Raw genomic sequence first — 141,460 nt, forward strand, 5'->3', positions numbered from 1 at the left:
CTCGGAGCCATGAAGAATCCTCTATATCTCGGATTCTTCTAAAAAAATCGTGAGGTCAGGTCGGTCACGCGACTTCACCATTATGAGTGAATGGGGAGAAATGAAAGCTGCTATTTTGGCACCGGGAACGATCTCATACTATCTCAAGCTAACGGACTCGTGATTTCATTCACTCCTTGCAAGGTTCGATGCAGAGGTGCACAAATAGCCCAGCCTGTCTCCTACACGGTCTCCGATGGCTCCGGTTTGTCTCACCGATCATCCTTAGGTATATCCCAACATATCTATACTTTCAAGTAAAGCTGGTTATTTACATTACAGTTATTGATATTTACAGGACGTAAACGCTATTCCTGAAATGTTTTTATTTCTGAAGCTATCCGCAGATATATCGTCATTTTTTAAGAAGCCGACAGACATACGGTATGCGCTAATTTGGGCAAAGTGCGAGGCAGGACTTGGTACACCTCCACCTGAAATGCATACTGGTGGTGTATAAATAGACTAGAGTGAGGCGGTCTGGTTGTTGACTGTGTCTGGAAACACTGGAAAGTCAAGAACTACCCTCATAAAACCACCGGGACGCTCAATTAATTCCTCTCATCCAATGAGGGTTCAGTTCCACATGGACCAGACGGGCGTCCATCTGCCGTCCCATAGCGTCCCTCTCCCGTTTAGTGGGGCAGTTACTACTTGGCGGGCTGAAGGTGAAGTGACGTAACGCTGCAGTGTACGGTGCACATCAGTGTTTCTGTTTAGGAATATGAAGCTTTAAGGAGTGTGTAACAAGTTTTTTCCTGGATCAACATTACTTCATATAGGTAAGAAAACATTATTTGAGGACGATTTTGCAATATTTGCTAATGGGACGAAGCCCATTAAATTGCTATGGAATACCTATCATATTGAGGACCACAAACGTTCAGAAAACGTTTTGACTGTAGGCTTTAAGAAGCGGCTTTAAATCCTTTTATAATCCATCGCTGACTACATCTATACTGCAATCTATACACATTTCACGTGCGTGCATCGCTAATCTCTTCGCTAATACAGATACTAATACGCATTCATACATTACAGTTTAGAGGCAGATAAATCCGATATTCCTGTTTTCTGCGTGGCTCTGTGAGGTCGGTCCCTGCCATGGATGGTGTGAGACCATCCATGCTGCCGATCGTTCGACGCGCTAGTTTTATTGGGGGATATATGACCGAAGGACATCGACGGCCGACGGAACTGCCTCGCCTGGCGGGGTCACCAATGTGGAACACGCTGCCGGTTTTTCCGAAGTAAAACTGGAGATTTGCTAGACAAAGTTAGACTAAGTGAAATTAATGTACTTAGCCATATGAAAGCAAATGTTTGCCAGAAAGTAAGCGGCCATTTTGTCGCTGCTGGAGACACCTGCCGGAAAACTAACTGCATTCCCGCAACATCCAATTACTCATCGATACGTATCAAATGAAGCAGGGCAGATTACCATATTATTTTTCTTAGGATGTCGGAATATCACAACATGTTAAGATACCAAAAAGGTGCAATATCCTTGTTTATAACACAGCCTTTGTTCCGAGTCTGTGCCTTTGGATGGATCTCATGTGCTTAAAATCTTTAGAAAAATGCACTAAGTATCCAATTGAATTATTACTTATGCCAACATGAATGGTAGAAGAATAATCAATTGTAATTTGTTGTCAAGTCTAGATGTGTTTTCTCCACTGTCAATGACTGATTTCTTCTTCCTGAGTAATGTTTTGCAACCTATTAATTTCTATGCCAGTGGTGGCTCAAATATTGCTGTTATAGCTATGCAATGTGTAATCTTATATTGTTTAAATAAAGTTAGGCAAATTCAACTGAAATCATGACTGTAATATTTGAAATATGTCATCTGATTGACCTTCATCATACCAACATATAGCCTGGGCAAGGATTATGTCAAAAATGGCAAGGCAAGAGGAAAATAGAACAAGTCAGATTGTATTGCCACTCCTTTAGTCAGAGAATGAGGACAAGTTATAAGCAAAAAGCACAGATCACCTTGAAATCTTGAAATCAATGTCAAAGCCTACCTACCTGACAACTTGTATGGTCTCCCTCTTTTTAAAGTAATGCACTGCATTAGGTAGGTACATTGCTAGGTGTGAAATTTATGGAGAACTTCACAAACCCCATTACAAATCAGCTTTATAAGCATATGCTTCAAATTGCTATGCTTCCCACACTAACTGAAAGGTTTTTGAGCAAGCTCATGAGCAAACTCCATGCCAGCATATCTTGTTATTGAGTAAACATGTTGACTACTTAACTGACCATTCCTTTTTCTATAATCATATTAATTACAATTCTACACAGACCTGTAGACAATTCATGACACATTTTCCACCCACAAAATTATTATATACACAACTGAACACAAAGCCTATGTTTAAAATAATCACATATCTGTTGCATTTTTGCTGTATAGGTACCTGTCTATAAAACATGAATAATTTGATGTTGTGAGCCTTGTGCCCAGATGAATGTTTGTGGTACCTATTGGTGTTACAACAAGGAAATTGGAAATTTGTCATGCAGTTTAGGGAAGTTATACCTAGGTAATGTTCAAAATGAAGTGAAATGCCTTCAATTACTAAATCTCCAGTACATTGAAGAGCCATATATTCTTTTGAAGGAAATTATTAGGTACATATTTACATTAGAGCTAGGTAGGTAGTTACCTGCATGTTAGCATCTTTCAATGTTGTTCTTTATCAATCAAAATGAATGGAAAATTTAAAAAATAAGTAGAAGTGATCAGATAGGATAGGTAAAGCAATTTCACAATTCATTTGACTTTCAGTTTCAGTTCTCATCAAGCCAATTAGGTTGGGTACCTACCTACATACCAGCACCTCCATAACCGCTCCCCAAAATGCCCCCTGCCACGAACCTCTTATGAAGAGTTTATAGAAGTGCAGGCTGCAGATTTCCGGCCCATGCAGAGTTTTCATTTCTTTGGCAATTCCTTAACTCCACTTGGAGCTCACAACCTTCTATTACCACACCATCACATCACAAAATATAATGTGAAAGTCCTTATACACTTTGCTTACACTGCACAAGACACACATCCACAGCACAGTACAGCAACTGAAGCGAGCTGTTCACTGTTACAATTATCTTTCAAATTCAACTGACACCGCCAGCTGGTTACCACGCAACGCGCTAGCAAATGGCGTCAGCTTGTCCCACGAATGGCGGTTGCTATGGAAACCAGCTGACGAAACTTTACCAGAACCCATTTTCGAACAGGAGTTTTGTTAAGGCGCCCCAAGAATTTGTGCGCCGTTTTTCGAAACATGCCCACCACTTTCGCAGTTTTTCATCCTACATTTTACCTACACGGTGTCTCATGAGACACAATGTTAATCCAATGGGAACTGTCTCGTGGGTGTCTCATGGAGGAGATTTGTAGGAACTGTTTTTGAAGACACGTAAAGAAATGTAATGACCAAATGCCGTTGACAGCTGATTGTACCGACCAATTGCTACCAGTTAGCTGTTTTTATAGTCATTTTTGTACAGAAAACACAAACTGAAATCTGTCTCGCGGCTACCCTCTTCGGCTCTTTCCTGTCTCCTACATTGTAGGCAAGTAGGAAGGTTTGTGCACCTCTGGTTCGATGCTTCACCTTTGCATTGTTGACCTTGCGTGACGTCATTTATGACGTCAATAGGATCATGAGAGTTTTTCGCCAGTAACGCCCGATCAAATTGAGCTAGCGAGTCGGGAAAGCCACCAGTGGACTCAAAAACACCTGCAGTATCGAATGCCATGCGATAGGACCTCATTCGACCAGTTTCGTGGGCTGGGAAGCTCTGCCCTGACCTTGACTCGAGGTCAACACCTTACGTTGACCTCACCCGAGCAAAAAGTGTACCATTTGACGCGCCTGAGCGAGACAAACACGACTATGCTAAAATCGCGGCGCTGCGACCGTTTTTTTTTTTTGCGAAGCTATCTATATCGAAACTGAGCCCTTGTTCCGTTACGAGTTGCTGCGTCTCGTAACGGCGCACGCGCTCGTGCTCGTTTTTTCCACGACACTCTAGCTCCATCAGGGGCATATGTAGATGATATGTAGATCCAGCGCGTATGTAGAAAAGCAATAGGTTCGGCGAGGGTTAACCTTCGCCCCAGTGGGGGGGGGGGGGGGGCATATGTTACCGCCCTGTCGCGTTTTTTGCGTGTAAATAAAAAACTGCGGCGCGTAGCGCCGCGCCGCTTGGGGTAGCTTTTGGTACATCAATTTTTGACAATGTGTGAAATTTTAGGTCAGGTCACCAGGTCAAGTTAACTGACCAAGCCTAAAAAAGTTTGCAATCATGTCCAGCCTGCGGTGTTTGTCAGAAAGGTTTTAAACTTGGTGGATTGCATGATGTTATGGGCGCCTACAATTTGTATATCTCGGATTTTTTATATCCGTGACCTAAGGTCAGGTCAGTGGCGTGACCTTTCCATTACAAGTCAATGGAGAAAAATGAAAATGCCTCTAGATCCGTGTGTACGCATAGGAACAGTCCAAATATTTCAGAATCACAATGATTTGGACCACCCGTGATGACCAAGGTGTCATTTTTGCTGATAGCCTCTAGAAAGGTCATCCGAGGTCATTTGAGGCAACAAACAGATTTTTGCCAATAACTCGCGATTGGAAAGAGATAGAATGCTGGGGATGGTCTCATTGTGTTTGTCTTGCCGAGACGCATCGAGTGATATGCAACATGACCTTTTCCGGTCAGGTCATGACCTTGACCTGAGGTCAAATTTTCAAGTTGACCTTTCAAGGTCAAATTATAATTCATTCGACGCGTCTCGGCGAGAGGAACACCATTCTGGTAATAGAAATGTCGTGGCTTTTTGTTGTCGAAAGTTATTGTCGAAAAACACATTTCGTAAAAACAGCTATTTTTGGAGTTTTTGCCCTCTGGAGGCTAAACCCGTGACCTGAGGTCAATTTTGATAATGACCTTTTCAAAAGAAGAGTTCAAGAGCTATCGATTGCTTTTCCATGCGTTTTTCTAGCTACCGTAGTTCCTGAGATAACGGCATGTTTTCTGAAAAATATTATGACCATTGGCAAATGTTGACCTTTGATGACCTCTGGTGACCCCAATATTGCTCTAAGATGAAAAATGACCGAAATACTTTCAAACGTACGCATTGAGAGCTATCGACTGCTTTTACAGCGTCTTTCTAGCCCTCTTAGTTTTTTAGTTAGAGGTGGGTGGTAACATATGCCACCACCCCCCCCCCCCCCCCCACCCCCCACTAGGGCGAAGTTGGCTGAGACCGCCACTGGGGCGCGGGTTAAAGTCAGGGCACTTTTCACGAAAGGTGAAGCACCAGGACACAACGCAAAACGCAGTAAAAATGATGCCATTACACTTTTTAGGGACTTACGGACAAATGCCAATGTTCTGGCTGCTTCCTAGACTTAAACTCAATTTAAGAACTATTGTCGGTTGTGAACAAATGCTTTAACCAACAGGAGGTAGCTAAACTAGCTTGAGCAGGCTCGAGCGACGTCCGAAAAAAGCATGGAGAGAAATTTTAGTGGACACGTTGTGCAGCTTCGTCACAAGCCGTTGCTACCTGTTTAGAAATGCGCCTAGCTTCGCAATGATTATGCTGGTTGTTGAATAAAATACTAAAGAATGTGTTAAAACCAAGCGATTGTGATGCTGTAAAACTTTTGAGGCACCGTGGGAAACGATTTTTACCTAACTTGAAACTGCCTGCGATTTTTAAACGGCAAATGGGAATATGCGTGATAAGAAATCGGAATATGTGTCCACCAAGTGCAATTGATGACTCACTGGCTGGCTACATTTTATCATCCTAGGCTTCGTAAAATGGCCTATACCTAATTTTGATCGTAATCCAAACTCCTTTTCATGATAACCATTATCGCAACCGTAATATGATAATTTCGGGGAATCGGAGCATTTTATGTTGATCACTGGTACTTACATACCATCAACGCAACAACTGCTGGTGCATATACGCTTTTTGTGAATACCTCGATGGCACACTGTATCAGAATATTTTTTCTCTGGCTGGAATTTTCGACAACTTTACATAGTTCAATGTACCCAGAGGTCAGGTCACCAGGTCACAATCCGTGACCTCACCTCAGAAAAACGCAAATGTTTCTAGTCTGCTACACCGACTGAATGATTGTCTTAAAATTCTTAAGAATTACTTGGAGTCCGACATTTAATTATTTGGTTTTCTGTATCGGCGACCCTGGGTCAGGTCCGTTTTGCCACCTTTTCATTGAAAATGGAAATGAAATGACTGAGCTTCTTTTCTTGCCGTGCAGCGCCATCTAAAGCTGTTTTATGATTTTATCTGGAGGAGAGAGGCTTCCTAGAAGCGTAGGCGGCGGAACGGGGAGGGGACCGGGGCACCGTGCCCCCCTTTGATTTTGGCATTTTAACATTAGCCCTATTGGGCGTTGCATGGAAAGAATGAGACCAAAAGTCGGCAGTGCCCCCCCCCCCCCCCCCTTAATTGAAGGTGTTCCGCCGCCACTGCCTAGAAGGTCAAATCGTGAAGTGAGGCACATCGACCAATCGAATCTTGATCATCTCTCATGACCTATGGGCTGTTAGCTGTCCCTCTTCCTATACATCACACCGTTCGTGGAAGCTGACGCGTCACCGGCAGCGGGGTGGAGTCGGGCGTTGCGACGCCGTCTGATTGGCGGACGCGCCAGTGGCCACGCCCCCACCCACCACGCCCGGTGTGAGCCCAGCGACCACTGGCAGGGGCAGATTCGGCGACGGCCCGCGACCGGCAGGTCAGTACCTCTCCTCCGCTGACTCCTCGCTGTCGTTCGTGCTGACAAAACGTAGCGCCTCGCGAAATGGAACTATAGAGTATTGCTTAGCATACGAGGAATGCCCTAATTTGAATGTCTTCAGTCAATTGCTATGTGGTCAGCTCAACACAATGAATTTACATTATCAGGTGACGTGTGTTCATCGGTCATTTGTAATAAATAAATAAAAATGTTGCAGACTTTTCACGGCCTATAGTGACCCTAGGAGTATTAGGTGGAGTCACCGGCCACGGATGCAATTTTTAAATCCTGTATCTAAAAAAATCGTAATTACCAAAACAAGATGCATGTGTCCATGGATTGATGAAAAAAAACCCTTTTGACCATTTAACCCTCGCCCGCACATGGGGGGGGGGTTGCCACCCCCCCCAGGTATCTGCTCTGCACTCAACATTTTTAGAGCTAGAAGGCTGATTTTTCGTATAGCTGCTCCTCTATCCTTTCTTGATGTCCCCTGAAAATTTCAAGTTTCTGTGGTTTTTGGTTTCGGAGATATGACCTTGTTTTTCAGGTCATGTCATGACCCAAATGGCCAATTCTCAACATCTTGCGTTGGCTATGGGCCTTGTGAGCTTTTGACACCTTGATTTCGGCCTTTTTTGCCAGTCTTACCTCCCACCTATCATGGAACATGTTGTTCGACGATGTACAGATGTCAAGGTCAAGGTCAAGGTCAACCTAGGTCATCTAAGATAATTGCGTTTTAGGCAAGCGGAATTTACTTTTTGTGAAGTTTTTTGACTGCATTTTTGGTAAAAGCTTCTCAGATCATCATTTCATGTAATATGGACACACAAACAATCGGTGCACACATCAGTATACACACAGACACACACAGACATACAAACACATATAATTGACCTTGACCTAACTTGACCTGAAATGACCTCAGCAGCAAAAACCTGGTCGGGTAGTGTGACAAAGAGGTTCTAGCTGGCTTGGCACCAGAAAACAACATCGTCATCGGTATATGATAAGCAGCGCACTTGATATCCAATGGTGACCCAAAACAGCAACATTTTTTAGTTTGACCTGACCTGGAAGGTCAATGACTGACCTGAGAAGGTAAAACTGGGTATCATTGGATTCGTCTCTTCCCAAAGAACAGAGGTGGGCATCGCTACCGAAATTTGGAAACCGCTACCGCTACCTTCCGCAACCTAAGGTACCCAAAGCGCAATCGCAACTCCGAAACTATTTTGCAGATCGTAAAACCGCAACTCGCAACTCCGCAACTCCGCAACTCCGCTACCAACCTCTATTAGGTTCCTACGTTTTATCAGTTTTAGTCCTGAAGTGCAGTGTTATGTCTGACAGGTAGTACCTTTGGTTGACCTCTGTTGGTGACCTGACTGTTGGTGACCTCTGATGACGTCACGTGACCTATAATGCTCAATGCGCAAGTCATTGCGACACCAGTCGACGTAAATGACCTGCCAGTGCTACTCTTTGCATGTTTTAGTTGTTTGGGATCATTTTGCCGCAAATCCGGACGAGTTGTATTTTCTCCCATTGACTTATAAAATACACTTTGTACCTATATCTTGTTACCCTTGTCACATGCAGACAGTCTCAAAGTGATATCGGTCAATAGGTGTATCTATATTGCTATATTGCCCTGTATTGCTAGGGCGGGTGTTTAAATTTTTTTCGGAGGTTGGGTCCCTTGACTTGACCTGGTGACCTGACCTGAGGTGACCTGGGTCTGACATGTTGATACAATGTGTGGAAAGGATGTGTTAATAGCAGTGTCGAAAACAGCCGCGCTGCCGCCGCCTTTTTTTATATATTTGCGGAAAACCATACGGAGGGGTGTCCAAACACCCCCCCCCCCGCCCCCGGCCCCATGCTGGCGACCATAAAATTTGACTTAACCCTCGCTGTGTGCGGTGTTTTACAGCGTCTAACGTGTACGTCGGTTGGACCCCCTCCCCCCCTGCCGTTCGGCCCCTGATCGAGCTAGAGCTTCGCGGGAAAAAAAACGAGCGTGTTGCCCGTGACGAGAGGAAGCCGATGATACCCAATTTTAAGGTCATAGGTCATTGGTTGACCTTCCAGGCCAGGTCAATGACCCAAAAGTCGGGAAAATCGGACCTGCTAGAACTTCGTAAAGTGAAGCTTTTATGCTTTTTTGGGGGGGCGCTGATAACAAATTTCATGTTGGTTTTGATCAAAGATGACGTCTTCATGCATTTGGGCCTGGTCGGGTCAGGTCAGGTCAGGTCAACCAGTAGGCGTCCTACCGCCTATCCAGTGTCAACCACCACTGAAAGCCTCGTAACATGTTACTAAGGCACTAAAACTACTTCGTAAATGTTCAAACGGTCATTAAATTCGAAATCAGCTTCAAAAACTAGCCTGGAAACACGTGCAGTGTGCAGTGGAGTGCAAAGAGTACAGTGGCGCCCCCACCAGCGGTGGCGGCCCCGGTAGCGGTTGCGCTTTAGAATTTTTCGCTTCCGCAACTCGCAACTCCGCAACTTTTTTGGGCTCGGTAGCCGATCCGTAACTCCGCTACCAAGAGGGTAGTCCGCAAGTTGCGGAGTTGCGGAGTTGCGGACTTAAGTTGCGCAATGCCCAGCTCTGCCAAAGAATCTTTTTGGTCTTTACCGCTAAGCTCTATCTCCAACAGGAACGAAATGGCGCGGGGGGGTGGCAACCACCCCCCCCCCCACACACTCAAAACTTTTTTACTACCTCCTGGAGAGTTCATTTTCATCAAACCCGCAAGATAATAGTATATTGAAAGAGTAACTCGCTGCTACCATTATGTGCATAGTAACGGTACGTGGTTAATATGAACTTATTCGCCAGCGAAGAGTATTATTACCATGTAAATATCAATATTACTCTCGCGATCCAGAACATCACGAAAACTCTTTCCTCCTGGGTATCGTGACTCGGGTACAGATAGTCGTTTCATGCGTGGATCTTGTTTACCCTCGTGAAGATGATATTTGAAATGGAAACAATCAGCCAATCAGAAACGAGATCGGCCGTTTGCGGTTTGAAGGCCGCGCGCATCTGTCAGTTTTCGGCCGTTGGTCTCCGAGAGCGGATGTGAGCAGTGTCGGTGCCGCGCGGCGTGGCCGTTGGTGATTGTGCTTGTGTGTTGTTCATCGCCTATAGAGCCTCTGTGGACATTTTATTGTAAGTACCGATGTGCTAGAGCATTGCGTGCCGTTGAGTGGTGCTAATTTGACCTGGTTAACAGGACCCCGTGCACGGCCACGTGGCCTAGTGTTGTGAGTACGTACATTAATTTTGTTGTGATGCTACAAGTTTATGCATTTTGTTGGTGACTTTGAAAAAGCCTTGCACTGTAGTGATCCAGTCTCATTATCTCACGCAGACGGGCGACCACCCAGGAACGCCGTCGCTCACTTCAAATATTGTGCGCTCTGCCTAATCCAATATGAGGGCGCTGAATCGCCTGAATGTCTTGTATTCATATTCAAATTGCATTCAAGTTGTATCGTGGTGTTTATTTACCGCTTGTGCATTGCTGAACGCTTTGTATAAATTTGTGTGAATAAGTGAAGAGTCTCACAATGTTCATGGTTGGTGTGCCCCTCGTATTGTTTGTACGGAAGCCAAATATACCTACATTGTTGCTCTTGAAACATTTTTTTTTAGTTGGTGAGCTCCGGTTAACAGAAGCTTCGTGAAGCTTCTGAAGGAAGCGTCTGTGGGTCTGTTACCATCCTCTGGGGGGTTTACACTAAAGGAAAGAGTAAACATTACCATGTGACAAAGGGTAGGCCATAAGAATATACTCTCTGTAGGAGGGTAAAGCACAGAGTAGATGATGCGTTACTCCCTAAAAAAGGGTTCCGTTAAAGATTTACCCTTTCAAAGAGTGTAACCCAAAAAATGTTACACTCTAGACAAGAGTAAATCAAAAGAGTTTACCATTCAGAAGATGGTAAAAAACGTCTGTGTGTCATGTTACCCCTCCCTGGCGAGTTTAGTCTTCATGAAAGAGTAAAATTTACCATCTGGAAGGTGGTAAAAAACGTCTGTGTGTCAAGCTACCATGCTATGGCGGGTTTACCCTTCAGAAAATGGTAAAAAAGTTTTCAGTGCATGTGCGTTCTAGGATGGGAAAATGGCATGTGCGGGCGAGGGTTAATCCTAAGGGGGCCAAACTGAATTGCTCCTAGGCCAAACATGGTGGCGTGTTAGCTAACGACCTTCAACGGAGCTAGCGAATGTTCTGATTTTATTAGCTCACGAACAAATTATGTACCGAGACAATTTGTCACTCAAAATCGCAGCAAAAAATGCCTGTAATGGCCTTTCACGACCTGATAGTTGACTTGCACTAAAATGACATAAGCAGTTCAAGATCTTGACGCTCCTTCGAACACCGCTTACCGTTTGTCGCTGCTTTGCCAAGGAACTGAGTTAGAGGTGGGGCGTAAAAACGTCCCCCAATTGTCTCGAGACTCGATATCAGTCACAACACAACTGGACCGCATCACCCTGGCGTGAGTGTTAAAATTTTGAGGTCACTTGGCCGAACTGACCTCAGATGACCTTTACCTTAACATAGTCTTAGGAATGTTTATATCGGTGACCAAAGCCAGGTCAATCTTGCGACCTTTCCATTATTACGAGCGAGCGAGCGCAGCGAGCGTAGCGAAGTCTTTTCAATATAACTGAAAAATATCAGTATGAGCGGCCCGGCCCGGCCCGGCCTGTAAAACTTTTGAGAGGCTTATATCTCAGCAACCGCTGGACCGATTGGCCTGCGGTCTTTTTTGCTGGGTAGCCCCATCCCTTCTACCCCGTAATTGACTACTTTTGATACATCTCAGTGACCGTCGTGGCACGTGCCACGTGAAAAGTCAAGGGTGTTCAAGCAGTTTTGCAAAAGTAATGATTTTGAGAGGCCCATATCTCAGCAGCGGATTGAGCGATTGTCTTGCGGTAATTTTTATAGGGTAGCTGCATCCCTTCTACCAAAGGTCGGACACTCTTGATCTATGTGAGTGAAGTGGCGATACAGTAACCAATGAGGTTTATCCGAGGTGCTGTTATTGCTAGTTGAAAAACTATGTGAGTGACCCCCACTGCACGTGCAAAATACAAAAAGAAGAGGTGCCAAATTTGTTCCCATTTCAGTAACTCGGTAATTAATGGGGCGATTTCGCTGAAACTTGGCATACAGGTAGGCACCCACCAGGCAATGCATTCCCATATGTTGCGGTTAGGGTGCTACTGCACGTGCGCACGTGCAGGGGGCGTTTCCAGATCTCGAGAACGGCTGGGCCGATTGCGCTCAAATTTGGTACACGGTTGGGGACCGGTTAGTAGGGTGCCGTGCAAAAGTCAATTTGGACCCCGTTTGCACGTGCGCACGTGCAGAATGCCGCCTCCAGATCTCAGGAACGGCTGAGCCGATTGCTTTCAAATTTGGCACACCGCTAGCGACCGGTTAGAAGGGTGCTTTGCACAAGCCCGTTAGAAGTACCCTCTCGCCCTTCCGCACGTGCAGGGCTCACTATCTCGCTCGCTCGTTCTTCGCCCAAAAGGCATTTTACTGGTAAGTTAACAGGAGAATATTGAAATGCGTTCTCTCCGACGAAAGCTGCAATGTCGAATTTTCACCGTTTACAGTCATTTCAAGAGATGCGTTGTAAAATCGAGTAAAATGCATTTCATTGAAAATCATCGATGAGTAAATGTTCGTCAAACACATATTTTACTATTTGAGGTCACTGATACCAGGTCAGGTCACAGAAGTCAGGTCACTGAGGGTCACAATATGAAAATATCATGTGATGCATGTTTTATGATCCATTTTATATGCCAAATACGATTATGTGGGTCAGGCAGCCTTTGGGGTCAGTTTATATTATGTTCCGGTCAAGGTCAGGTCAAGGTCAGGTCAAGGTCAGGTCAAGGTCAGGTCAAGGTCAGGTCAAGGCCAGTGACGCAGCCAGGATTTCGTTTCGGGGGTCATCCGTCAAGGTCAGGTCAAATTAGGTCAAATTTCAAAGTTGATATTTTTGCATAAAGTGGGTATCGATTCGATGCAGATCGTCACGGAGAGTTCAATGGTGGCTTTTGTTTTGCGTTACGTGGTCTAGAATTGCTAAAAATTGAGTTCAAAAACATATGATGTCATCAATTTTGAACAGTTTTTTCGATATAACTTGGCCAAAAAAGGAGCTATCGATCTAAAATTTGGTATGTATATAGAAAAGCGCAGGGACTATCACAGTATTCCTTTTTTCGAAATTCGGGGAAAATGGGATTTTTTGCGTTTTTCTAAAAAAATGATTTTTTGGGGGCCAAAATCCCAAAATTTCGAAAACCCAAGATAGCAGGTTCGCAGCGCCGTCTTTTTTCTACATAACCATATAAAGAACTTTGAAATTGCTTGGTAACTGTAGCTTTTGTAAGCGTTTCAAGATTTCATGTTTTTTGCTCATTTTTGCTAGAACATGACCTCAGTTTGACCTCAATAACTCCTTACCTAAGGTGACATAAGACTTAAAATTTTTGTGTGAAAGTGTCAAATTGATGCCCGGGAAGGTACTGAAAATTTGGCTGGCGTTTCTTCCTATTCAGAAAAACCACAGGGGGGCCAAATTGCCCCCGCCCCCAGCGGGGCGAGGGTTAATATGCAGCATAACCTTGCCAATATGCAGTGTAACCTTCCAGTCAGCATAGCCTTGTTACCTCAGGCCAAATTTTGCAAGTTGTCACTTTAAGGCCAGACTAGCGTTCATTAAAAGCGTCTTTACAACAGGAACGCGATGCCATTTAGATTAAAGTAGTGAAAGTTTCGACTCAAAAGTTATTGCAGAATAAAAAAAAAACGTAACAGGCTAAGTTGACAGTTTTCCCCTCTGGATGCTAAACCGTTGACGTTAGTAAAATCTTAGGACCCCAGGAAGACATTTACTCTCACACTTATAGGGGGCCGAACGGATACCCCTCGGTTTTTCGCGAATAACTCGCGCAAAAGAACGGCCAATCGCAACGAAACTTCCAATAACCTCGTGTTGATTGATTTTACTCCTTACCCTGAATATTTCATGACCCTTACCCAAATGACCTTTGACCTTTGACCTGTTTCTTGAGACCATGTTTTGCCGGAATCGTAATCGGAGTATGTCGGCTCAGCTTCGAGCTTCGCGGAAAAAAAAGACGAGCGTGCTGCCGCAACACGAGGTAAGGCAGATGATACCCAATTTAAAGGTCTTAACCTTCGCCCCAGTGGGGGGGGGGGGGCATATGTGGGTGCGTATTATTTAGGCCAGGGTTCATAATGTCCAGGGCACAATGTGTCCAGTGCTCGAATTGGCCAGTGCCTTGAATTGGCCAGTGTTCACATTGTCCAGGGATTACATGGTCCAAAAGTGGCCAACTGGCTGCAGATAGGGTAAATTCAAAGAGGCCAGGGTTCATAATGTCCAGGGCACGATGTGTCCAGTGTTCAAAATGGCCAGGGTTCATAATGTCCAGGGCACGATGTGTCCAGTGTTCGAAATGGCCAGGGTTCATAATGTCCAGGGCACGATGTGTCCAGTGTTCAAAATGGCCCGTGCCTTGAATGGGCCAGAGTTCATAGTGTCCAGGGATTACATAGTCAACCCAACCCAACCAAACCTAACCTAACCTAACCTAACCTAACCTAACCTAACCTAACCTAACCTAACCTAACCTAACCTAACCTAACCTAACCTAACCTAAGGTAATGATGTTTGCCTTCCAGGGATAAGGAAAAAGTTTCTCGCATGAATAGATTGCAAGCAATAGTAAATCAAATATTTTTAGGTTAACCCTCGCGGGCCCGGGGGGGGGGCGTTTTTCGCCCCCCCTGGCGAATATTTGCGATAACTCCCGAACGCTTAGGGATAGGAAGGCGAAACTTTCAGTACCTTTTCTCCCATCAATTTGACATCTTCTGAAGTAAAAAATTTGGACCTAGCCCCCTTGATGACGTCACAAGGTCCATTTTTCTAGACCCCTGCACGGCAAACTTCGGCGTCACAGACGCAAACTTCAAATAGCTGCTAAAAATAGAGTTTTAGAGATAAAGACAAATTACGAGCACGGCTGTGTAGCGTTTGACCTAGAGAAAAATAGAAAAATAGTTTTGGTGACCTGAGGTCAGAGGTCAGGTCAACGACCCCGAAATGTGGTTTTAGTTTTTCGCAAATAACTTCGACAAAAATGGTCCTAGAGCTACGGCAGTGGTACCATCGCATTCGCCTTGTCAAGCCGCGTCGAATGATATATATTTTGTTCGGAAAAGGTCAAGTTTCATGTTGACCTCATGTGACCTCGAATGACCTCTGGTTGACCTTGACACATGAAAGGTCGTTTATGATGGATTTGTACCCGCTGATCACGAATCTGGCATCTATTTTCCTCTAAGCCTTCATTTAGAGCTTCCGGATGGCAAAATTGTCTTATTTATTATTACTAACTTAATAAGTGAAATAGCCTCTAGCAGGGATACTCTTCTGTGACCTTGACCTTTGAGCAGCCTTGTATCGTAAGATGAACCACAAATAGGGAACTGATAAGCCTCAAAACATTTCAAAACATCTTGGAAGTTAGCACGCAAGATGTGCGAAAAAGTGCCAAGTTTGAGGTCAATTTTGAGCGTGACCTTGACCTTGACCTTTGATTTAGAGCACATTTTCAGAATCCTCAGATTCTCTTCTTTCGTTTGACACCCAATTTTGCCGGTTTGATGCAGCCTGCCGTCCTCTAGAAGGCTTACTTTGAGATCACTACACATGTGCCGGTTTTGGCCTTTGACCTTGACCTCTGACCTTGAAAATTGACCTGAGGTCAAAAATTTTAGGTGCATTAGAATCGTCTCGTAAGGACCTTTCGTTTGGTATCACTTTTGTTTCCGTAGCTCTCTTATTTACGGAGTTAGACAGGGGGGGCGAAAAACGCCCCCCCCCCCGGGCTGCGGTGGTTGGGATTACCCCCCGGGCCCGGCCGGGTTAAGTGGTTATGCATCAGGCTTCAGGCCTTCGGCCTGAAGCCAGATACATAACCACTTAACCTAAAAATATTTGATTTACTATTGCCTGTATTCTCTCCTAAGGCATTGCCTTCGGCACTGCACTGCTTTGCATTGAGCTGATTCCGTGTTTTTTACATAATGACGTCACTTTCAGTGACTATGTAATCCCTGGACATTATGAACTCTGGCCCATTCAAGGCACTGGCCATTTTGAACACTGGACACATCGTGCCCTGGACATTATGAACCCTGGCCATTTCGAATACTGGACACATCGTGCCCTGGACATTATGAACCCTGGCCATTTTGAACACTGGACACATCGTGCCCTGGACATTATGAACCCTGGCCTCTTTGAATATACCCTATCTGCAGCCAGTTGGCCACATTTGGACCATGCAATCCCTGGACATTATGAACTCTGGCCCATTCAAGGCACTGGCCATTTTGACACTGGGCATAGCGTACCCTGGACATTATGAACCCTGGCCAGAATGAATGCTCCCCGGCATATGTTACCACCCTGTCGCGTTTTTTGCGTGTAAATAAAAAACCGCGGCGCGTAGCGCCGCGGCGCTTGGAGTAGCTTTTTGTACATCAATTTTGGACAATGTGTGAAATTTTTGACCCCAGGTCATGTCAGGTCAGGTCACCAGGTCAAGTTAACTGACCAAGCCTAAAAAAAGTTTGCAATCATGTCCAGCCTGCAGTGTCTGTCAAAAAGGTTTCAAACTTGGTGGATTGCATGATGTTATGGACGCCTACAATTTGTATATCTCGGATTTTTTATATCCGTGACCTAAGGTCAGGTCAGTGTCGTGACCTTACCATTATAAGGCAATGGAGAAAAATGAAAATGCCTCTAGATCCGTGTGTACGCATAGGAACAGTCCAAATATTTCAGAATCACAATGATTTGGACCACCCGTGATGACCAAGGTGTCATTTTTGCTGATAGCCTCTAGAAAGGTCATCCGAGGTCATTTGAGGCTACAAACAGATTTTTGCCAATAACTCTCGATTGGAAAGAGATAGAACGCTGGGGATGGCCTCATTGTGTTTGTCTTGCCGAGACGCATCGACTGATATGCAACATGACCTTTTCCGGTAAGGTCATGACCTTGACCTGAGGTCAAATTTTCAAGTTGACCTTTCAAGGTCAAATTATAGTTCATTCGACGCGTCTCGGCGAGAGGAACACGATTCTGGCAATAGAAATGTCGTGGCTTTTTTTAAGTCGAAAGTTATTGTCGAAAAACACTTTTCGTAAAAACAGCCATTTTTGGAGATTTTGCCCTCTGGAGGCTAAACCATTGACCTGAGGTCAATTTTGATAATGACCTTTTCATAAGAAGAGTTTAAAAGCTATCGATTTCTTTTCCATTCGTTTTTCTAGCTATCATAGTTCCTAAGATATATGCATGTTTTCTGAGAAATATAATGACATTAGGCAAATTTTGACCTTTGATGACCTCCAGTGAACCCAATATTGTTCTAAGATGAAAATGACCTAAGTACTTTCAAACGTACGCATTGAGAGCTATCGACTGTTTTTTACCGCGTCTTCCTAGCCCTCTTAGTTTTTGAGTTAGAGGTGGGTGGTAACATATGCCCCCCCCCCCCCCCACTAGGGCGAAGTTGACTGAGACCGCCACTGGGGCGCGGGTTAAATCTAGTTAACCTTCCAGGTCAAGCCAATAACTAAAAAGTCGGAAAAATCGGGATCTGCTAAAACTTCTTAAAATGAGGCTGTAACAAGGTTTTTGGACCACTGATTTCAAACTTCACGTACCTAAATTCTAATAAAAAAGATTTCTTCATTTGGAGTAGGTCAGGTGATGTCAGATCATTCAGTAGTTGCGTCCCGCCGGCTATTCATAGTATAGGTACAAGTGCAAACCACCACTGGCAGCTTGGCAACATGTTGTTTAAGCACGAGGACTCCTACCGAAACATTCAAATAAGTGCTAAAATCGGAATCTGCTCCAAAACTTTTACTAAAAAGTCGTTAAAAAGTCGTAACACTTTACAAGGTAGCCCAAAACCAACAAATGTCTATGACCTTGATATGACCTTCAAGTGGCCTTGGCACCTGCGATGATGCACGGGACAAACATCGTTGTACATGCTGGCACGTTTCTTATCACAAAAAAAAAACTGGAAACGCACGGATAATGTGCGCTGGCATAAACCGAATCGCAATGCCAGCATGACATTATCTCAAGAAACAGGTCCCAGGTCGGAGTTAATTGGGGTTAGAGTCGTGAAATCTTTAACCCGCGCATGACTCAGACTGGGGTATTTTCAATAACGCGACTGACAAAAGGTCAAATTTTGAAAATGAAATTCTACAGCAAACAAGGTGCCTATCAGATGCAGTTTGAGCTCAGGAACATGATTGTGCCTTTTATATTGTTGTGCAATGACAAAAACGCACTGAAAAATGGTTTCGAACAATATATAATTGTAAAATTTTGACAATCGTGCAAATAACTTGGCTATTTTTGAAGCTATTGGGCTAAAAGTAGCTCATCAGAGTGTGTTCTATCATATTTTTCTCCGGTTTTTGCGAAAAATAAAAAACTTTTTGAAAAAAAAAATAAAAAGTATAGTTTTCAAATTGTCAATACATATTTTTCAAAAATTTCAACATTTCGAAAATTCGAGAGAGCAGTTTGATAGCTACGTGTATTTGTAGTCCACTTACGCAAAGAAATTAGATCTAGCATTAAAACTAAGCTCTGGAGAGCGTTTGCCGTAATTCAATATTTTGCATCAAAATCGGCCGACATGACGTCACTCTGACGTCATTTCCGGCCAAACTATGGTAGCTAGAAAGTTGAAAGTTATACACAAGGTGTCAAGTTAATGCCGCTGTAGGTTACGCAAGTTTCGTGTTGATCCGTCGAACGGTTCAGAAGATATTGCCGAAAAACGGGACGGGGTTCTGCAGAGCCCCCCCCCCCAGTCATGCGTGGGTTAAGACATGTTTAGATTAACTCGATAATCCTGGAAGTTTCCTTTTCACTTCTTCACTTTTTCCTTTTCCCGAATTATTCGCGAAAAACCGAGGGGGCATCCGACCCCCTGTAAATGCGAGGACGGATAGTTTGCTGACTTAGTGTGATAAAAATATGTTTGTTGTCAAAAGATTCGGCGTGAATCCAGTCCGATTCGTCAATTCTTGGGGTCGTGAATTGAACCGTGATTTCTCAATTGTTCAGCTGAAGGAAATTCTGTGAATCGGAGCCTTATTCAATTGTGGCGCAGCAGCCACTTCAACGCTATCAGATGCGGATCAGTGAGCACTGCGCTAACTTCCCTAACTGAATTGGTTAGTTAGCCGAAACACGGCAGTGGTTTCTTGTTATAGCGAAAATCCCAAACCAAAAGGTGACAACTGACAATAAAAGACTGGAGTAAGGAAAGTGAGGTATGGATTGGTGACAAGCATATCCGAACCGAAGTATTCCTATATTTTGTCATCGACCTCTAAATAGCCGAGACTGCGGTACACAGAGATCGGAGCCTCAGACGGGTCTATATAATTTGTAGTTACTGCGACGTAACGTACGAATCAATCAGTTAACCCACGTTAGATATTCAGCTATCCTACACTCTTGAAGGCTTCTGATGTAAACATGTATGCACAAATAAATGTAGGAAACTGCACACACATCATTTTAACTCGTAACCGGTGACCTCTCTCTGCAGCGGCGATGTTTGCAGCGGCCGGCGGAGCGCACTGTGCCGGCGCCGCCCCTCGCTGACGGCCCTGCTGTCGGTGATGGCAGCCGGGGCCGGCGCAGGGGCGCGGCTGGTGCCGCGACCACCGCTGCCCTGGCCTCGCGACACAGAGGCGGCGCCGCCCGCCCGCCTCTCGGCCGCCGGCGTCGACCTGGAGCCCTCGGCCCGCCTCAAGGAGGCGGAGGCGGGCGCCGAGCGCGAGACCTGGGACAAGAAGGTCGAATTCCTGCTGGCCGTCATCGGGTTCGCCGTGGATCTCGGCAATGTGTGGCGATTTCCGTACATCTGCTACAAAAACGGCGGCGGTCAGTAGGCGCGGGAGGGAGTAGGCTGATCTGTCAGAGTTGTTGATGATGATGATGATTTTTTTGTGTGTCAGAGTTGTTGTAAGGGTTGAATAGGAATTATCGATTAGGTAGTGAAACGACATTGAACGAAAAGGTTCATTAACCTGCGTCCCGTTGGGCTCTGCCGAGCAACGCGCCCTGTTGGGGGGGGGGGGCAATTTGCCCCCCCCCCTAAGATCTCGAGAACCACGCAACCTAGCGACAAGCGGCAAACGGTGTTGGATAGCCCTATCAGGAAACTACCTTGTGACCCAATTTTATTGACCAAGGTCAAACCGATGACGTCACAGGTCAGGTCAAATGTCTAATTTTCACCGTTTACAGGCATTTCAAGAAATGCGTTGTAACATCGAGTAAAATGCATTTGATTGAAAATCATCGATGGTGAAATGTTCTTCAAACACATATTTTGCTATTTGAGGTCACTGATACCAGGTCAGGTCACAGAGGTCAGGTCACTGAGGGTCAAAATGTGAAAGTATCATGTGATGCATTATTATGGTCTATTTTATATGTCAAATACGATTATGTGGGTCAGGCAGCCTTTGGGGTCAGTTTAGATTATGTTCTGGCGAAGGTCAGGTCAAGGTCAGGTCAAGGTCAGGTCAAAGTAGGTCAAATTTCAAAGTTGATATTTTTGCATAAAATGGGTATTGATTCGATGCAGCTCGTCACGGGGAGTTCAATGGTGGTCTTTGTTTTGCCCTACGTGGTCTAGAATCGCTAAAAAAATGAGCTCAAAAATTTGACGTCATCATTTTTGAACAGTTTCTTCGCTATAACTTGGCCAAAAACGAGATATCGATCTGAAATTTGGTATGTATATAGAAGAGCGCAGGGACTATCACATATATTCCGCTTTTTTTAAATTCGGGAAAGATTTGGATTTTTTTTTAGTTTTTCTTGGGGGCTAAAAACCCAAAATTTTGAAAATCCGAGACTTCAGTTTTGTAGCGCCGCTTTTTGTCTACTAGACCATATAAAGAACTTTGAAATTGCTTGGTAACTGTAGATTTGGTGAGCGTTTCAAGATTGCATGTTTTTTGCTCATTTTTGCTCGAACATGACCTCAGTTTGACCTAAATAACTCCTGACCTAAGGTGACCTAAGACTTGAAATTTTGTGTGAAGGTGTCAAATTGATGCCCGGGAACGTACTGAAAATGTGGCGGCGCTGCGCGCCGCCGTTTTCTTGCTATTCAGGAAAAAACACAGGGGTGGGCAAATTGCCCCCCCCCCCCCAACGGGGCGACGGTTAAAAGTAAACGGATTTCTATGTGAAATTAATGTAGGTATTTGTCAAACGTTAGCTGCGAGAGCCTTAAAGGTAGTGTGCCACCTTTAAAAGATTTCCCATTTTATGTTTCCTAGGATAAGAAGCTTCTGTTTTTACCTAATATCGCAAAGAAAATCAAAAATGGGCCTGGAATAGTGCCTTTTTCGCCTATATGTTTATCGGTTTTTCGATATGTATAACAACTGTAGTGGGCTGACCTGCAAACAGGCGTCGGCAACAATCGCGAATGCGGCGCACATGTGACAATAACCAAAGGTCATTATAGAGTGACGACGTACGGGAATGAGTTATCAGCTGTCTAATCGTAGACAACACAATGTCGAGCCTTAAACTGTAAGCCTGTATTGGTGTTGTTTCTTTTATTTGGCTGTCGAACATTATTTATGGTTTGAAATATGATTTTATGGAAAATAATTGATATGAAAAAGCCGTCTCTTAAGTTATGACCCCATTTCACCACACGCAAGTAGCAGAAATGACAATGATCAGCTGACGCATTTTTCTTGGCCGAAGTCAGAGCGCGCGGCCCGACGCACCACCACCGCACCACAAAGTATGAGCAGAAGCCGCGCCCAAAGCCAGGGCCCCGGTAACGTGAGGTAGCCGAGTTGGGGCAGCGTGCGCTGACCCAAGCCGGGGCCGCAGCTTTGGGCGTGGTCTACCGCATCCCCGCGGGCAGCCCCGGGCTATCACATGACACCGGGAGGACGCGCGGCCCCGGCTTGGGTCAGCGCACGCTGCCCCGACTCGGCTACCTCACGTTACCGGGGCCCTGGCTTTGGGCGCGGTCTACCGCACCACCTAACAGGCGTGTTCGAAACCGCAGGATTCAGATTCAGATTCAGATTCTTTATTTACGACAAATCCATAAAGCATGGGTTTTCATTGCCACTCGTCATCTTGATAAAATAAGAATGGTATAGGCTTATAGGCAGTATTGACAGGCCAAGATCAACTTACTCTACCCACAACCATTTTGCTCTCTCAGGAGATACCGTCGCAAGTAGCGCCTAAAGCCTCTCGCGTCGACACGGAACGGCAGACGATCGTAGTCTCTGACAGCGTCATAGCACAGGCGTCGACGTCCCGCCTCAGTGCGTATCCTGGGCAACGCATGGTGGCCTACAGTACGCGTCTGGTACGTGTGCTCTGCTGTGTGCCCTATCGTGCTCGCAATAGCTTCTGGTCTTCCTGTGGTGACGACAGAATGCACCATACAAATCCGATACAAATCCGCAGGAGATGATGATGAACGGGTTTATCGAAACTTGATTGGATGAGCATATCGGTAATAGCGATTTCAGTGTGTGCATTTATTGTTCATAGTGGTGTGAAATGCGGTTGGGGTACGACCGACAACCCGTCGGGGCGAATTTCGCACTGGGGTACTCAAAATTTGAAGAATTTAAGACGTTTCCATGAGTTTTGAAGGTATGGATAAGTTCTAAAAATCCGGTTCTCCTTATCTGGGCCATTAACTCCATACGGTCCAGGAAAGCTGGCACACTACCTTTAACCCGGCGGCCGCTGGGCCTCCGCGCTACCCGCCGGCCGCTGGGGAGGGGGCATATAGTTGCCCCCCCTTTACTTCTGCGACGATATCGTCGCAACGCAAAGAGATAGAGAAGCGAAACTTTGCACACATCTTCCTGAATACCTAGCCGAGGTTGTATCCAAATTTGGTGTCGGTCTCATTTGAAATGACGTCACAGTGACGTCATAAGTCAAATTATCGATTTGCGACTCTCAGTTTCCTCACGATATATCAGATACTCGTATAGGGACCGAATATAAAGGGCCGATTATTGGTGATTGAAGTGTGCTTAGATGATTTAGGATGACAGCAGGTGCTGTCTAGTTTATTTTCAGTTGAGTTTTATGCTCAGCGACATCAGAAACGGTCCATATCGGAAAACGACAAAACTTTATGACGTCACTGTGACGTCATCTTAAGTGCTAAAACCATTAAACTTTTCTCAAATATTGCATAGTAGGTATTCATTTGAAGCTATGCAAAGTTTCACGTTCGTAGCTCATCAGGTTTCGGAGATATTCCACAAAACGTAAAGGGGGCAACTTTATGCCCCCCCCCCAGCCGCTCGTGGGTTAACCCTCGCCGGCCGAGGGGGGGGGGCGGGTGCCGCCCCCCCCCCATAGGGTTTTTTTCGCGATAGCTCTGAACACGCTGGCGATAGAAAGCTGAAACTTGGCATACCTGACCTTTGATTCAAGCCAGATCTTTTGACACCAACCGCATTTTTGGGTCAGGTCAGGTCACTGACCTATGACGTCATAAGTGAACCTCTGCACGGTCTTCAGATGTCGCAACTTCGCAACGCCCTCACTGCCAGAGGAGATGTCACAGGGAAATGAAACTTGCAGGATCTAGTATCCATTATGAGTCCCATAACTTGTATATCTCGGATTTTTCCTAAAGGTCATATAAGGTCAGGTCATTTTCGTGACCTCACCATTATAAGTCAATGGGGAAAAATGAAAACTGCTATTCTGGCGCCGGGAACGATCTCCAACTATCTCAAGCACACAGAATCGTGATTTAATGCACTCCTTGCAAGGTTAGATGCGTCACTTTTCCAATGTTGACCTTGCGTGACGTCATTTATGACGTCATCAAGGTCATATTAGTTTTTCGTCAATAACTCTTGATCAAATTGAGCTAGCGAGTCGGGAAAGCCACCAATGGACTCAGGAAGGCCTGCTGAATCGAATGATATGCGACATGACCTCTTTCGACCAACTTCGTGACCTTGGGGTGCTGACCTGACCTTGACCTGAGGTCAACACCCCAAGTTGACCTGACCCGGACAAAAAGTATATCATTCGACGCGCCTGGGCAAGGCGAACACGATGCTGCCAAAATCGGCGCTCTGCGGCCGTTTTTTGCGAAGTTATTCACCAAAAACTGAACCGTACCTTGGGGCACTTGACCTGACCTCAGAGGTCACCGGTTGACCTAGGACCTTAAAATCGGGTACTAATCTCTGCGTCTCGTAACGGCGCACACGCTCGTTTTTTCCGCGACGCGCTAGCTTCACCAGGGGCGAAACGGCTAGGGGGGTCGTACCCGACCCCCCCCCCCCCTCGGCCGGCGCGTATGTACACGGAGAAAAATAATTACTCCCCCCGGGAATCACGATCCCCTATTTGGGAATCAACTGACACCCATAGTGTAATCCGATTCTGAAAAACAGTGTCCATACACCGTTTTTTAGTGTAAATTGATCTCGGTCAGAATCACATACCCAAGGGTCATTTGACTCCCAAAATTTTGACTCCCATTTTAGGTGTCGTGTCAAAAGATCCTGCACGGTGTCAGTGTAAAATGACACATCTAAGCGTTTTTGACGCTATAAAGAGGAGTTTTTATATCCTATAGGTGTCATTTCACACAGTTGAGTGTTTTCGCAATCCGTGACTCCCTTATTAGGTGTAATTTGATCCTCAGTGGTGTCATAATATTCCCTTCAAATGACTTATTGAGTGTAATTTGACCCTCGGTAGTGTCAAAATATTCCGGTGTCATTTGAGCCCCATTGGGTTCAAATGACACCGGAATATTATGGCACCACTGAGGGTCAAATTACACCTAATAAGCGAGTCATGGATTACGAAAAACGCTCAACTGAGTGAAATGACACCCATAGGGCAGAGCCGCGGAGTCGGAGTTGGAGTCGGAGTCGGAGTCGGTCGGAGTCGACAGTTGTGACCGGAGTCGGAGTCGGAGTCGATTTTAGAAACCCGAGCCGGAGTCGGAGTCGGAGTCACCGAAAATCTGTCGACTCCGCAGCCCTGCTAGGTCTGCGGAGTCGGAGTCGGGAGTTGGAGTCGGTCGGAGTCGACAATTCTGCCCGGAGTCGGAGTCGGAGTCGAAGCTGGTTTTTGAAAGCCGGAATCGGAGTCGGAGTCAGAGTCGCCGAAAATCCATCGACTCCGCAGCCCTGCCATAGGGCTCAAAAACTCCACATGATATTATCAAAAAACACTACATTATTACAGAAGTTGTTTTGACGTCACTGGTGGTAGGAACCAACAATGCAGAATCAAGAGATTTTCGGTGAATCAGACTCCGAATCCAGCTCTGGCTTCCAATATCGACTCCGACTCCGACTACGGCCAGAACTGTCGTTTCCAACCGACTCCGACTACGGCCAGAACTGTCGACTCCAACGGACTCCGACTCTGACTCCGTAACCCTGGTGTAGGTTCAGTGATTTGAGTCAATGCCCCGAGTGACGTCATGTGTGTGCTGCTGGTCCGCCACGAAGATGAAATAGGCCAATCAGCAGGCTGCATTGTCTTTTGACGTCATTTGTGTTAGTCGGTCCACCACGAAGACGAAATAGTGCGACCTTGAGGAAAACCGTTAGAAAGCCGTTGGACTTCAGTTGCGCGCGCGGTGTGCCACGTGGTGTGTGCAGTGTGAGTGAGGGCAGGAATTATTTGAATTTACGTGCTTGTAATGTCGCAAAACGTTGTTTGAAGTGTAGTTTTGTTTCAAGTGATAGTGCATTAACGATAAAGTTGAGTTTTTATTTGTAACTTGCTCTGTACGTATTCAAATAAGGAGGCGCCCTGCACTCGGTGAAATTATGAAGTGAGGACAGTAAGATTGCAACGCACTATGGAAACGGAGGTAAGTTTTTATGTCATTAAGCTGCAGAATACCTAACTCTACCTAAGTAAGTAGCAATAATCACCGGTTAATGGAACATTGTTGAAATGTGAGTAATTCCTTACGGTGAATGGAGTCACGGACCCATGCGCCTTACGATAAGTTTTCATTAGATTTCGTCAGACATTTCGTGCCCAAATGTTTTGGAATTTATTGTTGCATATAAAATAAAGAATGACATGCATGTATTGTTAATTTGCGTCACGTGGTTAACAACTGCAATTATGACTCTGTTGGAGAGTGTATTTTGATCCCATAAGGTGTATGATTCCGCGAATCATTTGACAATATCTGGTATAAAGACTGATTGAAAAGAAGACGTCATCGTCAATAGATAAAATTGTAGCTGCAAGGGTGAAGACACATGTAAGCTACATTTAAAGTTTCGTTGCAGTCTGGCTAATCGTTCCTATAACCCGGCCGGGCCCGGGGGGTAATCCCAACCACCGCAGCCCGGGGGGGGGGCGTTTTTCGCCCCCCCCTGTCTAACTCCGTAAATAAGGGAGCTACGGAAACAAAAGCGATACCAAACGAAAGGTCCTTACGAGACGATTCTAAAGCACCTAAAATTTTTGACCTCAGGTCAATTTTCAAGGTCAGAGGTCAAGGTCAAAGGCAAAAACCGGCACATGTGTAGTGATCTCAAAGTAAGCCTTCTAGAGGACGGCAGGCTGCATCAAACCGGCAAAATTAGGTGTCAAACAAAAGAAGAGAATCTGAGGATTCCGAAAATGTGCTCAAAATTAAAGGTCAAGGTCAAGGTCACGCTCAAAATTGACCTCAAACTTGGCACATTTTCGCACATCTTGCGTGCTAGCTTCCAAGATGTTTTGAAATGTTTTGAGGCTCATCAGTTCCCTATTTGTGGTTCATCTTACGATACAAGGCTGCTCAAAGGTCAAGGTCACAGAAGAGTATCCCTGCTAGAGGCTATTTCACTGATTCAAGTTAGTAATAATAAATAAGATAATTTTGCCATCCGGAAGCTCTAAATGAAGGCTTAGAGGAAAATAGATGCCAGATTCGTGATCAGCGGGTACAAATCCATCATAAACGACCTTTCATGTGTTAAGGTCAACCAGAGGTCATTCGAGGTCACATGAGGTCAACATAAAATTTGACCTTTTCCGAACAAAATATATATCATTCGACGCGGCTTGACAAGACGAATGCGATGGTACCACTGTCGTAGCTCTAGGGCCATTTTTGTCGAAATTATTTGCGAAAAACTAAAACCACATTTCGGGGTCGTTGACCTGACCTCTGACCTCAGGTCACCAAAACTATTTTTCTATTTTTCTCTAGGTCAAACGCTACACAACCATGCTCGTAATTTGTCTTTATCTCTAAAACTCTATTTTTAGCAGTTATTTGAAGTTTGAGTCTGTGACGCCAAAGTTTGCCGTGCAGGGGTCTAGTAAAATGGACCTTGTGACGTCATCAAGGGGGCTAGGTCCAAATTTTTTACTTCAGAAGATGTCAAATTGATGGGAGAAAAGGTACTGAAAGTTTCGCTTTCGTATTCCTAAGCGTTCGAGAGCTATCGCAAATATTCGCCAGGGGGGGGGGGGGCGAAAAACGCCCCCCCCCCGGGCCCGCGAGGGATAATTTCAGAAGCAGAACATACCCATGAGTATGTGGGTTAGTTGTACCTACCATACTATTGGTCTCAAGATAAGGGCCCAGGCGACCTGTTTTTCTGATGCGATGAATACATATACCCTTTATACCCTCGCCGCAGCTCGGTTCGAGTGCATCCCTCACCCCTGCACGCAACCCAATCCCTGCACTCGAATATTACCGGTATTTCTCATATTAGGAGACCAATAGTACCGGTAATATTTATATTAGCTGATGTATGACGCTAACAGGAACAGGCTCTGAACCGGTATAGAAAAACCATCCCAAGAGTCATTTGACACCGTTGAGGTGACACCTACGAGGGGTGTTTTTTGAAGCGTACCAAAAACGCGCAGTTTCCAGGAGACCGATTACACCCGGAATCAGACACCCCCCGAGGTAATCTGATTCTGGTTGGGAGTGTATTTTATACCACATGTCGTCAAATGATTCCCGGAATCATACACCGTGTGGGATCAAAATACACCCTCAAAATCCGATTACTCCCTGAAGTGACACCTAAAAGGGGTGTTTTTTGAAGCGTACCAAAAACGCGCAGTTTCCAGGAGTCAGAGTACACCCGGAATCAGACACTTCAGACACTTCCTAGAGTATTATGACTCTGATTTGGGGTGTATTTTATACCACATGTCGTCAAATGATTCCCGGAATCATACACCGTGTGGGATCAAAATACACCCTCAAGATCCGATTACTCCCTGAAGTGACACCTAAAAGGGGTGTTTTTTGAAGCGTACCAAAAACGCGCAGTTTCCAGGAGTCAGATTACACCCGGAATCAGACACTTCAGACACTTCCTAGAGTATTATGACTCTGATTTGGGGTGTATTTTTATTCCATAAGGCGTATGATTCCGGGAATCATTTGACGACGTACGGTGTAAAAATACACCCTCAACCAGTGTCATAATACCCTAGAAAGTGTCTGATTCCGGGTGTAATCGGACTCCAGAAAACTGCGCGTTTTTGGTACGCTTCAAAAAACACCCCTTTTAGGTGTCATTATTTTTTTCAGTGTAGAAAACCAATAGGTCCGGCGAGGGTTAAACATTTCAAACTGTTATGAGTTCCTGCTGTGATGCCTAATGTTGTCCATTCTCAGGTGCTTTCCTCATTCCCTATCTTATCATGTTGATCTTCGGAGGTCTTCCGCTTTTCTACATGGAGCTGGCTCTAGGACAATATCACAGAAGTGGCTGTCTCACCCTCTGGAAGAAAATCTGCCCGGCACTCAAAGGTAAGTTGGAACCAGAACTTTAAAAAAAATAATAAACGTTTTTCGCAATGAACGACAAAATAACTATCTTATTCAATTCTTGTGACATAAAAAGAGAATCGCAAATGAAACAATGTTTTCTCATTTTCATTTTATCTTTCACTTTAACATCACCTTCCTTTCGACCCTCAAATTGATCACTCAACTTCTAGCTCCCGGTATCCTTTTTTTCCCGATTAACTGTTGCTCGCGTGGGCCATCGATCATGTGGCGTGCAATCGGGTCGCTCTTCGGGACCATCGAGCCTGCTCGTTAAGCAAACGGCACCGTATATCGGCGGGGCCGGGGCGCGGGACACGCGCCGGCCGCGATAACTAGGGCAATCGCCGCGACCCGAGCGGCCCGTCTGCTCACCCGTGACCGATTGGCGACGCCGAGATGGCAGCGCCGCTGGTGTGTCGGGCACAAGGGTCGACGGCATTAGAAGCAAGGGGTGCGACGCCAACAGGCTGACTGCAAAACACGGCAGGGTGATGGAAGTAGAATGCGTTGCAGAAGTAATGAACGCTGCAGATACAATCATGACTTTTTGTAGTAAATAATAATTATGAGCGTATAAGGCCGAATGAGCGTAAGGTCGGAGAGCTTTGTCAGAACAGCTTTCAATCACAAAATTGAAATTTATTACAGTTCTATCACTACTTCTCCCAGGAATCGGCTACGCGATTTGCATCATCGACATCTACATGGCCATGTGTTACAACACGGTGCTGGCGTGGTCGGTGTACTACCTGGTACAGAGTCTGCAAGCCGAACTGCCCTGGACGCGCTGTTTCAACGCCTGGAACACGGACCGGTGTCGCCAGTCACCGGCCAACGGCACCCTGCCGGCGGCGGGCGGCGGCGCGTCAAACAGCTCGGCCAACACCACCAGCCCCGCCTACGAGTTCTTCCAGTGAGTGAAACTGCTGGGCTGGGTGGGGTGCAGGTTTACACGTAGATGCTGTAACTTTATTCATGATTTGTGTCAGAAAATTTCAATTATTGTCATGTCAAGCTTGGATAATTTATTACAGGCTTCAATGTTTTTTTACATTGTTCTGAGAGCCATTATGACTGGAAATAGCTTCTACCATTTCCTTGATAATTTCAGTTACGCCGTGTTAGAAGTTCAGCATGCCAAAGGAATCGACGATCTCGGTGCGGTGAAATGGCCGCTCGCACTGTCTCTCCTGGCGGTCTTCTTTCTCGTCTACTTTTCGTTATGGAAAGGCGTCAAAAGCACTGGGAAGGTGAGTGACTGTTATGCCCATAGCATAAATAAACTTACAATTGTGTAGATTCGGAATATAAACACTTTCTATTCATTTCTTGAATTACGAAAGTCGCTCCCACTTCGCCATTCGATGCTTCTGAGATACTGTGCCGCGATACACATATGGACAGCGAATCAGCCTACCCCCGCAGGGGACTGCGTTAGTACAGATCCGTTTGAGCTGCCTCATGGTATCTAATTTGGCATGGGGTTCATGGTTTCATGTTTGCAAATAAGGTTGACCTTTACCTAGATGGTAGACTTGTTATCAACGGAATGAAGCTGGTTCTACCAAAAAGTGCTATTGTTCATAAATGTGCATGATCCACTATGCTGGAAGTAAGTATTCATTTCCGTTATTTTGACTCGTCGTCACGCTGACATGCATCAGACCATTTGATTATAAAAACCGTCAAAACAGGTCTAGCATCCACTTATATACCTATAGCGATCAATGCATGTAAAACTGACCATAGTCCACAGTTGGTCGTTCCGTAAAATCTGACGCTTATCGCTCTGTATGATAAAGTGCTTTAGAATAAGTATTCATGAAACAGTTTGAAAAAGTAGTAGTCTTCGGCTCTTCGCAAGCAAAAACTTCGCAGTCTAGTTCCCCGGTCGTGAGCTTTTAGCAAAAGAAATGCATGCGTCAGCCGCCAGTCTTTCACGCACTATAAGAGGAACAATACTCTGTAACATATGTCACAATCGCACGTTATCAATAGCAACAGTTATTGGACATTCGTTATGCCTCCGCGAATCAACATGTCATTATTGTTCAGGAGTATCACTGAAGGGGCACAAACAGGTAAAAATATGAGCAGATCGATATTTGTGGACATCCACTCGACACGAGCTGCCCTCTCAAGTGGAGTGCCACGGTCCATGGGCTAGTCGATATTCTCATGCTGTGTACTGCATAGGTATATGTAGTGTAATTATGTTGGAGCCACGTGGCTCTATGTAGTGTAGCGTAGCGCAGTAACTGCTGCTGCTAAGTGTATATTATATTGCTTGCCTGAACACCGAATCCCCCACTGCGTGTATAGGCTGGTCCGACTGAACAGGCACAGTCTCGTGGTCAATCATTGGGGGAGAGGGTTGGAGCAAGGGTCATCAGAGGCCCGTCACGCTGGCACTACCTGACTTATGTCGAACCGTTCGACCCCACTCTGACTCACTGTTCACTGCTTGGCAGTATGCACTGACAATTGGCATGCATTTGAAAATGAATGGACGTGTCTACAGCTGGATTAGGAGCAATCATTACAATTTTTATCTTGAATATTGAAAATGAGACATAAGCGGACAGCTGAGCTTTTGATTTTATTCACAGGTCCTTTTGCATGCCAGGCTGTCTGGATAACGACCTTGTTTCCAAATATGTTTGCCTACGAAGCAGTCCGTTTTTCCGCCAGGTTGTCTGGATCACTGCGCTGTTTCCGTACGTGGTGCTGTTTATATTGTTCCTGAGGGGGATTACCCTGCCCGGAGCGTGGATGGGCATCCGGTACTACCTGACCCCGCAGTGGCACCGACTCAGCGATGTCAAGGTCAGGTCACCGCGATAAATCTACACTTGTTGGAGTGAAAAATCTCGATCGTAAGACAACAGATTCGTATTTCGATCACGCTTGTTTATAACAATCGCTTACTTCTGGACTCTTCACCTTTGAATATATGAATAAAATAAAGATATAAAGTTATTTTCAAGCTTGCACATCTTCATATTGAAAGTTCAAGTATCTGAAGCGATCTTTGGGCGTAATTTATGTTATCTTTTTCGACGTTCGATTCCGTGAATGCTATATTTTAAATATGTACAGCTGCATTATGTCTGTGAATGCCGTACAGGTTTGGATTGATGCAGCCACGCAGATTTTCTTCTCGCTTGGCCCGGGATTCGGAACTCTTTTGGCGTTATCAAGTTACAACAAGTTCAACAACAACTGCTTCAAGTAAGGAGATGGAATACGATAACTTGGAGTATTTTTTATAAGTGTGTCACCTAGCTGCTGTCCAACTATCTACGCATTGCAAAGCCCATCATTTTGTTGTTCTGGTGTCGTGTTCTGTAACGATACTTTCATCAATCAACCGATAAAACATGCTTCTTTGTCCCCAGGGATGCGATGATCACAAGCACGATCAACTGTCTGACCAGTTTTCTGGCAGGATTCGTTATCTTCTCCGTGTTAGGTAAGACCATGTCAGTCAGGATGGTCCCCACATGTAAGATGCTATAAATGTCTTTTCTCGTCATTCATAAGTATGTAGACGCCTATTACTAGTAGACGTATTATGGTTAATTTTTGCCGCTAATTTCCATAGATAGTTCGAGAAACATCCCAATTCTTTTTATTTGATTTTCATATTGGTGTTGTAATGTACTAAATGCATACTTCATTGTTGACTTCATACCTAAAAAGTGAAAAGCTGGAATGTTCACAAATTATTAAAATCATCACAAAATATTTACAAACATTTCAATGCGCCTATATTCATCGTCTTTCCAGGTTACATGGCTACTGTTCAGCACAAAGACATTAATGAGGTCGGAACAGACGGTAAGTTCACTGCATAATGTATGTACATCTTACCCTGGGTAAACAGGCTTACCTTATTACCGTAACGTATTTCTTATTACACTGCTTCATTTTGTGTTTCTCGTTTTGTACACTTTATTGCACTGTCGTATCTTTCTGCGCTCAGTAACACAAGCCTTGACCCTGAGTTGCTGATCTTTAATGGAATGGAAATAAATCAAGCGGTACCAAACCTGTTCGCAGGTCCCGGCCTAGTGTTTTACGTTTACCCGGAAGCAGTCGCCATGATGTCTGGCTCAGTATTCTGGGCCATCATCTTCTTCCTCATGCTCATCACATTAGGTAAGATTGTGAAACGAGGCGGCTCTTATTTGTCTACTGTATCATTTTCGCTGGAAAATTTCCAATCTAAATATTCGCGCAAAGAAGAGTATAGCTATGAACAATCGTTCGCTTGGATCCATTTCATTCACTCCCCCAATGACTTCATACCTGATTTACTAATATGTCAATATCATCTCCTTTAGGTTTGGACAGTACGTTTGGAGGCCTGGAGGCAATGATCACCGGTCTGTGCGACGAATACCCTAACATGCTGGGCAAACACCGCGAGATCTTTGTCGGTTTTCTGCTGGTCTTCTGCTATATTTGCGCCATACCAACAACCACTTACGTGAGTACAGCCAGCAGTGTAATTTGACACACAGCATGCGAAAAGTCCTCTCCTCTTGTCCCACCTCGCACGCGGCCGGCGTTGTCCCGTTTGCCGGGACGGCGCGGTGATAGGAACCGCCCGGTCATCACTCGTTCTTGCCCGGGCCGCTATCGGCCGCCGCTCGCCGTCCTCTGACTCACAGATGAGAGGCGCCTCCATAAATTGTCCCCGGGAGGAGCCCCGCGGGAGCCGCACCGGTGCCCTACACCGGCCATCAAATCCGGCGCCGATGACTCCGATACAATACGCATTTCATCCCGTGATGGACTCTCAAGTGGCCGGGCGGCTGGCCAGTGTGCCCCCGGCGCCGGTCCTCTGCGGAAGATAAACGGCTGCGTTTCTGGGCCGTTAGATTCAGCAGGAAGAGCACCTGCAAGAGGAATGCTGACTCTGGGAGAATGGCGTTGTCGCTAGGCCAGCCACTGTCGACTGTTTGCTACTTGGGAATCGGAAATGAACTTGGAAATATTTTCCATTTCAAAATACTTTTTCATTGCACCGTTTCTCGCGCCCGTGATGTATACTACTCGGTTCGAAGCTTGTGAGGGTTTTGCGGCCTTTTACCGGGCGGTTACCGGTCAAATTTGCCTTAGCAACGATCCGGTCGTGCAGGTCGTGAATAACCGCGAGACGATATCAATCGATCATCGATAATCGAATAGTCGGCACCGTTGCTGCCCCAGTGGCTTGATCAACGAAGTAAACTCTGAGAAGCTGGTTTGCCACTTAGTTGATCTTCCGTAGAAAATTTGGCACACATTGCCGGCCCTGAAAGTTGTGCGGCGCAGTCTACTTCCAGGCGCCTGCTACTGCCATCTATGGGCAGTGACACAAACAAGGAGCCATGCGGCGCAGTATTACGATATTGCAGGCGTTCGACTTCTAGTGCCATCTAGGGACGATAATTAGATTCACTAGGGTACCTGCCCAGACCAATGTCTCCCCCTAATTCCTATCATCCTTCCGGCTCTGAAATGGTCTAATTGGACCGAAAGGGCCTAACCCAACAAAACAAACAAACAAACAAAAACGTACACAAAAAATATGCCGAGTCATGTGATTCACACCCATTTGAAACCTTTTTTTTAAATAAATAGGTACGCTTTGACGGACAACCGAACTATATCTGACGAGGCAATGTTTTTGTCGATAAAAGTCAGTGGAGATCCTGAAACTCACTATGGATCTGCAATAACCTTACAATACCTAATGTTTAGTAGGCTGCAGAAGAGGGCTTTGCATTGTCACCGCTCAAAGTGTCTACTCTTCTCGTTCGTGTGTTCTTAGTTTCATGTAACCGTGGTGCACCATATCCATACGGTAAATCCATAAGGTGCTAATGCTGCCCTATATAGGTCACTTGCAAACGAGCGGCTCGTCAGTCGTCACTTACTTTCTGAATGGTCATTAGCATTGACCGATCGAAGCTAATTATCGACGAATTGCTCCGCGCGGCCACTCTGCATAGCTGTAGGAGCGTTATTGGTACGCTGCGGGCACCCGTTCCAGGTAGTCGACGGCACAGAGTTCCGCGGCCCCACCTCGTGGCACCTAACAGACGGCAGTGTCTAGTCATACGTACCCTGGACTGGAGAAGTGGAGAGCACGGGATCGCCTTCAAAGCGAGCGCCGAGTATAGATCGGATGGAGACTGTTACACACGCCGTGGTCTGTATTGAACTCCGACCCGGTCGACTCAGACGATCCTGCCCCAGACGGACAGGGGTCGAATGGGATGGCTCACGACTTACAGCAGACGCATTTGATACTCTCGGCGCATGGGCGCATTCAGGCACTAAGCTTGAGAGACGGAAAGACTCAGCTTCATATCACATAGACGTCAGGAGTTCAGGAGCGAACCTGTGTAAGTCCCTGCAATATGCTGCCCGTGAGTTGCACAATGCACAATGCACATTGCCCGCTCATTTATAGCAGTGCCTATGAAATGGTGCGTAACACGGCATTCACGGCATCAACTTCGTCCCATCATTTTCTACAGGGAGGAACGTACGTGGTCGACCTGCTGATGATCTACGGTCCAGGAATCTCGGTCCTCTTCATTGTGTTCGTCGAGTCAGTAGCCGTGTGCTGGTTCTATGGTGCAAACAGGTGGGTACTAAATGCATAATTCGGTTCAACGAAGAAGTAGGGGAATCTCACTCACGATAACGTAACTCTGCACGCTTCTGCGTGCTAAGAAGACGGGAAGACGGGATATGATACGCGTCGGTTCCCCAAACGTTAAATGCGTACAGTCTTATGTCAACTGGGATAACATTAATGGGACATTAGGCAGAACAACTTTGTAACACATTTCAATGAGATTATTCAATTGACGACTCCCTTCTAACTCGGTAGGTTTGCTGGCGACGTCGAAAGAATGCTGGGATCCCGTCCCGGTATCTTTTGGCGGATCTGCTGGAATTTCGTCAGTCCACTGTTTCTATTGGTAAGAGAACATAAACGAAACACCATCCAACTGGGTTGCCAACGACAAAACTTAACACTCTCAACTACATTGGATATGCACTTGTTGAGTATTATAGGTGTTTGATTATACACAAATTCTACGGTGTTGCATAGAACTATTTTGTTTCAAAGTTCGACAATTTGAGGTTCATGAAGAGTCGTCTTTATGCCTGACTGAATGCGTTGCAGCGCATCAGGCTCGATTCTGGGCTTCACTTATCTAGTCTGATGCCTGCCACTCATATGCCGGCAGTTTATTTTCGTGTGTTCTCTGGTGACGTACGAGGACCTCCGTACCAAGGACTACATCTACCCGCGCTGGTCCATCCTGCTAGGCTGGGCCATGACCGGCTCCTCGCTGGCCTGCATCCCGGCCTACATCATTTACATGTTCCTCGCCACGCCCGGATCACTCAAACAGGTAATGCAGCTACACTTAATGTCAAGTAATGAGCGTGGCATAACCCGCATAACCAGCGTTTGGTAGAAACGGCGCACATTTGACAACATCAGTCACTATGCGGTCAGACTGCTAATGTGAGGATTTAGGAATAATAGGAGCCAAAAGCCCAGATTTTTTAAACACAGTAAGTTCCTTTTTGAAGGACTTGAAACCCTTGTCATACCTGTCCAGTGTCCACTACCACTGTTGGTGCCTGTCATAAAGTTTAAATGCATTTTCTGTACTTAGTCGTGGACAGTTCAATAACAACGATGTATCCGACAGCGTTTTTATGTCTGCATCACCCCGGAGAGCGACCTGGAGCTGAACTCGAGTCTAGTACCGGCGGCCATCACAAGCAAGGAATCCGAGTCAGCCGCCGCGCCCACGGCCGTATGACTGGCCGACCTCAGCGGCTGCCGGCGCCGCCGCTCGGCGCCCGACTGCAGCGCCCTCTGCGAGCGACCGCAGCGCCGCCAGCGGGAGTTCTGGGCAACTGTGGACAAACGACTGTCGCTTCACACCAACGAGTGGTTGGTGTAAGTGAGCGATATCAAGCGATATCCAGTCGAACATTGAGAAACGCTCGGCGCTTTTGAATGGCATATCTGTTTTTAAAATAGGGTTGCTGTACATAATGAATAATAATCTCCCTTTGACAAAGGTGAAATTGATGTGAATATAGCAAAACGTGACGAGAGTTTGGAATGGCCAGTTTTTGCAGAGACATTCTTATAGAATTTATTCGAAGTTGACGAAGCTTCTGGGCGTGTTGTGTTAGCTTGTATAACATTGTTCGCTGTTTCAATGTCGCTTGTGGGCCCTCAGACCAATCTGATGTTTGTTAACGTTTGACGTTCGATAATCATTATGTAGGTAAGGTAACCAAAAGGCATGCTTGCAGTGCATTGTGTTGGTGATGACATATGCCGTAAGAATGTGTGTGGAGCAAAAACGTAATGAGCAAGTATGATAAACGTTTTACAAACATTAAATCACTGTTACACTTACAATTCAGGGTTGGACACCAATATTCCCCAGATTCAGTTTGTTACATTAGGCTGAAGCACTCTTTCGGCAGCCGACGAAGGAATCTATTCAGCCTAAACGTAAATTGAACATCACCACAACCTGGACCAGCAAGGACATATGAAATTACTATCCATCTGGAGCCAAGAGCACCCCATGACAACACGTCACAAAATATGGGTTGGATATCAGCCATGCAAAACGACATTGCCTACAAGGAATAGAGACATTCCTACATGCGGACCAATTTGTATTAGTAGGCTTTGGTGTTTGTTGTCGTACTGTATAGAGATAAGCGCTATAGCAGCATTGCGTAGGAGCAGACTACGGCAGTGTTATTTGTGTGTAAATCGCAATAGAATTCTCCACTCGGGTGGATACTAGTTGTAGCAGTTTGTAGCTTCTACGGTGTTATACTTAGAGACGACGTTGTATACGTGCGTACTGTGTTGGTCCGTAAGTCGTATGATGCGTGCTTTTATTGGTCTTTCGATTTCATGTCGAGGTACGCGAATTGCCGCCAGATTAGGTACGCGATGTGTCAGCGTGACGTCATTGAATGACGTCACCAACTGCACAGTCAGTCGGGATTCCTCCAATACGATTGTCCGTCTGTTGACTTTCAGTATGCGCCGCCAGCAGCCATGCGGCGCACACTGAGACTACAGACTAGACGACAAAAATCAACATGATCTGAAATACATGCTTTTAGTGACACTTTGTTTGTTATCTTCTCTTGTCACAATGGTGATGAAAATGTCGAAAGGGGATGTAACGATGAACAGCCATCGTGTAAAACAGTGAAGTGCGCTAATCAACGAGTTGTTTTTCAGCTCCTAATGATCATGTTTGGAAGAAGAACGCTCCAAAGTCACGCTTCGAAGACGTTACCACTCATTAGCCGGACAATTTCAGATTCGTACCATCAAAGTCGTAACACATTAGCCGGAAATTTTCAGGTTCGTACCGTCAGAACTTGATAACGAAGCTATACAAGAGAGCCCGTCAAAACACACTACACAGGCATTCGATGTTGGGGAGCGGTGTGAAAAATACAACGGTGTCAAACTGTTGAGGGAGGACAAAATACTTCAACGACAAAACAAAACGAACGGAAAGTGATGATTAATGTCGATGAATAGAAATAATTATGGACAGCGTAAGCTCCACTCTTCAATCAGTGAATATCGACGACCATCCATCAACTAGTATAGGCGGTATAAAATATATATTTTCGGCGACGGTGTTTGTCTCGCAGCACTGCTGGTCCAGGTAAGTCTCAGCAGAAGATCACTGACAGGTGCACAATGCACGATCACGCACCGTGCACCGAGCACCTCAATCACCAATCAATCGCGGCGTAACAGCTCTCACACGCGCCCAACCAGACAGTGTCTGACATCCACATTCACTCATCCATCAATCACACGCCGCGTAACAGCGCGGCTGCCGCCCGTCCGCCAATGAACGGTCTCAAATCCGTTGTCCGCCACCAGATAGTTCCGCCAGCGTTTGTTCGTCACAGTAGAAGCCCTACACAAGGCCTCGATACCCTCTCATACCTAGCATCCTCAAAGCGCAGCATTGGCACAACAGCAAACAGGTCGGGGACTGCGCCGGTCGGGGCGATTCGCCGTCCCGCCGTCGTCATTGACTCCCCATTGCACCTCCAAGACTGTCTGAACAGGCAGTGACACACTGTCACCGTGCATCACAGGACTCGCACCACTCGCACACCACACAAAATTCATCAACGGAGCACCACAATTAGGTCTTGAACCACGTCTGCGCGGCCTCTCCATTCAACGGCGAAACATCACTGTATAAATATTTCACAGAGGCAACAACAATTCGTAGGTGCCGGAGGCCATTGAGCAAGGTCCTTCAAGTCCATCGCTCATAGATAGAGAGAAAAGGGAGGAAGGCACGCATAAACGGTATACCCCACCAAGAACCGATTCCGCCGTCGAAAATGACTCAGTACTTTTAGAGAGGCGGATGTACGCCTCAGACGATGTCAAGGAACCCGACTGTTGGCAGACCTGCCGTCGGTGTCAAAGCACATGCTTGTTCGAATGTGGCCCTTCCATCAATCAGGCCAGCTCGGGTTAGGACGTCAAGCTGGTGGAGAGGTCGAGTCTAACCGCAAACTGTCGCCTTTCTTTCCTGGCGCTGCTGCGACTCCTTGCATTCTGAAGTGCCAGTCACCGCCTTTAGATGGTCAAACTGGTAGCCCGACAGACGTCCTGCCCCTCTCTTCCACACAATAGACCACTGGTAGCCAGAGGGATCGACCCCGGCCTCCCAGTCAAGCCAGGGTAGCACCGCTAGCCCCTCAGGTTCACTGAACAGTCCAGCGTGGCTGGAGAACGGCACCAGACCCCGACCGTCTCTCGCAACCCATCACGGAGACATTATATGAAACACTGTTCGGCCATCCTGGATATTACCGACCCGAACTATCGGGCACTCGGTCCCCTCAGGAAACGCCTCCATGGCGTCCGTTTGACTCTCCAGCTGTTACCGCATCTCACGCAAGTTACCAGTCACTGGCTCAGTCCAGTCCATCTCTCGCTGCCTTCAACGCACCAGTCAGGCCGCGCTACGCACAACTCAACTGCCAGGAGCATCACGTTAGTCCTGGCCCAGCATTATGCCTTACCTCGGCGGTCTCATAGGGCCCATTGCCGACTCCGGTCTGTCGTCTGGTCCACCGGACCGCGTGGTCCGGCAGACCGTGTGGTCCATCGTGGTCCACTCCCGGTTCGTTATTTGGCCCGACTTGCCAGGTGATTAGGCGCGTCGGCAAATGTGTACTTGAGCTTGAAAGCCTCGGCGACCAGCAGACTGATCTCAGAGTTTGTCCAGTTGTGGGTCGGCAGGTTCTGAAGCGTTAGCATCAGTCCCTGGCAGCGGAAAATCGAAGGAGTTACAGTTGGAACTTGCGGAGGGACCAGAAGCACAAGAACACTCCTTGAAATTGACATACGACTCAGTGTATTGCTGTCAATTGGAAATACAAGTTGCTTAACCCTATTCCTGGCGGGCTCCGCCGGGACAAGAAACTGGCGGGGGGGGCCGATTCGGCCCCCCCCCCCCCTGAGATCTCGAGAACGAAGCAAGATAGCGACAAGCGGTAAACGGCATCGGATACGCACGGCCAAGGTCTACAATTTTTACTAAGGTCATTTTCAGGTCAGGTCAAAGATGACGTCACAGGGGTCGAAAAAGTCAAAATGGCGGCGCTAGATATGGAGAGAGTTTTTCTCGAATAACTTTCGAATTAGTCAAGATAGGAACAAACTAAGGGCATCATCGTGATCCTCTCGTCAATCCGCATCGAATGATATATATGTTGACCTCGAAAGGTCAAGGTCAAAGGTTGACCTCAGGTCACGTGACCTCGAGGTCATCATGTATATCATTCGATGCGTCTTGACGAGCTGAACACAATGAGACCATCCACGCGTCTGTATCTTGTTCCTGTACGGAGTTATTGGCCAAAAACCTTTGGTGACCTTTGATGACGTCACATGACCTCACAGCTGCCCAACAGCAAAACAGACCTCAAGGTAGTGAAGATTGATCGTATATGAAGTCATGTATGGTATATGGGGCCATTCCGACCCGTTTTAGTGGTAAAAACAGGGAGTTGATTTTTCCCCCATTGACTTATAATGGGGAGGTCGCGAAATTGACCTGACCTTAGGTCACCGATATCAAAATTCCGAGATATACAAATTGCACATACTAGTACCCTAACTAAACCCTGAAGAGAAGAAATTGATCGGTCAAAAACTCTAGCTCTGGCGTGATTGCAAACTTTTCTGAGATAGGGTCACCAAACCGCCTCTGGTGACCTGACCTGAGGTCAGATCAACTCAAAATTTTCAGACATGTTGCGTAGAAGCCTTTTAGGAAAAGTCAGAAAATTTGAGCTTCCTAGCTCAACGCGTTTGGGAGAAATAGCCAAAAAACCTCAGGGGGGGGGGCTCCTGAGGCCCCCCCCCCCCGCCAGGAATAGGGTTAAAGATGTAAAGGCTTCATAATTTAAACCAAAGTCGATATAAGCTGAAACCGACCCAACCCCTTTCATTTCTCACCTGGAAATCTTTCTCCTGCATCAGTATCCGGCTCCAGTATGTGAGGAAGGCGGCGCACACGTACAGGTGGAAGCTGGCGAAGCCGTCCACCTCCGAGAGGTAGGTGTCCCACAGTCGGATGGTGCAGTGGAGCGGCAGCTCGCGCATCAGGAGGTTGTTCATCCAACGGAACGCGAACTGCAGGTAGTCGATACCGTGCCGAGCGATGTGCGCGTCCAACGGCGCTGGGGAGGGAGGGAGAGCGGGGTGGGAAGGACGTTATTGCGAAAAAAGTAGAATACTGGTGCTGCAGTTGAGTGGGCGAGTTTTAGTGAGTGATGAGTGATCCAAAAACAATACGGAATGCACCTAAATAGTGGTAGAGGACATTATGACAAACTATTCAATACCTCCAAATTTCGAATTTCTTTTTCTGTTTCCTGTTCTTCATAAAGCCACCTAACCTTACAAATCGTTTCAACTCTCGGTAAAGCTAATGAACAACACACGCATCCCATCCTCTCGATCCTCGCTCCCCACTCACCGTCTATCCGCTGGACGAGCTCCTTGAGCTGGGTCACCTTGGTCTGGATGCCCGGCTGGGCGAACGTGTAGTTGTCCTGGATGCCGTCCAGCAGCAGAGACATGGACCAGAACGAGTCGGCCTCGATCACACGCCGCTCCGGCTCCGCCAGAGAGGCCACGTCGTAACTGTCGATGTCCGTGCCTGGTAGAGGGGACAGGGTAGTAGGGATTAGAGAGGGAGGGAACAGTATCTCAAGACCTTGGGTCAGATGGGTCAGTGAAGAGAATTAACCAGTTTGTTTTGTTTTGTTGGGTTAGGCCCTTTCGGTCTGACAAGACCATTTCAGAGCCGGAAGGATAGTAGGAATTAGGGGTAGACATTGCTCTGGGCAGGCAACCTAGTGAGTCACCGGGGCTGAGACCGTCCAGAGTACAGGCCGAACAGCCCCCCAAGCACTCACTGCACCCGGCTACGAGTGTGCTCCCTTGGGAGCAGCGGTTCCGCTCCAAGGGAGCAGCCTGCATGAGATAAAGCCGCCAGTCCAGCCCGGACCGAGGGTTGCGCCGTGGAGGAGAAGGATTTTAATGTCCTGAGGATGGAAACGACGGACGGGGTTCTTTTCCCAGTTATGTGGATTGTGGGCTTGCTGTTATACTTATGTTAAATTGCCTCGAAGTGGTTAAGTGAAACAATATGGTTACATTATAGTTCAGTGAAAGTTGTGTTTGCGATTCCGGAGTGGCGTACTGTTTTGAGAAGAAAATTGCTTACAACAGAAACAACGGCGTACCAACAATATTGCCATTCAGAAAGCGTTTCCAGACTTCTTCGACTCAGTTATTTCCCTTTCATGTGCACACTAACTCGAGCCCTGCAGCCCCTGACCACAAAAAAACTTACCGGGTGGCAGCACCTCCTGCAGGAAGACGATAAAGTAGGGCGTCACCAAGTCGTTGACCCCCTGCACGTAGCCCGAGGCCGGGTGCCGGATGGCCCAGATGTAGAGCACGCGCTCAAACATCTCCTGCACGCAGTGCTGCTGGAAAAGCGGGATCAGCGGAGACATGCGCGGGATGTCGATGTGAATCTGCGGACAGAAATGGTTACAGAGGTCAGGTCAGGTCACGGCATGACAGCGGTTACACAAGCTGGAACGCTGATTCATAAAGAAAAACAATTAATAAAACCATGGAACTAGCCCTAGGAATCACACCTTGTCTTTTATAGTAGGTACACTATTCATAAATTGGGCGTGGACTTCACGCGCAAGTAAATCAAGGTGGAGCAAGCTGACATATTCAAGACAAAGTTCACGCAAACATATGTCTGCTTAAGTCCATACTCGACCTCCATTTTTATGCCTCACTAAAAAGAACTACCCTCCAGGTACCATAACTATTATCCAGCCTCACCTGTCGGTACGTATCCTGGTGAATATCATCGTGCCGTGTGTCATAGTACTGCTGCACGAAGCTCCAGTACTCGTCCCGCTTTCGGCAGAGCGTGGGCTCGCGACGCTCTCGGGGCAGCGGCAGGTAGCCGGAGAGGAGGCGCCAGGCGACGGCCCGCACGGGGGACGGCACGCCGCCCCAGCAGAGGGCGCGCAGCTCGTCCAGGGTGGTAGCGCCACCGTCGATGGCCGCCTGAACCTTGGCCAATCGCGCCGCCTCCCGGTCCAGGCCTGGAACAGGTGCGAGCAGGGGCAGAGCTGAGATTAGCGGCTGGCTTCATTGGAGTATTAAGGATTTCCGACACACTACTAAATATTGCTTTCGGCGTTTCTATGCTCATACATCAGCACAATCATAAAAATACTGATGATAAGGGAGGGGTTGAGCTGGAAAGGCAAAGTACTATCCCAGCTTTATCGTGACATTTGTGTCGCTGATCAGGGAAGGTCCAAATAAATAATGGAGCTGTTTAGTTGCACCCAGGCAGATCGAGCCAGCTCAGAGCCGATCACTCTCAGCCTCCCACCCACCTGCGTTGGCCTTATCCTGCAGGTATCTGACGGGCGGGTGTCGGAGCACGGAGCCGGGCCGCAGCGGCTGAGGGTGACCCGGCATCCGGGGGCAGCTGGTAGGGTTCATCAGGCCGCCCGTCGGGGGGCTGCCGGACGCCGCCGCCGCCTGAGGTCCTGCGCGGAGAGGTGACCATCAGACAATAGAATCGAGACGCTTGATGTTTGATTTAGAAACAGGAAGTAGGGGAGAGTCGAGTGCCAGACAATATGCGCCCATAGAACGTTAGCGATAAGCAAACGCTGTCGCAGTTCCAGCACGACAAAAGACAGGACTAAAAAGACTCAACACGGCAGCTACCGCAGCAGGGCAGTGCCGATAGTTCAGCAACGCCGCTGTGCCGGCAAAGGAAAAAGAGGGATGACGTGAGCGAATGAGGCATGACCACAGCGATACGCTTGCACTACGACATACTTACTCAGCAAACTATACAAAAGGAAAACAGGTGCACTTGACCCGAAACGGAATGGAGTGAACTGTCAAAATCACGGAAAACGGAAACAAACCAAAAACGGAGAGCAAGCCAACGCCACGAGAAATCAGGCACGGACTACTGAGGGCAGAGCGTCGTGGCCAGGAGAATAACTCACTATGGACAAAGAACCCTTTATCACAAAGTCTGCTGGTCAGATGACAGTTAGTCAGCCCCAAACAGTTAACATCCTGGAAGCATGCATCCGGGCCCGCAGATAACGTATTAGTCATACTGGTAGCAGCGCATGCTTATGCGACTGGAGTAAGTCACCAGACACATGGCATCGGCCCCTGCACGAGGGTCAACAGTCAATACTGCTAATGGAAGCTTATAATAAAAATTCGCACTTTATTTCAAGACAGTCTTTGCAATCACATTCATAGAGTTGGTTTAGAATGGGAAGCTGGCACGCAGCTAGCACACACTGCACTCTGAGACCAGGACCCAACGCGCTTAGGAATAGGCAAGCCACCCTCCGTATAACCCTTCAGTCTGCACCTACACCACCCTCCCCCATTTTCTGACCACTCAGGATCACGAAGGGCCCGCTCTGTTTAATTCACAGCACGGTCTAACCCACCGCACGGAACCAGTCTGGTACCGGCCCGGTAGATCCAATAGACCGGCCGACCTGTCAATATTCGACCGACCACCCAGCAAACAGACGACAAACGCCGCGGGGCACAGGGCAAACACCTGGGTGCCGCGCGGCCGGGAGGTACTGGACAAACACTGGGCTGCAGCCAGTGCAGCGGACCGACGACGGAGGGAAAGGAGAGTGACCGTACTGACTGGGTGCATTCTGTGGCGATAGTGGGATACTAAAACTAAAGAAACAGGTTAAAACGATTGATTCAAATGTTTTCTAAAGCTGTACTGTTTACCGACCATACAAATAAAAATGTTTAAGAATTACGATTACCATGCATTCCCTGAATCATACTCCCACTAGTCTGATTAACGCAATACAAGCACTCTCATTCCCATCCAAACAGACGAATATAGCTCACCTTAAAACATATTTCGAAGACGAAAAGCGCATGCGTCGCGGTACTCACGTTGCGCTGCCAGCCGAATCATGGCCTCCGCCTTCCCCGCCTGGGAGACCTCCGTCTTGCAGGGCCGGCTGACCACCGGCGCGGGCGCGGACGACTCGCTGAAACCACGCAGACAGCCCCGATAGAACATTTCCGACTCTACAGTTGTCTCACGCACAGTGCGCCGCTAGTTCAGGACACCCGAGCGCTAAGTTTGGGTGATTTTCGGTCCAGTCATTTCCACATGTAGCTACTCGTGATGATCGTTGATTCACGAAGGCATGAGAGCGAAGTTACTATCGCACGTTCAGCACGTACAGACCATTTCTCCGTCGCCAGCTTCCGCAATGGAATTGATTCTGTCAGCACGGAGCTCGCTCGCCGCCGCCCGTTCCTCTGAGATTTAATACGCTGTTTACTACGGTGCACGGTTCGTTTCGCCACTACCGAATTCCCCCGGGTCAAAACGCGGCTCCAGCGGAGCGTCGAAACCACTCAGCTCTCACAAACAGTACGCCCACGGGGCAGGTAGGCGACTGGCTCAGTACGGCCGGTACGTCACAGTGCAGCGGCTGTGGCCGGCACAGCTGTGCGATCGCACCGATAGAGCCGACAATCCGGCCGCGTGCAGGACCCTAATCACCGCTCCCACCGCCCACCGGCACGCCTCAGAAATGCCTACCGCCCCACCGTCCGACCCAGCACCGCCGCCTTCGGGACATCACTGACTGAGATACCGCACCGTTCCCGAACTCGAGACACCACAGGTGACTGTCACTACCACTGACGTTCACTGTCACAATGACTGACGGGTACTGTCTTAGTGATGACCGTCACTGCCACACATACACCGACCTCCGCTGTTTCAAGCTACAACCACACTTGCCACCACTGTCACAGACTCTCCACGACACACCGTCCCTGTCACAGTCCCTGACGGACAGACACAATCCCACAGACGCACAGTGGCAGATAGACCGACGGACCTTCTTCGAACCCTGCGTGCCACGGTTCCACCGGCGGCCACAGCCGTCCCGAGCCGCAAGGGACCGCAGCTCGTGGTGGCTGGCTCGTGGAGGCACAGCTGCCGATGGGCAGCTGTGCCTGCCCATCGGCCTCGCCCCTCTCCTCCCCACTGACCCCACACATACCGGCCGCTACCGTTCAAGGTCAGGTGCTTCTCGTGGCAATCAGACGTCAATTGTCACCGCGAGAAGTTATGTGAATGTTTCGTAGAGGTAGAGGGAGAATCAAGAGTGTGGTAAAAGAATCGATATCCGGTAGTCTGGGGATGTTGTGGCCTGAATAAACAAACCACAAAAACTCGTAGGTACGTGCAAGCGAGAGAGTCGAGCTACTTATCCTCGCAAACACAACACGCGTGGTAGTAACAAGTTATACGTGATCCATAGTATGAGGTTTGTACGGCAGACATGGATCAACAACACAGCCAACCACGGACATTGTTAACACCGTTCGCCAATCATTGTCAATGCCATACGTCAATGCCAAATCGTGCAGACTGTCATGCTATACCGCCCAGATGCATTTAACGTATCCGCCAAACATATCATCTCACCCAGCTACACTACAAGTGCTGACAAGCTACCTAATAAAACCCCATCGACTTTTCCTCCCCATCCCAACATCCACATTCCACACATATCTCCACATCCCCAGTGCGACCCGTCGCCGCTCAGCCCACCTGTTGGATTCCGGCCGATCGGTAGTCTTTTCCCGCTCATCGCTATGCTCCTGCGTGCCGCTACCGCTGCCGCTGGGCCGCTGATCGCTCCGCGGTCGGCCGCCGCCGGCCGACCGGTGGGACTGGATCACATTGAGCGCCGTGGAGTGCGCCAGGTTCTCCGATATCCGCACGTCTGGAACCCACAGAGAACGTGTGGTCAGAGAGGTTAAGTGGGCGGGCGATACAGTTCAAAAGGTCAAACGGTGCGGTTGAGAAAGGTTTAACGATCGTAAACGTTAGTGACCAGAGATGGCCCATTCGCAGACCCAGTCATGCAAACGTTCGTAGTAAAATGGAACCCTCAAGTCACAAATCTCATTATCTGGGGCTATACAACTTGCAATATGACGTCCCTGATGTGGGTATAACATAATGAGCATGATGAGCTGAAAAGACCATATCGAGGCTCAATTTCATGTGGAGACGATATCCGCGTGATTTGATTGTGTCCACTGCAACAATATGCATATCCTAACTGCTAATTGAAAGTAAACATCAATACATTTCCTATGTATGAATGATTCAGTCTCACAAGAGAGGAAAACACCTTTCAGATATAACATTTCCTCTAACAGAGCCAACTTCCACTCCTGTCTTCCGGTACAAAAACTCCCCCAGCCAGGTCACGCCCGATCCGTCTCATTCATTCTCTGTGGGCACCAGCTCAGCGGGTGATCCCGGAACCCGAATGACCTTCCCGATCATCGGATCGTGCCCTGGTCGGCCCAGCCACCGGCTCTACGCCGTGACCGATTCCCATCACGTACGGCAGAGCCATCCAGGCCAGTGCATTATCCGCGCCCCGGTATGTCTGCTGGCGCTGCTGTTTGTACGATGACCCCTGGGATGATAGCAGGCTCATGGGAGGACGGTCTGCCAGTGTTAGGAGCTAAGGAGCGCGATAGAATACTACCACACCCTGGCGGCTACGAGAGAAGGGCACCAGCTGGTAGTGGTTGTGTTAAACTGGTGGCAATATCGCCGCGGAGGCTGGTCACGTTTGTCTCCCGCTGTCAGTCCGCCGACACGGTCTCACAGTAGATAACCGCAGCCGACAGTGTCAGACAGTGGCCCACAGTGGCCGCCGCGGACGGGTGGGTCGGGTCGATAGGGCGCCTGTCACTGGGCGGGCGCAGCTCGACACCGGTCTCACCACACCAAGGAGATGCCTGGCGGCGTTTACAGCCTCTCCAGACGGGAGAGAGGAGGGGAGGGGCAGAGGGGCGAGACGGGAGGAAGCACGTCGATCCCGCAGCTCAGGTTCCGGTCTCAGACTTTCCGAGCGAAATCCAGCGGCTCGTAATGAAACCGAGCGTGCTGGGAGGCAGAGAACGCGGACAAAGGCACGAACAGAACACTTTGGATAGGTAATAGCAAATGCTTTGGGGGTTACTGAGCTCGCGAGCAAGCAATGTAGAGTGGCTTTGTAATACCAGAACCGTTTTCGTACAACAATGCAAGGAAAAAATGTCATGACTTAGTATGACATGCCTAAAACGAAAGAATGTCACACTAACTACTGGAATAATGGTCCCCCGTTTTGCATCCAATTCACTTACGTAACACCAGAAGGAACCTAAGGCTTCACGAGGTCAAGATCAACGTCAGCTAGCCCTTCTTACACTCGGATATAATGATAAGTGACAGCGAGATGGAAAATGCGTTCAACCTTAAATCAAGGCGCCACTCCAGTTCCTACAAACCAACAAGAGAAAACACGCCGTCAGAGTTTCGTTGCCATAATCCGTGGGAATGCTGCAGCTCCGCTGATCTTCCGTTCAGTCGGAACACTTTGGTTTGAACGATTTGTGTCGAAAAACGATTTCTGGAAAAAGTGACACTGAGCCTAGTTCTCAGTAGGTTTGCGCTGCTATTTCAATGTGCTGTTGAAAAAGGTAATTGCAGTGGAAATGAGAAATATACTATGCAGCAACAAGATGATACGCTTAGCATTCAGCACAAGCAGTATTAAATTAAAATTCCAGCTTTACACACCAACACTCGGAAAAGCCTGCAAACGGCAGCAGTTAAATGAGGGCCTTCCATTCTGGCCGTCTCCAGAGACATATTGCAGCTGATGGTGGCCATAAACCCCACATTCAGCCGGGCCTCCAATATAGCTCCGTCTGTGTAATTTACTCGGACGACCCAGAGTTCGGCAAAGACGCCCCATGGGACACCTAATCCAGAGGCAGTCGCTCCAGTTAATTAGCGTCCCCTGAGAGAGCTCCACCGTGGCCTGCCAGTTTACATACAATACACATGCGAGAGTGACCGAACGTACATACAGACAGCGACTGGCTGGCGAACTCGACAGGAAAACTGATACCGTTTATTGGCAGTCACCAGACCAAGACTGCCGAACAGGCGGCGCAGCTGATAACTTGAGGCGGAAGTGTCGACTAGGGCGATTATATGGACGGGTTTCGTGCTAAAGAATAAAACAGCACAGAAGTAAATTGAAAATCAGGGTTCATCACCTTCATCAACTGTAAAGGGTTATGCTTACTCGCATACTAGTCTCATTCATTCACAAGGAAATGTCGGCAACGCGCTGCCAGTCACATGAAATACAACGCCAAGAATGACGCCTTTGTGAAAATATGCTATATCGTGGCATTCCAGCACAAGTCAAGCCACCTTACACAGCATAAAGCCCTTATTACATCACACCACCTGAATTCGTGGAAAAATATGGTTCTGGAGCACCAGTGAAGGCACACCACTCCAGTACCGCATTTACCAACACTACCCCTACACTTAAGTTCCCCATTCCCGGTCGGCTCAGCAGAGAGCACGCCACTCGAATCAGCCACCAAATCTCTATCTGCCGCGGCGGCGGCTGGCGCTTTGTCCGCTTTACCTGGAGCCCCAGCAGACTGGGTGCTAATCCCGTGTCGAACCAGTCCGGCTCAACTGAGATAGCTCTGGGCCGCGCGGCCGGTCGGCACTGCCTGACGCCCGCTCGTACACCAGCCCAGTGAGAACCAGGGCACCGCAATGCCACTCAGCCGCAGAGACGGTGCAATAACCGAATCGCGGAAATGCCGCGATCTGTCTCAGCGATGGGTTTGGAACATGCAACGCAGACGGATTTCAGGGGCCAGCGTACTCACTGTAAGCTGCTTTGTTGGTATTATGCAATCTCATGGCAAATAGTTCTCATAGTTTACGCACGGAACTTGACTTTTATCTATTCGATTTACCAAATGTTGTGCATTATACCCGATTGCTTGATGCACATCCAGTGGTATGTTAAGGGTCGAATTATTGTCGATGTCTTCATTCATCGAGCATACAGGCGCCAACCATCAGACGTTATCAACAATGCAAAGTGGGTCGTAGCGCCCGTGGTTCAACAAGTTTAATGGCACATTACAGTACCTAATAAAGTACAATAAGATACACCAGTAAAGCCTCTAGGGGCGATATAGCAAAACCATGGCCGCGGTTATCGATAGAAGCAGATCTTGAGTAAACAGCCAATACCGTCGATGCATCGGTATACAACTATGCATTATCTTGAAGTTTGCCGTGCGATCAACATGCATAATTGATCTGGATTATGCACTATGAGATGACATTTTGATGGTTATGTGTTCTCATCTGTAGTTGTTTGGGCTTTACGAGCGCGTCGACTGCGAGGTTATCTGTGCAAGTATGCTCCTCTAGGAAATTAAATGTTAAACAAAAATAATAAAAGTACAATAACTAGTTGTGTTTTACATATGGCATTGTAAAAGCAATACCATAGATGGCAATCATAGGTCAACGTTTATTATTGAAGACTGTATATCGCAACTTTTTGGACAAAAGTCACGCCACAGCGTAACGAAAATCGTAGCAGCGCAATAAAAATAAATCTTCAGTATAGCTTTTCCACAGAGCTTCTTATTTCGGACAAGACAAACTGTTTATCCAAGAGCGAACATAAACATATGCAGTGTCTACATTTTGCCGGATTAGTTCAACAATATCCGGTGTCGTAAAAAATAGTGGATAACTTGCACATCGTCGTCTCTTTTCTCTTACGTCAGAAATCCCATGCTAATGCTGATGTTTAGGCTTTGAGAGAGCCCCGAATGTGCTGGTCATCACCACCAATTGTGATGCGCTAGATGACAGATCCAGGGCCCAATCTTACCAATGCCGTGAATAGGATTTGTCAGCACTGGCCGGAGTTTACGGCACTGATATCAAAGATGTCCTTTTTATTTACCTCCAGGTAATCTTGTCCAAGGATTTTGATAGCGTGAATGATTATGATTTATGAATGTCGCCAGAACGCATGAATGTCGCCAGAACGGGTACTGAACATCAAAACACAATGGCTCGCCAAGCTAAATTGGCCGACCTGATACATTGCCACTCACATCAGTCGTTTCATTTGCCTCAGCAAGAGTGCGGCCTCACCTTTCTGTATTTTTCCGGAGATGATGCAGAACTCGTCGTCGCCATCGTCCCAGGCGTCCTCGACCGACTGCTGGAACTCGTGGAAGTTGGCCCCTCCCGAGGCCTCTGCCGGCGCGTGGCGCGGGCTGGGCCTGGTGGTGGGGCGAGTGGTGGGGATCCAGTCACGCATTGCGGGAGACGACCGAGACTACCAGCGATGACGGTCTACAGAGACAGTGACAGCAGAATGAGGAGGGTAGTGGCTAAGGTATTGAAACAACTTTATAGCCTTTTTGAAGTAAAAGAATATCAAAATGCCTGATAAATGGAATAAATGCTACCAGCAAAGCTACAGCCACTTGTGCAATGTTACAATGTTAACTAGAAGGAACCATTACAAAAGTAGGCAATTAACGAAAAGTTGCAATGTATACAATAACTAAGGACTGAGTGAGAAATGAACACAAGAAAGTGTTGAACTATTCATGAAAAAAGAACCAGCAGTTTATGGCATACCAAAATTACAATAAAGCACTGGCACTTCAACAAAACAACAGCACTGGCACATCTGCACAACTGCTAGTAACATGTGCATCATAACCAAGGTGAAAAAGGAGGCATTTATAGATGTCTAACTAACCATTTCACTTGCATTCAACTATGAAATGATTCACATAGACAACATTTATATCAGACATGTGCATGGATCCGAGTGATGGATCTATGATCTCAGTGGATCTCGAAGCAAAGTACAGGTTGGGATCTATGATCCCACCGGATCCGGCTTGAAAAATACATCTTGGATCTATGATCTCATATGATCTGACGATAAATTAAAAACATGGATCTATGATCTGAGTGGATCCCACCATGTACCACATTTAAAACCATGTTTTAAGGGTTTCTATGCCAATAAGTGACACAAAACTATGGAATATGACGTGCGATCACATAAAATCACTAAAACAGAACGTTTCTGAGTTGAAACAGGTGCTTTTTTGGGATATATGTGTTGACAAAAAAAATAAGTGAGGATCTATGATCTCACTGGATCTCAAGCAAAAAATGAGACTCGGATCTGTGATCCCTACGGATCTCTCAATAAATTACAGAGATGGATCTATGATCCCGTCGGATCCGAGATCAGGATCTGTGGGATCAGATCCCAGATCCATTTTCTCGGATCCATGCGCATGTCTGATTTATATAGCCTTTGACAAGCTGGGAAGCAATGTTCATATCAGCAGCCATACTTCAAATAGCAATGCCTTAGCATGTAAGAAAAGCATTGCTTTCTATGAAGATGACATTCATGTACATGCTAGGATTGGTAACTTACTGAGGAGACCAGTCTGATGTAATTGGAGGGTGCTGAGCTCCATAAACAGACTTCATACTAAATGCAGCATGTGGTAGGTGGATTTGATCAGTTAGCATAAAGTAAAAAGAACCACAAATTATGCATTGCCTGTCTATACATTTCTAGTAAATAATAGTTGGCTTGCTTATAGGTCAAACACATGCTGACCAAATGGCATGATAATACTTGTTATTTTGTAAAAGTGGATATACATATATGTAATATATTTGCTGGTTTGCATCTGTGCATTTAAAAATACAGCTAGGTATTTATCCATGTCTGATGTCATAGGCGCATTGCCGTGAAATTTTGCCACCGCGTCCAGCGTAATTCTATTTGCTGCAATTTTGCCACACTGGTGGATGGATGCTTTTCAGGGCAAACAGACAATTTTATAAATTTCAGTGCAAGACAATAAGATCTAGCCTCAGTCGGTGACACACCAGGGAAATAAGCTAAAATTAGAGCGCTCTATTTATTGCTCCCGCTACTTCACCGTCTCCCATAGGGTCCTGTGTTGAGCTGGTGTCGAGGCTCTAAAAATGACGCCGATTTTTGCACCCTTCTCACGAAAACCGCTCGGACCGCCTGGAAACCAATTGTTCCGCTCTAAAAATTTCATGATCGACGGGAAAATGAATGAGGAAAAGATTGGTCCTGAAATAATTCTGAACTCCCTGTAGAACATATCGAAATATGGCTGCAAACTAGGAGCATGTCAAAATCGACAAAACAATACAAATAAACTTACCGGGATTTTTTTATTTTCCATGCATCTGTGTATGAAATCAGTCGGTTTTTCGGAAAGATCATCTTCTGTTTAATAAATAATTCCACAATTGCAATCGAGAAAAAAAAACATTTCCGCTGTGACAGCAGTTTTGGCATTGTGCCAGTATTGTGGCGTGCGCGGTGCTGCGTGGTCGTCGGGACGGAGTTGTGAGTATTTTCGGTGTTTTAAATGGTTGATGGCCATTTGAACCAGCTTCATATTATTTCCTACCAATTTTTGCATCAAATTATTGCTTTGAAAGACCATTGAAACCCCTAATCTCTTCATGAAACACGATCATATTCATCGTCGACGAAAATGGCGCGGGACTCCATGTGCATTCCGATCGAAATAAATCGTAAATTAAATAATATTCGATGATAAGTATCATATTCTAGTGACACATTTTTATAAAATAAGGCATAAACTTTGCAAGGAAGTCAACATTGGATGATTGGATTCTTATTTTGCTCACATATCCTTGTAGTAGTCAAATGGCTCAATTGTTAGATAGATGGAAGTATATGTTTTGGCTTGATGTTTGCTGTGAAACCACCCAGCCACTTGCTGGTTGAGTGGTTTTCTGATAATTACCTGATAATCATTTCTCCTTTTCCTTAAAAGAAACTAAAATTCCTTTCAAAGTAATCCATTTTAAGGAAAGGCGGCTTGCTCATTGGCATTTCATGTTCTTGTTTTGTTATTGCTGGCAGTATTTTGATACAATAATGCAATATGAATTTTTTGCAATAATAAAACCTAAGACAAACTTAGTTAATGCGTCAATCAAACACCCAACAGGAAGATTGTGTGTCCTTGTGACGTGAAGTAGAATATTCTATGAATGTGTTATATAGAATATGCCAAATATTAAATTAATTATTATTTGATACTGATAGCTGAGCAGGTGAATTATGCCACAATATGATTTCATTTTCTGGTTTTGAAATAGCCGGCAGTATCTTACTTCAACAAATGTAATATACATGGAATACATGTTGTTATGTTACCCATGTTAAAAGTTTAATAACAGCCAACAGAAGGAGCTGTTTCAGCAGATAATGTTTGTACCTTATGCATTACCTTTCTTTTCTGCAGGACCATGCTTCCGCTGGGTGGTCGACATTTGCCTCCTGAAGAAGTTGAGCAACATGAAGACCACCAGATGAGGTGTCTGCAGTTCATGTGGAACTCTGCAGACTACAAGTGTTATGCCAACCACAACCAAAGTGCTGTGATCATGGAGGCATGAACCTCATGACAACACTTCAGATTTGCAGTTGAACCAAAGTGTGATTCAAACCACCTGTGGCATCTCACTCAATGTGTGAAGCTGTGAACAGTGTGATTATTGTGCAGTGTTCAGCTGCAACTAAGACATTTATTAGTGACTTGTTTTGCAATTAGCCACCAAAAGCATTTTTTGGGCTGGCTGCTGTAATTTGTTGTGCACTGCGCAATAGTGGTAGTGTTTTGTCACTTGTCAAGTTGTCAGTTGTGCATGTTGCATGTTTCTCTTCCCTCGGCCCTCATTATCAGTTAAGTGGTGAATTGGCATCACTCAGTCTCCCCAGATCTCCATTGACTGTCTGTCAACCACCTAACTTGAGATGGTATTTGCTAATAGTGTCAGAAAAGAAGTGATTGTAGACATTTTTAGGAGTATGAGCTCCGTTTCATGCGTGTTCCAGTGGTCATTTTGTCACATGTCCCATAGTGTAATAAATGGAAACTGTTGTTCCCTTTTGAAGGTACTCGCGGATGCAGAAAGCGTTGGGCCTAATTATTAAACGCACCCTCCTATCAGCGACGCACGAAATCGACAAATATCATCCTTTTTAGAACAGGAAGAAACGAAAACTTCTGAACATAGCTGTACCTACAACAGTGCATAAGGAATTGAAATCCTGGGAGTTTTTGAAATTCGGAGAAACTCCAGTTGTCGACAGGTATGCCCCCTTGCACGTCAAAGACCGCCTAAAAAACAAACGTCTACAAATGAAGGCAGTATTCGTATGTTCGTTGTAATTGCAGCAGCCTAGCAACATGTATTGCGGTCCGATGGCGAATTACACTCGTGCTCAAAAACTATGCCGGTAACTGCCAATGCACTTAGGTCATAGGTGAGGAGAGAAAGGGTTATGTCATATATCAACATCATAGAAATGGCTTCATCTGAGCTGTGCCTATTGTACGTAAGTCAACCAATCTATGCATTTCGTTTCTTGCAATCTACTCATGCTTTCACTCCAGCTTCAGAGTAATCATCCCATATTGTACGTCTTAAGATATTGATTTCTATGGCGGTTTGCAATTACTAGCCACGTCTCACCTCAGTTTGGTGGCCCCGCATCGGCCCACTCGGCCGCTCTAAAATTGACTTACGGAGGAGGATGGTGGCTTTTATTTTAGCTTCTCCGCCGACTGCGGGGAGCGCCGTCGCCGAGGTAGGAGCAATAATTAGCTTATGTTTGGGACTAATTTCCACGCTTAATTAACATTTTAATGTTATTTTAATTAATTCATGTTAATCTTTGACGCATTCTCTTTCTATTGATACCATCCACCGGTCTGAGAATTACTGCCTTGCTGCGTAAGGGCCGATAAAAGATCGCGCTTTTAGGGGTATCTCTTCAACATGGGGCAGGAGCAATAAATAGAGCGCTCTAATTTTAGCTTATTTCCCTGGTATGTCACCAACTGGCCTTGGCTAATTTCAATCACTACGTAGGTAAATTACATACCAATCATACACCTGAGACAATGCAATGACTGACCGATACCTACATTTAATCATGTTCATCTGAGGCTACCGACCCAATGAAGGCATTTTTTATTCTTTAGAAATCTTACTTTTTTGAAAAAAGTTTCAAAATAATTAATAAATATGGTGAAGTTCAATTACAATTTGAATTAAATGTCAATGTTCATGCACGGTAAAACATACCTTCCAGGTACAGTTTTTGTGTTTTTCTTCCAAAAAGCACTTCTGCTGTCCCTTGCAGAAGTTTCGCCAGTTGCTTGCATTATCTTGATCAGAAATTCATTAAAATCACACAATTATGACCTATCCACACCTCCCACCACTCTCTCTCGTTCGCAAAATAACACAAGCCGCGAGACAAATGTGGCTCATAACAACATTCCCCTTAGAATGCTAAAAAGCTGCACAAAATCGGACCGATGACGTCAAGCCAATAGGACGTCAGTTACAGACTGATGGGCCGCAGCCGCAACTTGGCCGCAACCCCCCCCCCCCCCCGCCCTTAGTTTGCTAGATTTGAAAGTTATTTCCAATACTCTAGTTGATATCTTAAGCAAGTCGAGAGGCACACATCTTTTTCAGAACGATTGATCCCAAAGAGTTACTTAAGTTCACATTGGGCTGGGGCACCAAAAGTAAAGGGCAGCGGCGTGGCCAGAGGGTAGCGCGGGAGGGCACATGCCCTCCCGTTTGGGTCCAAATGGCTGAAAACGCCTTTATGAGCTCTTAACCCCCCCCCCCCCCCAATGACGTCTGAAGGTTCGCCCTGTCAGGCCCCATTTTCGCTTCGCTATGGGCCAATGCATGACCAAGAGCGTCAATGACCTCTAGCGACATTACAATTGAACCGGCCTACAATGAACGCAACGCTTTTATTGTGCTCTTTGAAGACCTTTCTGCACCCGCCTCCTGCTTGTCGTCGCGAGGCGCAACCCAGGAGCCGAGTGGGAAAACGCCGGACGCCCCTCCTCCCGCGCTCCAGGCGTTGCAATTCGACCATCGTTCTGACGCGAAATATATTATAATAGCTCCCCTACTACCACTTCTATTATAGTGACGATGCCAAACCAATAATTATCCTCGCGTCACTGCACAACAATTCACAACACAGCCAACACAATGGGTAATGGTGGTTCATTTGTTCTAAATGATGCATATGAAAGTGGGTACAATCCGCATATCACCGACAGACAGCACATTGATATTCTCCTCAGACAATGTGCGTGCATACACAATATAGCGGCCACAACAATGTCATAACACTTGGCACCAGCAGGATTTGTTTACATGTTCCACTCTTTTAGAGAATTGTCACATTCTCTCCCCAGTTTCTCTTTCCACCATCACGAGCCTCTTATTAAAGCTTGTTCCCTTCGCTCGCTGAGCCGCGGCGGGGTCGGGGAGAGGCCAAGCCGGCCTTACTGGCGTGCTTCCTGGTGACGTGCTGCATCATGTTGTCGCGCCGACTGAACTTTTTGTCGCAGAACTGACACGGGAACGCCTTGGCGGCATCCACGCCCGGCTCGTGGTGCAGCGCCACGTGCTCGCGCAGGCGGCGCCGGTCGGCGTACCGCGCGTGGCACGTGGTACACTCGTGCGGCCGCTCCTGCGTGTGCGAGCGCCGGTGGCGAGCTATGCGAGACAGCGTCGACGTTCTGAGGGCATCGGAAAACAAGATCCTTAGTGATGGAAAAAGAAGACACCCTCTCCTCAGGCACGAATACCAAATTAATGATATATACAATATGACAACAATCCACAAGAACATTTGGGGCATGGGGAACGCCTTATCTGGACAAACGCTATCCAACACCAGCCCGTCAGTATCCTGTCTGACAATAATTTAGCAGCACTGACCGAAAGTCGCAGATTTCGCAGCGGTACGGCCGGTCCTCCGTGTGCATAATCCGGTGGTGTTTGGTCAGCGCCTGCCGCTCAATGGTGCTGTATGAACACTCGGAACACTTGAACTGCTTGCCCATCGAATGCTTCCGACGCTCGTGCGTCTGTGGACATAGAGGACGCGCACGTCAGAGGCGGTGAATGAGTCACGCTTGCGTTCGAGAGGGCATTTATGGTCGGGACTCGAGACACTCGAAATTGTAGTTGGTGTTTGAGGTCAGTTCATTTGATAAACTTCGTTTTTCTTCTGGCGAATGACAAGTAATCATAAAAGATGTGTAAAAATAACTAGAAGGAAATGTATAGCTATCGCCGGATTGCGAGTTAGCTGCGAGAAAAGCACATTTAACCATGAACCTATCCCCAACCAATCGCCTAACAGCATTACGCACGTCCCAAACATACCTTGAGTTTCATAGAGCTGCACGTGGTGTACTCGCAGTGCCGACACTTGAAGTCGTGCGGCAGCAGGCGTCCCTGCATGTCCTGTCCGTGGATGTCACGCATGTGGCGGCGGATCTGGCTGGGCCGGTTACTCTTGTACGGGCACAGCATACACTGCGGGTCGGCAGACATTTAAAGTCAAATCATTAAATACATCATCGTCGGCCACTTCTAGCCGCTGGGTTCGTACCAATTAGATACAAAGCAACAATGTTTCTGCAGTGCAAAAGGCAAACACAAATACGTTAGGTCAGAGGTCATTACCTCAGGTCAGAGGTCACCCCAACGTAATCGTTGTTGCCTTTGCACGGCAGATTTAGGCACCGAACAGATTACCCCCCAAGTTACCCAAGCAAAGCTTTTTTAGAGCCCGATAAGACATGAACCTAAATTACAGCTTCAAAACTGTTTGCTTAAATGAAATCGAAGGCACATCCCCAGCGCGGAACATCCCCAACGAACACTTTGCACGATTGCTAGAATTCCAATTTCACGATTCAGATAGAACGCCACACGAGTGACCTCTGGGAGTGGGCCACCTTTGTCGGCCGGGCCTCCTGGTCCGGATGCGCGCTGCTGATGTGTCGGTAGAGCACAGCCGGATTTCGGAACTGCAGTTCACACACGGAGCAGGTCAGCAGCGGCGTGTGCTCCTTGCGCCGGTGGCCGGCCAGACGCCGCTCCGTGTCGGTAGTGAACGAACAGTCGCCGCCTGACGGCAGAGGGGGGCGTCAGCTGAGACAGGAGAGACGGTAGGTGGGACATGGAGGTCAGAACGATGGACGGATCGGATCAGGACAGGAAATCGGGTAATAACGGTATGAGGAAATGAAAATGCATTGTTGGATAAAACTTACTTTTTCAGTTAACTGCTAAACTGCAAATGACAATACCAAGCAGCATTAATCAAGCATCACTGAAGTAACACGGCAAAGAGTCAACAGACAGCCCAAACGAAATGACACGTAGCGGATTATTTATCGATAGCGACCGAAACACTTCAAGATTTATGCCAGTAACCGATCAGCACTCACATTTGAAGCTGGAAGCTGCGTCTCCTGCCGCTGCAGGATCTGCCGGCTGCTTCTGTGATGACTTTGTAGCTTGAATGGGTTCCTCCAGCCACCCCTCTATGATTATCTGTTGCGTTGGCTCACTCCTCTCCAGTGTCGCGGCCGGTTGCGTTGGCTCACTCCTCTCCAGTGTCGCGGCCGGTTGCGTTGGCTCACTCCTCTCCAGTGTCGCGGCCGGTTGCGTTGGCTCACTCCTCTCCAGTGTCGCGGCCGGTTGCGTTGGCTCACTCCTCTCCAGTGTCGCGGCCGATTCCGTTGGCTCACTCGTCTCTAGCATGGTGACCGGTGGTTGTGACTCATCTTCCTCTACCCTCGTGACCGGTAGCGATGGCTCACTCTCTTCCAGCCTAACGGCCAGTGGTTGTGGCTCACTCCCCTCCAGCCTTGTCGCCGGTCGCGGTCGCGGTGATTCACTCCTCTCCAGCCTCGGTGGCGATTCACTCCTCTCTAGCACGGTCAACGGTGCACCCTCTATCCTTTCCCCTTCCACCACCACTACCGTCGACGCCGCCACCGTCGTCCGCCCCGTCCCCACTGCCTTCTTTGTCACGTGCACAACTCTCAGCGGTCGGTCATCGTCACCAGGAAGCGCCACCTCGACTTGTTCCGCACACCGTCCGCCGGCCGCCGTCTCACGCTCATCATCGCTCTTCTTTGCCGTGTTCGAGATCTCATCCGCAGTGCTCGAAGCTTCTGTAGCACTCGATACTTCCGGAAGCCTCGACGCCTCTTTTGCTGCCTCAGTCTCCGACTCAGTGTCCGCCTCTGGCTCCGGTTCCACATCCGACTCCGCTTCCACGTCAATCTCCTCCTCCTCCTCATCGTCCGCTTCCACTACCTCCACTGCCACCGTGGGTGCCGGCACCGCCGGTGCCTGCGCCGTCAGTCGAGTGCGGAACGACATCAGCCCGGCGCACGTGTCACTGGCGTCGGCGATGGCACTCGTGTCAACCGTGGAGGGTGAATCGTCGGCAGGGGTGGCGGCGGGGGTTGGTCGGTCGGCCGGGGTAGCAGCAGGAGTTGGTCGGTCCGCTGGGGTGGCGGCGGGGGCCGGCCGGTCAGCAGGGGTAGTGGAGGCCGGCCTGTCGGCTGTCGTGTCAGTGAAGGCTGGACGGTTGGCTGGCGTGGCAGCAGGGGCTGGTCGGTCGGCCGGCGTTGCAGCGGGTCGGTCTGCCTGCACGACGGCAGTCAGCCGTTCCGAGTGCGGCTGGACGGGGGAGGTCGGCCGCTCTGCGCTCTGGACGTGGGCGGCCGGTTGATCCACGTGCCGAACGTAGGCGGGCGGCGGATCCACGCGCTGGACGGACGGAGCCGGTCGGTCGGCGTGCTCAGTGGCAATGTGCCGCTGCAGAGCCGCCATTTTGCCCAGGTCCCGGCCACACACCTGACACACAGTGGACTGGTCCAGTGAGATGAGAGCCGGCATCCTCCTGAAGGCACGCAAAGGAAACGCATGTCAGTCAGCTCCCCTTCCACGGCATACATGCTATCAATCCCTTCAATATCCGAATGATCCACTTGAGAAAGAGCTGAATCCACGAATATCACAGTTCAAACTTCAAGATAACATTATAATACGTTATAGTATAGATAAAAGGTGACTTACTCCTGTGGCTGTCATCTTGGTGATGCACATGATCAATAAAAAAAATCAGTGGGCATAATATCACCCAAATGATGGATTATGGATCTATGCCTTGACATGAAATGAAATATCAGGCATAAAATTCACGCAAACCACGTCCATGACTAACCTTGCACGAGCTCGTGTCGTGGCGCGCCGTCGCAGACGCCTCACGCGCACCGCTTTGGGCGGCATGGGAGACTTCTCCTCCTCAGTGAGGCCGCTGAAGTTTTCGTCGAAGCGCTCGAGCGTGTCGGGTGTGCTGGGCGGCAGGCCACAGTGGTCGATGATGGCCTGCTCGTCTTCGACCACGAACACACCGGAGTCGGGTTCGTCCGCCAGCGATGGCGCCGGCTCCGGGGGCGGCGGGGGCGGTGGAGGGGGAGGAGGGGGCGGCGCCGGCATCAGCATACCCGACCACAGATCCGACCCCGAAGGAGGAGGGAAACTTCCATCCGACCCTGCAAAAAAAAAAAGATGGAGAATTATGAGTAAAATAAGGACAACCGAGATGTGTGGCGAAGAGATGGAAAGATGGTTTAGTTTAGAGCATTCGTAAAACGAACGAATTACGATGCAAATAAAATACAACTCATAAAAAGTTACGATGTCTCGAATTACGATGAAGTACTTGTAAATGGCTATGCAGATTGTGGTGCTCTGTGCAGAAATCGTTATGAATATGACTTATATGGATTTTATGGAATGCTTCTAATAGTTTTTTGACATGCACGTATTGAGCTCAGGCTAGGATAGCATCCAATTTTCCCAGCAGAGCTCGGAGCGCGTCTCCTTCGCGCGTCTCTCACCGTGATCGGGTTCGCGGTGCTCCCGGCCGGCCTGCCTCATGTCCAGTCCCCAGGGGCAGTGCAGTTCGAACTGTGTGCGGACGCGCAACAGAGGCGCGCCGTCCTGCGACCCCTGCGGTCTCGCCTGCCCCTCGCTCTGCTGCGGCTCCTGAAAGTGGCTCTGATGACCGCCCTGTCCCCCGTGCTCGGCAGTACCGCCGGTCGTTGGGCCCCCGGCGGAGGAGACAGCCGGCAGCGCCGGGTCGCGGGCCAGCGCCGCGGCGGTACTGTGATTATAGACCACCTCGCAGAGCCCGGCGGCCGTCAAACCTGCGGCGTCCTCGTGTCGAAGTCCGGAGTTGGTTACCGTCGCCTGTGGGGGCGGCGGCGGCAGCGGTTCGGGGCGGCGCTCCACCGGCGGCGGAGGCGGCTCCGCCAGCTCCGGCGGCCACGGCAGGCTGTGCTCCTGCGCCAGCAAGGCCTCTTGAAACTCTCGCAGCGCCAGGTCGCTGGCCGCCACCGGGTCGTAACACTCGGCTGCCGAGATGGCGACCGGCGCGTGATGCGGCGGCGCCAGAGGCTGGTGCAGCTGATGCGCTTCGGCTCGCGCGTGCATCGTGCGCTGCAGCACCTCGCAGACCTCAGCGAACTGCAGGCAGCTCGCCGTCTCCAGGAGAGAGCCGATACTGCGCTCGCGCAGGTCCACCCAGCCGAAGTACACGAGCTGCACGATCAGGTCCAGCTCGGCCAGCACGGTGTCTGGTCCCTTGGCCAGCAGCAGGCCGCCGATACAGCCCAGTGAGCTCAGTTCCAGAGCGGTGATCACGCCCGTCGGCGAGGCGAGACACGCGCGGAACACCTGGCTGCTGGCGGCCAGCATGATCCGGTGCGCCGAGACCGTGCGGCCGGCGTGCCGAATATGCACGTCGGCGTACTCCTCCTGCTCCAGCAGCCTGGTAAAGTTGGACACGATTATAGCACCATGGTTCTTCCAGCGAACTTTGATGAGTGGATTGATGTCAAACATCTTCTCTTGCAGTGTGTTCTTCGCTGCATATGCCTATCTGAAAGGTGGTTGCAATATTGTAAAAAATAAGAATCATGCATCAAACTTGCATGGTTCAGTATTTTGGCCTGACTAATGTCTCACCCATATACCTGGAAATATTAAGGGTAACATAAAAATAACATGATATGCAAAAGGCTGAACTGTTGGTACTGGTAAGGTGACAACAGAATTCACAATATCCAAGGCAAAGTTTAGACTTGTCACTTCACAACCCAAATAAAAAATGCAGGTTTCAAAGAACAGACACCATGGGTAGGTATCATTTCATAAAGGCCTGGTAGGGTGCAAGACCTTGGTACCAATAATTTCAAGTTTTTTACATTATTTAATATGTCAGTAGGTGGAACTATGGTCATGAGTACCCAAATATAGGAACGTTCCCATTTTTGGGAACGGAGTTCCCAAATATGGGAACGGGCGTTCCCATTTATGGGAACGGAAGGTAATTTTTCGGCCGTTCGCCCACTAAAACTCATAAGTGCATCACGTTTCAAAAAAGTGCACGCTAATTTAAGTATCTACTAAGTCTCTATAAAATAATCTTTAATCTGACCGTTGCACAAGGAAATTGACCGTCGAATGATATTTCTAATGATTTTTTGAAGTGACGGAATGGTGAAAACATGGGTTATACTACATTTAACTTGCAATTTTAAGGAAAATGAAGCGTTTTTTACATTTTGAGGTCAAGTATAATAATTTTCGCCTGGTTATGAAGTTTCATACTAGCGACACCAGATGCTGACATATGCAAGCGAACACGCGGACAGTCCGGGGGTAATATTGGTGACATTTGGTGTCGGGGCGCACGACCGCATGGAACGTCAGTGATTTTACCGAACTACTGTTGTAAACTCAGTTTCAGTGGTTTAAAATTATTCAGCTGTATTCTATCATCCCAGAAAGACATATTTTATTTGGATGCTAGCTGTTTAGAGTTGTTTTATATGGAGCGTCATGAGCGTGGTTTTTGTCTTCCGTGTTTCTAAGCGTGATCGTTTTGGGGGAATTTCTCTTATATAGGTCGCTCTGTGTGGCTTATTTATAATTTTTATGCTGATTTCGATCATTCCTCGTGCCCATCCTACCAGGCCTTTTGCCACTTACACTCATCAAGAAAGGAAAAAACTAGATTTTCATTGGGACTAGGTGTTTTGAGGGTGGGACATATTCAGCGTTCCCATTTTTGGATACTTCCTTGTGCTCGTCAACTATCGGTGATAAACAGACAGGTGCTTGACATGTCTCCACCCTCGGCGCGGACGGTGGATATAGGTATGGAAGACCTAGTTGTTGAACATCGCTGAGCGTTGTGAATTACGTAATCCTGCAGAGGGGGCGTGCCCGCTGCGAGATCGACGGGAATAAAAGCGCAGAAGACCGGGCGAAACATGCGACGGTCTTGCCGGAAAGGTCATCTGATGATTGTTGCGTTAACAATAATTTGCGGCGTTGGACGTGATGCTTGTTAATGAAAAGAGCCCCTGAAAGGCGTCGGTGAAATCGTTCCCAATTTTGGGTACGCCGTTCCCATAATAAGGAACGCTTGCAGCGCCAGTGTACGAGAGCGTTCCCAAATTTGGGCTCGCGGCCCGGATGATGGACTGCTTTAGAAATAGGGGAACGATTTGAAACTACGATGAGCCTTACAATATCAAACTCTTTCCCAACAATATTGAGACAAATATCAGGCGGTTCACGATCGTTTTATATTTTTTGGACGTCATTTAACGGTTCTTTTTCTTGTTTTAAATAATGCCTACATGGCGTTCCCATATTTGGGTTTATCGTTCCCAAACATGGGAACGAAAATGCGTTCCCGAAAATGGGTACGCTTGACCATAGTTCCGCCTACTGATGTGTGGGTGGATAGTGAATAGTGACCATGATGTTGACAAATTGAAAACCAAATTAACATTCTTATTAGATTAGTCTCATTAAATACCAGACATGACATGTCAGAATGGATCAAATTGCTGGATCTGTGAACTCAGTTCATCTTAAAGCAAATGCCAAAATTGAATGTGATCCCATAGAGTCCTACTTTAAAAAATCTGATTTCTGGATCAATGCTCCCATAGGATCTAATGAAAAAACAATAACAGGGACCCATGATCTGAGTAGATAACACCATATGCAACCTGTACAACCTGTCATCTAACCATGTTTCCAGGTGATTTTTTTGTCAATGAGTGCCACAAAAACATATTGTGATGCATTATCACATAATATCCCTGAAACAGAACCATTTCAAATTACATCAAGTGATCCTTGGGTAATTGCTGACAAAAAAGTGAGCAAGGATCAATGATCTCATTAAATCTCTAAACAAAAAATATTATTTGAATTGGATTTACATTCTACAATCCTAATGGACCTGGACAAATTGGAGCTGAACAATACATACAATGAAATTGGATTCAAAACTATGATTACCTGGATCATATCCCATATCAAATCTAAAGGAAAATTGTACAAATGTATGAATCTAATTTATCTATAACCAAGCAGCAAATAGGAATCCGGGTAAAAACAGTAGGTATTTATCGCCATTTGTAAAAACGTGGTAGTCAGACTGCCAAATTGTAGTTCAATATGCGTCTTGACGAGAGGAACATGATGCTGGTAAGAGAAGTGTCATGCCTTTCTTAAGCATCACTACTGAAAAACATTTTTCGTAAAAATGGTTATTTCAATTTATAGTTGTTGCCCCCTGGAGGCTAAACAGTTGATAATCTAGCTAGGTCATCACCCGACCAAGCGCTGTTCGGCAGCCGGCTATTTTGTGTGCAGGGTATGACGTATTTCGCGAGCCGACGTCACAGGCGGTGACGTCGGCTCGCGCGCGAGCCGAGCGCCAACGACAAACTAACGGGAACCCTCGGACACCCTCGGGGCATAAACCGCGGAGTAGCGTATTGAGCGAGTCTTATAAGAAAAATCATATATTTTCGTTTCTCAAATGATAATCAGGGTGTCTCTTACCTTTTTACATATCATTTAGGCTTACCTAACACTTCAGTTGCCAAATATCTGCAATTTATTCAAGCGAAGGTATTTTCAGTAAATATCAATGGTATAGACCGAAATCTTTTGAATAAAAACTCCAACCAACAGAAATAAAAATAACTTAATTTATTCCAACCATTTCCTCCAAATAAACAACATAAAAACTCACTTTTACACACACCATTCATAATAAGGCATACTACCACGCCGCTTTTGACAATTGCGGCGTCGAGTGGCGCGCTGCTAGCGCTCTTTTTCGATCGCAGAGACCCTGCACGCGCGCGAGCACACTACGTCACGTCTGGGGGGCACAGGTATATGAAAAATCGCAGTGACGTAACACTTTTCTCGCTTCTCATTGGTCAATAGCCCGTTGCCGGGGTAACGTGCACGTATGTGAGCGCGGGCAAGAGTACTAGCCGGCCGCCGATCAGGGCTTGGAAAAAATGCCTCCACTACGCTGAAGTTCTCGGCGGAGGTGATGCGCCGAAATTTCGGCGCAAGGGTACTTTATGCGCCGAAATTATTTTACTAAGCCATGCTTCATGCGCCGAAAATTTTCAAGGCTTACTGATGGCTGCAGGCTGTAGCCACGCACTTTTCGTCGAGGGGGGGGGGGGCTGGCGTGTGTGTGTGACTGTCTTCCAGTGACTACTGTCTACAGACGGTTGTTGGCACGGTCGACGGGATCGGGCAGACAAAAGATATCAGCAGGCCATGCGGGACCGAGCACCAGGGTTCGCTATCACAAAATCTCCTGACAGTCAGGAGATTTTGTCAGGACCTGACTCACAAACTCACTGGCATGTTCCATAACGTAACCTTTATTTTGTTGCCCGGCTCCGATCAGCAGTAGTGCCCAGCCGGTGACTGACGCCTGACGGGGCCTTCAACAGACGTGGTGCAAGCACGGCCGATGGGATCGGGCAGATACCAGGCCATGCGGGACCGATTGCCAGCGTCCGCTCACAAACCACACGCCGGAAATACAGGAATCACAACGGTCAATACGCACACGATAGCATACGTTATCTGAACTAGGGGATCCGACAATCCATAACCTCACTCTGGATCGGTGAACTGTTCCCGCCGTGGGAGAGTCGCAATCAGGTTCACTGAACATGACTTAAATACCCTGAGACGAACACGAGACAAGATAAGTGATATTTAAGATGTTTAACTCCCGAAGACATTTAACCCTCGCCGGCCGAGGGGGGGGGTTGGTGCCACCCCCCGGACGTTTTTTTCGCGATTTACGCCGAAGTACGCCGAAAATTTCGGCGCAAGCCGTCGATTTACGCCGAAGTACGCCGAAAATTTTCGGCGCAAACGCCCAACTACGCTAGAGTTCTCGACGAAAGCGTGCATTTTTTCCAGTCGGGGGTCATCAGAGGAAATGTTATCAAAAGAAAGTTAAAAGAGCTAACCAATGGATTTTTTGCGGCTCTTAAGCTCTGTCGCTTCACGAGTTATGCCCCGGCTTGTCGAAAATTGTTGAGATAGTCACGATAGTCACACAAAGCCTTGCAAGTTGCACAAAACTTTTCCCAAAACTTTACCCGCTGTTGTTGTTGTTGAAGAGTTAGGGCGAACTTTACCCGCTTTACCCAAGCTTTACCCAATGGACGCAACGGACACAACGATGATTGCTCTGTACCATGTATTTTTGTAAAAAGTTTAAAAATGACGTCATAAGCTTTTCCTTTACAGCCAATCGCAGCTGTTCCATTGTACTAGCAACGCGAAACAACTGTTGTAATTTTGTACCAGATTCAACTTGAGCTAACTGTATCCCAACTCAGCTAACCTTACCTACTTACCAACTAGTCTAATGGAATTAAATCGAACCTAACCTAACTTTACTTTCACTAAGTCCATTACCAACTTAAAGTTTTGTGACGTCATTTTTAGGCAAGCTGACTATTTCAACAAAACAATAGGCCAATAGACACTTGATGCAGCAGTGGTGACAAAAACGGCGCAGCAGGTTGAAGGATTTTTGGAGGATTTCGATTGTTTAGCTCACGTCAGTGCTGCCAGATTTGGAGGATTTCCGCAAATCTGGAGGGTTTTGAACTCTATTTGCGGACAAATTTCGCTTTTGGAGGATTTTTGATTCTGGAGGAAAATCTGGAGGATTTGTCGCCCGATTATTATATTCAATTTCATGGAAAAATATAACACATTCAAGACTAAAAAGGCATTTTCCAGCCCAGTGTCACCCTACCCGTTAGGATATATCACGTCCTTTATCACCGTGAGACTGCAGAATGTCTCAGTCTCCTAGCCAATATTTACGAGGGTACCAAACTACTGGCGGATTTAAGGGGGACATTTGGGGCAAATGCCCCGGCCCCCCTGCAGCGCCCGAAATCGACGAAAATTTTCGTTTTTTTAAGATAAAACGAAAACTCAACAACTTTTATAAGAAAAAGTATCTTTTAAACTGCACAGCAGTGCGAAAGCCGAAAGGATTCGAAATCCGATGAGTTTTTAGAATTTGGTGAAACTTTTTTGGGGTAGGTATAGCCCCCCGCAGCGTCCAAGACCGCATTTCTATATCTACCAATAGGATTTGGAGGAATCTGGAGGATTTTTGTAACTGATATGGAGGATTACAGCCTTCCCCATCTGGCAGCACTGGCTCACGTTTAGCCGTTATTGTTCCATCTTGCAATGCTCGCAGTGGAGTGCTCTTTCCAATGATATCTGTAATTCATGGGGTAAATTTCAAGATAAAGTCCTAAGAAGATTTCAAGGAAAATTTTCACAATATGACATTATTTGACATCCTGAATCCAAAAATGATACTTACATATCTCGCAAATAATAGGAAATAACATGATCAAACCTGGCCTACCCTTACCTACTTACCTACAACCTACCAACCTACAACCTTCAAACCTACAACCTACAAACCTAACAACCTAAAACCTATAACCTAACCTAACCTACAACCTAAAATTTCCACTGTTTCATACTTGTATCAACTGCGCCATGCATGCGCTGTTGTGTGCGGCCGTGCGCGGCTATGTACGCGCGTTAAACTTTGGACTCTAAATTCTGCCATAGAATTGGAATTTCATGATCAGAGGGTAAAGGGCAGGGTCACCGCAACAAGCTTCGCTTAGCGGTGGCTCTGTCCTTGTGAATCCTTCCTATCAAAAGGTTCAGACTAAATTTATTCAAAAAGCGCCACAATTGTAGATCGGACCTTATCCTGACAAATACCATTCATGGATGGCCGGCCGGGAGAGATGATCCCGGGGCATGCTGCTGTGGCCTGTGAACGTCCCTGAATAACCAAAAAAATAACGATACAAGTTAAAGCGTATAGCTTACATAATGTAAAACTTAAAAGTAACACTCTAATAGAATTAAAAAAAATAAAGTGCCACAATTTTGGTAGCGTTCTTAAAATACACGCCTTCTATTATCTCCCCAGAACTTCCACCACAATGTCACATGGCATTTGTTGTAAGAAGGCAAGAGGTTTGATGGCTGATGCATCTCTCTTGTGCTTCAGCTTTGTCTCAGTCTGAGTTAGTATATTAAAGATGAAAGTGCAGTTGGTAAGTTAGTAGGTTGTAGGTTGGAATGGTACCTAGGTTGAAGGTTGTACTTTGTAGGTTCTAGGTCTGTAGGTCAAGGTTGTAGGTTGGTAGTTTCAATGTTGTAGGTCAGTAGTAGGTAAAATTAGGTCAGGCTAGATTGCTTTTTATCTTCACCATACTTGATCTTCACATTTACCAGTCACTTGACATGATCTGTAACAGGTCAATTGGTCACTTGACTTGGTGAGCTGACCTTGAACAATGCAGGTCTGAATGTTTCACATGTGCCAAAAAGATGTAGACATTGTAAGGTGTTCAAGGAGCAACTTTGTTTTTTAGACATACGTGAAAAACCTGAAGAGGGCTCAAATACTTTAACACCCTCACCCCAGCATGGTGCACATTAAAAATAGTGAACCTATAAGCTTACCACTTCCAGAATAGCTCAAGCTTGATGTGCTCTCATTCAGTATATAGGTACTAGGTAGTTTTGAGGACAAAATTAGACTCAAACACCGTTTTCACTGAGGGCCCTAAATTTTTTATTTGATTTTGATCCTGTCATGACCTTGGCTTGACTAATGACATGTTATATGACCTCACTAAAATGTCATCTTTCTTTTAGATTTGTTTCTGGGATACCTTTCCAATACCAGCTACCTTGTGTACCACACACTATAATGCTTGGATTCAATGAACATTCTAGAACAACCTTAATCACCTGGAGACTGGAGTAGGTACCCTGGTTGATTACGAGCGAGCGAGCGCAGCGAGCGAAGTGAGTCTTTTCAATATAACGGAAAAATCTCAGTATGAGCGGCCCGGCCCGGCCCGGCCCGGCCCGGCCCGGCCCGGCCCGGCCCGGCCCGGCCCGGCCCGGCCTGTAACGCTTTTGAGAGGCTTATATCTCAGCAACCGCTGGACCGATTGGCCTGCGGTCTTTTTTGTTGGGTAGCCCCATCCCTTCTACCCCGTAATTGACTACTTTTGATACATCTCAGTGACCGCCGTGGCACGTGCCACGTGAAAAGTCAAGGGTGTTCGAGCAGTTTTGCAAAAGTAATGATTTTGAGAGGCCCATATCTCAGCAGCGGCTTGAGCGATTGTCTTGCGGTCATTTTTATAGGGTAGCTGCATCCCTTCTACCAAAGGTCGGATACTCTTCATCTATGTGAGTGACCCCCACTGCACGTGCAAAATACAACAATAAGAGGTGCCAAATTTGTTCCCATTTCAGTAGCTCGGTAATTACTGGGGCGATTTCGCTGAAACTTGGCATACAGGTAGGCACCCACCAGGCAATGCATTCCCATGTGTTGCGGTTAGGGTGCTACTGCACGTGCGCACGTGCAGGGGGCGTTTCCAGATCTCGAGAACGGCTGGGCCGATTGCGCTCAAATTTGGTACACGGTTGGGGACCAGTTAGTAGAGTGCCGTGCAAAAGTCATTTTGGACCCCGTTTGCACGTGCGCACGTGCAGAATGCCGCTTCCAGATCTCAGGAACGGCTGGGCCGATTGCGTTCAAATTTGGCACACCGCTAGCGACCGGTTAGAAGGATGCTTTGCACAAGCCCGTTGGAAGCACCCTCTCGCCCTTCCGCACGTGCAGGGCTCACTATCTCGCTCGCTCGTTCTTCGCCCAAAAGGCGTTTTACTGGTTGTTATATAACTGAGTCTTGAGGTCAAGGCTAGCAGCCAGCAGCAGGGCCCATGAGGAACATGTTTGGGCTTTATTTTTCTGTATATCTGAATTTGCAGTTTATTATGATTGTATTAATGCTTTTTCAGACATACAAGTTGATTGTCACAGTCATGGTGGATATTACAAATGAAAACTTCGAACAGCTTTGGCCATCTATAAAAGAAAATATAGACAAAGCAGTTTTGATTGGCATTGATTCAGAGTTTTCTGGTATCAGATCATCATCAAAACTCAAGAACAGGTATGTTGTGGATTCTCAGATATTTCAACTCTTCGTCATCATTCTAAGTCTCAGTCCTTGATCTTACAATTGTGGACTGTCATGTACTTGTAGAAGTAGTTATTTTGCTAAAATAGACAGAGGATAATGACCTTAGTTGGTACCTGTTTGATTGCTTGATTTCATCATCATCACAGTCCTGGGCCATCAACTCGTATGGCAGCTGACTGCCAGTTCTTCTGCTCTGACCAGCCGACCCCTCTCCCTGTTTCACAGCCTGTTTGACTCCATGCCGGAGCGGTACGCCATCCAGCGGCAGAATATCTCCCCGTTCACCATCACCCAGTTCGGCCTGACGGCGTTCGTCCGCTCCACGGAGCGCGCCAATACCTACGTGGCGCACCCGTACAACTTTTACCTGTGTCCGCCGTCGTTCGGACGCCTGGACGCGCGCTTCAGCTGCCAGGCCTCCAGTCTACAGTTCCTACGCCGGTACCGGTTCGATTTCAACAAGGTGGGTCCGAGATGGGTAGCAGTAGTGCTAAATGGTAAACAGCTTAAAAGTATCACGATGAAGCTTGTTTGGTAACCTGTGACATCTTTCGGACGTTGGTACATACCAGCTGCGGTGTAACCGTTTAATCCTGCATTACGGTGTTATTAGGTACCTCTTAGTCATTAGTCACCAACCACCACTTAGGTACTCTCCAAAGCCGGAAATGTCACGTCATTGCAGCTGGGTCCCTATTTCAGTTCATATATGGAGGTGTGCCGTTCCTTCGTGAAGAGGATGAGGCTATTCTGCGGGAGGAACTTCGCCTTCAGATGAACAGCGGAAAGGACAGGGCCAATGTTGATGAACATTTCATCCAGGTGAACTACAATTATGCAAATATGAATCAATAGTTGCTCAGTGGTATGCTTCCTATGTTAAAGGGACCCTCCCACCTTCAAAAAAGTTTATGAATTGGCATGAAAGTGATGTCGCTCGGTTCAGAAAGAGTGAAAACGAATAGCTACCAAATTTCACCGAAAAATATTCACCGGTTTTCAAGATATTATACTTTTACTTTTGTTTACTTTTTTGGGATCTCCGCTGTTTCTAGCGACTTTATTTTAGAAGTGCGGCGTTTGCGGCAGATGCTGCGCGCAAATAGCATATACCACCGCGTGCTACAAAACGTTTTAGTCAAACATTTAAAAATCGTTAGATATCTGCGCTGACGTCACACATTCAGAGGGGTATTCCTAAGCATTAGCCCCTCTGAATCAAAATGCTGCAATTTTGAAATTCAATATTTCCGATTTAAGGCATTTCTCGATGTTGTGAGTGCCGAAACCGGTAATTGTGAGCCAGGGACCCCATTTTGGCTATCTCAACTCAAATCTAATGTTAAGGTGGGAGGGTCCCTTTAACAAAAAGTTTTTGGTCCTGATTTATCATACTTAAGATTTTAGAACTCGTGATTCTTCTGAAACCGATAATCATAATCCTGACCTAATCTAGCTCTCACATACTAGTTTTCCTTTTTGCCATCGTTTTTGAAAATTCCCACCTAAATATCATCTGACGTCATCTCCACTGTACTGACCTGTCATGCAGATACGGATACATCTGTATACAGTTACAGGTACGATATAACCCGTACTCTGCTCTCGGCAGGACGCGTGCTCCTCGGTGTCCCGGTGGCTCTCCGGGACCGGAGCCGGAGATCCGGGCGGCTCCGGGTCCGGGACCGTGTCCGGGTCCGGACCCGGGTCCTCCTGGTCGGTAGACGCGCCGGACACCAACCTCTGCTACCTCCTGCAGAAGGAGCTGCGACAGCGTTTCAGGGAAATCTGGACATCGGCGCAGGGAAACAACGTACGTATGATAAATGTCGGTTGTAATTTCCTGAGTCGTTCCTAATCAGGATTGCAAATTTTCAGTGTTTTCATTTCATGAGTTTGTCTCATAAGATGCTACTTATCGAAATTTATTCTGTCACACTTAAGAAGACCTCTTGCGCTTGCATATATAGTCTGCTATGTCTTTATGTCCGACTCAGACTGTAGGTAGGGCATATAGGGAGCGCGTGTGCTATAAAACCCCATCTACATTCTGTTATCGTTATCGAGGCAGGCCAGGTGGCGTTTGAATCGCTCACCACTGCCGTACTGCGGCCGCGAATCGCGATAAACTTTTTCGTCCGGCTACCACTTTTACTTCCATGGTATTCGCTGACATTTAATCCCATAAACAATGTTCTCAGCTGACACTCCTCTAGGTATGTCGAACATCATGTCCGTTTGTTCTAACTGGCAGATCTTACCCCCCCCCCCCCCCGCCCCCCCCCCCGAACACAGGCCACTCAGCCGACGCCGATCTTCATTTGTTTGTTTGTTTTGTGTGGTTAGGCCCCTTCGATCTGACGAGACCATTTCAGGGCCGGAAGGTTGATAAGGAATAGGGGGCGACATTGGCCTGGGTGGGCACCCTAGTGTGTCACTGGGGCTGAGACCGTCCACAAGGACAGGCCGACCAGCCCCCAAGCACTCACTGCACCCGGCTACGGATGTGCTCTCGTAGGAGCTGCGGTGCTATCCAATGGGAGCAGCCCACATGGGATTAAGTTTTCCCGTCCAGCCCGGAGCAGGGGAAAGAGGCGTGGAGCAGTAGGATTTGAATGCCATGAGGATGGAAACGACGGAATTACGGTGTGCCGGTCTTCAGATAGCGGTGTCCTTTTAATAAAACCCAGTCCCCGAAGGTCGACTGATACAGTGATCCGAATCATTATATCAGTGACCTGAATTTCCCGCTGATTTCCAGGTGTTGGTGACCTGTGACCCCATCCCCTGCCCGATCTCCAGGTGCTGGTGACCCCTGTGACCCCATCCTCCGCTGATCTCCAGGTACTGGTGACCCGTGTGACCCCAGCGACGCGCCGTGACCTGGAGGCCACCGATGACCTCGACGAGCAGTTCGTCTCCACAATGGTGGGCTTCTCGCGGGTCATTCGCCACCTGCGGGCCCGTCGGAAGCCGCTGGTGGGACACAACTGTATGCTGGACCTGATGCTGATTCACCACCTGTTCATCGCGCCTCTGCCCGGTCAGTCTATGGTGGGGAGAGGGATGGGGTAGGATTTGTGCGAGCGGGGAGAGGGGAGGAGAAGGGAGGGCTGGACACACATAAATCGGGGCGTGATACAGGCCACTGACAGGAGCTTGCGTCTGGAAACGAGAGATTATGCAGACTGCTTTTTGTACTTTTTTTTAGAAACGACTGTGCGTCATTGCATCGATAATTTGGCATTAACTGATGGAATTTCGATGACACTTTGCTGCATGCCTTTTCTTGTGCTTATATGCTGGCAGCTACCAAGAAAACGTTATTTTCTTCGACAGTTCCGTTTTTGCATCACGCATTTTTGTCAGAAATCATTTTATGACAGGTGGAGCCTACAACTGGCGATACAACTACATGATAACTGATGGTTATCATTTTCACGAAGAAGCTTCGGTGTTGATGTGTGAGACTTCTTGCACATAACTGCTTCACCTTCGTGTTTTGATTGTCATCAGAAATATTGTGTATTTTTTCGTTTCAGCTGATTATCATCAGTTCAAGGAGACGATTCACTCGTGGTTTCCAGAGGTTTACGACACGAAACACATCGCACATACCGTAAAGGATTTATGTCCCCAGCAAGGTAAGAATGCACTGCCAGTCGTCTAAGCTTATCCCGGGCATCAGGGCGCAAAATGCTCTTAAAATCGGAGCGCCCCTATGACCCCCCGCCCCCCCCCCCCCCCCAACAAACAAGCAATATCCCGGGCATCATCAAAAAAGATCTCATCACGCCTCTTCCCCCCACCCACACACACACCCTCCGCCCTCCTTTCACCCCCACACCCCACCCTAACCGTGAACCTCTGACCCCCCCCCCCATCCCACCGCCGCCCGGTCCCCAGTCCAGTATTGATGAGCCCCACTCGACGAACGCTCCCGGTGCCAACTGTTGCAACCCTGCGGCGCTATCCAAGCCGGCCGGACCGCTAGGAGCTGCATCCTGCACTGACAAAGCCAATCTGTCAGTGTGTCAGCTCGTTCGTTACCCGAATAGTCGGCAGTGTTGGTGGGTCGGTGGCGAATGTGTCGGAATGGTGGGCGCGCGCCCTGTTGATTGTGGTGTTTGGTGTAGGCGAGACATAGAAAAACGAGGTGGGGTAAGGACGTTGAATGATTGGCGGTCGCTGTGTGTTAGAAATTGTTTCAAGGTTGAATAGAAACCCACATGCAGGTTGATTGATGATTTTGTGTTACGGGGTAAACCAGCAACGAGGCTACCTCGCCCCACATGCAGGTTGTCAGCAAGTCGTATGTTTGGCTGAAGTGTTGGATACGTCATTGGCTCTTTGGATCTATGTCTTTACTGTGGGCCGTGGCCTCTCATAACATCCAAACAACCTCTTTATGACCACCTGTGGCGAGTATGCCCCTGTGTCCCCTCAGGAAGTGCTCAAGTGACCTACCCCTCATTCGCTCGCGACGTACTCAGGACGTGCTGATTGGTGCTCACGACGTAATTTCCCCTCCCCGTGTCCCCTCAGTCAAGGTAACCTACCCTTCTCTCTGTTCCCTCAGTCGGTGAGCAGGTGAACGGCGCCAGTCTGAACAAACTGCACCAGGGTCTGACCTCACACACGGGTAGCACGGTGGTACTACACGCGCCGGCCGTCGTGCTGACCGACCAGGCAGCCAGATACAGTGAGTATTGATCTTAGGGAACATTGTTCCCTAAGTTTCCTTGCAGAGTTTATGCTTAAATCGAAATGTTCAGCGGCTTTTTGTTGTTTATTGTTGCATATTTACTTTTCGATGAGCAGAATGATTCGTATTTCATGTTCGCACCTCTGTTCGCAGTTTGCTATTTTTGTTTTCCAAGTGCCTAGTTTTGAATGCTCGTGATATTCTTATATCCGTGTAGAGAACTCGAGAGTCATATTTTCAGTTGTTCTCTCATTCTGAGCTCCGTCGTCCACAATTACACCATCACCACCGTCCACCAGCTTCATTACCCACATTCGCTAATCGCTTCAGTCCTAACCACCCAAATTCAGGCCCCGTGTACCAACAAGGGGGACGCTTAAGTCTCTAGAATCTCCATGACCTCCCTAATTCACGTTGTGTGCGCCGACAGACGAGGAGTCTGCCCACGAGGCGGGCTATGACGCCTACATGGCTGGCTTCTGCTGTCTGCGATTGGCCCACCTCCTGGCGCATAAGGACGTCACAACGTACGTATAGGAGTGTGTGTTATGTGCTCCGTGGAAAGATAGGCACGGGTGGGGTACTTCTTGGTAGAGCATATTAATGTTTCTGCTTTGGAGTATTCTGATGTGTTGATATTGCAATAGATTGGTAAGGCTCCGTAGAATCGTACAAATATTACGCCTTTATAGTAGACTTGGATAGAGTATCTAATTTAGAAGTTCTATGATATCTAGGTGTTTTCGTACACACTATTATCAAGATCGTCAAAATAGAAGTTGATGTCTCTGCCACTCTGTCGGGTTACGCAATAATGCTTATACAAGCTGATGCTCTGCGGCGCTGGTAGTATTTCCAACCTATTTAGCATTTATTTGGGTCACGGCCATGCACCATTAATCTGCACATTATCCGGAGACAAATGTTGCGTGGGGACTAGCGAAGACAAATGTTTCCGCAGTGTCGACCTTCACCGTCCAATGAGCTCCCGGGAGCTGATGTCGGCGCTGGTGCCCGTCAGAAACTCCGTGAACGTCATACGCGGCACCGTCAACCACTTGGTGAGACGTTGGGGAGAGTGGGAAGGTCTTTAGGGGCAGGTTTGAGCGTTGGTATTTGGGACGTGGGTTGCATCGTGGAACGCTAGATTTACAAATCGGATGCCTAAGCACTTTTTTGTCAGCGCTGTGGGTGATATTGAATTGGTCCCGATATTGTGTCAATGTTAATCGTATGCTCATACGATCCGGTTTTATAGCTTGGGGCATTTGATCCTGTAACTTTTTATTATGTTGTAAGCACGGCTTTGTGGTCATATTTGTATTGATTTATGGTTGAATCATAACTTCCGTTTTCATAGATGGCTTGTTTCTTCGTTCATCGGCAGTTACGTATGTGTCTCCCTACCTCATCTGCTATCAGCGCCGGTTACGGGCCGGACCCGGTTTGACGTGACGCGCATCCTTCCATCAGTCAGTCATGCCACGAACCCCGAACTCGAATCCATGAGTCTGCGTGACCTGTGCTCACCTTTTTTCTGTCTGTCCTCAGTCGCTGGATGGTCCCGATCCGGTCTCGGAGCGACCTCGCTGGTTTCATCTGGCGACCAAAGGCGAGCGGCCGCTTGACGTGACCGAGGTAAGTGCTCTCTTACCGAAAGCTAAATAGTGCCCGACAGACGAATACTCAGGCTTCTGCGTCGGACATTCTGCCTTGCTTTATGTTTTATCATTACCAGCCCAACGTCGTAGTTATTTTTTACATAGCGAGGATATCCTGCTTGACTGGGATTTTCAGCTTATGTAAGTACACCACAAACCTACGCTTATTACGCTAATTGCTTTCAGGATCCAGCTTTGTACCGTAATTGCCCCAGGATCTCATTGGTTGAGCTTACCGCTCTAATTCATTTTTCTCCGCTTTTCCCGTATTCCCTGTGGTTCTCTCAGTGTCTGCCACAGCGTTTATTTCTGACTGTTCTACTCCCGATACTATTTCATTGTTTCCCGGACATGTGATGGATGCGTTGGTTGCCTTCATTCCTCTCTGCCGTCCGTGGCTGGACCATTCATTGTCCGGTGCCGTCTCCTGACCGGGGCGGTTAAACCATTACCGCCGTGGCGGGCCCTGTTCTCTGGCGGAGGTATTCTGTCCCCAATAGTGGCGATACAGAGCGGCACTGCGTGCCTCTGGCGTGGTGACACGGGTCGCGGTGGGTGACATGCCGCGCCGCACGGGGCGCGGTGGGTGACATGCCGCGCCGCACCGGGCCGTGGTGGGTGACATGCCGCGCCGCACGGCTCAGGCCGCCGTGGGTGACATGCCGCGCCGCACGGGGCACGTTAGGTGACATGCCGCGCCGCACGGGCCGCGGTGGGTGACATGCCGCGCTGTTCTGTGCGCCGGCCCTCGGCCCGCGCTCCAGCGATAATTTGTTGGTGACCTGCCAGGCGCTGGGACGCTGAGTTCAGTACGGCATGTGGGCGGTGAGTGGAGATTCGTGTCTCCCCGTGTCTATCAGTTATCGCGTTGTTGATTTATGTCTTATTTTCGTCAGAGTTTTACTGATAAGTTTGCTATATTTTGAAATAATTAGTTCTCGTATTGCCTCGTATTGTCTCGTATGAATGCTTACAATACCTATCTGTAACGTATTTTACTCCATGAGAAACCTCACATTGGGTATTAACTACATTTGACATCTGTTTTCCCCTTTCATATATTTGCATATGTTCCTATTATTTTCCTTGTACTCATTCTTTCTCCCTTATTATTTCCTCCTTTTTATTTACTGTATTCCTTCTCTTTCTTCTTCTTACTTCCTTTCTCTTTTTCTTATTCTGAATTTTATTTGTATCGTTTCCTCGGCCTTTCTTTCTCCACTCTCCTTGCCATTTTGTTCAGTTTTCCGTTCTTCGTCTTACTGTCTTTTTTTCTTTTATATTTTTCTGTTGTTCTCTCGCTCTCTCCCGGGCCATCCTCCGTGCCAGCCTCACGGGGATCGTTGTAAACTGACTCTGTCTGTCAGTGGCGGCAGGAGGATTGGCATTAAACACGGAACACTCGTCCGCTCCTCAACTCCCCGAAATGGGGCCCGTCACGCAGAATGAACAGTGTTCGGAGGAAAACTGGGGAGAGTATGAAGGCCACGCCACAGTGTCATGCCGAATTCCACTTATGTAGCGGGATCACTGAGAGAAATACTAAGTGAAGGCGTTACTTGACCTAACGTTATGATGTCCCTAAACACAAATGATAATCATTTCAGCTCAGGCTGACCGTGACGAGGGTTGTTTGCTTGCTGGCTGTCGCCGTTATGAACGATAAGTCGGATCGATGAAGCGCCATCAAGGCCAGCACGGGCCGTCCGCGCTCAATGGCGTCGCTGTCGCGATCATGTATTCATCGCGACTGTCAGCGGCGTCATGTCATACATTTCGAATCAGCGATTCCAATTCCCGTGCCACCGACGAGACCTCCATTCCCGTTTCGCCGACGAATCATGTAGTTTCCCTACCTGGGGCGTTGAAGGCTGTGATGGAAGCGCTCTACGAATGTAGAGATCCTGCACAGTTGTGTAGCATAGTCACTTAGGGTAGAATATGGTGATTGACCATATTGGTGATGGTGGCGGTGACGGTTTTGGTGACAAAGACTGATGCTCAGACGGACGGTGACGATGACACTGGAAGCGTCGGTCGCCGTAACGATGGTGACAGCGATGGAACTCGCTGGTGCTGGTGGTGCCGGTGGCGTTATGTCGGCTATGCGAGCGATCCCCGACCAGGCGTCTGCGCCGTCAGTGTCAGACCTCCGTTCTGACGTATGACCTAGCTCTGAAGAGCGGAACAGATGGTCTGCCAGTCATGGCTGTTGAGGGTGGCGCTTCGCTCACAGATAGGCGCGTTAGGTACATCAGACCGCGACTTCTCATGATGGGGCGTGGTAATCTCCTCTGTAGCGTGATTAGGAGTTTTAACTGCTGCAGGCGTGAGCTGTTATATATGCTGGCAGCTGCTAGTTGCTCTCATTAGTAAAAAAAAAAAAACAACCATTCGGCTGTATTCTGAGATTCTATTAACCTTCGCCCCAGTGGGGGGGGGGGGGCATCTGTTACCACCCTGTCGCGTTTTTTGCGTGTGCATAAAAAACCGCGGCGCGTAGCGCCGCGCCGCTTGGGGTAGCTTTTGGTACATCAATTTTGGACAATGTGTGAAATTTTTGACCCCAGGTCATGTCAGGTCAGGTCACCAGGTCAAGTTAACTGACCAAGCCTAAAAAAAAGTTTGCAATCATGTCCAGCCTGCAGTGTTTGTCAGAAAGGTTTCAAACCTGGTGGATTGCATGCTGTTATAGGCGCCTACAATTTGTATATCTCGGATTTTTTATATCCGTGACCTAAGGTCAGCTCAGTGGCGTGACCTTTCCATTACAAGTCAATGGAGAAAAATGAAAATGCCTCTAGATCCGTGTGTACGCATCGGAACAGTCCAAATATTTCAGAATCACAATGATTTAGTCCACTCGTGATGACCAAGGTGTCATTTTTGCTGATAGCCTCTAGACAGGTCATCCGAGGTCACTTGAGGCTACAAACAGTTTTTTGCCAATAACTCGCGATTGGAAAGAGATAGAACGCTGGGGATGGTCTCATTGTGTTTGTCTTGTTGAGACGCATCGACTGATATGCAACATGACCTTTTCCGGTCAGGTCATGACCTTGACCTGAGGTCAAATTTTCAAGTTGACCTTTCAAGGTCAAATTATAGTTCATTCGACGCGTCTCGGCGAGGGGAACACGATTCTGGCAATAGAAATGTCGTGGCTTTTTGTAGTCGAAAGTTATTGTCGAAAAACACTTTTCGTAAAAACAGCTATTTTTGGAGTTTTTGCCCTCTGGAAGCTTAACAGTTGACCTGAGGTCAATATTGATAATGACCTTTTCAAAAGAAGAGTTTAAAAGCTATCGTTTGCTGTTCCGTGCGTTTTTCTAGCTACCATAGTTCCTGAGATAGCGGCATGTTTTCTGAAAAATATAATGACAATTGGCAAATTTTGACCTTTGATGACCTCTGGTGACCCCAATATTGCTCTAAGGTGAAAAATGGCTGAAATACTTTCAAACGTACGCATTGAGAGCTATCGACTGCTTTTTACTGCGTCTTTCTAGCCCTCTTAGTTTTTGAGTTAGAGGTGGGTGGTAACATATGCCCCCCCTCACTAGGGCGAAGTTGGCTGAGACCGCCACTGGGGCGCGGGTTAACAACATCTAACACTTCTGCCGTTCTCTATGGGAGATCACCGTTGACTCAGCCCCTTCCTGCAGCCTGCAGCCATCCCTGACCCGCCCATGGACGGACCCAGCTGGCCAGCGCGAGGGCCCCTTCCCGTCTCCGGCCGGGCGCGGATCAAAGCGCCGCGCCCCGGTCGTTAGCAGCGGTCCGGCCCAAACGGCGCTGAGCACACACTCTGTGATGTCGCGCTCGGAGACGGCGACTGTTTGTTGCCACAGCGCGACGACGGCTGCCGCCCCCGCCCCGCCGCCGCCCCCGCCCCCGCTACCGTCGTAGCCCCCTTCGAAACCGTCGCTGGACCGGACGGAGGCAGGTTACGGCCCGTAGGGTGTACGAAAGGTGTGTCGATCGGTGAACGTGTCAAACGATGGGTGATTCATCGGAACGGTGGTGATATCGCTGATAAAAGCTTGTATTTGAGCTCTGTGAGGATTTTTTCTACTGGCGCTGTGCGTTGTGCTACCTCAGAAATGGCAGTTGTCCTCCTGCGTTTGACTGAAGGATTTCTAATTTTCCAATTCATATGGACACGGACACAGAGTTCTCATCCGGGCCGGCCGCGTCCGACCCAGCACCCGTCCTCTCCGCCGGCGGCAGCCTCAGTGCTCAGTGCTCCGGGCGCGATCTGTGCTGGACGCAGAGTGGGGCCGGCGCGGCCAGGGCCGATCCGTTATTTTTGGGTCAGCTCGCCGGCGGCTGGCAGCTCGGCCCGGGGCGAGCGCCAGCGCCGCCGGCGCCAGAGAATGTCCGGTGTCACCGAGACGTCGGTGCCGCCGCAGAGACGGCCGCGTCGATGGCCCGCGTGATAGTCGACAAATGATGCGCTCTGCGCGGCAGGGCTGGTGCACAGACGGTAGATGCGTGCAGAGTAAGACGGTGAAGAGATGAAAGAGATAGGCGACAGGGTGTGTTGCAGGTTCAAGGAACGAATCACATACCCTGTGACGGGCTTTGATAGCTGCAGGGCGATGTCGCTGCGCTTACTGTTATGTGAAGGACGCGGGGATGACAATAACTGTCTCAGTATGAATGCAGACTGAGCACAGTGGTCACGCTTTCCGGATAAGATAGGCCGTCGAAGTGCTGCGGCGCTTGGAAAGCTGCCCGGCGCAGTTTTTGTGACTCCCGGCCTGCCAGGTCGGGTTGTGCTAAAGCTCTGCTATCTGCTCACGGGGTCATTCGAGGTTACGATCTGTGTTGTCGCAGGCTGTTTGTTGGACTCCTTTGCTATCTAAATGTGAGTGAAGATTGTTTTTGTTTAGTTTTTCCATCCATCGGGAATTAGTCTTGCTGTTCCTGGTAAATGAAGAAGGTTTGTTTGTCCGTTTCTCTGGGAAAAGATGTATGATTGTGCTTCAACTGGCACCACTGAAACGTTTTCCCTGTTAACATATTCAACAAGATATTGTCTCTTGCCTAACCAATTTATGCATCATGATTATTAAAACCACTCAAACGCTGCTTTTAAAATGTTTAGTATCACATATCAAAATTTTCAGGCTGCTACAGGCTGTAGATCACATATCGTTTTATCAAGTCCTATCTAAAATGGGCCTCTTCCTATCTAATTTTCATGGATGAATAGAAAGCAATCGCAAATCATGTTCACATCCATGTGTGTTGCACTGCTGTAACAAAATCTGTTAGAACCAAGGCACTGCGTTTGTCACCAACCATGGCTCATAGCTAAGAGATTCAGTGTCATATGTCGTCCAGCTGCGATGATATAACGGCAACAGGTGACCGTCAGGCTCCTTGCGGCCGCCCTGGTTACATATATGACGTCAAAGCTGCCAGACGCTGCCAAAAGGGCTGCCAGATGTAGTCTGCGCCACTGCTGAGGTGGGCACAAAAAAAAAAACTGTGACAGATCTGCGAGTGGTGTCAGCATAATCTCCCCAGTAACAAACATGACACTGTTTCTTTTAGTTTTATTGTAACTACGAAAGCGGCCTGTTTCGATGAGTCAGAGCTCGTCTATCACGATGGTGTATATTTGGTATTGCTAACTTGGGCCATTTCATCCAGTTCGATAGCTCAAACAGCCGCTATTCACTTGCCTTACTTTCGTCATTATGGCTCCAGGACACGCCTGTTTCTCTTCCTTTCTCAGTGCACACACTTTTACCTCTTTCAGTTTGTACGGAACCTGTGTGTAGTTACCCAATCCGTGTCGCCGGAAGCGGTACCGTCTCCATCTTTCCACGCCCCTTGCTCATTTGCTCTGACCCTGGCCCTCTGCTTCGCTGCATTTCTACCGATCTCTCCTATAGCTCCACCGACCTTCATTGCGGTTCATCTAGCTGCAATTCTACTGGCTTCTACCAGCCCTCTGTCCGTGGGGATGACCGGCCCACCTCACTGACTCCTCCCTCCCACCCTCCCCGTGTCGTCAGGTGGTCCAGCTTCTGTCCCAGTACGGCGCGGTGGACGTCCTCCCCACTGACCCCCCCCCCCCCCCTGTGTCGTGTCAGGTGGTCCAGCTATTGTCCCAGTACGGCGTGGTGACCGGACTGCCCCACTGACTCCCACCCTCCCCGTGTCGTCAGGTGGTCCAGCTACTGTCCCAGTACGGCGCGGTGGCCGGCCCTTCCCACTGACTCCCTCCTTCCCTCCCCTTGACTCCCCCCTTCCTCCCCGTGTCGTCAGGTGGTCCAGCTTCTTTCCCAGTACGGTGCGGTGGACGTCCGACCCTTCTCGTCACATCAGGCGCTGGTGGCTGTAGGGAACTTCAGGTGGTGAGTAGGAATCGGACAACTTCTTCCCGTCTCCATCGCTAGGGAGCTGGATAGTGTAGTGTAGAAAGAACACTTGATCAGGATCCGCACTTTTGACCTCAATCACCCGAGTCAAATGATAAAATCGTTTGATATTTAAAAAAAAAAGACAATCAACACAGATCACACTTTCACCCGAAACAACACATGGTTGAGCTGTGTCTCGAGCGCAATATAACGTAAAGCTTACATGCTGTGGTTTGCGCTCACCTGCAGCTAATCTGCGCTTAAAAATCATTAGGCCTGCTGCATCGAGGTTCTGTTTTGTTCCCTTCGATGTCCTTTTTTCTGGTCTTCTACTTTGCTGGATTCTGCGCATAGGGATTCCGCTTGTATGACGTTGTGTCTCCGCCATTTTATTGCGTTTCATCTTATATTCGTGTTGGAAGGAGGAACATAATGACATGTTGCCAACCCTTGTAAGCGCGATATAAATCTGAATGTCGGAGACTGCTTAGATTTGAGCCGTCTGGAAACCGAATTAGATAGGCGAGCTTTGTTGATTCGTTGCTATTTAGCATTTATTGATGTCATTTTGGGGTTATTGGGTACAAACTCTAATGCCAGTAGACAAATTAACGTCAGATTAGTGTGGTTTTCGGGAGACCTTCAGATTTATGCTGCAATTAATTGTTTAAGACATCTTGAAGTTTATCCCATTCAGATCATGTGGTAAACGTATTTGACTTCTATTTACTGTAATGCCTCTGAAACCAATTCATTAAATTTTTATTATTGTTTCTTTTTCGTTTTTCTTTTACCGTTTTGGCGTCGGCGCTTAAGCATATGTCCTAAGAATAGTTCAAAAGTATCGCTTTTCCCCCCGAATTTCACAAATAGTGGGATTGAAAGTATCGCGTTACTTGTTCACTACGTACGTTGAAGTTAATATGAGCTGCACTATTGAAGTGCGCAGGTGTCTGACAACCGTGGTTTCCTCCTGACTGAGTATAAGAACGCTCGATGCTGTCAGTGTATTGAAGTGCTCAAGCTCATACTAAGGCTAGAGCGCAGTCCAAATCGCTGTTCGACGAGACTTTGTGTTTATACAGTTTTTGTCCGCTCTGAAAATCTGCCTTCTGGGGCCATGTTGCTGTCAGGCGATCTCCTGGGGTCAATGCCTTGAAATGCCTGAACAAGCCCAGGCAGGAATTTTGTTTCATCAGACAACTGAACAAGATAATGATTAACAAGTGTGGCACATGTCTGTATTTGCTTTGGTCAAACCTCTCTCCGAAATGTCAACGCGCGCCAAAAACATCTCCAACGACACCATGGTCTGTGTCCGGGTCAGGTGACGCCTGCTGAACTCGTTTACCAGCTGTCAGCAGCTTGGCCAGCCGTTTAGATAAAACATGTATCTGCTGGAACTATCACACAGAAATTCAACTCCCAAAGAGCGTCTGCTTCCACATGGGCGCGTCAGAATGCAGGACGATTTCCTTGGAAAGCCAGCTGTTACCACTTTTCCGGCCAAGTCACGCGCCTGGCTAGCTGCGAGCACCGTTACTGCATTGCGGCGCGGCGGCTGAGGCCGTGGAGATGGCTGTGACGGGCTATGACATAGCCAGACTTTTAGTGACGTCATTGGGACACGACCTCAGGTGCGGCCACCGCTCAGAGACAGTGGTGGCACGCCTGTTTTCTTTGCGCCGCCGGCCCGCTGAGGAACGGTGCGGCGCTCGGCAGAAATAGGCAGGGCGCGGCGCGGCCGACGGCCGGTGCCAGTGGCGCGCTATTTTGGCGCGACCGTGACGTCGTGCGTGACGAGGCCGCGGCGCCGATGCGTCAACAACAGGGCTTTTGTCGTGCGCGAGATGCCGACGTTATGTCATGTCCTGTTTGGCCTGGCGACCACCAGAGGCGCTGTTGTACGGCGGTGTGCGGTCGTCAGGTGAAGAATCATGATTGAACACCAAGTGGCACGTCACAATCTGTGTTTTCGGAGGGTGATTTTCGGTTGGTAGTTTTTCGTTTACTAGGCTAGTGAGGTGTGAGTCAGCGGCGCAAAACTAGAGTCCAGCTAAATGCAGCGGAAAAAACGAGGGTTTGTGGAAGTGATGAAGGTTACGCTTATTGTTTTTGCCTCGACGTTTTGACGGAAAAGTTTGTACAGCCTGTGTGTTGTGCGTTTAGCACCCACAGCTGTGTTTGGCCAGGCTCGCTATTTTCATTGGAGTGGAGTGTTGTAGTCACTGACGAAGTAAGGTCAAAACGCACTCGTACCTTGCAGCCTTTATCTCAGAATCATGTTGAAATCAGCATTTCTTTCCGAGACAGTCCCTTTGATCACACCCTCGGCAACTCTAACAAGATCTCTCGCTCAGCGCAATTCAATTGAGAACTCGTAAAGGATGGAATCTCAACAAAATATCAAACAGATCCATGTTGCTGAGTGCCGACAGCCTTTGGGAACCACCCCCTCCCATCCCCCATGTATCAATCAGCTGATTGATCCCCCATGTATCAATCAGCCGCAGCTGAGCCGGCGGCGGTGGCGGGCCGTGGGGGCCTCTATGCGTTCAGTGGTGCCGCCCCAGTCAGCGGGGCGCCGGGCGGTGTGGCCGGTGGCGGTGCGCGCGGACAGGTGGGCTTGCTCGGCGTCCCACGGCGCTGCCGACACGGCCGAGCGTTCAGCTGCCGTGCCCGTCCGTGCCCGTCCGTCCCCGCCCGTCCCCGCTGCGGCTGTGGCTGCTATTTCGGCCAGCGGGTCCCGGGTGTTCAGGGATGAGGCAGAGTCGGGTCGGGACTCGGGAGAATGAATTGGAGAGGCGTTTGTCCGACGCACGCGGCAGTGCTGTAGGGATGCCGAGATTTATCGAGAGGACAGCCAACGGGCGCGTTGCCGAATGCCTCCTGTATTGCGTAACGTTTTTAGAGTTTTATTTAGGGTGATTTTTTTTTATTTGTTAAAAAGTGAACGTCAATGGTGGTCCCTAAATCGAACAATCTTGTGCAAAAAAGCAATGCACGTGATAGATAAATCTGGGACATTTTGTATGGTGTCATGATTTGTCCCTTTTAACCGAAGGGCTCGGCCCCAATGGGGCCTGAAAATGTCCCACCTATCGGGCACGCATGGTCCACCGCCGTTCAGTAAGGAACGACACAAAACGATGATTTTGAAGCATTGAGGCAGTTCGAAGCATACGATCATCGAGGAGATACCCCAGAAAGACGTTAAATAATGCACGAACAAGCTTGTAGTCATAAATAACCTTCAACCGGTCCATCTGGCGTATGTGCATTGTGCAGCCTCTGAAGAATCAGTCTTCAGGGAGAAACAAAAAACAGCGAATCAGACACCACCAGGGCCGCCAGTAGCAAAATCCTCGACCTGCCCTTTCTAGACTTCTAGTTTTTGGACCCAGGTATGGCAGATATAACAAGAAAACATTGGAAATATCTGGCAGAGCTGAAAATGGGTGATAGGAGCCTTTTCAGTCCGCCTAATGAGTATGGGAGTCCATGGTGCTGTTCAACACGTACTCAGGCGGGCTGATTCGTGTCGGTGAGAGAGGGGGTAACTTCAAGCACAAGTAAAATACACGATGGTCGATCCTTCACATCGTGTCTGCATGAACTCAAAATGTCCCAGAATGCTCGTCATGCTGGTATATAATTTTACAATATATATTTGCATTTTAACCCCACTAAACCTCATTACTTTTTAACAAGTAAAAAAAATCACCCTGTGTATTAAGTAACGCGAGACAAGGGTTATTTTCTTCCTCATATCGTCCGCAACACTGCTTAGCACCGGTACTGCGTTTTTGCTCCGTTTTTACCGTACTTTTGGCGGGTCTTAGCTTCTCTAAACACTTCAGGTACATCGCGCATTGTTTTTAAACGTTTTTGTTCCATGCGAATGAGAACAAGTTTTTTTCCTTCGGGTTGTAGTTTAGGTTTACTTTCCGAATTCTGGAAGTGACATGGGCTGTCAGCTCCTCGGTTTTCCCCTAGTCATCTTGTTCTGAGCGATGAATCGTCTCGGCCAAGAAAAATCTGTTGTTTTTACCGCTGTTGTTCGTCACCTGTCTGAGTTGTTTTTCCCTTTTGTGCAGTTTCTCTTCCTGTTCTTCGTAATTCCAACGCCTAACTCTTAGCAGGCTGCGCAATATTTACAGTATGCGTTATAATCGTTGTCGTCCAGTTCCATAGTCCAGTTTCTTTACCATCCCCTCTTCCAGCCAGCACTGTTGGCATCTTCGACCGTTCTTCCCCCTTCACTCGACGACCGCGTTTGTTCGGACCTCAAACCCTCCGGGGTGGGACTGTTTACGTCTTTTCTTTGACGATTAGAGGATGCCTTCGGCTGTGCCAAGAGCACCGGTCGCCGGCCAGGATAAACCCTGAGATGCTGAGTGCCGGAGAGTGGCACATGCAATAAACCGCCCCTCCGGAGGGGGGGGGGGGGGGCGGGGGCAGCAGCTGCTGGACGCTGCACCTGACATCGAGATGCGCTCAGGCTCTGTCTGTCTGTCGTCTGTCTGTCTGTCTGTCTGTCTGTCTGTCTGTCTGTCTGTCTGTCTGTCTGTCTGTCTGTCTGTCTGTCTGTCTGTCTGTCTGTCTGTCTGTCTGTCTGTCTGTCTGTCTGTCTGTCTGTCTGTCTGTCTGTCTGTCGGTCTGTCGGTCGCTCTCTCTCTCTCTCTCTCTCTCTCTCTCTCTCTCTCTCTCTCTCTCTCTCTCTCTCTCTCTCTCTCTCTCTCTCTCTCTCTCTCTCCCTCCCCTTTCCTCCCTTCTCAGAGTGATGTCCGAATTTTCTCACCGCGGTGTTTCACCCGTCAGGGATTATCGCCGCGTTTACTCGGTGTTTCCGTATGGAACTTGTAGGCACTGACACGATCGGTGGACGAAGGTGATGATTGATCAGGGCCTGGTCTCTATCATCGTTGCCCGCAGCAACGCCTTGACTCATCCCTCGTAAATTTCGTGCTATGGCTGGTCATTCTTCAGGAATTTCGGCGACTAGCGGGCCAGCGGCTATCGTCTTCGTCGAAGCAACAAAAAAAAAAAGAGAAAGTATTATGATAGCCTGTGTGGATTCGTTTAGTGTGATTATTTCCAGCTGACCGGTGTCGTAAACTGTTCACTGTGCAGCCAGACACTCCGTCTCCTTTCAGTCTAGCCCGGATGTGAATGTTTCACCTCGGTGAAACTGGCGTTTTCGTGTTGAAATGATTAATGTGTAGGGGAGAGGGAGGCACATGGGTCATTTCGTTTTCAGCAGTTTATGGGAAAAGGAGTGACTGCACGAGCTGAAGGTAAATTATGAAAATATGTCTATCATTACCGCCCCTCGTGTACTGTAGAAGACAACAACCTGCTGTCATGTTTGATAAAAACGCAAAGTTGTAATATTCGTGCGCTTTCCAAACCTTTCTCATAACATCCATTTTCGTGATCCTGACCCGGAAATGTGGCGAACGCGTATGAAAACTGGAATTGTTTGATGTAACCTTTAAAGCGTCTTCAATGCTGGCGAACGCGTATGAAAACTGGAATTGTTTGATGTAACCTTTAAAGCGTCTTGATCGAAAAACTGTTGAGCCCATAATTGTCCTACTTATACAGAAAGAAGTTTCCACGGGACTTCATGTAAGGGTGATTTCAAATGCGAGTGACTCTTTTTGGCACTGTCATCTTTACTCCAGATTTTTCAGCCATCCCCGTTTCTGGCCCCGCGCCTGCCCAGGACCGCCAAACTGAAGGACACCAGTCTTCTGTCGCCGGCGGCAGTATCACGTGACCGGCCTCTGTGGCCGGCGGTCGGGTCACGTGACCGGCGGGCGGCGGTCGGCTGTTTTTGGCCGCCGGCCGGTCCAGAGAGGCTCTCAAGGTCACTGCAGTGGCCGCCGGCGAGCCGTGACATTCAGCCGGCCGTGCCCGTGTGCTGACGTCACCCGAACCGGGCAGGTGCGGGGCCATCGGGTCCGCTCTGTATGGGGCGCCCCCAATCCAGGATGGGTGTTGGTTTTTGATCAAGCTGTCTGTTAAATCTGGGGTCAGGTTACGTGAAATTGCTGGATTATTTAAAAGAGTATGTAAATCTTAGATAAAATACTCGCATCTGTGCTACAGGAAAACGATAATGGTATAATGGAAAATTATTTCTCGCTTCGTTACACCCATATGCGGAAGACGTACCCTTACTCAGTACCCACAAGCATCCACATATCGCTCACCAAAATGAGACTGACCGCGTGTGCTTATCAGCAATCAGTCATGTGTCGCAATTTTCGCTGTGACCACGGTCACTATTTGGCACCGTGTCCTCTTCTCTCGTCGCCCCGGCTCTTATTAACACGCCCGAGCCCGCATTTAGCCCCGCTCGGCCGCTTCTATCGTCGGTCAGTCTGTTTTGAGAGGCGCGTGACGAACTTGTCGTTAGCGGCGCCGAGTGATAACTCCATATCTCGGCGGGCGATGAAAGCTGCTGTCCGGCTGATGACGGACCACGTGTGACGTCACGTGGAAGGGAGGTGTGTGATTTGAACTAAAGGGGTGCACTGGGGAATACGTGCTATTTGGCGCTGCAGGGGAATTGCCCACAAAAAAAGATTTCCAAAAACTGCTCGGATTTCCCTTCTGATGTCTTGCTGCAACTTCAGTTTTTTTTTTGTTGTTGTTGTAAAAGCTGTTGATTTCTGTGTCTGTGTTAGGAGAAAGACGAAAATTCGTCGATTTGGAAGACTGCGGGAGGGGCAAATGCTCCCCCCCCCCCCCCCCCACCCTCTCCGTCCACAATCCGCCAGTAAAGCGACGCGGCGGAGTGTAGGCCGCCTCGCGTCGAAATGCCTTGCAGGCAGACTGTACAGCACGACAGTGAAGTGTTGCGGCACAGCCTATCCGCCAGCGTGCGACAAGAGCGAAGCGTTTCCCGGCTTTTCCACGCGCTAGCTCCGGTACCTATCAAAGTGCCGTGAAATGGCATGACTTGACCAGGCACGGTCGCTTTTTTTGTACGTACACCAGTCACCAACACTAACCTATGAACAGGCTAGACTAGATCAATTGTACTATCCAATATGCATTGTTTTGTCGTTACGGAGCGAGCGAAGCGAGCGTAGTCTTTCCTTAGATTAACAGAAATTTCTGAGTATGAGCGGCCGGCCGGCCGACCGGCCGGCCGGCCGTGCGGACGCTTTTGCGAGGCTTATATCTCAGCAACCACTTGGCCGATTTACACGCGGTAATTTTTGCAGGGTAGCTTCATTCCTTCTACCAAGTATTGGACTATTCGCGATGCATGTGGGTGACCCCTTATGCACGTGCCACGTGCAAAACGAAGAGGTGTCAGTTTTGTAATTGTTGCAATATCTCGGTAACTACTTGGCCGATTGCGCTGAAAGTTGGCATGTAGGTAGGCACCCACTAGGCACTGCATATCCATGTGCCAGAGTTGGGGTGCTGCTGCACGTGCGCACGTGCAGGGGTCGTTTCCAGATCTCGAGAACGGCTGGACCGATTGCGCTCAAATTTGGTACACGGTTAGGGACCAGTTCGTAGGGTGCCGTGCACAAGTCAGTCGGGACCCATTTTGCACGTGCGCACGTGCAGGGTGCCGCTTCCAGATCTCGAGAACGGCTGGGCCGATTGTGCTCAAATTTGGCACATCGCTAGAGACCGGTTAGTAGGGTGCCGTGCACAAGTCAGTTGGAGGTACCCCCTCGAAATTTCGCACGTGCAAGACCCACTCTCTCGCTCGCTCCGTTAGTCGCCCCAAAAGGCGTTATACTGGTACCATAATTAATGTTTCTTTCATTTGTATTGACTTCATCCGCCCTTCGCTGCCCATGTAAATGTCGTTTATCGCGATTATTTCATTGAACCGTCGCGTCGGGAAACAATTGAGTTACAATTATTGTTTGGATAGAAAAGCGCGAATGAAAAACGCGCAGTTGTATACAACTTGATTCTACCATAAAAATATAACGCTGCAATATTAATGAATATTCAACAAAAAGACCTGGTGTTTAAAAGTTAATCTCAGTTTCATTTTGCGACGCTGCTCTCCCGGTCCACGGAGATGTTTTATATCTTTTCGAACAGCCAGGGAATGTGGATTGTAATTTGTTTAATGTTTTCCATCAACAAACTGAAGACCTTAAAGTCTTCGTGAGAATACGTAAGTTGATGGTTTTCTAAGAACAATGGATGTTATGGGCAGCTATATGAACATTATGAGTGGTGTTATGGTGTCAGTGTGCTACATTTACGCCGTAAAGCTGTGCCTTTAACGAAGCCAACACAGATGTTGTGGGCTAAATTTGCTGTCTGGTGACTGATATGAGGTGACGTTCAAACAGTTTTGACGGGGGTTATGTGGTGGATGGGATTAGCTATCTTGACACCAATGCCGCCTAAAGTCAACCCATTCCCAGACACACCGACGGTTATTTGTTGAGCGACAGAAAACGTTGAGGTGTTAGCGAACACCAACTTTTTTTGCCATCTAACCTAATTACCCCGTAACGTAAATGACGAATGGCCTTAGTACCTACATTTATTGAGAAAGTTTGAACAGTATAACGACAAATAACACAAATGCGTTGCGTTGATAGACAAGCTACTTTCCACACACGATAGCACAGAACAGACTGTTGCGACTTCAGACTTGTTACCATTGTCCACAAGTTAAAGGGACTATCCCACCTTCTAAAATGTTGTTAAAACCAGTTAAATTGTGCCCGACTTTATAGATTGGATGACCAGGAACACGGTTCTGGCATTTATTTTTCATTAAACATCTTAGGCTTCCCATATTCCAAACACAAACTTTCAAATATGTGACGTCACAGCCCAAAATTACCTCCTTCCCCAGGCCACATTACTGTCATAAAGCTGATTCTTTTTACTCTGTAGGCACCACAACAAAGTTCAGACCAAGTTTTAAGCGATTTTTCAACGAACAAACCCATTTAAATCAGAATGACTAAACGAGGTGACGTCACACTAACGGTCGCTCCATGTTGAAGATAGGGCCTTGTACAAGGCCCATTTTCAAATGAAGGGAACGAATTTCTTCAACACCAAGAGGCCGCGGGGGTTGCAACCTAGATAGATAGTGGTTTCTGAACCTCGCCGCAAACTTGGCTATCTCAACTCAAACCCCATGTTAAAGGTGGGATAGTCCCTTTAATGGCACCCATACTTCCTCTGAAAAAGTAGTTTACAAAAGACTTTTCCCGCCTTTATACAAAATGTGGTTTGTGCTGGCGGTACATTTCTACCTGTGGTGGACCATCCATACCTCCCCTGACAGTTGACAGTGTGGTCTGACAATACGGGCACCGCCCCTGGCACCTGACCTGGGGACTCGTCTCCGAACAGCCGACTCAGGGCGGCTGACAGCGGGGCGGACCCTGGCACCGCGTCTGACAGGGCGGGCCCCTCCCCGGCCGGGAGCCCTCCCCTGTCCCCGGCGGTCCCTGACGATTGCAGGATGACCCAGTTGGCACTGTGACCGGTCCGTGTCACCTGTCACCGGTCAGTCGGGTCGGTCGGAAACGCTCCGCTCTGGGTAGGAGACATATCGAGGGGTCTCGTGTAGGGTTTTGGACCTTGCAGAGGTGTTCGTGGTGATAGCGGTGATGAATGACTCTCGACTGTGATCTTTCGGCAGCTATTTGAATAATCAATGCTGGGCAAATAAAAGCCTAGATGCTACTCTGCAAACTTCATATTTGGCCAACTGCAGGAAGCCTTCGTGATTTTTTATTTGTCTTATGGATTGCCATTATGACTTGCTTTTTTATTTGTTCTTATTGGGTACTTTTACTCCCCTTATCTGCCGCGTGAAGATCATGACATGGGATCAAGTTGCCTCCGTTATTTTTAGGCAGTCATGGCTCGAATATGCTCTTTCGATCATAATATGGATAGCCTGCCAAGCAATGCTGGTTTATTGTTTACAAAGTGGCTTGCAATTAGGTAAAGAATATCGTGTAATATTGTGTGCTCTTATTTGCGTTGGCTTCCTTCCACTTCTTAATTTTCTATGAATGTTTCCCAGTTTTTTTTTTCGTTGAACTAAAACGAACAGCCAACATGATTTAAATATTGTAAACGGCAGGCGCGCAGTCCCTGAGACAGATTTTCCGCCGTTCTAAATCGATCGGCCGGTGGGCGGAGCTAACGACAGGGTTCACGGTCCCGGGACGCCAATTAGTCACAATGGAGCGGCGCCGCCCGTCACCGGCGCCGGTGCCGGCTGGCGGGCCGCCACTGTCATCGACGACCGTCCGACCCGCCCACCTGTCGACGCCGCTCGACACGCCGACCTGGACCGTCGCGGCGCGCGCCTGGATCGACGAGCAGGGGCTGTCAGAGAGCCAGGGGAGTCGGTGGGAGGGGCGACCGCGCTGAATTTGGAGTGAAGAGTTGGATGGGTTAGTGTCGTATAGAGATGTGTGCGTTGACGAGAGTCGACTTCTCAAGTTATCATTGTGCCTTTATAGTGATATAGCACCATTATTTTGGTAAAATTTGCTGGCTGGTGTGAATTTTTTCCTCGATTTATTTTATATCAATGCTATGAGGCATTAGTTAGTAGTTACATCGCAGTAATCATGACAATTGACAACATCCTATTATTCCGGGGAAGAGGGTACGGCTCGGTTTAGCGCCCACCCTGCCGCTTCTGAACGCTTCTGCTGTAGGCTGTCCCGCACGACAGGGCCGTGGTGCGGCACAGTCTACCTGCCAGGAAAGCTTGGTGACTGCCGGAGCGGATAGTGGCCCGACGCCTCGTGTTCGCTGACACAGCTCCCGACGTATTGTGGTCCTTCTGCTATGATTCTGTGAGCTTGTTGCAATTCGATGTCCAGAATGAAGCGATCTCTTAGCTTCAGGGTGTGTAGAGCTACTTGTGAAAGGTGAATGAATGTCTGGTTAAAAATTTATTCATTGAACACATATATGTAGTCTTATCACGTCATGGCACGTTGGTGAATTTTTTGGCTTTAATTTTCTAGCTATGTTCAAGGTGGAAGCTTTTATAATTCAGCTCAAATCAAACTCATGCTAAAGTTATTATCAAAAGTGAATAATGCAGATTTATTTGAAAATGCAAATGTTTAATAACGTCAATTGAGGTTTTCAGCTTTGCAATGATTGCCTCAGTGCCACACAGTGCACTTCAATGCCAATGGCTATTGCACTTCACTCACCTTTCCTCACGCATTTCCCCTGTCACTCTTATTCATCTTTACATCCTTTCTGCCAGCGCCGTGAGGGATCGCTGACATTCCGGTGCCTATTTTTCGCCGGCTGGCTTGGCGTCGCCCTCAGGTCAGGGTCGACCGTCTGTCGGCCATTTTGCTGCTTTCGCGCTCATCCATCAGTCGTCTTTGCGGTGTGAAGTATCCGTGAAACAACCGGCCCGGCTGCCCAGCGCCAGGAGCGAGACACCTATCTGAGCGGTCCCCGCCGCATTGGTCGTCGTGGTTAAATGTTATGGCGATTTTCTGTCGCTCGGGAAACCGTGGAGGACATTTCAGACGGTGACCAGGCCAACCGCCTTTCCCTCAGCTCATCTGACTGCTGTCCGACGACGGAATTCGACGGTCGCTAGGACGGTGTCCGACCGAACGCGCCGTGTCAGCGTTAAATGACGAAAAACGTCCGATTTTGACGCCGCCGTCAGCTCGGCTCTATGGTGTAAGTGGTGATGGGTCATTGGGGTCGACAGGGAGCGCAAGAAGTCAGTGATTGGACTCGTTATGTCAGACGAGTTTAGCGGCATATATGACCTATAAAGAAGGCGGAGTAGAAAATGTGGCATTTCTTATCATCTCTTGTCACATTGGTGCGCTGCTGGTGATTGGATTACAGCCCCATGACCACTGACCAATCCGGCGAGACCGAAGACTAATATTTATCAAAACTGCACCTGTACTAATAATTCCCTCCCCGCATACCCTTCCCTCCGTCGACCTGGCAGCGGGCCGGGACGCTCTGCCGCCGGCGCAGGAGTCTGGAGAGCGCTACGGCCATTTCCCAGCATGAGCCCCATCATAAATCGCAGCGTCTGCGCGAATTACTGCCTCCGGCGGCCGGCGGCCGCTGGCACGGGCCGCGTCCGTCCGTCCGCCGGAGGACCCCGCCTGCAGCTCCTGTCCTGTCTGTGAGGGGCTGCCTCGTTGGCCGGTGTTTGATCGGTCCTCTGACCCCACCGGAATGCAGCGACCCGGCTACTGGTCAGAGACTGTCGTCAACTGCGGAGCTCAGGTGAAACCCGACCCTCCGAAAGTCGCCTTGTCTGAGGTCCTGTCCAAATAGCTGAGTCGATTTGTGTCTGCTGTGTCTCTTGGGGCATACACTGCCCCGCGGCCAAAACTCGGCGGCATCACAACCTGACCAGACTCTCATCTGTGTCGGCATCCGAGTTGGCCGACGTGCCAGCTGTCGCAGGTCGGAAATTTAGCACCACTCGGCCGGCTTCTGCAGGGTCCGCCCGCTGCCAGAGTCCCGATCGGTGGCCGCCTGGCTCGGGCCGGCCGCTTCGCAGACGACTTTGGCAGCGCGGCGCCGGCGGCTTATCGTCGCCAATTAAACAGCGGGTTTGTTGTTGCACCGGCGACACGGGCTGGATGGGGACGGTCGGTGACACGACCGGTCGACCTGGCACCTGCAGCCGTCTGCGCCCGTCGACTGCTCTCTGTCCGCGACGGGGCGACCCGGGCCTCTGAAGGTCACAGGAGGACGCGGTGGGGTTGTTCTGCGAGAGAATGGGTACTGGGTAGGTTCGGAGAAGCGGCTTGGACTTTGTTTGAAAGGTGTGTATAGGACATGGATTCGTTTCCATAAGGTAAAGGATTTTGCCGATCTTTTTGACAGGTGAAGGTGCTAGTGAGTCGCTTTATGTTATCCCTAAGATTAGTGATATTGAAAAACTATGCGTTCTTTCTTGTCTTCTCGTTTTCACGCCCTTTCCCCGTAGGTCTGATTTTTATTTTTCTGGCAACTTAGCAAAGTTCCAACCCTGAAAGTTGCAAAACTAGGCTGTGTAACTTCTTCAAGTGCAGCTCGACATAAGTGGGATGTGACATTTTCCTATTCAACCTAGTAGCTTGACTTAAGTTGCTGTGGCTAACTTTATCTCCGGGGTGCAAGGAGACCCAACATGAGCTGTGCCCATGTTGTATTTTTTGCGGCTTTCCATGCACATAGGTAGCAGAAGAAAGCTGCAACTCGTTTTGATCTGAAGCTACTGAAGGCTGAGATGCGAGTGTGACTCAATACCCAAAAACACGACTGATAAGTTTCCATCATGCATGAAATGAATCTAGAAATTTCGTTTGCAGTCCAGGATTCAGGTCATCAGCGCTTACACTACAGTTTATGAGTTCCAAATTCATCTTCCCTATAAAATATCAGTCTGCCTAAATGTTCACACAGTCTAGTCGCTTTGTTCACCATTTTCATCTCCTCGTAGCCAGTATGCTACAGGGTTTTGTGTGGCCATGCTGTTCTCTGTTCCGCTCCGTGGCTTATGACTAACCCGGTCGGCGGTCACCCTGCCTCCTGCATATGCGCCCGCTACACTTCCCGTCTGGCCAGCTGGTCACGGCCCTGCCTCCTATATACCCGTTTCGCTCCCCGTGTGACTAACCCGCTCACCCTGCCTCTTATATACCCGCTCGCTCCGTCGTTTGGCACCGTTCACCACTTTCCTCCGGTACTCAGCGGCACAATATTGCCGAATTTTTGGCCGCCGCCCGGCCGGACGACCGGCCAACCTTGTCTCGTTTCGACACGGTGCTGTGACCGTACCAGAGCTTCAGAGGCATTCCACGGCCATGGACCGTCCGACGGTGAAGGTCATCTGACGGGTCGTGCTCGCTTCATTGCATGGTGACCGGTGATTGAGTCATCCGGGTGTGCGCCTGATGAATGCTGGTTTGGGGACGTGCGCTGTGGATGAAGGGTTGAGGATTCGTTCTGCAGTCAAGCCGTTGTGGACGCGCTAGCTGACCCGAAGAAAGATAGACGCCGTTGAGAAGTCAAGTCCTCAACACCTTTGCATTGCTTTGTAAGGGCTTGCAGAAGAAAGAGACTGTTGTCTTTGTATCGTCGCAGCTCTCTTTCGGCTTACAGCTGTCATGGAGCTGAGGTCGGTACTGGATGTTTTGAGATGACCGTTCTGGCTGTGGTCCAGTCCATTGTGATCTTATTCCTCGGCACACCCAGGTCAACCCGGTCAAACTGGCAGACGGTCATTAACCGGTCTCTGTGACCGACCTGTGACTGCCGAGCCGAACCCTCCGGGGCCCCCTGGAACGTCGAGTTGGCCCCGGCCTCCGTCCAACCTCAAAGACTTCCTCACATGACCACGGAGACTACTGGCTGGCGCGGACGTCGAACAAGGTGTCCGGTGTGCTGCGCTTGTGGGCCATTTCAAAGCCTGGCTTCGTTCTCTTATTTAATTTGTTTTCTTTTATTCATTCATTTATTCTGAAATTGTTCATCTGACCAGAAGTAGTTATACTGGGATATAAAGTTACTTGACTAGAACTATAAAGTTAATATGATTTAGAAACTGCCATTTAGAGGTTAAATGAAATGAGATATCATCAAGCAATGATCTGTCTTCTTCACGTAATCTTTTCTCAGCAATCTTTCACTTAAACATTTCTCTTTTGTCGTGGCGACTGACGATTGTAATGATTCGCTCGGCCACCTTTGCCTATCGTTCCGTGTTTCTGACGCCCCTATCCCGTCCGGTGGATCCGCGACCTCACTGGGTCGCCCGGTGCCAAATACGGGCACGCCGCCGCCGCTGTTCCTACGCGCTCACGTGTCTCCCATGTGGCGGCGGCGGCGGCGGCGGTGACGGTGTCGGCCGCGCTGGGCCATTCCGTCCCGGCGGCGCTAGGTGACGGCCTCTGCTCGAATGTCGTGCCATCCATCGCTTTGGCGGTGGCGCCGATGACGGCGGACGGACGCTGCCAGCTGGCGAGGCCACCGCGCCGTCAGGAGATGCGTGGCAAACCACTAGACCTCCCGGGGCCGGCGGTTATGTAATCTGACGCATGGGCGTCAAGGGAAGATGGAAGGACGTTAAAATTTCCTTTACCCTGGCTGTAGTGCAGAGATTATTGTTTTATTCGAGTTCTGCTACCCGTTATCAAATTTTAGTAGAAATTGTATGTAGTTGTTGCACATTCGCATGCGAAAAGCTGAATGCGTCTTTAGTGGTTTTTCTGCTATCTACATCAAAGACATCCGTGCTTGTACGCCAGAGGCAGACGACGCATGACACGTTTTCATGGTGATGCACGTCCGCTAGTAATGTCCTGACACCGGGCGCGGTGGGCGGACCGCCTGAGGCCCATTTGTGCGGTCACGCCGACGCTGCGTGCCACATCAGCAGGGATGTCATCTGGAGAACCGGTGCGCCCCGACTGGGGTGGACGGCGGCCGCGCCCGGAGACGCAGCTTTTCTTAGCCGCTGGCCGGCCGGCCAGGGTCAGCGGTGCCAGCCGCGCGGGCCGCGGCCGGAGCAGACGAAAGACGATCTGTTCAGCTGCAGGATGTTTCCCCCGACGGCACGTCAGCGTCGCAGCCGTCACCGCCGGCCGGACGGCGGTCGGCGTCGGAGACGACGCCTGGACGTCGGCCAGCGACGGCCGCGCCGACGAGTAACGAGCCGACGGCCGAGCGTCGGGAATGCACCGCGATCGGGTTCCGGCGCCGCCGCGGGTCGTCTGCCGTCGCCCGCGGCGCCGCCTCAGGCCGTTTTTCTTCGCCGTCAGTCGTGGGCGACAGGGGCTGTATTTTTAGCCAGGTGTTACGTTTTCATGGTCACGGCTCTGGGCTGCCTGCTGGGAGCCAAGTGGGCTGCAAATTGGGCGCCACTGAGCCTATGCGATCCTCCCATTCGTTCGGCATGTGTTTGCGCACTGTCGCTCATTCGCAGCACCTGTTTTGTTGAACACCCGTCTTGTGTCTCCACCTGGGAATGTGCGTGCCGGTATGGGCACCAAGTAGGTCAGGAGGCACGCACACCCGGTGGTCGCCGGGCGCCTCGGCGGCTGTGCTACCCGTGTTTCACGCACGGGTCCGACAAACGCACTGCTAACCCACCCAAGCGTGGAACACAGCCAAGTTTGTGCGGTTTCTGCGCGCAGCCGGCCGCCCTTCGGTGGCGTAAGCAGCTTTTTACAAACATTTGGCGCCAGGTTTACGGAAAAGTCACAATAAAGCGACTCCCAGCCGTGATGCCCTCAGGTCCGGGTGGAAATAGTCCCGCCGGCGTACACAGGGCCGCTGTGTCAATGGCCCGCACAGCGGCGAGTCGGGATTCTGATCTCACCCGGCCGCAGACCGGATCGATCTGCAGTCATTAGTCGCTGTTTAGAGGAGAGACACGTTCAACGAATTGGAACCATCGCTTAATTGCTTGTGGGTTGTGATTCTGTGATTGTAGCTTTGTGCTGCATAAATGTTTGATGTGTTTTATGAGTCATTTTTCTTAACGTTTAACGCATACGATCGGCACACCACTGCAGTTTCAGTTTTGTGCATGTTCGTTTTCAGTTGTATGCGAAAGTCTGTATCGATGATGAATTAAATGAGACTTAGAGGACGAAACAGCCTAGTTCCTACTCCTAGATTGTTGGCATGGGCAATAGACATACATTCATTGTTTTCTACATGAAAACTCCTACCTCGCTAACTAATCAAAGTGGTAAAACGATGTCGCCCTTCGTCATTGTTATTCGTTCCGATTTGACATTCCTGATGTTTCTGTGTATTGCAGTGCCAAGGACGTAATGCGGGTGTTCAAGAAGGACAAACGCTACTCAATCGCGCAGTACAATGTACTGAAACACTCTCCTCTAGTCAGAACTCTACTCTGGTGAGAAACATCCTCGTTTTAGGGTTAACGGGATTGCGATTTTTTTATTCCGTCAGAATAGCTTATGTTTTCTCACGTCACAAAACTTAGGATTCAGTTATTATGTAATTTCCAGGGGCTTTACTTGAATTCTATTACAATCTTTGCTGAATACCTAAATGTAAACAGAAATAAGCAGACTTGTATGTTACATAACCATTAACCATACTTTATGTATTTTATGGGTGAAATATTTGTTTGTTCAGTTGGTGGTAATTCAATGCGACAATCCTAGCCAGTATTGTTACGATGTGCTGCCTCTGAGCCTTGTTTTACCATTAAATTATGTTTCTTCCTTCCAACACTATAGCACATCCTAAAGCCCTAGATCGTTGCTGAGAGCCAGCCTGAGCTTCAGAGACCGGCCCATATACCACTACTCTCTCATTCCATGGTATTAGCCTCGTCAGCCGCTGATACCCAATCAGGAGCCGGCTCGACTGCGCCCAGTAGCTAACCTCACGGTGTGACTCGTCCCCTGAACAGGTCCAGTGTGCTCGTCAGCGGTCTGGGCGCCGCATTCCTGCTCGTACAGCTGCGGAAGTGATCTCCGACAGCAGATCTCGGCCAATGATGACGTCACAATGCAGTGCATGACGACCTCTGTGCGCTGGTTGTTTTTTTTTATGGACTTACGTCGGTTGTTTGGGTGGTGCAATGTCTTGTATCGGCTGCTGACCAATGCACCTGACTGTGATATTGTGGTATTTGTATGAAAAATATACGACGTTACCTTGTTATGTGTCTTTCCTGAAGAGTGGTTAGTTTTTCTTCACGTAGCATCTTGAAAAATAAGACTCAATTTGAAAGTTATGGCCTGATTTGTTGATGTTTTATTTTCTAATGCGTTGGTTGGGTTCCAGCGGTGCACCGCCCACAAATATCCGACTAGATATAATTCAGGGTTTCCTTAGTCATCTATCAACTAGCTAGGTCGTAAATTTACCATGTTCGTAAGCACAGGCGACTCAACTTTCAATATGCTTGTTTTTGTTTTTACTTGTGTTGGTCCTTACGGAAATGACATACAAGTATGTACCTGAAGGAAACTACGTTTTACGGTCGCGCTAAGCCATTCCAAGATATCGTATTGGATCCCACGTTTCTCTTATCGAAAATCATTCAACACTGAATGGTAAAGATCAAATAGAACATACCTACCGATACAGACACACAGTTTCTGCTTAAACCTGAGCCATTCTTCGTCGAAAGAATGGTGCATTTCTGGGAAGTGTCAGTCGTCAGCGGCCACCCTGCCTCCTCTCCGACTCCCCGGGAGTTTTGTGTGGAGTCGTGGACCGCCCGTGGCATGCACGATGTGTTGTTTGAAGTAGTTCTCCACGCGGTGGTCTCGTGATCGTTTGCCAGAGCTCCCCTCTCGAGTCGTGATTTGGTCATAGGGAGACCGCTTGGAAGTGGGGTGCGCAAAAGACGCGTATTGCATTGTTTTCTCTCTTGAACATGACTTTTCTCTCTGGTTTTAGTAACCTTTGAAACCGTGCAAATGACTTTGGATTGGCCTTTTTACTCAACTCCATTTTCATTCAGAATGATTAGCACACGCATGTTCACATTCGCCCTTTCATACTGTTCACATTCATGCTTCAGACTCGCTCTGGACACCTGGGTCTCTCGTCGGGCGCACTGGGTTGACTCTCTGGTCCCCGCTGGGCCTCGGGAGCCTGCCGCAGGGCCGCGGTCCCCTGAACCGGCCTGGAGCGTTCTGTCCAGGCCCGCCGAGCCGAGGTCACAGCTGGGTTGAACTTGGCACAGGGACATATTACTGGCAGCGACCCATCCAGGCGGCCGCTGCCAGCCGCTCCGCTCGGGAATAGACGTGGACCAGGCCGCGACATGACTCATGGCCAGCGCTGTGTCGTCCCTGGCGATTTATCGGCCCCTCGGAAGAGCGCCGAGCAGCCAGGTGATGGCTTAGTAGGTCAGCTTTATTTATTGTGAAGATAAGTAAATGAGTGAGGTGTCATGAGAGATACAATGTACGGGTATCAGGGGCAGTATAGCTCTTAGGAAGGATTTTAGCAGTGTAGCTATGCCTTCATGGTGAAGTATCGCTTTTTCGTTTCAGTTACATGCTTCGAATAGTGTGTGTTTGCCAAGATGACCGTCAACTGGAGAAAAAAACTACTTTGACTCTTATCGAATTAAAATAAAATCCAAAGTTCGCTTTTTAAATGTTTGCTTTTGCCAAAACTGTCCTCCATTAACCCTATTAGTGGCAGGGGGGGTTGTTTTTATCCACCCCTCAGGTTTTTCGGGAATATCTCCGAAACCGCTGAAGCTACGATGCTGAAATTTTCTGACTTTTCCTAAAACTAAATTGGGCACATTCCCTGAAAATTTCAAGTTCATAACTTTACCAGGGGCGGCTCCAGAGCACTGGGAATTGGGGGGTCCTATTCGTGAAGCGAGTCATTTGGGCGAAGATCACGATGCTGCACCAGTTTTACGAACAGTGAATAAAAGGTATCATGTGATAACATATACAGTTATTGTGCATCCTCTTTTGACACGTTTTTGCTATAATAGGCGGATCCAGGCGTCCAAAAAGGGGGGTTATGTTTTACCTCCCAACATAGGTGCCCTGACACCGCCTATGCATTACCAATACAATTTTAGGCGTTCTCTCATAAGAAAAATATAACATAACAAGACCATTACCACCCTTTTTAGAAACAGTAGGGGAGAGTGGGGTGGGTTGTATCAGTTTTTACTCCGAGACCCATAACCTCGTAACTATCCGTGATAAACTCATTATTTCCATACTATCCCCTTCCTTGATTCTTCTGCTTTTTTGTGCAAAGTAACTTTTCTGCTACCTCTACCAGTTTTTCTTCTACGGTCTCCCGAATAGAACAATGTTTTTGATACAACTTGCCCCATGGCTTGGGTGAGTTGTATCACATGGTGGGGTAATTTGTATCACTATTTCACGTTTCAGGGAGTGTGCTTCCTATTGGTTTTGAACATAACAACAACATTAAATGGGGTTAATACAATGTATAGGTATGCTCAAAGGCTTCACTTTATTAGACCAAACTTAGGTCAATGCAATCCGAACGAAACATCAACAGACTAGACGCAAAAGTGGCCCGTTAAGAGCAAAGAAGCCAACACATTGTGCCGGAATGGAACGAGCATTGACTAGCTACCTACAAACGCGAGCCAGGGCTTAGCTTTCGCGATCAAAAGCAACATACCCATACATACATACATACATACATGTTACAACATACCCCACCCGGCTCTGATACAACATGTACCTAGCCGCCATCTTGGAAAAAAACATCCTCGTACTAAAAAAACAGCGGACAGCTGGAGAAATCCGTTTTCACTCACGCAGCCTTAGAACCTACCCTCACCACCGCTACGGAGATCTTTCAAATTCGTGCACATCTAAATGCCCAGAACACACATTTTCTTGCAACTTATTTTTTTAGAATGACATTAAAAAAACATAAAATCGGCTCTCACCTCGAGACGCGTCCACTCAGCCACAAGACAGAACAGGGAAAGATGGCGCCCGGAAAACCTCGTCGGCTGGTCGTGTCGCGAGCGCCATCCATTGGATAAGTTTGGCACAATTCGCCCTGATACAACTTGGACATGATACAACTCACCCCGCTCTCCCCTACCAACAAAAACCTTATTTACTATACTTTTTGTGTACCCCCAATCTCAATGATCTGTATCCGCCTATGATTTTTGAAAATGCATATTTTTAGGATCCATGTGAATTCCTGGTTCATTCTCTATCGATCGGCAAAAGTTGCGTTAAGATTGGTTCAGAAACCTGGCCGTGATAAACAGGCTAAAATGTATCTGCAATTTGCCCGTTTTTACCCCCCCCCCCTCTACCCCCCTATTGACATTTTTTAATTTTTATTTTTTAGAAATGTAGATCACGTTGAGCGAAATCGAATGCCGTTTGAATTTTGAAAATCGGCCCGTTAGATCACGAGATATCAAGGGGGGTCGTAAACAGCCCCCCCTGCCACTAATAGGGGGTAGCCAGGAGCCTGCCACTAATAGGGTTAACAGAACTACCTATGAAGTAGCATTTTTTACTAACTTTTCTCACATTTGAATTTAACCTGGTGTAATTTCGTTACAAACTGCGGCACCTCGTTTTACCTACACTATGATCAGTTTTACACTATGATCAGCACTGCTTTATATGTGAACAAGTATGATAGTGGCGATCATTTTTGATGCGCTGCCGTGCGCCGATGACGGTCAGTTTTGGCGCGCCGCCGTGCGACTGGTTCGTTTTGGCGCGCCGGTGCCGCGATATCAGTGGTGCGCCGCTGATGGCCTGTCGGCGGCCGCGGATGGTCTGCATCTATCGATCTCGGTCTGATCTGTCCCGAGCTGCGGCCTCTCACTGCGGCCGGCTGTTGCCGAGAGCGGGGTGGGGTGTCACCGAACAGAATTAGTGACCGCCGCCCTGCCAATGTCAACAGATCGACAGGTCAGCCGCAGAGGAACCAGTCGCACCGACTCCTCCGCCGAAAATGCGCCAGCTGAACCAGCCTGTCACCGTATTTTGTTACAGTGTAAATGGTCATGCGGAAGAGTCCTTGGTAATAGATCATAGGACCCATGCGGATCACGGGATCCATCTTTCAAAAATGGCGTGAAGGTGGTGGCGCTCGGTCATTTTGTTCGTGAAATAGAAAGGTTAGAGAAAGACGAAAATTTGGAAACGGGTCCAGACTCTAGGCCTCAGTCATAGGGAGAGTAGAGGGATGAAGAGGAAGATGGAAGAGAGAGAAAGGGGGAGAGAGTCTATGCCCCGATCTGAGTCTTCGGTTCCCTTTCCAAGGCATGTGATCGAATCACTTCTTCTGCCAAATCGGTCCGGGAATGGTGACCCACCTCGCTTGGTGCAGGCGCCGGGGCGGTGACCACTGACCACCCGACGGTCTGCCAACGGCTAGCGCTGGTGTTGCAAAACCTTGGCGTGCTATTGGCCTGGCGTTCGGGAGGGGCGACAAACGCGTTTACCAGAGCATGTTTGTGATTCAGCTTTGGTCTCCGATTGACTGGTGGGTGCGAATTGTCAGAAGTGAGCGGTGTAAGAAATTAAGAATACTTGCTTGGGACTTTTTCTAACAATTTTCGTGCGTATTATGAATTATGATTTACGTATGATTGAAATATATTAGATTTTTTATTATCTTTTTATCTCAAACGAAACAGGAAGTAGGTAATAACGGGAAAATAATGTGATAACTTTTTATGAGTGCTGCCAAAGAGTGAATTGTGAAACCAAGAGGGTTCGTGACTCGTGTAATTTCTTCAACATCATATAAAAAATATGTTTGATAATCAGAGTGAGGTATTTCATGCCTATCATTGCGAAATTTTGAACCGATTTTGATACCTAATAAATTTATCTCCCGTTCCTTAACCCTCGCCCGTATTGGTGTTTTTCCAACCGCGAACTATAAGGGGGGTCCGTTGGAACGTTTCGCCCCTGATCGAGCTAGAGCTTCGCGGAAAAGACGAGCGTTTTGCCCGTGACAAGAGGAAGCTGATGATACCTCATTGTAAGGTCCTAGGTCATCGGTTGACCTTCCAGGTCAGGTCAATGACCCAAAAGTCGGGAAAATCGGGACCTGTTACTGTTATAACGTCGCAAAGTGTGACTGCTATGGGATTTTTCGGGGTGCTGATCACGAATATCAAGTTAGTTTTGATCACAGATGATGTCTTCATGCATGTCTTCTTCCCTTTATCCTATCCTTAGTTCTTCATTTAGACCCGCGACCTTGAGTCCCATGTCGTAAATTCGCCTGCTGACGGCGGCCGTCCAGTTGACAGATATGCACGGCGGCCCATGTCGGTGTCATTACGGCGTATTGTCGCGGCGGCCCAGATTTGTCGCCCCTGGCGGCTGACAGCCCAGACGACCCGCAGCCTCCCAGATGTATGATGGGTGCTTCGCCGTGACGGCCACCGGCACTCGCGCCACTGCACCCCGTGTTTTAGTTGGAAACCCTGTCACATGCGGTTCTTAGCTATGAATAGCGAGCTGAGCTTATTTTGGATCAATGCCACATCTAAGCTTTGTCTGAGATGGCGCTCGCTCCTGTCACCGACCACTGCCAAAATATCCGCCCAATTTGCTTTGTCTCAGGTGTCAGCCGCGACTTCAGAATTTGAAAGTGCATATTTTATTTTGGCAGCATGTGGATGCAACGTGCAAATGCATGTACGTTCTACAGGCACTATTTTTTGCGAAGAAAAACTGACTGACATAATTACGTTTTTGGTAGGCTCGAATCGGAGTTTTTTTAATATTTTAGGTTACTTTCGTTGATAGTTGGTATATCCGTGCTGTTGCAGGAGCTAACTAAGGGATGTTCTATTTACTCTGAACTTAAGTACCTACGCAAAATAATTTCAGACGGAGGAAGCTTGGACCTGTTTAGAGCCTTTTCGCAATAGCAATGACTTGATTTGACACGATCAATTATCACACAACCAGGGTGGGTGGGTGTTGATCCGGCCCCTGCAGCCCCTGCACCATCCCCGCTCTCTGCGTCTCTGCACAGGCGCTTGCACACTCAACGTGTTGAAGCATCTGCCTTACTTCGCTACCGCACGACTGCATTGCTGGCGAGACGCGTGTCGTGCGGCACAGCATACCTTCCGGCGTTTACCACTGGCGCCATCTATGAGCGAGGCAGAAAGCTTGAGCGGTCCCCACTCCCCACGCCCAGTCCCTGCCGCCGGAACAACGCGGGACTTCCGGGCTGCTCGAAGCAGCGTTGAACGTTGTAATTCAGCCGACGGTGTTTTGGAAAACGTTGTTTTGTCTTATTCAATCGACTTCGAAGTTCGAATACGCCCCGACAACATGGATCGGGGATAAGATAAGCGTCATGGAAGAGGGTACCTTTTAGCCGTTTTCACAGCGATTATCTGGTAAAAATTTGGTCCACATTTGGTGCAGGTCAAATAAAGCTCACAGCTGTTTTTAGTAGGTTTCCAGCTCCTAAGAAGATCATAATCGTTGATCATTAGAATGACTTATCAAGTTATCAGACGTTAATTTTCATTAAAACATGTCTTGGTCTTGGTTCGTAGGGCTGAAAATAGTTTCGACCGTGTTGTCGACCACGGTCTTTCACCAGATCATGTTACGCCAGGGGTGAAAAATTGTATCGTTTTGTCGTTGTCGACGACAACCGAGAAGACGATCTTATGGCGACCACGCGCCGCGCCTGAACTGATTAAGACCTCCCGCTTAGTGCGATTAGAAGCGCGCAATCCATCCGCCTCTGCCCACCCAACCCAAACGCCTCTGCCCACGCAAACTATTCTCTGTCCCTCCCCATCACATCGACTCGCAGTTCTCGAGTCCGTTACCTCCCGTACGCGGCGGCATCCCAGTGGAAAATTTCCTGGTAGCTACAGACATATTCCAACTCCCCGTAGCTATTTAGTATATACTGCGTCGTTCGACCATCGTTCAGACGGCCGATCGGCGACCCTCATAAAGACGACCAATGGCATACCAAGTGGTCGCCGTGGTTGTCCACTGGCAACACGTGTCTGGCAAATCTAGTACATTCCAGGACTCGGCCGGCCCCTGCCCGCACCCTTCAGCGCCGCCCCCGGCCGGCGGCCAGTTAGCGTCCCCTCTAATCCGCCGGGGCTCTTTTGTGACGTCAAAACCCACCCCGGTGGCGCCTGGGGGTAGGTCCGCGGCGGGACATCTTGAGGGACCGTGTCAGTGCCAGTAATGTTTTGGTGAGGCCGAGGGGAGGGCACGCCATGTCATGCCCACGAGGATATGGAGGCTCAGGACTTCACAGGTCGAGGAACACGGATCGTCGGACAATTGAGCCTGACGGCTGAGCGCCCTGCGCTATCAAAAAGGAGTGGAATTATACCTAATATATTCGCACGCAGGGTACGTGGCGTCTGCACGACTGAAGTGTACCAACTTGAGCACGTTTTGTTCAAAGGTGAGTGGAAGTCGACCAGTGGCACCGTCGAAGGGTCACCGAAAGGGTCAAAAAGGCTGTCTAATCTTTTCCGCGGCGCTGTACAGCTCTATATAATTGGTTCCCGAGTTGTGCGCCGGTGTTAAAAAACAAATTGAAAGGCAATATCTTTCATGACCTCCGGTGACCTGACCTTTGACTTAGCCTATAAAACGAATGTCATATTTTCGCCCTTATTTTGGACGTTCTTTCGAATGCCGTTTACTGCTTGTCACTACGTGACCCAGGATCCGAGTTAAAAGGGCGGGGTGTTTGACCCCCCCCCCCCTTCCGAGCAGGGCGTGGAAATCAAGGACCCTCAGCGGGCGCGGGTTAGACATCTTGAGTTGACAACCAAATAAGCCCGTTTTCCTTTGGACGACAACCACCGAAACACTTTTTCCAGCCCTGTGTTACGCATGACTAGCCGTAATGGTAAAGCCACGTTTGAAAAACATTGCGCCGAATGACGCCGACATGGGGGCCGAAAACTAACGGCCCCACCCATAAGAAGGCAAGGCTTTCATGAACATCTCAATAACAGTCACCAGGCAACGATAAGTTGCCATAACCAGCTGCACCAGCTGAACGATTGCTTTCAAATTTTATCCGATTGACAACGCTATCAGCGTGTATGATGCGTGTAGCTCGGGTTATGTTTGTCCGTGCCCTCAAGTCATGTGAATTCTGAGACCCACCCATTAGGCATTATTCAATGAGAGAAAATTTGACTTTACCTTTTCGGACAAAGTCCATGCCTAAATCGACTGTCGAACATCGTTTATCAGATGAGTGTACTGTTAAATACTAAATTAAACATTGCACCATTGACCTCACCTTATATAACCCTGAAGTCATCTTAGGTCGTGAAAGATCTCAAGCAGTTTTTTTAGACGTTATTGAGCCATCCTAGAGCAATGGAAACACCTTGAAAGTGTTAAGCTGAACGATATAAATCGACTGTGACTGATATGTATTGCGTTACCTTGTACCGTGTGTACTGTTCGGAAGGTCATGGCCTTTACCTAAGGGTTGTCATTGTCATGTCATGTCATTAGGGGGTGCCTAATGATAAGGGTCCAAAATGACAGGTGTACCAAAAACGTTGGCGCTGCACGTCGCCGTTTTTTTTTTTTTTAGATATTCGCGAGAAACCTGGGGGGAGGGGCGTAAAAAGTTCCCCCTATGCATGGCGCGGGATATGTTTATTGTGAATAATTACATGAGTTGGAGGCTGGGGCTTTGAGATTCAGTTTATTAGGGGATAGTGGGGTAAGACGGTCAGGGTAGGTAAGACGGGCATCCCTTCTGCAGACCAAACCAATAGCGCTACGGGCGAGAAAAATTAGGACCAGAATTGCCTTTCCCACTACACACCACCATTGAAGTCTGGTGAATTTGCGTTCAGTCGATAATATTTTATTTGATTTCTTTAAAACACTCGTTTCATTAAAAACATCCATAGTGTATTGTGCAAGCTTTTGTGTGCAGCACTATAGAGTTGAGTTAAAAACTCGCAATCACTTGTGGTACACTCATATGCCACAGTGTTCATTTACCGCGGATTTGCTTTGTCTGCATCAAATTGTCCACAGAGAAAAATCGTGCTGAACTTTTGACATTGAGTTTGGGGTAAGACGGGCAACTATGAATCCAATGGGTCTGTACCTAATGGTAAAAATATTTTTGTTGCTGTAGGAAAAAAAGAAGCATTTCTAATAAGATTATGTTCGATTCCGATACTCAAAGACATGTTAGCAATATTCCTTCGGCACATTTTATTCTCGAATAATGAATGTGAAAAGCGGTTGTACATGGCTTCTGAACTAGGGCCTATATACGAGCATACGCCTTCTGCACGAGCCACGAATCTCGCATACCCACTGGCTGCCATTTCCGAAAGTTGAGACCAACGAGCGACTGTATCAATGCGGCTGAGCTCGGGCATTTGTTGCGAGCTGTGCTGGTCGGTGAAAGAAGCTGGTCGTCTTGCCCTACCTATGTGACCGTCTTACCCCATGGGGTGGGGTAAGACTGGTTTTTGCAAGGTTTTGCAAAAATATCTGCAGTTTATTTGTTGAATCAGATCTAAGTCTCATCTTCTGGCAAATGGAAGTAAAATGTCTAAAAAAGGTTTTCACTCAGTTTCCCGTTCCTATGATGTTTCTAACCGGCCACCCCACTTCCCCCTACCTACATAGGTAGGCATTGGAATTGCCCCTATATTATGGAAAGGTGGTTTCAACAGATATCTTATCATGTTGAACATTCTTACGAAAGTATTTTTACTTTCAAATCGCTACTTTAGGCAAGTGACACCCCGGGTCACTCTCCAAACCATCACGTTTGAGAACCCCTGGTTTTTGGCACGCTCGCGGAGTCGTCGGTTCCAAGTTCTAAGTTGACCGTATTCACCAATGGTGACGTCAGCCGCATCAGCCAATCACAGCTCTCCACATTGGCCTCGTCTGCATCTCGTGGCGAGCGAGGGGGCGACATTCGACGATCGGCTGAGGCAAGTGGTTGTCCTCTCGCGTCTCGCGCCTGGAGTTTCGTGTGGGACAGTTGACCCTTATGTCAAGTCGCGTGTAGGTGATGTGTTTGTTGTAAAATATCGTAAGTTCGTGAAGTGAAAGCTGAACTCTGCATTCTGAGACAATTGTGGCGCCGTTACAGGATCTTCGGTCCGTTACATCGCTCGGTGTGGCACCCTACTATACATAAGTACTGAGGACAGAATATGCGAGTATAATAAGTGACTTTTATGTATTTCAAACAAGCCCACATATCAACATTAAATATTGGTGGCACCCAATGCTTGATGGAGCTTTGTACTTATTGACAAGTCTGAAGTCGGAAGCCTCCATGTCAACATGCAACTGGAACTCATGTTGTGCTGCATCAACATCAGCAATCTTTTTCGACTGGACTTTTCTCACTTCTTCACCTTTCTAGTTTGACGCTTTAGTTTGGCTTGATTGAAACACTTGGTAACGACTAAGGATAGGGGCTAAACTCTTGCTTCATTGCCATTATATCTCGTAACTTGTTAGTTCAGGATGGGCTGAACTCCATGCTAATCAAATTGTAAAAACTTAAATAAGTACAATTTTTGATTGTTCAGAAGCAGTGTTCTCTTCTATCTCAAGCAGATTAGAAGTAACATTGATGTGATTGACATTGAAAAATGAATGAAAGACAGCTGCTCTGTTTTGGGTACCTAGTCAGAAAGCAGGTGTCACACTTGTTTCTTGCAACTAAGGAGAGGTGATGCCATTATACTCAGAGATGCTTTCTAATGAAACCAAACCAAACCTACCCAAACCTGACCTAACCCTACCTACAATCTACAACCTAGTCCTACAACCTAAAACCTACCACCTAAAACCTAAAGCCTACAACCTACAACCTCACCTACAGCACCCCTCCTTGGTTGTATTTCACATTACTACTTAAATGCTACCCTGTTTTGCCGACTTATTTTGTAACAATTACTGCTAGTATTTGATTGCTTATTACATTGGCCATTTTTCTTTGTCAATGATTTTTATTATCTTAAAGGCAGCATGTTTCCTCCTTTTTCCAGTTGCAATGTGATTTATTTTGATAGGAAATGGAAATATTATGTTTGTGTGGTAGTTTCTGTATGTCTACATTGCACTTAATTGGTGTCCCAATTTTGAAGGATATGTAAGTGATCTAATACCTAGCTATGAAGTTAAATAATTAGTTTAATAGTATGCTTCTAGGTTACATGTATTTTATTGCATTAAAAGCTTATTTCCTACCTTTCATTTGGGTGTATTAATGATACTACTTGAGGAAACCAAGTAGCTGTAATTATCATGGAGATGAATCTGAAGTCTGAACATTCGCTTTTCCATGTTATAGTGTTTCATTGCCAGTATTTTGTTTTCATAGAGGGGAATGTTTTATATTCAAGTCAAATTTACTATGCTCTAATAGCCATGAAGTACCACTACCTATGAACTTGATATTTTTGTAACTCTGTTCAACTCTTTCTGTTTTCTGAGTTTTTTTTCTGTTTTCCACTGCATCCTCTTTATCATCCCTTATCTATACTGGTCTGTGTGTTATTATTTGGAGCCACACAATAAGTAGGAAAAGTAATGGATACTCTCAAGGCCAATAATCCCTTCAGACTGTTGCATGGAATGACATATTCATCATTTGACATCACATTTGAGTTATGGGATACAACAAAATCAAGTAACTGGCTGAGACCTGACATTCTCACCATGAGACTGGCCTTTAATAATCAATGATTGCCTATCTCCCAGAAGGACAAGTAGCAAATTAGAAGCATCGAAGCCTCAAGTACAGGAGCTAAATTATGAGACTTTAAGGGTGACAGTGTTAGTTTTGTTTCATAGAAGTGAGAAATTTGTCTATAATGAATGATTAAGAGTCAAACATTCATGGTGGTTGGATGTTTTGCACCTAATTTTTCCATTCTGTAGATCCAAGGAGCACAAGCTTTTTAATAAAAAATAACTAAAGCTTTGGACCCCAGGTCTCAACTACTCAACCTGGGGCTGATGAGTAGAGACGGACTGCTCTCCCGCGAAGGGTCGGGCCCGGGGCTCAGCCGTGTGCTCTCGACCGTCGGAGGTTACCGGGTCAGGCGGGTGGTTATCGCGTGGCCTTGCCTCCACGCGCTCGCCGTCGTGGTCGCCTCAAGGCGTGTGTAAAAGATAGCGAGAGTTCACGAGGCTTGACTGCCTCTGTGGGTACCTACTCGGCTGCCTTAGAAATTATTTGACCAACGTCCTTATCTGGGTGTGTGGATCAGACTCAACTGTGAATTATTATGAAGATAAGTTTTGTCCATATGGGATTTAAACCTACGACCGTTGTAGTTGCTAACGAACGACGTAACTTGAACCATTAGTTCGCATATGTTTTGGTCAGAAGACAACTTTGGTGAGCTCGTCATTTTCGTCGCCCAACTTACTGAAACCTCTTAACATTGACTACCCCACCGCGACCGCTTTTTGTGTGTCTACTCGGGTTCCCTGACGTCCTTTTTGGGCGTCGCCCGGTGTCGTCAGCTGCCCGATCGGGACGGAATCCACAGTTGGTCGCCAAGTGTCGGCGTGTGCCAGCCGCCGCCGCCGGGCGCCGCCCCCTCAGTCGGCTGCCCCCGCTGACCGCCCCTCTCCCCTCTGTGGCCAACAGCGGGTGCAGCTGATTGTACGAATCGGCTCGGCGCGCGCGTGGTCGGCGGTGCTTGTGTGTGCGAGCGAGCGACTGGGCGGAGCGGGCTGAGCGGCCTCCGAGCCGACTGCCGCCATGGAGGACGGCCATACCAGAACGGTGGCCGAGGTCGAGCGCTACTTCAACGTAGACTCCGAGCGCGGCCTCAGCGAGGACCAGGTCAAGCGGCACCAGGAGAAATATGGCCCCAACGGTATGTGACATCGGGAAGAAGGGGTGGAATGGGCTCAAGGGAGAGAGTGGTGAATGATGGTGGGCATAGTGGAATGGCATATCGGTTTTGTTTAATCTACTCAGGGGTGGTTAAAGTAGTAAGTGTGTATCTGGCATTGTGCTTTCGGTTTATACGTGATATATTTGGAACACTTCTATTATACTATAGTTCGTTTTTCTTAAGTTTGCCCCTCACTGTAAACGTCTTTTTGAACACAGCACGAGAATTGCTAGCTGAATTACTGAGAAAACTGGTTGGCGCACATTGTATTGGAGATATGAATAATATTTTCAAAATAAGTTTTGAACACCGACGATGTAACGTTAATGTTAAACGCCGTGCAATTTATTAATTAGTTCAGACATGATTCCTGAGAAGTCGTCTATCACTGTGGAGCTGTAGGTATGGGTAAATACGAGCTATGAGTCTGTGAAATAGTAAACAAATTTGATAAAATTGATCGTCTGTGAAATCTGGTGAAATCAATGTGCGCCAACCAGTTTTCTCAGTAATTCAGCTAGCAATTCTCGTGCTGTGTTCAAAAAGACGCTTACAGTGAGGGGCAAACTTAAGAAAAACGAACTATAGTCATTCGCATGAAAGGGAATCATGCATTTGCCTCTCCATTGTTAAATATTTTCGTCATTAAAAAAGGTATTTGGAAGTGTACAGAACAGCAACTTGTTTTTTGATCATTTTTTTGTGCTGTATTGACATGTTTTCTTTCTCTTTTTCAGAACTCCCAGCTGAAGAGGGTAAGTTTTTACATTCATATAAGTAAGGCGTATGACGTAGCAAGAGCTGCACTCGTTGACTTATTATATATTATGTTATATTCAGTCCGTCTTGTTCATGCTAATTAATTCATTTATGCAAAGTACTTTCAGATCAAGTTTCAATGCTCCCATTCATTGGCATGTGTCGGTTGCTGGCAATTGGCACAACTGATTCAGCATTCGCCTTTCGAATCTTATTGCTGCCACGACCTTGACATTTTCGCGGACTGAATAGCTCTCGTCATTCCTGCCACCCCGAAACGACTGCCGTGGCGGCACGCCCACTAACGTCCCCCTCCCCCTCCGCGCGCCCGCAGGCAAGTCTCTCATGGAGCTGATCCTCGAGCAGTTCGACGACCTGCTCGTGAAGATCCTCTTGTTAGCCGCCATCATCTCTTTTGTGAGTATTCCCGTGAACGTGGGTGCGGGTTGGGAGTGCCCGGCTCTCCCGCGGTTTGTTGTTGTAGTAAGCCTTCGGTGTGTGCTCTCTGAGAGTTTGGTAAACTCCTTTGAAGCTAAAAATAGGCCGATGTCGTCACCTGCAGACGTTACGTGGCCTTAACACGCTCGCTGTGCCCTTGAATGCGGGACGTAATAGATGCTTCCTCTTCTAAGATGCATGGATGATTGCGCTGAATGCGTTGTCGGACAATGCTGCGCTGGGTCATTAACAGTGGTCTCCGGTTACATTCCTTACCGAACGTTACGCTATTCGCCCGGCTTCATGGGACACTAAAGCTGCATCAAACGATCGCCGCCTAGCACGTCTCTTGAGTAGCGGGGACCACCTATCTAGTAAGAGAGATTTTGCAGTAAACGGGATCCCAAGTTAACGGTGTTTCGGGAGGTGGGGGTTGCTGATTGTTTTCTCCTTAGTGGTTGGAAGGGAGGGGTACCTCTACAATTTTGATATTCCATGAACAGGGCGGGCACCTATTTTTGCAATCATGGCAGTGCATTTTTTATTAGACTGGGTTCTGTTCACTATAATTAGTATCTCGTAACTCTTAAAGAATCAGTCTTCACGAAACGTAAATAGAGTCTGCAAGAATTATGATGTTTGACTGGCACGAAGTCATGATTATGTTGATGTGTGTATTTTCGCTGTTGCGCGCGCATCCTACATTTAGCCTTCCTGGAAGGGGCTGGCGGTGCAGTGGCTGGCCTCATAACTGGAGTTGGCAGCGCTGCTCGCTCCCTGCAGTGACCCTCGCCCGGGCTGCCAGCCGCGGCCGCCGTCTGTCGGGGGCGATGACAGGCGGCGGCCCTCACCTGCGGTCGGATTGGTCTGGTCTGGCGCAGACCCAGACCCGCAGGTCGGCTGTCTGGTCCGGTCTGTCACACCCTGTCCTGCCTGCCCTGTCATTACCTGTCCTCTTGGGCTGTGTAGCCTTGTTCTGGGCTGTTTGATGAGTTGCTAGGGTACTATAACCTTGTCATTGTGAGCTGCTTGGCATCGGTTCACCTCTTTTCCAGAACCAGAAGAAATGCTCTCCCATCCTGGCAGCCTTAAGCATTTCGTCCCCGGTAGAGATCCCTGAAATCTCTGAAATTCAGATGTCCTCGTTCTGCGAGTCACCAGTGCCCTGCTCTGTTCTTCCCTGTCCTGTGCCAGTCCGTCCTACTCCTGACAGACCATGGCGGCTCGTTATCTATTTATTTATGGTTTTATTTCTGTCGAGCTGGCGCTGGGAGTTGGCCAACAGTGTCGGTCCAGCTCTTTGCGGCGGGTCCTGGCTCGCCGCTGGGTGCCCCCCTCAGATACAGACTCCCTCTGTTCAGCCTCCTAACCAGCGCCAAACCAGGTGTGCGCGCCTGTCTGTGTATGGGAGGAAGGTGTAAATGTTACCCGAGGCGCCTGCGGCCGATTACCTAGACATCTCGAAATGGGGGTTCGGTGATTTGGTTGCACTGTTTATGTTGACTGATGATCAGGGATCGTTTGTCTTGTTCGCTGCCTTATCAAACAGATTCACGGATAAGTGGCGCGGTTCGAGCGTTGCATCATGGATGCGGGTCTCTAGGCGCGGGCTTTTGGCGTCGGATCGCAACCACAAACAACGGAAAATTCTTTAATGTTCAGAGGCTTTTCGGATTTGTGCCAAGTAGCTGCTACTGATGCTGCAGCATGGTAACACGAAATTTTGAACAACTTAAGATTTAACAATAAAAAGTAAACTAGCAAAAGTAATTGCAGTAAAAGACTATTGCTTAATTGCACGAAAGCAACGACTCTCAAAATCCACCGTTGCGGCTTTTCTTATCATTCCCAGTTCCCTCGTCAAATGCTGCTAAATTTATCCCAGTTCCATTTTCCGATCGCACTATCTCAGAGTCGCAGCTGGCTGTCACTGGGGGCGTCACTACCGTTCATGTTCAACACCTGGTTTGCACAGGTGCGCGCGAGACTGTCTTTCTCTCTGGCTGACGCACGCCGAACCGTATGCCTGTACTATCCAGCCTTTCGCGATATTTGACCTTTTGTGTCTTTTCCGCAGGTGTTAGCCATTTTTGAAGAGCACGAAGATTCGACCGAAGCCATCACCGCCTTTGTGGAGCCGTTTGTCATCCTGCTCATTCTCATCGCCAACGCTATCGTCGGAGTATGGCAGGTGAGTTCCACGGGGAGCATCGTCCGGCAACACGTTCCACCGCCGAGAAGCGGGCTAGTTATGTAACCTCTCCCACCACTGCGAGTTGCCGAGGCCGTGCGTGTTAGGAGGCGAGATCACGAACAGTCGTAGTCGTGACATCGTAATCGTGACGTACCACATGCACTAGTGTTGAGCTACGTGGTCCGGCCTACCACCAGTGGCACGCGATGCGTCTCGAGTTCTCTCGGCACAGCCAGCATGACACGGCATTTGGCGGCGGTGATCGTTAATGGGGCGCGCCGCGGTCGCCTCTGTCCAGACTCGTCATCTAGAATGACTGTTTTCGTGGGCACGACAAACGTTCGGGCGGCGCCTGGCCCCGTGTCGAACCATTGTGTGTTGGCGTGACGTGGAACCTGGGACAGCGGATAGTGTCTTTCCGCTACCGCCGCGTTGTCGATCGCGTAGCCACGTGGCGGGTGGCAACTAGACCCATTCAGCGGCGACTCGGCTGGACAAACAGGGAAAGACTGGCGCTTTACTCGCTGGTCCACTCGCTGGGCCGAACAGCGGTGCACTGAATATACACACACGCGCGCACCCAGTGACTCGGGCGGCACACGCGGCTGGCGGGCGGCTGGGGTCGCACCGGCTCGGGCGGGGGCACTCGTGGTATTGACGGCGCCGGCCGATGACCTTGCCACTCCGGAACCAGGGACCTGTTTGTAGAACGGTCCTGGTACCGGCAGGAGGGAGGGGATGCCGCGGCTGGCTTCCGTCACTGCCTGACGCCTCGGTAATGAGATGGGAGCTTTGCGGGCTTCGAGGACGATAGTTCATCTAAGGTGAAGTTTCTGTTAGAATGATTTAGGAGGTGTGATTTAAATGGATGTCACGTTCGAAATGGTGTGATCGTCGGGCGGTGGCATATCGCTCAAGAATGGCTATCGCGAGTGACGCGGCGGAAACAATCGATTTGACACGCGACACCGACATCGCACTCCCGCTGTCCTCAATCGCGGCGTATCTTCTACACTGCCGGTCGTCGAGTGGCTGCCACCAACCGCCACATGTGGTGGCCAACCCGGGTACCATCAGCTGGCAGGAACCACTGCGGAAAGTTCGCGAAAATGCGTCCACCGCGGCGCGTTGTCTTTGTCAGCGACCGAGTGGTATCGACCGAGCTCGGAGAGAGGGGAGGGTGGCCGAGAGGGCGGGAGGGCGGTATTCAGCAGCACGTGCCCTGCCTGCTCTGTGTACGGGCAGAGGCCGTGGGCGGCTGTTGACCGCCTAACGCGCAGTTGTGTCGCGCGGCGCCGGCGTGGGGCCACACCCCGGATCTGTCCTGGCTAACGATGTCCGGGCCGGTGACCGGTACCAGAGCCAGTCCCGGCGCATCAGCGCTGACAGACCCGGGAGAGCTGGCAGACTGGGAGAGAGGAGTGACCGCGGGAGAGAGGGAGAGGAAGAGAGAGGAGTGGCCGGGTCACGTTTGGGAGCCGCTGGCGGCCGCTGTGAGCCGCGCCGTGCCGGAGCTTACGACAGAGTACTCACTGGGCTGTTACTATGCCGATCGGGTCTTGTTCACCCTGTTCAGCTGTAGCGGAATGGTCCGAACATGAATCCAGACTAAAACATGGTGCAGAGCGGCCGCTCGGTATATCACCGGACTTACCGCGGCTTCCCTAGAGACGGCTCAGCCATCGCAATAACTGAGCCACTCTGCCCTTTCCGCTCCAGGTCATCCTTCTGTGTTTTGCGGCTGGATGCGCCTTTGTCTGCGGTTCCGCTCACCCCGATCCCTATCGCCCGCTCCGCTGCGCTGGTGACGTCGCCCCAGCCCTCCCCGTTGTTCCGGTGTGGGTTTCCGCTGCGCCTGTGTTCGATCCCCGGACCGCGGCTGTGCGACAGCTCCCTCCGTGGCCGCCGCCGCCCGTGAGCCTCTTATCGCCGGTCACGCGGCCCGTGACGTCACAGCTGGCGATTGTGACGTCATCGCCTGCCGGCTGCGGACCTGGAGCACTACGTGCGGTGCGCTGATTGGTGCACGTATTGCGATGACGTGCGTTGAAAACAAGGGATCGTCCTGACGATAGAAACCCCCAGGCGGGACACGTCGGGGTTGCAGCAGAATAGGAAGGCGACCGTGAAATAGGGGCGTGTATAGTAAAGCCGCGATACACGTCATCGCCCGAGTCGGACTTTGTACACGTGTCGGCCGTTTGAAGGTCTGTGGCCGGCGGGTTGAGATCGTCACTCTACCTCCGCTAGGAGGGCGGGGATTCCACGAGGTTCAGCTAATGAAAGGCCGGCTGGAACGGACGAAATGAATCGCCTCGGGCGGGACACGTCTGCCTGTCTGGAAGGGCAGGTGTGTGCGCAGTGCTTATACAACCGTAGCATGTGCGTCATGCGCTGGAATATTCCGCTACGTGGCTATACTCTACTGGGCCATACTGCGTTGTGCTATAACGCAGTACTTCTTTACCGTTCCACGTTTTGGTTGTGCTCTGATGATCCCCCGTATCGATGGTCGATGTGGGTGGTGGTTTCCAGGGCGGCCCGGCCGGCGTCTTCGCACCTGCTGCCAACACTGGCTGCTGCATCCAGTTGGCTGGCCGGTGGAATGTTTGGCACCGCGGCGCTGTGCTGGCTCGGAGCTCAGTGCCGGGGGCGGTGCGGGGGATCGGGTCCTCTCTGCCGGCCGGTGAAAGGTCGCAGGGAACATTGCGGATGGAAGGGTGGAGGGGATACTGCTAAGGGGCGATGGTGGCGTCGGCGACTGAGCTCAGCTGGACTTAATTGTAGGGCGGGATGGATGCTGTTTGAATTTAGGTATCAGCCTCGATGTTTGGTGCAGTTCATAGCTGGGAATGATGCTCGGTGCAAGCTGCTTTACGGCCAACGGTATTGGTATTCATGATACTGAGATGGCCACTAACTTGGTACGAACTTCAAACTTCCTTCTGCCAATGGGGAATGTCCAACGACTCTTATCTTGGGTTCAAGTGCATTGCGAGATTGTACCCGATGACTTCACGAACGAGTTTGTCACGTCACCGCGACGTATAGTAGACGTGGCTAACCTCTTCAGACGTGGATAACGTCTTCAGACGTGGATAACGTCACGTAAAGTTTCTGAGTCACCACTGCCATGTGCGTTGGTCGATCAATTAGATCCCTTCCCTCGCTGACAGGGCTTCCGTCGGCACCAAGGTATTATGCCCGCGCCTGGATGAAGTCGTAGCTTTTATTTCGTAGTGTGAAACCTCGCATGCCCCTAGCATTACGATTCGTCCGCGGGAATTGTGGTTTCCATTACTGCAATTAGCCATGCTTGGCTCAATGGTTGTGTAATTGGGTCATACGTCGCGGCTTTGGAAACTATTTACGTCGGTCCAGCCAAGCGTCAGGCTACTCGGCAGCCCACTATCGCTGACTCCATCCATCACGGCTCATCATACCATGAACAGACCTTCACTGGTCAGTCGTGTCCAATACGTAGGCGGGTGTCCGAACTACCGCCCGGCGGCCGCAATTACCGCCTGTGTGCCCATACCGCCGGGTCGGTGTGAAGGTCTGGGAGAGCCGACCGGCTGACACCGGGCCACGATCGATGACTTCATCGCACGGCGATTGCCAGTGGCCGTGGCCGTGCCGCATGGGATGCCGGGAATCGGATTTGGTCGCCGCCGGGAGGGGAGTTTGGTGGGTTTGGGTGTCCGGCTCTGTTGAGGATCGGATTGGGGCGAAATGTCTGTGAGGGGGCGGTGAAGATGCCGTGTCGTGGTTTGCCGTGGCCTTGTGGCTGAGACGCGGGTGGCAGAGACACGCTCCCGCTGCAAATCATCGGTGACGGCGGCGGCGGTGGCGGCGGCACCTGCGGCACGGTCGGGTCACCGCTGACGCCCTCTGTCCCACACACGGTGGCCCGCTATCTCTGCAGGTCGCGGTGATCGCTATCATAACGAGCACGGCTGGTGGAGCCCGCAACGGCGCTGCAGCCGCGGCGAGCCGTGGGTGCGAGCTGCGGGTCAAGGGTGCGACTGGAACTGGGGCAGCGGGGACGGGCTGTGGGTTAACGCACGGTGGACTAGCGACGCTCTGTGCTGACGAGTTATGCCAGCGTGACTTTGGTATCAGGTATAATTTCTTGCTCGTCGCTGGTGGTCCTGGGTTCTACTCCAGCGAATTGAACAACCATTGACAACTGTTGACGAATATGGCACGTTGGCGCAATAGTTTGAGTCCGTGTCAATTTTCTACACCCATGTTATCTTGTTGGCTTTGCAGGCTGCGGACACGCCACGCATTGCGATAGCCGCCCGCGGCGGATAGGAATGGCTGACTTGCGGCCGGTTGTGGGGACCACGCTGGCCTTGGAGGACCACTGCGAATGCTGCTTGGCTCTGGGCACGAAGGGAATGCTTGAAGAACTCTGATGAATTTCCTTGACGACGGTGGAGCGCTGATATTGAGTTCTGGTGATGACAGCTTGTCCTGTAGGCGTTTCAAGTGGTGAACGGTTCTGTCAGCGCCATCGTGAACCCATGTGAGACGTGCTTTCAACAGACGCCAGCGCGAAAACTGGGGATTTTAGCGGCAGCGGAAATAATTGTTATGACGTTTACAGCGGATGATTATTTGGCCTGTTGATTGATCCTGCAAAGCAGGGGAGATCGCTGCCAGGAAGCTGGGTGCTGCAGCACAACATTACAGCAGATGCGACAAACATATCAGTTTGGCGCAGGAGTGTTTGGTAGACTACTTTGATCCATATACCCCGCTCCTTATTTCGGCTGCTGCCGAGGAAGAAAAACTGTGGACTTTGCACAATGCACAGCCTGCCTCACCAGTGCAGCCGGTTGCATTAGTGCCAGACTAGTGTCGCTTGCCTTGACGCTCTCCCGGCTGCGGCTGGAGGCGCGCGTGCTGATGCGATCTCCGACCGGCCCCGAAGCGTCTCCGGGTCAGGGGGTCACGCCGGTCATCATGAACCGAGCGAGCCTGGGAGACTCGACCCGGCGCCATGGCACGTTCACTGTAGGGGTGGGATGGGGGTAGGTGGGTCGGGTTAGTGTCGTGGCCGTGACCCGGTGTCCGATCTGATGTTGGGATCGCGGTGGGATTCATCCCCGGACAGGGACGGTCTTTGCGCCGTGTTCAGCAGAGCACGGAGGCGCCCTTATTTCCCCACGGGCCGGGCTGCGGTGACCTAGCCGCCAGCCCGTCCCCGCCCCCGCCCCCGCCCCGGTGACCTGGCGGGCGGGCGGGGAATGCTGCCGGTCGGCCGGCCGGCCGGCGCGGGCCCGCTGTCGGCGGCCGGCCGCTATTTTTACCGGCGCCGTCGGCCGATTGACAGAGGCGCGGCGCCCGGGCCGCTCTCCGAGCGGCGGCGCCGGGCGCCCGGCCAACGGAGCGACGACGTCGGCGACAGCCGCCGCCGGCTTCTGTTACGGCCGCCTTATAAGGTGCGCCGCCGCCGGCGCGGTCACCGTGGAAAGTGCCGCCGCCGTCGCCGCCGACGCGCGATGACGGCCGTCGGCGGACGGTGCCGACGGACCGCCGTGTCCCCCGGCCGCCGGGCGACGAGCGACGGACAGCGCGCCGACGCGGATCGGAGGCGCCGAGCCGCCGGCGGGCAAATCCGCCGCCGACGGCCGCCGAACGGCAGGGAAACAAACAGCGCCCGATGCACTGGGCACGCTCGGCCGCCCGGGGTGATCGGGCGTGTCCTGCCCGGTCAATACGCGCGCCATGCGCCGCCGGACGCTATGTCTGGCTGGCTGTCTGTCCTCCCCTCCCTGTCTCCCTCCCCGGGGAATCCGCCGGTCCCCGTGTTGTGACCGGCGGAATAACCGCCGGGACCGGACAGGACCGAGCTGCTTTGCATGTCATCCCGTGAGTAGCAGGCGCTATCAGTGCGGACGTGCCGCCTGCCGGCGCGAGCCGCCGCAGGGCAGGCTGCCCCGCTGGATAGTGCATCAGGCCGACGGGCTGTGTTTGTTTTTCTTGCCGGCCGGTGAAGATTGGGAGCGAGTCGCGCTCGTGCGCTGGTTTCGTGTCGATTTAGCTCGTCTTCCGGGAGTCGGGCCGGCGCCGGCCGTCCTCTGACCGACAGAAACCGATCCATCAATCGCTCCTCTCCGCCTCCGAACGGCAGCTGGGACGGTTGCTCAACATGAACTGTGCACCGCGGCTGCGTGCGGATAGCCGCGGCCGTGCGCCCCGCACGGCCGCCGGGCGTTCGCCACGACCGTCCTGCCTTATCGATGTAGCGGCACCGGGCCCCGCGCCGGTCACCGCTCGCCGTCCGTACACTCACACCGGCGCGGCGGCCAGCCGTTAAACTGGTTTTGTGTCGGCCCAAAAACGCGGCGGCGGCGGGCTCTGTGATGACGGTAGCAGCGATGACGCTGGTGGCAGCGCCTGTGCGTCATCAGCCGGACGCCGCTCGCTGATGCGGAATGACAGAAATGTTTGTTACGTCCGTTGCCGGCCGGCGTCGTTGCATTCTGTTCTCAACGGCTGCTAGTGTTACAGATACATACGGAAACCAGAAACATTGATATCCAATGGAACTACGAGTAGTGGATATTAACAGGAATAATGTCTCGGCCGGGTGTGGCGACCGGCAGTAAGGGCGTCGGCCGCGTGGCATTAGTTCCCCCGCCCCTGTGCGTGCCGCGATCGATGAAGCCAATGTCCGGACGCGCCTGGCGACTGCGGGGAGGCGCGTGGGCGCCGCCCGACCAGCTGGGTAGCAGCACTCCCCTCGCAGCTGGTGGCGATACCCCGACTCTGTGAGGGGAGGCCTTCATGGCCGCACCACGCCGGCGCTAACCCTCCGGCCGGATTAGATAGCCAAACAACCACGGCCATCTATCACCGAGATCGCCGTGACGTACACGAGATCCTATGACGTCATCGTGTCTGCAAATCGAGGCGAATTATCGCCGTCGTTTAATATGGGATTAGTGATGTGCTGGACTCGGCGCAGACTCAGGATGAAAGGGAGACCTGACTCAGGTGTATGGCTTAAGAATGAAGAAGCTACGATTGATTGCATTTACGCCGCAAAATAAAGCAATGTATTCCATTCCATTGGAGCTGTTGAAATATGCATGAGATGAGCAATCTGGGGCTTGGAATAAACATTTTGTTTTGTGTACCATTCACAAACTGCCCGAACAAAGCTAACTTTCACCGCAATTGTGCCTTTAGAACAATGTTTACTGTTTACAATGTCAAGTTTTTGCCATGGGCGCGTCTTAACGAAGCTGTAAGTTTTGTATTGCCTCCGTGTCGTCATATGCTTACCGCGAAACTACCGACTTAATTCACGACTGCTTGCCTCAATATTTTTTGACGAATGTTACTTCGCTATAACCTGTCATGTTGTGGTTTTATCGCCAAGTTTTTCTTTCTTCACTCATTAATGTCACCATGTTACCACCACTACATTGGCGACCGGCGACACTCATGTTCCCCACACTCTCTCCAATGGTTACTCTACCACGTCGACCATGACCCCCTTCCACTTCTATCTCTCCTCACCACTCCTAATTCCCCCTTATGACGGTAATCCTGCATTATTCTGATGTTTCCCCTTCTCCCTGTGAGCTTTTTCGTGCTCCCTTATCTCCGACCTTCCCTCATTCTCTCCATGTCTTCCCCACTCTCCCCCCAGCCCATCTCTAACCCGTTCTCGCTTCTTCGTTTCTCAGGAGCGGAACGCCGAGAGCGCCATCGAGGCTCTGAAGGAGTACGAACCCGAGATGGGCAAGGTGATTCGCACCAACAAGGCCGGTGTGCAGATGGTGCGCGCCCGCGAGATCGTCCCCGGTGACGTCGTCGAGGTCTCCGGTACGTGATTGGCTGCCGCAGCGGTGTGCTCGCTAGACGCGAATAGTGTTATGTGTGGTAAGGGAGTTGCTGTAATTTATGGTTATCTTGTTTCCCTGACCTTTTTGTTTATTTCATTTCCAGTTATTATTTTTCATTCTTTTACCATCTCTTTCCCATTCGCAGCTCTCATATGCAGTTAACTTTTGACGGTGTTGGCCCCAGACCAACCATTGTCGTAAATACGGGTAATTATCATCGATGATTGTGTCAATTATCGCATTAAACGGGCGGTGTGGGTGCGACATTTTGCTGTAGCTGTTTTCGGTCTAGACTATGGATATAAACCCAGCATAAACTGCTCTCAATGAAGGCTGTGACCTACAAAGTCACTTCTGAAGGCTGCGCGAAATTGGAAAGACGTGATGGAGTTGATTCAATAGCAACAAATGGCTGCAAGTGTAGCTAGATCTTAATTGCGTTTTCTTGGAAGTGTAAAATGACGCTTTGCCTTAAATTATTGTCTCTAAATGTCAAGGCCACTGCTCGCTCCATCAGAAATTTGCAGCGCAATAATAATTGAGCGGCTCTAATGATCACACATTGCATATGCTGACTCTGGTTCATAAGTATTTCTAAGCATTATCTATTAAAAAAAAAAACACACACACACACTCATAGACCCGCTAGTGTAAATCGGAAATACAGTCAGTGGTGTCAAATTGGAATTTATTGCTCTAAGAGATCGCCTAGAGACAGACTTTTTGTTCGTCTTCTTTTTCTCTTCTACCCCTGGCGCGTCGGTGGCACCGGGTTTTTGATGCCACCATCCCACCAGCTCCGAATATTGTTTTAGTGAATTAGTTCGTGTGGATGTGTTTGTTCAGGGCTCTGCGTCGTGTCTGTGGGATTGATGAGGACTGTTTGTGCTCTGGAACTGTCTCTCTAGCGGTGTTTGTGGAGCTTTCTTGCCGTGTCAGTCGATAACTTCCGAAATTGTTTGGAAGAAAGTCTAACTTCGCTTTTAACACGCTAAGAAAATCCTTGTCGAGTAGTGCTGGGTTTCATATCGACGTTTTATGTCTCTTATATCGGTTGGAGCTCTTCAAGCTTATAGCAGTCTTATGGGCGTGGTTTGGAGCCTCTAGGACGATTTAGTTTCATGACCCATCCAAGACTGCATTCTAGTCGTTAGTGTTACTCTGTAGTGGGACCACAACCTCTAACTGGAGTTGAATACCCGCCTCCGACGCGCGCTCAACCATTACGAACCAGCTGCAACACGTTGTGACCTATTTCGCCTCTGACCTGTGTCCTCCCCTCCCACAGTCGGTGACAAGATCCCCGCTGATCTGCGCCTGATGAAGATCTTCTCGACCACGCTGCGCATTGACCAGTCGATCCTCACTGGAGAGTCTGTGTCTGTGATCAAGCACACTGATCCCGTGCCCGACCCGCGTGCCGTCAACCAGGTACGTTTGTCTCTGTGCTGTGGGTGTGCTCCTGTTCCCCGCCCCTGACAGGGAACGGCGATATGCGCGTGAGAGTGACCCCTGCATAGATGAGATCGGGAGGCGATAGAAAAAGAGGCGGGTTTTGTGAAGCTGGATAGTGTTTGTGAGTAGCTGCGATGGTTGGTTGTCGCTAACCGGCATGAGTGTGATATGTAGTTGATGTGTACTTCGTGCATGGATCTTGAAGGGTTCAAAATTGGTGGCTGGAAATGATTGATTGAGCCTTCTGAATTTTAATGCTGAGTTGTTGATTTATGGCTCAAGCCTCAAATGCATTGAGTAAACATCAAGGTTTCTAATTTTTAGGACTGACAGCACTGATTTTGATTATATTTTACTCCGAGATATATAACAAAAAAGGACAGATGAGTTATGGCTGAATCATTTAGTTATTGTATGGAATACTTTATCATGCGAACTACAATTCGGACATTAACACCCTTCTTTGGGAGAAATGACCGTCTTGAATGATCTGTTCAGCTGTAAATTTCTAGAGGTAGCTAGCTTAGCTGAAATGGCTGCCATCATTGTAAATGTGCGCGCATGTGTGAAGGATACTTTTCATGCAATGCCTATTTGATCTACTGACGAGCGATCATTTTTACGTAAGATACCTTGGTACAGTTGATTGATTGGGTTCTGAGGCGTGCGGTGACGAATTGCCGTGTGTGACCCCGCTGGTATCAGCCCCACCCCTCTCCCCTACCTCAGAGTGTCACTAACCCCACGGCCCGACTGGCGGCCGAACCCGCACGGAGTGCCCCCTACCCTGCCCCCGCCCCGGCCGCCCCTCGAGCGGGCGGCACCGCTGACTATCGTCTCTTTCTCTCTGTCTCTGTCTTTGCTCGGACCGGCCAGCCGGCCTCCGGCGAGCCTGCTGAGGAGGGCCAGGAGGGCCACTCCAAGGCCAGGGCCATCATCCAGGTAAAGACGCCACCCGCCGCTCTGTCTGCTTCGGTCCCGCACACTGACTCGTGTGCCGCGCACACACGCATACACACACGATGCCTCCGGGTCGCCATCGCTTCCTGCCGGGGTTTACAGCGCTTCCGAACGGCTGGGCCGGCCGCCGCTGCTCGGGACGCTAGATTCCAGTCGGGATGACCTGTAGAACGACGTAGATTCCTTGTAGAATTCATCGGACTCTGTAGATTCCAACAGGTGAAGGAGTCAGCGCAGCTGGGCTCGCTGTTGTCTGAACAGGTATCTGGACGCCACTGATCCTTCTCTTGCAGCGGGGAGCGGACGAGGAACCACTAACCGCCCGCCGCTGGTGCCCGCTGGCTAACAGTGGTGCCGGTGGTGCTGCTGGTGACGCTGGTGCCCGTGGTGCCGGCAGTACTGCCAAGTCTGGTGGTGGCTTCATGTTGTACATAAACTGCTCGGGCCGCGCGCTGTGTGTAGAGAATTGGCCAGACGCCGCTTCGGTTGCTTCTTGTCGTGGCTAGACGCCGCCGCCATCACCTCTGCCGCGACTGGCAGTGCGGTGGTGAGGCGGTCCTTCGCGTAGAACGCTTGGTTGTGTAGCTAGATCGGTTCTGCGCGCAGTGTTGGCTGGTTGTTTGCTGTTGGATGACGCTGTCTCACTCGATGTTGTGTCTCGCCCATGTTTAACGCAAACTTGTTACGCTCGAGCACCGTTTGCCGTGTTGGTACAAAAGTTCCTTGTTTGAGCGTGTCACCTTACGATCAACGAAACCACAGTGTGATCTGACATGCCGTGACCATGCTGTCGACACGCGCTCTGCCGCCGGTGTCCGTCCCCTCCCCGGTACCTCTGTTTGACATGTGTCCGCCTCCGCCGCCGTCCGCAGGACAAGAAGAACATCCTGTTCTCCGGCACCAACGTGGCCGCCGGCAAGGCTCGCGGTATCGTCATTGGTACTGGCCTGAACACCGCCATCGGTCAGATCCGTACCCAGATGGCCGATACTGAGGAGATGAAGACTCCGCTGCAGCAGAAACTGGACGAGTTCGGCGAGCAGCTCTCCAAGGTTAGGAGGGAGAGGGCGTGGGAGTTTGGGAGGGGCTGGTGGGGTGTGCCTGACATGAATGTGGCAGGGATCAAACAGAGTAGCTGTTGAGGTAGGCTGGGCAAATTATACACGGAGTTGGTTTCTCTGGTGGTTTCTGTCTTGTTTACGGTACAATGTCCTCGGATCATTGCAAAACTAACATGAGTCGTACACACAGCTTGTGGCTGCTCATTTCCATTCCTAATAATATCAAGCATCGATTACACGTATTGTCGCCCTCGCTCTCCCATTTTCATCGCTAATGATGCGACGCGAGTTTCTGAAGTACCGACTATTTTTAGCTTACGGAGTGATCCGCGTCACCTAATGACACCGTTTCCGTCCCGCCTTCCCCAGGTCATCTCCATCATCTGCGTTGCCGTGTGGGCCATCAACATCGGCCACTTCAACGACCCGGCCCACGGCGGCTCCTGGATCAAGGGCGCCATCTACTACTTCAAGATCGCCGTGGCGCTGGCCGTGGCCGCCATCCCCGAGGGTCTGCCCGCCGTCATCACCACCTGTTTGGCGCTGGGCACCCGGCGTATGGCCAAGAAGAACGCCATCGTGCGCTCGCTGCCCTCTGTGGAGACGCTCGGCTGCACGTCCGTCATCTGCTCTGACAAGACCGGCACGCTCACCACCAACCAGATGTCCGTGTCGCGCATGTGCGTGTTCGCTGACGAGAGCAGCATGCACGAGTTCGACATCACCGGATCGACCTACGAGCCCATCGGAGATATCTTCATCGGTGAGTGGATGGGAGTTTTGGGGATCATCTGGGCTTTGGTTGGGGTTTGATTTTTGTGAGTGCGATTGGTTCTATTACGATCAATACGACGACGGTAGAACACCCGTAAGACGCTTTTATCATATCAGCGGGCAAATGCATGTCACAGCCGCGTTTCCGGGAATCATGGCTCTCCAGCACTGTGCGAAATCCATTAGATGATTAATGAGTGTGTGTTCAGTAATATGAGCGAGTCTGATCACGACCTGTCTGGGCTTGAACATGCCGATGTTGCGTGCATCTTTCGATTGGCCTCATTCAATGTTTGAGTCTCCCAATTTTGGCCTCGCTGGTGCATTACGAATTACAATAGACCTATACACGTATCTTGAACTTTTTCATACTGTAATATTAAACAGGCATTTCAGTAGCCCGGCCTGCCTGCCGGTGCTCTCGCCACATTCCCCCGTTGTCCGTGCCTTTCGCTTCCTCTTCATCTCATCACCACATTCTTTTCTGTTCGTCAGGCGGTGTGAAGGCCAAGATCAGCGACTACGAGATTCTGCAGGAGCTGGCCACGATCTGTGCCATGTGCAACGACTCCTCCATCGACTACAACGAGTTCAAACACTGCTTCGAGAAGGTGGGCGAGGCCACTGAGACCGCCCTGGTGGTGCTGGCGGAGAAGATCAACCCGTACGGCCTCTCCAAGACCGGCATGAGCCGCCGCGAGGCCGCCATCGTCGTCAAGCACGATATGGACACCAAGTGGAAGAAGGTATGGAAAGGGAGGGGAACGGAAGGGAGGGAGATTGCGGGCGGTTGTTGGTGTGATGGGGTGGGTGTAGGCTGCAGATGCGGCTCGATGTGGTGTGGTTGGGTAGTATTTAATGACCTGGTGGGGGCGTTTAGCTTTGAAGGTCAGGGTGAGAGAAGTGACGTAATAGCTAGTCATGCCCGTCTGGCTCCTGTTGGTATTCGGTCTATGTTGTTGGCGAGCCAAACCTCACTGTTGATCGAGTGATGTCATGAAAATGGTAAACGTTATGCTCCGTGGGGCTTTCCAAACTCGCCGTAATTTGGTTTAAGTCTGCCCTAACATGTTGGATTCCTGTGAAACACGACCTCACCCTGACTGATGACTGGCCGCATTTACTCTGACGTAGCATATCTATCACAATCCCTTGTCTATCACAAGGGATTACCAAATCACAGTCCTGAAATCCGTCCCGATAGTGTTGTCTAAAAGCAAGCCAACTCATCAATAACACTCAACCGTGCTGCATCAACGTCTCATTTGTTCGATGTGCCAGTAGCAAAAACCAATCTCTCGAATCCTTCGGTGCGGGTAAAAACTGATCCCTGGATCCCTCTACCAACAAACAATCCCCAAAACCATCCCTCACACAAACTCCCCCGCTAACTCTGCCCCCCTCCGCCGTTCGCAGGAGTTCACCCTGGAGTTCTCTCGCGACCGCAAGTCGATGTCTTGCTACGCTACCTCTCTGAAGCCGACCAAGCTGGGCACTGGCGCGCGCATGTTCTGCAAGGGCGCTCCCGAGGGTGTGATTGACCGCTGCACGCACGCCCGTATCGGAACCACCAAGGTGCCGCTGTCTGCGTCCATGAAGAACAAGATCCTGGAGCGCTGCCGCGAGTATGGTGTGGGCCGCGACACTCTGCGCTGCCTGGCTCTGGCCACCATTGATGCCCCGATGAAGCCTGAGGACATGGCTCTGGAAGATGCCACCAAGTTCGCCTCCTACGAGGTGCGTATGGGAGATTGACGTGGTTGGTTTGATAGTCACTGATATGGGGGGTGGTTTCGTGAGTGTAGCTCATAAGTCTGAGTAAAAACTGGCATTGACTAGAGTCAACCTAGTGATTCTATTCGATAATTCAGTTAACGTCAACCTGTTTCGCCTTACGTTAAAGTTTCTGTAAGTGGCTGATATAAATTGGTTTTCATTTTGCAACCTTGCCGGTTGACATTGTTTTATGTAATTAGAAGAACGATTCAATCTTATTTTCACTGCTCAGTGACTCGCATGTCATCCCTGACGGCCCCCGCTCCCCGCCAGGTCAACATGACATTCGTCGGTGTGGTGGGCATGCTGGACCCGCCGCGTAAGGAGGTGGCCGGCGCCATCAAGCGCTGCCGCAAGGCCGGTATCCGCGTCATCGTCATCACTGGTGACAACAAGGGCACAGCCGAGGCCATCTGCCGCCGTATCGGCGTCTTCGAGGAGGATGAGGACACGACTGGCATGTCCTACTCGGGTCGCGAGTTCGACGACCTTTCCGTGGAGGAGCAGCGCGCCGCCTGTGCCCGCGCCCGCCTCTTCTCGCGCGTGGAGCCGTTCCACAAGTCCAAGATTGTCGAGTACCTGCAGAGCATGGACGAGATCTCCGCTATGACTGGTGACGGTGTGAATGACGCTCCCGCTCTGAAGAAGGCCGAGATCGGTATTGCTATGGGTTCGGGTACCGCCGTGGCCAAGTCGGCCTCTGAGATGGTGCTGGCTGACGACAACTTCTCGTCGATCGTGGCCGCCGTGGAGGAGGGCCGCGCCATCTACAACAACATGAAGCAGTTCATCCGCTACCTCATCTCGTCCAACATCGGCGAGGTCGTGAGGTGAGAACTAAGGGCGATAATGATATGCATGTAGGATGCCTGGAGTTAAATGGTCACTGGTCAGTGCTATTTAGTTCGAGGGAAGGACGGTAAATGTTAATTTGGTGCTGGTTGGCACAAAAACTATGTTAGCTTATGGAGCAGGTCGGGCTCTAGAAAGAAAAATATGTTAAGACGATTTTTGGATGCCATTCTTCTTCGATGCCATTCGTGCGACGCGACACCCATCGGCCATCTATTGACTGACATTGTTTCCATCCCTCCGCAGCATCTTCCTGACGGCCGCCCTGGGCGCCCCGGAGGCTCTGATTCCCGTCCAGCTGCTCTGGGTTAACCTGGTCACTGACGGCTTCCCGGCCACCGCGCTCGGCTTCAACCCGCCCGACCTGGACATCATGGACAAGCCGCCGCGCTCCTCCAAGGAGACCCTCATTACCCGCTGGCTGTTCTTCCGCTACATGTGCGTGGGTACCTATGTGGGTGCCGCCACGGTCGGCGCGGCCGCCTGGTGGTACATGCTGGCGCCGACCGGACCCCACCTCAGCTACTACCAGCTCACCCACCACCTGCAGGTGAGAGACGGGGAGAGGTGGTGATGTGGTCTGGGTGGATGGGGAAGGTTGAACTTATTGGTTAGGAGGGAATCACGATACGGGATATGGTAGGCTGGTGTGGATAACCTTTTGATTTTGGCTCGGAACGTGAATATTCTGTGTTTATCTGATTTATTCGAAGTTGTATTTTCATCTGGTAGCGTTTTTCCTCATCGTTCATTTTATTTGATGACATATGCGTTACAGGTAATTCATCTCGGTTACTTTCGGGTCCCTGTACGGTTCTGTGTCGGGTGGCGCCACCGTTCTCCATCTCCTCGTACTCTAGCAGGGTTGGCATTTTGGCCGGCAAAAACTAGTTTATGCCATTTGCCGGTTTAAACCGGTTTTAACCGGCAAAAAGTGGCAAAAACTGGCAAAAACTCAGAAATATCACAATGCTATGCCTAGACATGATTTTGAACAGGGAACATTTTAAGGAGAATTCGGTGAAAGCTTTATGCTTTCAAACAAAAGTGACATTGACCATTGAAATGTTTCATACCTAACTCAGAAACATTTTCATGGGCTATCCATAAGGAGCTAGTAAGATGCCTTTTGGGGGTGACAAATGAGCCAGTGCAAGGGTGACTGGGTGAGTCCTGCACAATCAGAAGTGCGAAGAGTATCTGCCACTGAATTGATATGCGCACTGCACCACATGTCACCCTAGTTACCGTGGCCGCCTTGTCCCACTCTCCCCTTACATGGAAATAAATTTTGTTGTGGATGTCTACCGACATGCATAGACATTTTAAGGAGGGATAAGTAATGAGGCAACTTCAGAATGTTTAGTGCATCTATATAACTACCAGAAATGCATTTGTACATTTCAAATCCATTCCTAACTAGAAAAGTTGTAGGTTTGGCCATCTGAGTTTTAGCCAGTTTTTGCCAGTTCTTGCCACCAGGGTTTCTGCCAGCCGGTTTAAACCGGTTAAAACCACTGGCAAAAACCAGTTTTTGCCACCTCCTGCCAACCCTGTACTCTAGTGACCGTGTGTCTCTCCTAACCCGCTCTAACCTACCCCACTCACCTCCCACTCAGTGCGCGGGCGGCGGCGACGAGTTCCACGGCATCGACTGCGCCGTCTTCAACGACCCGCACCCGATGACGATGGCGCTGTCGGTGCTGGTCACCATCGAGATGCTGAACGCGCTCAACTCTGTGTCGGAGAACCAGTCGCTGCTGGTGATGCCTCCGTGGCAGAACTTCTGGCTCATCGCCGCCATCCTGCTCTCCATGTCGCTCCACTTCATGATCCTCTATGTGGACATTCTCTCGGTGAGTAAGCTGGGGGAGCTCGAGCTGGGGAGGGAAGGGTTTTGCTACAAGGACCATCAGGGCGTGGGATTGTGACGGTTCGTTACGGAATATCTAGTCTTGTCGTTAGAGTATATGTTCCGTGGTCCGCTGTTTGCAGTTTTACTTTTGCAAATGATCGTAAATCATCGACTTGCTTGGGTGCTCAGCGATGAAGTCGACGTGTGGTATTCATAGAATGTTGTGCAAGAGAGTGAAGACTCACGTATGTTGTTCCACAGAGATGCTTCTGAAGATGTAGCTTCAGAAGCATAAACCAGCTGTTTGTCGGTTTACGTAGATGTCATGAACCACTAACCTCTTGTCCACACTGCTTCTACCGATCCTCCTCGCAGCATCGACCGCCCGCCTAACTGGCCCGTGTCCGTGGCTGTGTTTTCAGACCATTTTCCAGATCTGTCCACTGAGCTTGGAGGAGTGGATCGCGGTGCTGAAGATCTCGCTCCCCGTGCTCTTCATGGACGAAACGCTGAAGATGGTCGCCCGCAAATACGCCGACGGTAATGAGGAATCTATACTTACCGTACCTCTGCTAGTGGCAGTCTGGGCGGTGTACGGATATTACTTTTTTGTTTCTACAGTTGTGTGATGGAGCAGGCGCTGTGATGCGGTGTGCCTAGGTGACCATTGGGGAGGGCGGGGCGGGGTGGGAGGGACACGACTGGGCGGCCGACGGACAGAGAGAAAGAGAGAGGAAGAGAGCGAGAGAGAGAGAGAGGGACCGAGGTACGTGCGCGCGTGTCGTGTGTGTAGCGTCGGCTATGAATGCTATCATCATGTGTGCCGTCTTTTAAATACCCGAGGTCCTGTACAGATAATCAGTGCATCGTCAGTGGGCGCGGGTGGCTGGGCAGCTGCTCCCCTCGCCTCTGGGCTGGATGAGTGGGTGGGTGTGTGCGTGCGTTTGTGCGTGTGCGGCGGCGCGGCGCGGCGGCTGCTGACCAGCGCCGCTCCCCGCCGCCCCCCATTCCGCTCCCACTAACGCCGCCGGGCCGTCCGCGCCCGACCCGACACACATTGACACATTCCTCCGTGCGTCCCTGTGTTCCGCTGAGTGGCCGAGTTTTATACCTGACACGCACCCAGCTATTTTATGCGTTGTTACGGCGGCCGGCTGGTGGGAGGCGCCGCGCGCCGGGCGGCGGACGCTCGCGCGCGCGCATCGTTCTCTCAGGCGTGGCCTCTTGTCTCAGTGTCGTTACTGTTTTGGTACTCGCGGTGTAATAAAGGCCGTGGTACGTGACTGACGAGTGTTTACCCTGCCCTGCCTAGTGTGCCTGACCACTAACGTTCTAAACGCCCGCCGAGACGCGGAGCTGTAGCCAGTAAAGAGACTAACCAACTAACGCGTGAACCTCACCTAGAAACGAGTGGGAGGATGGGGCCTCGCTTCATCGGCAATGAACGAAGGTGAGAGCCGGGGCTGGTTGGGAAGAGCAGAGATCGTAGAACTCAGTATGGCAGTAGTTTCATTAGCCAACCATGCTGAGAGTACAGCGAGGTGAGTATTGTAGACTTCGAACTAAACAGTACCTAAGCTAAAGCCACTCGCTGAGCTATTAAATGCGTAAGCATCAACGCGCTGTCAGTCTAAATAAGCCGTGATCTCACTACGTAAATCGTAACGCTTCTCTAGTCTGTGCTGCGTCGGTGTCTGCCGCTGTCGCGTGCTGCTCTGCTGGTCTAAATGCCTCAGATTGTCACTTTGATACATTATGAACCAGCAGGGCAGACGACGGAGTGGCTGTGTTGGTCGCTTTTCTCATCGCGTCTCTGCGCTCAGTACACTGTCTCGCTCACTGTTGTATCATGCGCAGCATATTGTCTCGCTCACTTCATTACTATGCGCTCAATAGGCCGTGTCGCTCACTTTCGTATTGTACGCTCAGCAGTCTCACTCACTGTATTTACTTTGAGCTCAAGTCTCGCTCACTCGTACTGTGCGCTCGTTACACTGTTCCTCACTGTCGTATATACCGCAGCATGACGGCTGTGGGGCGTTATCTTGTCGTTACGGGTCGCCACCCGACCTGTACGGCACGCCAGGGCTCTGCGGCGACGGGTTACATCAGACACACTGATGGCTCGGCATTCGGACATGTTTGTGGTGAAATTTGACAGAAAACGCAGTGAAATTTACCTGTAAAACTCGTGCAGGTTCGGATGATTCAGCCGAGCCGCACCTGGCCCCTGGGAACTGCGAGGGACTTTACTGGATCGGACAGTCGTGTTCAAATCGGCCAGATACATGAGGCTGCGGTCGCCTCGGCCGTTACCGCTGTGGCTTGGACGTCTGAGCCTCAGTTTTTGAAATTTCTCGGCCGTGTACACCCGCTGTCACCGCGGTTAATTATTGGGCTTCGCGGACACTTGGTTGCGAGGCGACCGGGCGCTGCCTTGCGCGGTATTTCACCAGTCAGACGACTGCGGGTACCGGCAGCGATGACCATTGCTCTCACGAGAAGCAAGATAAATTTGTCGTGTCCCAAATTGCCCAGCAGGGCCCTGGCCTACACACAGTCTGGCTCTGAGCTCATCGTTATTCCGTACCAAGTCGTCCGGCACGGCGCTCCAAAACAGAATCGACCAACGTTTGTAAATAATGGTGACGGCATTGTTTTTCGTAAATCTGTCAGGAAGTGGGTCATGCTATCAGCTATGCAGTCAAGTGCAATTCCAGCCCGGCAAACAGCTGTAATTTTGGTCGATTCCGTTTTGTGACGCCTGTCTCGTGTTGTGTCGTGTCGGTGTTGTGTTGTGCCGCCCTCGGGGCTCTCGCCGTCACTGTTCGCTGATGCTGACGCTGCCTTCTCTTCCGCATTATCCGACGTTGATATCTGGCTAATCTGCAGTGCTCGGATGCTAAACGAGGTAAGTTATCCGCTATTTCTCCCGGCAATTCGTCACATTCTTGAGCCTTACTATTGAAGCCGCCGATCTCAAATGTCTTCGTGATCGTTTCGTCTTCGTGGCGACTTTAAAATGCATATTGTATAATGCTATCGCTTGCTAAATAGAAGCAACAAGCAACGCAGCTAAGAAGTAGAGCACACGAGAGCTAAAAAGTTAACTGCCTAACCGCCTTGTGGTGTAAAATAAACGAGCTGCCGATAGCGGTGCGTTGGCACTGGACATTTCGGCTCGATGACCTAGAGCAACGCGTTCACCGTTCTAACCCTCCGCGCCCTCGCGGTTGTTCCCTGACCCTGAGCGCACTCTGGTGGCTCTCGGCTGACGCCCGGTCGTGTTTCAGCCATCGCATGGGGTGACCTGCGAGGATGGTGAGAGAGAGAGAGACCTGCACCGGTCAGCCGCTCCGGTCCCCGCGCCGCCCCCGACCAGCCGGAGGGCCCGCGCAGCCAGAGCCAGAGGCGCGCCCCAGCGGCCGCCCCGCGCAGAGAGAAAGAGAGTGCGAGAGAGCGTGTCAGAGTGAGCGCGCGAGTGAGACTGCGTCGGCCCGACCAGCCACCCGCCTGGTCCGGCGACCAACATTGGCCCTTCCGCGGCACGCCGCGCCGCGCGGTGCACGGAGCCGGAGACTGTGCGATAGGTGGCGCCCCCGAGCGCCAAGCTTCGTCCAGCGGGGCCCGAGCGCCGGCGCGGCCGCGCGCGCGCCGCCCCCGCCTGTGCGCTTGAATACACGCGCGACACTTGCACACGTGTACATACGGTTGTTATCCTGTAGATCGGGTCTTCGTGTCTAGTCATGTGAGTACAACCCCGACTCGTTGTCTCGGAAAGATGCTCAAACCCGCGCGCCGGGCCCCTCGCCGCCGGACAGCCGGGCCCCGGTGGCGGGGCCAGGCGCGCCGACTGGCGAGGGGGCGACCGTCCCCATCCGACCGCCCCCGCCCCCGCCTCCGCCGGCCGCCGCCCGTGCCGCCCTAGAGGCGCGCGGGCGGCGGACAGGGGAGATGCATAACACGTTATGACTTTGGAGTTTTAATAGAATTTATGATTTTATACGCGTCGCGCTGTTGGGAAATAGAAACGAAAAACATGGGGAATCGTGAGTTTCATTTGTGAGAGCGGAATCGTGGCTGATGTGTGTTCAGGAATCACTCGTAAGCCGTGTTGATGGCTGGTCTTCAAACATGTAACACACATTGCGTAATTTTGTTGCTAGTTCGGTGGCGGAATTCGTACGAGAGAGGTTGTAGCGGCCTGACATTGCCTGTTCCGTGAAACTCGGCGTCTGTGGTTTCTGCTTTCTACGAACACTTCTCTGTGACAACACGTGGCGGGACACTACTACTCTGCGCCCTTTCTCTGTTTGGGGCTGCCTTCTTGGAAGTGGAGTACCATGACCTGTCAAATGTCAACGACCTTAGTGACCTGTTTGAAACTTACCTACCTTTGTCGTCTTTCTTTGTTCGTAAAGCTGTTTGCTGAAGTTCAGGCTTGCATCATGCAAACACGCATCTGTGTTGACGTAATTCACCCACAAGCTCCAGAAACCGCAATCCCAAACGTTACAGCAAATTCTCATGTCGAAATTTGTCCACGCTTTCCCAGGTATTGTAGCGCTGTGGGAAAAATATAGCCCAGTCCACGGTAAAATTCCTCGCCAGACGCCTACTTCCCAGTTCCCACACACTAGTGACACGTGGATGTCTGGCTAAATAAAGTACGATCTTTGTGGTAAGCCTCTGAGCTGGGCTCAACCTGTTGTCGCCCGGGATAAGACGCGACAAACAAGTCACTCCGGTAATCTTAATTGCAAAAACCATGAGTGGGCACCGAGTACGAGACAGGCCTGCGGTGGTGGGTGACGAGCGCCGTATCGCGGTATCTTCTGAAGCCACAGCGGGGATCGGGCAGTGCTCTGAGCGGAGTGGGCTTACGACTGTTATGAACAGACGGGCTAATGGTGTGGTCTGGTGGTGCAGAGGTTATCGATAATTATAGGGGTCATTTACTAAATTTATCGTATCATCAATGAGTTGGAGGTGAGGTGGTCAGATTGCTCTCTGTTGTTCTGATGGGTTACTGCTACTTAGCCGGCCACTGAGTTAGGTAGGTACTGTTCCGGTTTGAGACTGAGATCCCTCAGTGTGAGTATGTACATAGGTAGGTACTAGGTACCCATTATTCCAGTGGGACCCCAGACCTGTGGTCGGTGACGGCGGCCGCGGTACAGGCCAGATAAGGATTGAGACGAACTTTGTTCGGTTACGCCGACTTAATAAAGGACAAAAGGTTGTTAACTTCGAAGTTATCTGTACTTGTGCGGCCCCCGCCATCTGGGAGCTGGTGATAATTGGTTAGTTTTTCAACATCCGTGATTAAAAATGATTGCCGCACCGGCGGCGGATCAGACATGGTGCGATCATGGGATTGGCAGCGCACGGAGCGATGCAATCTTCTAATGACCATTTAACCGCACATTAGTTGGCGCTCGCCATAACATGACGTTATTGTAAAATCACACAACTAATTTGTTGGTCGAGAAATAAGTTGGCGTGAAAATGCAATGTGTACGTTACTTCTCAAATTCAATTTCGGGGGACATCAACTAGCTTTCTATTACTCGACAAGGACAAATATATTGGCGAGACGGTCATTATTAGTAACACTTAGTACGGACGGTGCAACGAGACGGTCCTTAGTTGTCCCTAAAACTCGACCCGAGCATTCCTCGAGCTAAGTTCAAATCCCGATCGCTGTGACCTTAGGTGTTCTATTCAGCGCTGATTAAATCATCAAAGTCTCACTCCGCACGTGCGCATTGTATTCCGATTAGCCGTCGCCGCCTGCCGGTAGCTGTGATGACTTTATCATTCCTGCTCCACAGATTTACGCAGAATTCTCTGAAAATTGAAACGAAACCTTGCCGAGGACGGCCTCACAGGCTGTAACCCTCTCCCAATACCGTCTCCAGCCTCCGGGTGGAGGTGGAGTCGTGCAGGAGGGGGAGGGGGGGGGCGTACCCTCTGCCGTCGCCCGTCCGTCCAATATGTGCCAGGGTCAGCGGCGCAATGCCAGCGCCCTCTGCCGGTCCCCGTCCTGACCGCCTGCGTGGCGCCCTCTAGGTCCGACACGCGTCCTGCGTAGAATACGCGAGGACTGTGGCGGAGGATTATGCAGAGGGCATCGAACTCCGACCCTGGAGGTGGTGTCCGTCCGTTGCTTCCGACCGAAGCCACTAAAAATACGAAGGCCGCACGGTGAAGTCTGACCGAGCGTTCGGGATTATGTCTTATCTGCCAGTTTGGTAAGGAAGTGGCGCCGTCGGTGGCTTCCGAAGGACGAGGCGGCGAAGGCCAGGAGGCCCATGCGACTGGCCGGCTACAGCAATTGTGGTGTGATGCAGTCAAGTTGTCAAC

At 49.3% G+C, this 141,460-nt stretch overlaps 5 protein-coding genes and 1 pseudogene across 24 annotated transcripts; 4 read left to right on the forward strand and 2 right to left on the reverse strand.

Moving 5' to 3' along the window:
- Positions 1–6,639: 6,639 nt before the first annotated feature.
- LOC122370433 (sodium-dependent serotonin transporter-like) lies at positions 6,640–38,063 on the forward strand. Of its 2 annotated transcripts, XM_043346058.1 has the most exons (15): positions 6,640–6,848; positions 19,606–19,943; positions 28,717–28,851; positions 29,542–29,785; positions 29,984–30,122; positions 31,564–31,698; positions 32,000–32,103; positions 32,271–32,344; positions 32,662–32,712; positions 32,935–33,033; positions 33,219–33,364; positions 35,406–35,515; positions 35,765–35,855; positions 36,129–36,296; positions 36,603–38,063. In XM_043346058.1, the coding sequence occupies exons 2-15, from the start codon at positions 19,679–19,681 to the stop codon at positions 36,714–36,716; spliced, it is 1,875 nt and encodes a 624-aa protein (XP_043201993.1). In that variant the 5' UTR covers positions 6,640–6,848; positions 19,606–19,678; the 3' UTR covers positions 36,717–38,063. The 2 variants fall into 2 exon arrangements, with proteins under 2 accessions (XP_043201993.1, XP_043201994.1); XM_043346059.1 differs by lacking the exons at positions 6,640–6,848; positions 19,606–19,943 and adding an exon at positions 25,612–25,935.
- LOC122370439 lies at positions 11,879–12,046 on the forward strand (annotated as a pseudogene).
- A 492-nt stretch (positions 38,064–38,555) lies between the features above and the next one.
- On the reverse strand, positions 38,556–57,025 carry LOC122370434 (TBC1 domain family member 22B-like). Of its 2 annotated transcripts, none has more exons than XM_043346060.1 (10): positions 56,706–57,025; positions 51,648–51,778; positions 47,193–47,367; positions 45,509–45,606; positions 43,936–44,091; positions 43,367–43,635; positions 42,855–43,041; positions 41,973–42,155; positions 41,450–41,673; positions 38,556–40,252 (listed from the first exon to the last, which is right to left on the reverse strand). In XM_043346060.1, exons 1-10 carry the CDS (start codon positions 56,783–56,785, stop codon positions 40,115–40,117), a joined length of 1,641 nt encoding a protein of 546 aa, XP_043201995.1. In that variant the 5' UTR covers positions 56,786–57,025; the 3' UTR covers positions 38,556–40,114. The 2 variants fall into 2 exon arrangements, with proteins under 2 accessions (XP_043201995.1, XP_043201996.1); XM_043346061.1 differs by lacking the exon at positions 56,706–57,025 and adding an exon at positions 52,966–53,430.
- Positions 57,026–57,546: 521 nt separating this feature from the next.
- LOC122370435 (mediator of DNA damage checkpoint protein 1-like) lies at positions 57,547–68,060 on the reverse strand. 6 transcript variants are annotated; one of them, XM_043346067.1, is made up of 8 exons: positions 67,991–68,060; positions 62,375–63,417; positions 61,696–62,026; positions 59,903–61,371; positions 59,408–59,580; positions 58,830–58,982; positions 58,380–58,528; positions 57,547–58,177 (listed from the first exon to the last, which is right to left on the reverse strand). In XM_043346067.1, exons 2-8 carry the CDS (start codon positions 63,378–63,380, stop codon positions 57,880–57,882), a joined length of 3,579 nt encoding a protein of 1,192 aa, XP_043202002.1. In that variant the 5' UTR covers positions 63,381–63,417; positions 67,991–68,060; the 3' UTR covers positions 57,547–57,879. The 6 variants fall into 6 exon arrangements, with proteins under 6 accessions (XP_043202002.1, XP_043202003.1, XP_043202000.1 ...); XM_043346068.1 differs by lacking the exon at positions 67,991–68,060 and adding an exon at positions 67,254–67,276 and having other exon boundaries at positions 62,375–63,413; XM_043346065.1 differs by lacking the exon at positions 67,991–68,060 and adding an exon at positions 66,601–66,720.
- A 987-nt stretch (positions 68,061–69,047) lies between these two features.
- On the forward strand, positions 69,048–102,375 carry LOC122370436 (pre-piRNA 3'-exonuclease trimmer-like). 3 transcript variants are annotated; one of them, XM_043346069.1, is made up of 14 exons: positions 69,048–69,142; positions 71,775–71,929; positions 72,185–72,422; positions 72,662–72,781; positions 73,572–73,772; positions 74,804–75,002; positions 75,502–75,603; positions 76,539–76,661; positions 77,095–77,191; positions 77,626–77,725; positions 78,216–78,302; positions 84,608–84,696; positions 101,501–101,599; positions 102,125–102,375. In XM_043346069.1, the coding sequence occupies exons 1-14, from the start codon at positions 69,134–69,136 to the stop codon at positions 102,183–102,185; spliced, it is 1,680 nt and encodes a 559-aa protein (XP_043202004.1). In that variant the 5' UTR covers positions 69,048–69,133; the 3' UTR covers positions 102,186–102,375. The 3 variants fall into 3 exon arrangements, with proteins under 3 accessions (XP_043202004.1, XP_043202006.1, XP_043202005.1); XM_043346071.1 differs by having other exon boundaries at positions 69,086–69,154; XM_043346070.1 differs by having other exon boundaries at positions 69,087–69,116.
- A 9,726-nt stretch (positions 102,376–112,101) lies between these two features.
- On the forward strand, positions 112,102–139,773 carry LOC122370438 (calcium-transporting ATPase sarcoplasmic/endoplasmic reticulum type-like). 11 transcript variants are annotated; one of them, XM_043346080.1, is made up of 18 exons: positions 112,106–112,168; positions 114,853–115,084; positions 115,843–115,860; positions 116,199–116,281; positions 118,380–118,493; positions 126,203–126,341; positions 127,650–127,792; positions 128,693–128,758; positions 129,649–129,828; positions 130,207–130,600; positions 131,107–131,357; positions 132,028–132,348; positions 132,661–133,217; positions 133,486–133,789; positions 134,859–135,095; positions 135,517–135,634; positions 137,987–138,005; positions 138,388–139,773. In XM_043346080.1, the coding sequence occupies exons 2-17, from the start codon at positions 114,967–114,969 to the stop codon at positions 137,998–138,000; spliced, it is 3,057 nt and encodes a 1,018-aa protein (XP_043202015.1). In that variant the 5' UTR covers positions 112,106–112,168; positions 114,853–114,966; the 3' UTR covers positions 138,001–138,005; positions 138,388–139,773. The 11 variants fall into 11 exon arrangements, with proteins under 11 accessions (XP_043202007.1, XP_043202015.1, XP_043202011.1 ...); XM_043346079.1 differs by lacking the exon at positions 112,106–112,168 and adding an exon at positions 112,178–112,269; XM_043346074.1 differs by lacking the exon at positions 137,987–138,005 and having other exon boundaries at positions 112,117–112,168.
- Positions 139,774–141,460: the final 1,687 nt, after the last annotated feature.

Source organism: Amphibalanus amphitrite, unplaced genomic scaffold (genome assembly GCF_019059575.1).
Source record: "Amphibalanus amphitrite isolate SeventyFive unplaced genomic scaffold, NRLGWU_Aamphi_draft 001131F_arrow, whole genome shotgun sequence".
NCBI lineage: Eukaryota > Metazoa > Arthropoda > Thecostraca > Balanomorpha > Balanidae > Amphibalanus > Amphibalanus amphitrite.

What these genes read in the sequence shown, in the direction of transcription:
- LOC122370433 (XM_043346058.1), top strand. Translation starts at nt 19,679, where the DNA reads ATGGCAGCCGGGGCCGGCGCAGGGGCGCGGCTGGTGCCGCGACCACCG. An exon ending in CTGCTACAAAAACGGCGGCG is followed by an intron (nt 19,944 to 28,716) that starts GTCAGTAGGCGC and finishes GTCCATTCTCAG; the next exon opens with GTGCTTTCCTCATTCCCTAT. An exon ending in TAATGAGGTCGGAACAGACG is followed by an intron (nt 32,713 to 32,934) that starts GTAAGTTCACTG and finishes ACCTGTTCGCAG; the next exon opens with GTCCCGGCCTAGTGTTTTAC.
- LOC122370434 (XM_043346061.1), bottom strand. Translation starts at nt 53,063, where the DNA reads ATGCTAACTGATCAAATCCACCTACCACATGCTGCATTTAGTATGAAG. An exon ending in GCAGGATAAGGCCAACGCAG is followed by an intron (nt 43,636 to 43,935) that starts GTGGGTGGGAGG and finishes CACCTGTTCCAG; the next exon opens with GCCTGGACCGGGAGGCGGCG. An exon ending in GCTCGTCCAGCGGATAGACG is followed by an intron (nt 41,674 to 41,972) that starts GTGAGTGGGGAG and finishes CTCCCTCCCCAG; the next exon opens with CGCCGTTGGACGCGCACATC.
- LOC122370435 (XM_043346067.1), bottom strand. Translation starts at nt 63,380, where the DNA reads ATGTTTGACATCAATCCACTCATCAAAGTTCGCTGGAAGAACCATGGT. An exon ending in GCACCGCGAACCCGATCACG is followed by an intron (nt 62,027 to 62,374) that starts GTGAGAGACGCG and finishes TTTTTTTTGCAG; the next exon opens with GGTCGGATGGAAGTTTCCCT. An exon ending in GCAGCTCTATGAAACTCAAG is followed by an intron (nt 58,529 to 58,829) that starts GTATGTTTGGGA and finishes CTATGTCCACAG; the next exon opens with ACGCACGAGCGTCGGAAGCA.
- LOC122370436 (XM_043346071.1), top strand. Translation starts at nt 69,134, where the DNA reads ATGATATCTGTAATTCATGGG. An exon ending in TGATATCTGTAATTCATGGG is followed by an intron (nt 69,155 to 71,774) that starts GTAAATTTCAAG and finishes ATGCTTTTTCAG; the next exon opens with ACATACAAGTTGATTGTCAC. An exon ending in CTAGTCAGAACTCTACTCTG is followed by an intron (nt 101,600 to 102,124) that starts GTGAGAAACATC and finishes TCCCCTGAACAG; the next exon opens with GTCCAGTGTGCTCGTCAGCG.
- LOC122370438 (XM_043346072.1), top strand. Translation starts at nt 114,967, where the DNA reads ATGGAGGACGGCCATACCAGAACGGTGGCCGAGGTCGAGCGCTACTTC. An exon ending in CATCGGAGATATCTTCATCG is followed by an intron (nt 130,601 to 131,106) that starts GTGAGTGGATGG and finishes TCTGTTCGTCAG; the next exon opens with GCGGTGTGAAGGCCAAGATC. An exon ending in TCTATGTGGACATTCTCTCG is followed by an intron (nt 135,096 to 135,516) that starts GTGAGTAAGCTG and finishes CTGTGTTTTCAG; the next exon opens with ACCATTTTCCAGATCTGTCC.